General features: G+C 46.5%; 1 protein-coding gene across 2 annotated transcripts; it reads left to right on the top strand.

The window, feature by feature from the left end:
- The first annotated feature begins 23852 nt into the window (after positions 1-23852).
- On the top strand, positions 23853-134992 carry FKBP1B (FKBP prolyl isomerase 1B). 2 transcript variants are annotated; one of them, XM_088467288.1, is made up of 4 exons: positions 23853-24157; positions 33309-33356; positions 66327-66439; positions 134617-134992. In XM_088467288.1, the coding sequence occupies exons 1-4, from the start codon at positions 24121-24123 to the stop codon at positions 134800-134802; spliced, it is 384 nt and encodes a 127-aa protein (XP_088323414.1). In that variant the 5' UTR covers positions 23853-24120; the 3' UTR covers positions 134803-134992. The 2 variants fall into 2 exon arrangements, with proteins under 2 accessions (XP_088323414.1, XP_088323415.1); XM_088467289.1 differs by lacking the exon at positions 134617-134992 and adding an exon at positions 87913-90613.
- Positions 134993-144179: the final 9187 nt, after the last annotated feature.

The following is a 144179-nucleotide window of genomic DNA, read 5'->3' as shown; positions in this document are numbered from 1 at the left end:
CTGTAACCCCCGAAAGTACACTCCAGTCCAAACCAAAAAAAAAATTATTTTCTGTGTTTGTGAATTGTGTGCGCAGTAGCCGCACGTGCATCAACAAAGTAGTGCCAAGCGTGCGCCTGTGTCATAAGTAAAGGGCCGGCTGGCTTGACCGTTAAGGGTGCTGTAACCCCCGAAAGTACACTCCAGTCCAAACCAAAAAAAAAATTATTTTCTGTGTTTGTGAATTGTGTGCGCAGTAGCCGCACGTGCATCAACAAAGTAGTGCCAAGCGTGCGCCTGTGTCATAAGTAAAGGGCCGGCTGGCTTGACCGTTAAGGGTGCTGTAACCCCCGAAAGTACACTCCAGTCCAAACCAAAAAAAAAATTATTTTCTGTGTTTGTGAATTGTGTGCGCAGTAGCCGCACGTGCATCAACAAAGTAGTGCCAAGCGTGCGCCTGTGTCATAAGTAAAGGGCCGGCTGGCTTGACCGTTAAGGGTGCTGTAACCCCCGAAAGTACACTCCAGTCCAAACCAAAAAAAAAAATATTTTCTGTGTTTGTGAATTGTGTGCGCAGTAGCCGCACGTGCATCAACAAAGTAGTGCCAAGCGTGCGCCTGTGTCATAAGTAAAGGGCCGGCTGGCTTGACCGTTAAGGGTGCTGTAACCCCCGAAAGTACACTCCAGTCCAAACCAAAAAAAAAATTATTTTCTGTGTTTGTGAATTGTGTGCGCAGTAGCCGCACGTGCATCAACAAAGTAGTGCCAAGCGTGCGCCTGTGTCATAAGTAAAGGGCCGGCTGGCTTGACCGTTAAGGGTGCTGTAACCCCCGAAAGTACACTCCAGTCCAAACCAAAAAAAAAATTATTTTCTGTGTTTGTGAATTGTGTGCGCAGTAGCCGCACGTGCATCAACAAAGTAGTGCCAAGCGTGCGCCTGTGTCATAAGTAAAGGGCCGGCTGGCTTGACCGTTAAGGGTGCTGTAACCCCCGAAAGTACACTCCAGTCCAAACCCAAAAAAAAATTATTTTCTGTGTTTGTGAATTGTGTGCGCAGTAGCCGCACGTGCATCAACAAAGTAGTGCCAAGCGTGCGCCTGTGTCATAAGTAAAGGGCCGGCTGGCTTGACCGTTAAAGGGTGCTGTAACCCCCAAAGTACACTCCAGTCCAAACCAAAAAAAAAAATATTTTCTGGGTTTAGCCGCACGTATATATCAAATCGATATAACATAAATGGAGGACCAAACTTTCTCCGATAAAAATAAAATAGAGAAAGATCAAGAACCACTTCCTCCTAGTGCTGAAGCTGCTGCCACTAGTCATGACATAGACGATAACATGCCATCAACGTCGTCTGCCAAGGCCGATGCCCAATGTCATAGTAGAGGGCACATACAATCCCAAATGGCAAAGTTCAGGAAAATGACCTTGAAAAAGACATTTAAATCAGCTGAAGAGAAACGTAAACTTGCCAATATGCCATTTACGACACGGAGTGGCAAGGAACGGCTAAGGTCGATCCCTAGTATGTTCATGACTAGTGGTTCAGCTTCACATGACGATGGAAGCCCTCCTCCCACTAAAAAAATCAAAAGAGTTAAGCTGGCAAAAGCACAGCGAAGAACTGTGCTTTCTAAGAAGATATCACAAATACCCAAGGAGAGTCCAAGTGTGGTGGTGGTTGCGATGCCTGACCTTCCCAGCACTGGACGGGAAGAGGTGGCTCTTTCCACCATTTGCACGCCCCCTGCAAGTGCTGAAAGGAGCACCCACAGTCCACTTGCTGATATGCAAATTGAAGATGTCACTGTTGAAGTACAACAGGATGAGGATACTGGTGTAGCTGGCGCTGAGGAGGAAGTTGGCGAGGAGGATTCTGATGGTGATGTGGTTTGTTTAAATCAGGCTCCGGGGGAGACAGTTGTTGTCCGTGGGATGAAAAAGCCCATCACGGTCATGCCTGGGCAGAAGACCAAACATTCCTCCTCTTTGGTCTGGCAATATTTCTATCCAAATCCGGACAACAACTGTCTTGCCATATGTACCATATGTAAAGGTGAAATAAGTAGGGGTAGGGACGTCAACCACCTAGGAACATCCTCCCTTATACGGCACCTGCAGCGCGTTCATAAAAAGTTACTGTCAAGTTCAGAAACTTTGGCTAAGACCGTAAGCAGTCCAGGGACACCTAAATCCCGTTGTCCTGTTGTATCCAAGCGCCTGCAAACCACACCGTCAACTCCCTCCTCGTCAATTTCCTCCTTAGTCAGGATCGGAAGTAGTCCTGCAGGCCATGTCACTGGCATGACTGACTCTCCTATCCGGGATTCCTCTGGAGGATCCTGCATTGCTACGCCTACTGCTGCCGCTGCTGCTGTTGCTGCTGCTAGGAGTCGTTCATCATCCCAGAGAGGAAGTAGGAACACCACTACTTTTACTAAACAATTGACCCTCCAACAGTCCTTAGCGAGGAGGATGAAGTACGACAGCAGTCATCCTGAAGCAAAACGTATAACTGAGGCCTTGACTGCTATGTTGGTGTTAGACGTGCGTCCGGTATCCGCCATTAGTGCAGTGGGATTTAGACAATTGATGGAGGTAGTGTGTCCCCGGTTCCAAATCCCGTCTAGATTCCACTTCACTAGGCAGGCGATACCGAGACTGTACAGAAACGTCAGAAAAAGTGTCCTCAGTGTCCTGAAAAATGCCGTTGTACACAATGTCCACTTAACCACGGTCATGTGGACAAGTGGAACAGGGCAGACTAAGGACTATATGACTGTGACAGCCCACTGGGTAGATGTATCACCTTACGCAGCAACAGCAGCAGCGTCACCAGTAGCAGCATCTCAGAAACGCCAGCTCGTTACAAGGCAGGCTACGCTGTGTATCACCGGTTTCAGTAAGAGGCACACCGCCGACAACCTCTTAGAGAAACTGAGGGAAATCATCGCCCAGTGGCTTACCCCACTTAGACTCTCCTGGGGATTTGTGATATCTGACAACGCCACCAATATTGTGCGGGCATTACATCTGGGCAAATTCCAGCACGTCCCATGTTTTGCTCACACAATAAACTTGGTGGTGCAGAATTTTCTGAAAAGCGACAGGGGCGTGCAGGAGACGCTTTGGGTGGCCCGAAAAATTTCTGGCCACTTTCGCCATTCAGCGACTGCGTGCCGAAGACTGGAGCGCCAGCAAACACTCTTGAACCTGCCCCGCCATCACCTGAAGCAAGAGGTTGTGACGCGGTGGAACTCAACCCTCTATATGCTTCAGAGGATGGAGGAGCAGCAAAAGGCCATACAAGCCTATACATCCACCTATGACATAGGCAAAGGAGGGGGTATGCACCTGACTCAAGCGCAGTGGAGAATGATTTCCGTGTTGTGCAAGGTTCTCCAGCCCTTCGAACTTGCCACACGTGAAGTCAGTTCAGACACTGCCAGCTTGAGTCTGGTCATTCCCCTCATCAGGCTTTTGCAGAAGCAGCTGGAGAAAGTGAAGGAGGAGCTAAGACGGAGCGATTCCGCTCGGCATGTGGGACTTGTGGATGAAGCCCTTCATTCGCTTTGCCAGGATTCCAGGGTGGTCAATCTGTTGAAATCAGACCACTACGTTTTGGCCACCGTGCTCGATCCTAGGTTTAAAGCCTATGTGGTGTCTCTCTTTCCGGCCGACACAAGCCTGCAGAGGTGCAAAGACCTGCTGGTGAACACACTGTCAGCTGAAGCGGAACGTGACACGTCAACGGCTCCTTCTTCATTTTCTCCTGCAACTGGGGCTGCCAGGAAAAAACTTAGGTATCCTAAGCAACCCGCTGGCGGTGATGCAGGGCAGGCAGGACCAAGTTTGGACATCTGGTCCGGACTGAAGGACCTGGCAACAATTTCTGACATGTCTACTGTCACTGCATATGATACTGTCACCATTGACAGAATGGTGGAGGATTACATCGGTGACAGCATCCAAGTAGGCATGGCAGACAGTCCATACCTGTACTGGCAGGAAAAAGAGGCAATTTGGAGGCCCCTGTACAAACTGGCTCTATTTTACCTGAGTTGCCCCCCCTCCAGTGTGTACTCCGAAAGAGTGTTTAGTGCAGCCGGGAACCTTGTCAGCGAAAGGCGTAGGAGGTTGCTTCCACAGAATGTGGAGAAGATGATGTTCATCAAAATGAATTATCAGCTCTTCCAGGGAGACCAGCCTCCAGAAGGTACAGAGGGACCTGTGGTGGTGGATTCAAGTGGGGACGAGTTAATACTTTGTGAGGATGAGGATGTACACACTGAAGAGGGTGAGGAATCGGTGGATGAGGAGGATGAGGATGACATCTTGCCTCCATAGAGCCAGTTTGTGCAGGGACACATTAATTGCCAGCTTGTTTTGTGGGGGCCCAAACGAACCAATCATTTCAGCCACAGTTGTGTGGCAGACCCTGGCGCTGAAATGATTGGTTTGTTAAAGTGTGCATGTCCTGTTTATACAACATAAGGGTGGGTGGGAGGGCCCAAGGACAATTCCATCTTGCACCTCTTTTTTTTCTTTGCATTATGTACAGTTTGGGGCCTAGTTTTTCAAACTGCCATCCTGTCTGCCACTGCAGTTTCACGCCTAGATGGGTCACGTGTTTGTGCCGCCCACTCGTGTCGCTTAGCATAGTCATCCAGCTACCTCGGTGCAACGTTTTGGACATAAAAACACTATTGTGAGGTGTGAGGTGTTCAGAATAGACTGGAAATGAGTGGAAATTAAGGTTATTGAGGTTAATAATAGCATAGGAGCAGAAAAACCTACAAATTCTGTGATTTTAGCTGTTTTTATGCTTTTTTTAAAAAAAATACAGATCCAAAACACAAAACCCAGAACCCAAAACACGGAAGGGTGGTTTTGGCAAAACCAATCCAGATCCAAAACACGAAGAAAGATCCAGATCCAAAACCAAAACACAAAACACGAAAAGTGGCCGGTGCACACCCCTACTATGGAGACGCTGAATTGCTCACATTGGATGGATGATCTGTTCCTACAGTAGCATAGGGCTGGTAAAAATTCCAGTGGTGCGACCGATGGTGTCTGTCACTGACAGTGGGCATCTAGACCATTGTAGCGGCATTCGCCTAAAGTCGCAGACTCAACTCAGTGTTCGTCCCAGAAAATTTTTCCAGCCGGGTGGCACCAAGAAGTAGCCGGGTGGGGACCTTCGCAATAATAAAATGTTTTAAACCCTGACCTCATAATGATTTAAACTTGAAATAACATTTTATTTATTAATTCTCCTCTTCTTATTAGAGGCCCAGTTGTCTGATTATGAAAAAGCTGCAAAGTCTTTATGATCTGGTCCTTTTTATACAGCTCCCAGATACTGGGCCTGATTCAGACCCGCTCGCAAGCAGGTAGATGGTTGTGCATTGCGCACGCGCGGCGTGTGCAATGCGCATGCGCGGCATGCGCAATGTGCTTGCGCAAGCCCCGTAGCGAGAGAGAAAATCTCTTGCTCCGGTGCTCGCTACAAACGGGGCAGCTGTCGATGTTGATCGACAGCTCGCCCTGTTTTGTAGGCGTGGTGGTGGCTGGACAAACGAAGGAACTCCTGCCATTTGTGGGCGGCCCTACTGACATCACACGTGATGTCAGTAGTGAGCTTCGAGCTCTATTAGAGCAGGGAGCTCACTGGGGCTTGCGGCAGATGAGACCCTACCACAAGGGTCTCGTCACAAGCCCGATGGACGAGACCATTATCTGACCGCTCGCAAAAGCTGTGGGTGGTCATCCACAGCTTAGCGAGCGGCCAGGAGGCCGGGTAAAAAAAAAAAAACAGCTGCCCTGATTCAGAGCAAGCGCTCGCTCTTGTGAGCGCCTCTGAATCAGGCCCACTGTCCCCACTTGCAGGTTCCCAAAGAGCCGGGTGTTGCACCTGCAAAAAACAGCCTGGGGAGAACACTGCAACTGCAACAAAAGATGCAAGGACAGCTGCAACTGTGTCCAACTCAGAATCAGGAGGGATCCCGCCCCCCTCAGCAGACTCCGCCCCCATTAGGGCTGCTTCCATAAATTTCCCGGGCTGGTTTTCCATCCCAATCCACCCCTGTTGGTTGCTACGGGCAACTTCCCTGCTTTATCTCCCCCTTAGTACCATACATGTAGGGTGAGTCCAGTTGTGGTACCCCAATATATATTTCCTTTGGGAGCATCCGCAAAGTGTTATTTGAGGCCTGATTCAGATCAGATGAGGACGTACTACTGCACAGCCGTAAGGAAGGGGCTTTGCAATACCATCCAACTACTATACAAATGCAGCAGGAGGTGTCTCTAGGAGTTAGACACCTGCTCGCTGCATCTGCGATCCAAGTGCAGCGTCCATAGACCCTGCCTCGGACAACCATCGCGACAATCGGTTATTGCTTTGGCCAGGCTGCGTAAGCTGTGTGGCTCCTGGCTTCCTGCAAGGCTAAGAAATTTGCATCCTATGACGCAGACCCTAGCCTTGGCACTCCCAGGAAACGGGGTGACTAATTTCCAGGATTGCAACCTGGCGCCACCCCCTTCCCGCCCCCCAAACAGCCGCAGCCTTGTCAATCAGGCTGCAGCTCAGGGGCACTGCGACCGTAATCTCAGTACTCGTTCTGCACTTCTAACAAATTGCAATCTCATATTGCATTCTGGGCCTGATTCAGAGCCGCTCGTAAGCGGCCGCTCGTTCGCTCCGAGCGATGTTTGCACATCTGCGCATGCGTATGGGTCATAATGCGCATGCGCCAACCAGTCAGTGCGGTCGGAAATCGTGTGTTCGCAAAATAGCGAGTGCCTGCTAATTTGAGTGACAGAATGAGGCGTTTGTGGGTGGTAACAGGGGAAGGTGATTGAAAACGGGGAGTGGAGATCCGAACGCAGGCGTGCCAAACGGTCAAAACGGGCGTTTTAAGGGTGTGCATAATTAACAAAGCAGCGTCTTCGACCACGTCACTTGGTTGTCTCTTAGCCTGAACTGTTCGCATGATTGCGGTAGGAAAATCCAACCACAAGCACTGCGAGCAGTTCAGATGCCTTTCGATGTACTCGATTAATCTAATAAATAGCGGAGATGACGTATGATGCGAACGGCCAGGGGGCGTCTTTACAAAATAGCGAGCGCATATTTAGTTCGCTCGCTCAGACATAGAGGCGTCAACAGACCGCAAAGAGCGAGCGCTCTATTAAAATATCCAGCCCCTTTTTCTGAACGAGCGAGCGCAAATAGCGTCCGGCTCTGAATCAGGCCCTCTGTACTTACCACCAAAATTAGGTCTGTATCAAGATAACAGTCACCAGAATGGAAACTCTAGGGGGCATATATATCACGTATCTTAGATGCAGATTGGCTGTGATAAATTTGCGCAATATCTCTCAATGTGATATTTGAATACATCACAAGGATGTATCAAAAATCGCAGGAAGAGAGCTAGCGAAAAATCTCTGTCCCTGCGAATCCACTTAACATACTTTCCACTGTATTTTTTGCAAAAAATACAGAGTATATGTCCACGCATAGGCTGCTGGCTGAACCCCACCTTCGCGATATTACCCCTAGCTTACACTTACCTGCTTTGTAAACGGGGCTCCGGGGAGGCCCTCTCTTTTGTGGTATATTTACTAAAGTGCAGGTTTTTAGAAGTGGAGATGTTGCCCGTAGCAGCCAATTAGCTTCTACTTAACATTTATCTAGCACCTTCTAGAAGATAATAGGTAGAATATGATTGGTTGCTATGGGCAACATCTCTGCTTTTAAAAACCTGCACTTTAGTATATACACCCCTGGGACTCTGGTCAGCTGGTTTTTAGTAAATCTGAGCAGATCACATTTTCCATTACAAGAATGGGAAATGCAATCTGTTTACTAAATATATGTGAATTGAAGGGATTGGGGTAATTTTTCACAAAAACTACTCTAATTGCCCTTTAATAAATGTATGTGATAATAAAATAATGTGAAAAGGCAAATTAGTCCTCTGTGCGAGCGTAATAGCAATTCAATGGCTCAACGTGCGTAATGTGGCTTACACGTATGCGCATTGGGTAACAATCGCTCAATCTGCGTAAATATCCGCATTGTGTCCACATCTGAATCACGCCTTTCCAGGCCTCATACCAGCTAAGTACTCTGTTGCTTTCACGGTGGGAACCAACTACACTGGACCATGACCTGGGTCCCTACTGAGTAAAGTCCATATCCTCTTGCACAGGGATCTCTGCTGAAGTCCAGATGAAGGTCTCAGGCACTGTGTCAGTGTATTTGGTTGTGCCAATTTCACCTGTCTGCATGTATGATCTATGTGTATGTGTGTACTCTGATACATTCACTGTCTGATTTTGAGGTCCAGGGATAATTCATGTACTCCATGTATCTAATTGCATGCTATGTGCTGTTCCCACAGTGCCAACACATCTGTGCCTCCCATTGCATGCTACGCAGTGGCTAATTCATGCACGCCCCTGCAACAATGTGCGAACTGGCGATAGTGAGCCATGGATTCTGTGTGGGGTTGGTGGGTTCGGCCCACAAAGGGTAGTTAAACTACGTTTTGCCATACCTAGGGGCTGCCTTGTGGAGAGAGCTCAGATGTGTGGACCCTAATTGAGCACCTTAGACACTGCACCACTGACACTCATCTACCAGCTAATTACCCCAAGTTATCACACATGCTACCCGCTGTTCCCACAGTGCCAACACATCTGTGCCTCTCATTGCATGCTACAGGCTGTTCCCACAATGCATACAATATTGTACCCTATTCAGTGGCAAACGCAGGATTTTTAGAGAGGGGTTTCCAAATGCTTGATTTTAGAGTGAGTGTGGCCAGTCCATGAAGAGAACATAATTAGCACTTAACCATCTTTAATATGTGTCATGCAAAATGTATTGTGCATCATAAATCAAGCATATACAGGACCAGCGATCACAGTAAGCCATCATCCTGCCTGAGCTGAATTGTGGGCTCCATTCCAGAGCATGGGAGCAAGTCCTGGAGAGCAGCAGAAGAACCTAGAACTGCCCTGGACATATATGTACATATTGGTCTTCTTATGTACTGAATAGTGTATTATACAGTATTAATAATTAACCCTATTAATGGTCTATAGCAATGCACCCATAACAGTGCATGTTTTCCAGATCTCCTAGTTGGTGCACAGGTGTATTTAATACTGGATGACACATGTTATGAGATCTACAGGTATTGCTATTATTTCATTTGTGATACTGAGAAGAACATGCAACACTAGTAAAATTCTCTTATAGTACGATTTCTATTTCTGTTTATGGTGTGGGCTGGGGAGGGGTGTTTTCAGGCAACCGGAAATCCCCCCCCAGCATTTGCCTATGCTATTGCACGCTTTGCATTGTACAAACAGTGCCAACACCTCTATGTACCTTATTGATGATGCGCGCTGTACAAACAGAGCCAAAGTACCCATGTACCATACTGCACACTACCAAACTACCACCTCTCGGAGGATCACAGCTATACCCCATTCGCTAAAGCAAAATTCCAAGGCTTCACAACTGCCCATGATCTGCGGATTTGACCAATGGATTTCAAAGGGCAATAGCAATTCATTTTAAATGAGCTGATTTAGCATTAATTAGTATTGCCTTTTAAAATCCATTGGGGTGCGTGGCCTGGTAGGCACTGAAGCAAGACGTATTATATGGGAGCTCCTGCCTGACCACCTTTAAAAACGTCTTGTCCAGCCCTCCCTGTAGCCTTCCTGACACCACTGTCTGCCTTCTCATCGGCTCTCTACTTGCCCACAATGAGGAACAAAGTCCGCAGAATCGGAAGGTATTTCAATTGCCTTTGCGGGTTGCGGCCTTCCCACCCTCCTTAAGCCGGGGACTATATTTTTGAACTGATCGCCGCGGTACTTCTGGGTCGCGGCGCCTGGTCCCTCCGCTCCACCCGAGGATTGCTAAACCTCCTCCCGCGTAGGGGACATCTAGTGGACCTACACACTCCTACCTCCGGCTGCTTGAAGTGCCGTCATCACCCGCCAGGGACTCCGCGCTCCACTCCCGCCCTACTGCAGCTGATGCGACCTGCCTGGAGCTCTGTGCTGCAAGAGGCAGCTGTCCGGCCTGCTGACTGCTGGCTCCTGCTCTAGGTGTCGTGACTGCGGCTCTGTGGGGTCCTGCTGGTGCCTCCTCTGTGCCAAGGTGTCTGGAAGTGGTGAGCTTGTGTATAGCTCCTATCAGCTCAGTCCCCATTACACCACTTGCATCCTGTATACCTTGGGGGTTGTTGCATTGTCCATTCCCTCACTCTGATCACAGGTTACCATACTGTGCCCTTTGAAGTGGTTTTTAGGGGTTACAGCACCTCTACAAATTTGGTACACAGTCCTTAATTTACAAGATATAAAACCCCCTTATCTGTGTGGGCTTTGCTCCCTCCTGTGGCAAGTCCCTGTCACTACATAATTTTTGGAAGAAATTGCTCTATATTTATATATATTAATTTCTTTTTCCTGCTCTACCGTCTCTACCTGTTTTTACCCACCCATTAAAGGCTGGCAGTGTACTCTACCTTGTCAGCGGGGTTATAATGTGAAGCTGGAGGCTCGCTGTGACCGTTTCATGCTTGCTATGTAGTCTCATTAACAGGGGAATGTGTCATCCACCATCCATTTATCTAACACACTACATGACCTCATGATTCCTCCTCAAGTCTATTCCTGATGGGCAAGACCAAGAGAGTTACGCAGAAAAAGGACCCTCAGACACCAAAGGCCGATTCTTCTCAACCTAACCTTCGTTCATATTTATCCATCTCACACATTGCAGACTCCCCTGTAACTGGCTCCACACCTTTGCCGACCACCTCTCCCATCATGGCCCTCTCTCCCTCATCTGGCGATCTTCATGCTCAATTATCCCAATTGTGAGGGGAAATTATGGAAGTTTTAACCCATGTTCGTTCTCTCCCCTCTAAACAAGACATGCAGGTTCTGGAGTCGCGAATCCAGGACTCTATGCAGACTCAGATCTCTTTAGTACAAGCTGATGTTAAACATTTGGAATCCCGCATGGTTACCCTTGAAGAAGAGAAAGAGTCAGTTGACAACCAGTTATCTCATCTTCATGAGTTAATCTCCCAACAAGCCTTAGATATGAGGACAATGCAAAACAGACTAGGCGACCTAGACAACAGAGGCTGCAGGAATAATATTCATGTTCGGGGGCTTCCTGAGGATGTCCCTCCATCTGGTCTGACTGATGCCCTAAATAACATTTTTGGAGAAATCCTGGAGCTTGACCCCAACGACCCTATTGAATTCGATCGCGTTCACAGAGCTCTCCGTCCGAAGGGTTTTGCAACTGATCGTCTGAGAGACTTTATTTGCCGGGTCCACTATTTCTCACAAAAAGAGGAGCTCCTCCGTAAAGTCCGCAACCTGCAAGGTGTGGAGTTCAACGGTACTCGTCTACAAATTTTCCAGGACCTTTCTTGGCGGACCCTCCAACAGTGACGGTTATTGAAACCCCTAACAGACTCCTTGCATAAACAAGAAATCAAATATAGATGGGGGTTCACGTTCTCTCTACAGGTCACACATGCTGGTAAACACCTGGTACTCCAGTCTCCCGAGAACTTACCTGATTTCTGTTCTGCTCTGGACATGGAGCTTATTACACTTCCCGATTGGCAGGCCTTTTCACTTCCTCTACTTGTACCTCCTGGCCGTCCGAGGAGAGACCATTAGCAACAAGTACAGCACCATAAAAAGAAACCTAAAGGAGCTGACCCCCCTCTAGCATCTGATCCCACTTGATATATGTTCAGTTTGTTTTGAGGTTCTCCTTGATTGAGGCTGTATTCATTATTTGTTCTTACTTCTAATTGTTTATAGAAATGTTTGGAGTTAGGCCCTTTGGACCTACTAAGTTACTAGAAGCTTATTAGTCCTATTTTATTTATTTACTTCTTTTTCTCTCAAGGTCCATTTATAGTCAGATGTATTAGATAAATCAAGTTACCCTCATTATAATTTCTTATTTAGATTGCTATTATATGCCATTTTTCTTTTTGTCTGCTTATTTGGATATTCCAATTATATTAAAAAAAAATTTATGAGGAGTTATGTGATTATGTTTATTCAATTTATATTATTAATATTGTGTGTTTTCTATTATACAGTGATTTTTTTTCTATAAGATGGCGGGATCACTCCACCCGTGTGCCCCCTACCGCTAATTTTTCCCGTGACATGGGTTCCCTGGTGGTCCCCTTATTGTCCGGCAGCGGTTCTTTTTTCCTCTCATTAATGTTTTGTTGTATTATTATAATTTCTGTCTTTTGTGTCTCCTCCCCATCCCTTCTTGTTTTTTCCTTTTCTCCCCTTCTCTATTTTTTCTTCTGTTCAGTCCCTCTATTAATTTTATTTTTTTTACTTTTATTGTTTTCTCAGATCTATTCTACTGCACCGTGTAGCTTTAGCTCTACTTTTCACCCATGGCTGCTTCACTCCGTATAGTCTCTATTAATGCTAGAGGGCTGAATGTCCCAGAAAGGAGAACCCGGGCCCTTCGTTCTTTTCATGCTGATAGAGCAGATACCGTCTTTGTACAGGAAACCCACTTCCGCCAGTCCCCCTCTGCTCCACGACTTAGCAATCAATTTTACCCCATAACACATTATAGTAACTATCCCCAATCGAAATCTAAGGGAGCTGCTATTTTATTCGCTAAACGTTTGCCAGTCACACACTCTGAAGTACATAATTTGGAGGTGGGCAGATGCCTACTGGTTAAATGCTTCATTTTTAATCAACCCTTCACATTTGTTAATATTTATGCTCCAAACCAGGGCCAGCCAACTTTTCTTAATAGGGTTCTGGATAAAATTGACACACTCCAACAGGGGATCTGGATAGTAGGTGGAGACTTCAACTGGGCCCTGGATCATCTCCCGGACACCTCATCGGGCTCCTCAACAGTCCCTTGTCGAACATCAAGGAAGGTAAGACGGTTGCTTTATACTCATCAGCTGTCCGACGTCTGGCGTATTTCACATCCCTCAGATAGAGATTATTCATATTATTCTAGCTCCCACCAGTCCTACTCCAGGATAGACTATATATTAGTTGGCCATAGATTTCTACACCTGATACAGGACACTTCTATAGGAGTGACAACCTGGTCTGATCATGCTCCAGTGAGAGTAAACATATCCCTCAGATTTTCTGATCCAATCACTAGATCCTGGCGTTTTAATGAGTCCCTTCTGTCCGACCCTTACTGTAGATCTCAGTTGGAAGAGGCTATTGATATATATCTAGAATGTAATACCACCTCGGATGTATGTAGCCTCACTATATGGGATGCCCACAAATGTGTCCTTAGAGGAAGATGTATCCAACTTGGTTCCTACTTAAAGAAACAGAGGATGGGACAGATAGAAGACTTATTGCAGAGAATACAGGTTTTGGAGTCTACCCACAAAACCTCCCTTTCCTCTGATGTTTATGTGGACTTAGTCCAAGCCCGCTCAGCCTTAAACAAACTTTTACTGGAAAAGGTCAAACATTCTTTTCGAAAATGTCGTAGTCAATATTATCGCTGGGGTTATAAACCCGGAAAAATGCTAGCTAGAGCTCTGCAAACTCAAAGAGCTCGCTCCTTCATCCCTTCTATTAAAGATGGGGGGGGGATTGGTCTCCCATGATACTCGCAAGATTGCAGAAGCTTTATGTTCCTATTATTCATCTTTGTATAATTTACCTGCCCCCTCTGCCTTTCCTGACGTTCTTGGGAAACAACAGGCTCTTGAGGCCTATCTCACTAAAATTGGATTTCCTAGGCTGGACGACCTTGCCAGTGAGGATTTGGAGAGACCCTTCACTCTACCTGAGTTGTTGGGAGGCCATTAAATCCACCCCTTCCGGGAAAGGTCCTGGCCCTGACGGGTTCTCTATAAATTATTATAAAGCTTTTCAGAACAAATTGGCTCCTCCATTGTTGGTGGCATTTAATTCAGTTTCCGATAAGACTCCCTTTTCATGCCAATCCTTAGAAGCCCATATAATGGTCATCCTTAAGGAAGGCAAAGACCCCTCCCTTTGTCCCAGTTGCTGTCCAATCTCCCTTCTCAACATAGACGTTAAATTGTATGCAAAACTGCTCGCAAACAGATTAAAGCATTTCTTACCTTCTCTGATTCATAATGATCTGGTACGGTTTGTCCCAGGCCGTGAAGCTAGGGACAATACCTCCAAAATTATAGCCCTTATTCATTATATCTCGTCTACAGATACCCCAGCTATTCTGCTGTCTACTGATGCCGAGAAGGTGTTTGACAGGGTAGATTGGAGTTTTATGTCTGGAATACTGAGACACCTGGGACTGGACCCTGTTTGCCTTCAACGCGTCCTTGCTCTTTATCATTCCCCCTCTGCCCGCATTAGGGTTAACGGTTCCCTTTCTGACTCCTTCTCCATTAACAATGGAACTAGACAGGGCTGTCCCTTATCCCCCCTGATTTTTATTATTTGTATGGAGGCTCTGGCAAGGTCGATCAGGCTGAATCCGAACATATCTGGTTTTAGGTTACTTAGTGATGAATACAAATTAGCCCTATTTGCCGATGATTTATTGGCCACAATTACAAATCCCATTATTTCATTCCCGAATCTACTAGACGAATTCAAGATTTTTGGAGATCTCTCCAATTTTAAAGTTAATTATTCTAAATCGGTGGCCTTGAATATTACAGCACCTCCACAGATGGTTACAGGCCTTAAATCAGCATTCCCTTCCACCTGGCATTCTTCCCAGCTTACATATCTGGGAGTTAATCTTACTAGAGATCTCTCCCGCCTGTTTGAGGCCAATTTCACTCCCCTCCTAAACAAGATATGCTCAGACTTGAGATTATGGAAATCAGGACCCTTTTCATGGTTTGGGAGGCTGGGCATTCTCAAAATGAACTCCCTAAGATCCTCTACTTGTTACAAACCCTCCCAATTAAATTACCTCCTAGATGGTTTATGGAAGTCCAGGCTCTCATTAGAGAATTTGTATGGGGAGGTGGCAGGCCCCGTTTGAAGTTAAATATTATGTTTCGTCACAAAGATCGAGGGGGTTTACGCCTCTCAAATATTAAAGGTTACTATCAGGCCTGCATCCTCCACAGAATTTTGTCCTGGTCCAAACCAGACACCCCTAAACAATGGGTGCAAATTGAGAACCAGATGCTGACAATCCCCTTATCGATAGCCCCATGGCTTCCTGTCCTTCCCAAAATTTCTCATCCCACCATTGGCCCTACCTTAAGTTCTTGGAAAACATTACGGAAGTCCCCCTCGATATCTTCATCTCATTCCTCCCTCACCTCATTCCTTTTTAACAAACAATTTCTTCCAGGTATGGATGCTAAGATTTTCCACCCCTGGTTAGCGGTAGGACTTTTTAGGTTCGGACAGCTGATGAGTGGCGGTAGCTTTGTGCCCTTTGATGAGGTTTGTAGGAAATGGAATTTACCCTCACGGGAATACTGGCACTACCTTCAGTTGCGTCACTTTCTGCAATCTCTTGGTCCCCCTAAGACTCTCTGTTTGCATTATACTCCATTTGAACAATTATGTATTAGCCCTATCCCTCCGACCCACACTATCTCGCTGATTTATAATTTCCTGTCGGCGGACGCTAGCCTTTCTCTCCCCAATTTTACTATGGTTTGGGACCAGGAGCTTGGAGTCGGCCTAACTGACGACAAGTGGGAGAAAATATTTAAGTTGGCCCACGCCTGCTCTCCTAGTGTTGGCGTTAGGGAAACCCAATATAAATTGTTATCACGTTGGTATAGATGCCCAGATACCTTTTCTAAGATGGGGATTGGGGTTTCGAATATATGTTGGCGCTGCTCTGGGGCCCCAGGTAACCCACTACATATCTGGTGGCAATGCCCTATCCTTCAGCCCTCAACCTTTCTGCAAAAATTTTAGATGAACCGGTCCCTACAGATCCAACTTTTGGTTGTTTCATCTATCATCCAGACCCCTCTCGAAATATAAGAAAACTTTGTTATGTCATTTGAATAATGCTGCTAAAGCAGTTATTCCGGTGAAATGGCGCTCCTCTTCTCCTCCAACAGTTATGGAATGGTTCACTAGGCTGGATCTATATATGGAAATGGATGATATACTGTCCTCTGCTGATGGAGATTATGAGTCCTTCAGGGATACCTGGCTTCGCTGGATAGATTTCAAGGACTCTGTGATCTTCAAAAATATCTTATCCTCTTCCCGCCCTTCAATTTCCTAGACCTGTCCCAAATAGTGATAAAAACTACGCCCTTGTATTTGGTTCAAAGTTAAATAACAGCTATACTTAACTTTTCTCATTATTTTTCTCTCAACCCTTTTTAATGGGTACTGATTACCGAGATTATACTACTTGATCTGAGGTGACTGTTCTCTCTCTCCCCGATCTATTATATCTAATCCCTTCCTTCCTCCCCCCTTCTCACCTTGTTGTCTAGTTATGTCTTTGTCTGTGTTTTTTTTCTTTGTTTCTTTTCTTTTTATTATTTTATTTTTTATTTCTTTTTTTTTCCCCATATCTAAGGGCCATTGTTTTGATATTTTATGATGTCACTGGCAATTTTTGTTATTGAGTTTTCACGTTTTCCAGTGTCTTGCTATCTCTGCATTATATCTTTCAGCAATGACTCGGATATTGTTTATAAGTATTTGTACTGTTATTCTATTGATTTTTTTACAATAAAAATACAATTTGCACTAAAATCCATTGGATAGTAATCTACCCCCAAGGGTCTGACAGGCAATAAATAGAAAAACAGCAGATTACAATTTGCTCAGTGAGAGCATGTACTTACAAAGAGATACAAGTCCTGATTCTAAGTCGAACGGAAATCCAAATACGCGCGCATCTAGTGATGTTTAGCAAACTGCCCATGCATCACGGGCTAATCATGCAGCTTTGCAAATTTAATACAGACGGATAGGCGCATAAACATTCCATTCGCAGCTGACATCTGGGAATACGCTGTATTATGTACCACTCAGAACCAGGCCAACAGTGGGCCTGATTCAGAGCCGCACGCTATTTGCGCTCGCTCGTTCAGAAAAAGGGGCCGGCTATTTAAATTGAGCGCTCGCTCTTTGCGGTCTGTTGACGCCTCTATGTCTGAACGAGTGAAAGAAACATGCGCTCGCTATTTTGAAAAAAACGCCCCCTGGCCGCTCGCATCATACGTCATCTCCGCTATTTATTAGATTAATCGAGTACATCGAAAGGCGTATGAACTGCTCGCTATTCTTGTGGTAGCATTTTCCTACCGCAATCATGCGAGCAGTTCAGGCTAAAAGACAACCAAGTGACGAGGTCAATGACGCTGCTTTGTTAATTATGCACACCCTTAAAACGCCCGTTTTGACCGTTTGTCACGCCTGCGTTCGGATCTCCACTCCCCGTTTTCAAGCACCTTCCCCTGTTACCACCCACAAACGCCTCATCCTGTCACTCAAATTAGCAGGCATTCGCTATTTTGCGAGCACACGATTTCCGACCGCACTGACTGGTTAGCGCATGCGTATTACAACCCATACGCATGCGCAGATCTGCGAACATCGCTCGGAGCGAACGAGCGGCCGCTTACGAGCGGCTCTGAATCAGGCCCTGTGTGCCATGTAAGGTGTTCTCTGCATAAATGTAAACACACCCAAGGTGTGTGATGCCTTATTGTGGGAGGGGTGCGAGCGGACGGAGGGAGAGACAGTGTTTTAGTCAAAGAGGTAAATTGGAATGTGTTGAGATGGAGAAATTAGGACTGGAGATTTCATGGAACCTAAAGTTTTAAAGTAGAAATGTCAGGACACTGGGCCTGATTTACTACGGATAGCAATATTGCATACGCATACAGTTCAACTGCGATAGTATGCTAATCCATTGCAATCGCAATGCAAGCTCAGCACAACATAAGGACGCCCCCTTTACATTGCACACATCCGTAATACTTAGCAGAATAGCGAAACCATCGGTACAATCGACTACCATCGCAGCCTCACATACACTTGCACAAGCCCTGACCTTACTCAGAAATTGCTAACAACCACGCACGCTATGGCATCGCAGTGGCTAATTCATGCACACCCCTGCAATGGCGTTCAAACTGGCACGCCTGCATTTCCCCGACCACCCCCCTGTCACCACCCACAAACGGTGCTTCCTGTCAACCACTCTGCAATGGGTCTGCATAGCCTCTGTGATCGAAGTCCCGATCGCAATAGCTAGTTCGCACAAGGGCACTGCGACGCACATGCTTGCGTAGAACGCGACAATCGACCGATTGCATGCGTATTAGCAACTGCATTCCTTGCCCAATAAAGACGTAATTTATTAGGTGGGGTTTTTTCCCTAAAAAGCTAAAAAATGGGTTATTGATGGGAAATGGGTTTGTGAACTTGCAGATGAGAGTTAAGAGGCGTACTCCAAAATACTTTAAAGACTTTAATTTGCAAAAAAAGCAGTTGCTGATTATTAGTTTTCCACCATTAATAAAAAAAATTGAAAAACAACCATTTGACACTTTTGAAGAACCTCCAACACTTTGCTCACGGCCACTGACAGCCTTCTATATGGTCCCGCTATCTCAGATGCCACTTTAGGGGGAGTTTAAGGTGATTTTTCCCATTTTTTCATGCACTTCTGCCAGTTTGCTTTTGTAGAATTAACGCTCCAAGGGCCTGATTCAGACCCGTTCACTATCTGTGTACGCTCGCTAGATGTGTATGCAAATTTGTCAAAGTGACGCTACGGGAAGCGATCGCTCGCCAAGGCATAAGCACGCCCACCATGTCTTAGCGAGCGGCCACTTTGTGTATGCGTACGCCCAATCGCATAGGCAGAGCCGCCCACCAGCAACACGTCATCTCCAGGAAGTGTATTAAAACATTGGTACATCGAGCACCATCGGATGTCAACGCAGTGCTTGAGGTAGCTTTATTCAGCCTAAAAAATAGGCAAGTGACGTGTACTATGATGCTGCCTCTCGCATCTCCAACCCCCCGTTATTAGTGTCCTGCCCCTCTTACCACCCACAAACGGCCTCTCCTGTCACTCATTACCCTGGGCTGCCATTGCTGGGTGAGCGAGAGGGTTGCGATTGCAGTGTGTAGTTCGCGTACGCGCAGAATGAAGTGTGCACATGCGCGTACACAGAACATGAGCGAGCGGCACTGAATCAGGCCCCAAATCCATTCCAGAAGCCCATTGCTATTTGAATCTCGCATTTCGCGGGTGCGAGCATTGCCGCAATGTTTGCAAGTCTTTTGTAAATATGCATTTAATTGAATTGACCCCTATATAAAAATATGACCTTGCACCCACTGTTGATCTCAGGAAGGTGATTTGCCCTATGGGCATCTCAAGGTAAGTGTCAAACAAGACATCACACATTCATGCAAACAGAGGTGACAGCATTCAAAGTTAATATAATAAAAGGAAAGGCCGGCAGGTTCTTCACCACAATATTAATTGACCACCTGATCTATGCAGAGAATTAATTCAACATGACTGACAGAAAAACTCATTTTACCAATCAGATTTTTTTGTAAGCTCACGTACAGTGGGACAGTCTGAATCACAGCCCTCAAAATTGGGGTGTTCTCACACAAGGGCTGGGATGTACTAAAGCTGAAAATGTGGTAAAACCCCAGAAACAGGGGTTTTACAGCATTTTACATATGTACTAAGCACTGGTAGGTAACTCCACCTTCAGGTGGCATTACCCAATAGAAGCCTACGGGCTTCTTACCAGGATGCTTGCCCTGAGAGGGATCTGATCGGATCCTTCCCATCACCCCCTGTGGCCAGCGTCCTTCTGCGCATACGCAGAAGGACGTCAGAAGGACTTCTGGGTCTTAAACTCGGAAGTCCCTCTGTCCGGGGGTATCACAAAGGATAAGCTGTTATCGGGAGAGCTATCCTTTGCGATGTAAATTGCATTGCTAGATACATACCGCAGTAATCAACTGCGGAATGTAACCGAACAGAGGCAGGATGAACCTATTACATCCCACCCATAAACAGGCATTTGTGGGAAGAATGGGGTGAGGTTTGGGCGGATGGAGAGAGTAGCTTATTTTGTACTGATTCTGCAAAGTCTCAAGGGGGATGTAGTTATGAGACCTTGCGGCCTCCGGTCTCAATACTGACATCTGAATCCCGACAAGGGATTTAAGATAGGCGTCGAAATACCCACGACTATCTTAATCCCGACGCCGGACCGAATGAGGTAAGTCCGGGCACCCGTAGCGTTAGTCGCGGGGGGAAGGGTTAGCTTTAGGGAGCGTAGCAGGGTAAGGTTTTGGGTTAGGCACCCCTAGGGGGGAGGGTTAGGGTTAGGCACCCCTGGGGGGGAGGTTAGGGTTAGGCACCCCCCAGGAGGGTTAGGTTTAGGGTGTGATAAGGGGGGTTAGGGTTAGGCACCATTAAGGGAAGGTTAGGGGAGGGAGAAGGGTAGGGATAGAGTACTTACTTGCCCTGTCAGGATCTTCTCCCTTCGGGCTGTCGGCGTCGGGATATGAACCGCCGGGACTTCATATTCATTCCGTCTCAGTGTCAGGGCCCGAATTAGGCTTGTGGGGGCCATGGGGCAAATACTTTGCGGGGGGATCCCTACCGATAAAATTTTTATATTTGCTGGTGATGTTATTAAAAAATATAGGGTTTGATTTAGAGGTGGGCGCAGAAGCGCTTACAGCAGGGTGTATTGGCGGTCACCCGCCTGTGACTTTACGCATATGACGCTACAGAGTCCTTCCCCTGCGTACATCCGTGCGGCCCTGTGTGCAAGGAATGAGACGCGTGCTTTCTGTGTCTGTATATGCTGCAACACCGATTGGTGCGTCTTTAGACACCACCATCGGTTGCGCCATTGAAACTTGCACCAGCCCTATGGCAGAGGCAGTTTCTCTGTCTATTGGCCTCCTATGTCTTTGTCTGCACTTCTCTGTACGCAGCCGCTTGCACTGAGATGCACGTGGCACTCCCATAACATGGGGCATTTTTATGTGCACTCCTAGCCACCTCCCAGAATTTTTGAGAATGCGCAGTTGCACAAAATCACTCAAATACATGGACATTGGCATTGTGTGCAGCTTTATAATACTTCCAGCATCACAAATGCGTTAAACACACCGCAGTGCCCCAATTTCACTATATGCCATACAGAAATACCTGTTCACATATGCCACAATACCCCCCACGCTCTATGTGTATGTTTGTGTGTGTGTGACTCCTGCTGCAGGGGTGAGGGCTGCGCTATGATTGGCTCTCTGAGACAGTGAGAGCCAGTCTGAGCTAGCAATGTGCCCTGTTGCTTAGCAGCAGCCTAGAGAGGGGAGAGTCAGGGACTGAGCAGGGTCACGTCTGAGGCAGACAGAGAGTGAGAGACAGCCTCCAATGAACCCATGGAGATGCCCTGATACAGACACAATAAGTCTAGAAGAAGCCGAGGGGAGGCATAACTATCAAGAATTAAAAAAATGGAACAACCATTGGGACACCATCAAATGATTTCCATTAGTTGGTGGCAAACATTGGACTGCCACCATCAAATGGTAAAAATACTACCATTGGAACAAAAATATCAATGGTTAGTCACCATCGGATTCCGATGTCCATCCCTTAGCTGAACCTGCAGGCGGACTGTGCTCCCTCTCCAGAGTGATGTTGCCGCTCAGCCACACACGCCCTCAGTGAACAGGACGCACCTCCCGGGGAAGTCAGCTGTTCTAGGACAGGGGCACCATGGCAAGGAAGCTCAACAGGAAGCCCAGGAAATACAGGGTACATTGTGCAAAGTGGACATTGCTCATCACCAGGTTCGGCACTGGGGAGGGGGACACATGGACGCTGTGGATATATGCACAGGTGCCCCAGGGACATGCTGCTGATAATGCTTACGGTAGCTGCTCACATCACATTTCAGAGTAAATATTATTCACCAAACCTAAAGGTCAGACTCATTAGACTCCAGGTGCAAACTCGTTTACATGCCTCTATAATAGGATCTGCATTGCAGAAGTCTATCACTGTGTTATTGGAGCATCACAGTGCTGTAAGCTGTACAGTACTTAGCCCAAGAGAGATTGATAGCTTATCGTATTGACTTTATTTATATGGCGCCACAAGGGGTCCGTAGCGCTTTATAACTTACATAGACAGGAATGCAAAACAGAAAATAAGAAAAAAGTGACTTACAGAACATTGCAGGACATGGACATTGCATAAACATTGCTGCATCAATGGCAGTAGATGATGGTGTAAGTGAGGGAAGGGGAAGCACATGAGGGAAAAGGGCCCTGCTCGTGAGAGCTTACATTCTAAAGGGAGGGGCAAACAGACAGGAGTGACACAGAAGGGCGAGACAGTGAGCAAGGAGCAGCGGGTTAGGGTGAGAGCTGGATGGCTTTGATAAAGTGAGTCTTGAGAGCCCGTTTGAAGTTTGTAGACAGGTCGAGAGTCTGATAGGGAGAGAGTTCCGAAGGTAGAGAGCAGCAGAGTTATACGCTAATGCCATTGCAGCTGCGATCCAGTACGCACATTTTTATTGCATACGGGATCGCAGACGCAGGGCTGTGACACACCTGAGTTTTTCTTCCGCCACTACCCGTTAACTACCACAAACGCTCCCAGACTGTGTTAAAATATGAGCGAAAAGTCGCTGCGATCGACTACGTTAATGTACCTTGACGCATGCGCAGTGCGACCTGGACACGTGCAGTTTACTGATAATCGCTCAGTAGCTTAAATATCGGCATAGTGTATATCTGTCAATCAGGCCTTGAAAACCTGTAAAGTCAATCCGATGGTGAGTGATATGGCTCAGGTATATACATAGCATTACTATATAGTATATAGAACTAAATTGCTCAATGGGCAGCTGCAGGCAGCAGGTTATATATGTCCCTGTGGGAGTGCAATATTGTCACGTGAGCTATTATACAGATGTGTTATCATCCACCTAGCAATGTGCACCATACGACGCTCTGCCATGGGTAGCGATTTGTACTTTTTCCTAAATATTGCATCCTAACACATAGCCACATACAAAGTCGTTTATGGTTTACTAGGCAGCCACTGAATAAATGAATAAAGGTGCATGTTAAGCATAGCGATGCGTGGCGCGAGACACGACGCAAGTCACTCGTATCAGACTCCCGTTTTTCCTTTTTTTTACCCAGATTAGAGTGTGGATTGCACATAGAAGTACATGTAATGAATGGAGGTCTCTATAATGGGTGTACACATGACCTAGGGTCCAGGTGGGCCCACACTGCACCAATTCACGATATTTACCTAACCGTCAGTGCTGCAGATCTTACTGGGAAAATGGCACAGATGCCATCTTCCTGAAGATCGGCGCATGTGCAGTATGGAAATCATCGGGAGAATGGCGCCCGCGACATGTTCCCAGATATCAGCGCATGTGCAGACGATTCTGGGGACGGGGAGGTTAGGTTTAGGCACTTACTTTAGGGTTATGCACCCCTAAGGGAGGGTCAGGGGGGGAGAGGGTTAGGTTAGTTAGTATACTTACCTGTCAGGATCTTCACTGCTGCAGGTCGACATAGGTCCGGCGGTCATTCATACTGATCCCGTTATACCAAGGTCACTATTCAAAGTACCCATGTACTTTTGTCGATTAATGGAGCAAATAAGACGCATATTCTGAGGAGGGGGAGTTTCTGGGGCGGTTTAGTCGAAAAGTCTGTACTGACAAATGGCCCCATATGAGGATAGGTGGGTGTATGTGGGCACATCTGTATCCCCCTCCCCCCATTGTCAGTATAAATAGCAGCAGCACACAGACAGGAGCAGCATTCACTGCATGCAGCAGCACTAACACCACCATCACCCTGCCCTGCCTGCTGCTGCGCTGCCAGCCAGCCTCCCTCCCCCGGGCACACAGTACACACCGGCGACACCGCCTTTCCTGCCCGCCTCGCAGCACCATTGGCCGTCCAGCGGTTTTCCTGCACCCATTGGTGAGCGGCGTCAGCGACAGCGCCCGGAGCCGGGGACTCAGCCTGGGAGAGATAAGAGGCAGCAGCCCCGGTGCAGCAGCTCACACTCAGCCATGGGGGTGGAGATCGAGATCATCACTCCGGGAGACGGTACTGTGCCATTCTCATACACCTCTGCCTAGCATCACTGCCTGTCCATGGAGCCAGGGTGCACATCCCCCCGCCGGGAGGCAGAGCCCACCACCTCACCGTTATTCTCTGTTATATATATATATATATATATATAGACACATACCAGGGTATCCTCTGCCCAGAGCCCACCACCTCACCGTTATTCTATGTTTTATATATATATATATATATATATATATATATACACACCAGGGTATTCTCTGTTATTTATATATACCAGGGTATCCTCTGCCCAGAGCCCACCACCTCACCGTTATTCTCTACTATTTATATATATATACCAGTGTATCCTCTGCCCAGAGCCCACCACCTCACCATTATTCTCTGTTATATATATATACCAGGGTATCCTCTGCCCAGAGCCCACCACCTCACCGTTATTCTCTGTTATTTATATATATACCAGGGTATCCTCTGCCCAGAGCCCACCACCTCACCATTATTCTCTGTTATTTATATATTTACCAGGGTATCCTCTGCCCAGAGCCCACCACCTCACCGTTATTGTCTGTTATTTATATATATACCAGGGTATCCTCTGCCCAGAGCCCACCACCTCACCATTATTCTCTGTTATATATATATACCAGGGTATCCTCTGCCCAGAGCCCACCACCTCACCGTTATTCTCTGTTATTTATATATAACAGGGTATCCTCTGCCCAGAGCCCACCACCTCACCGTTATTCTCTGCTATTTATATATATATACCAGGGTATCCTCTGCCCAGAGACTACCACCTCACCGTTATTCTCTGTTATATATATACCAGGGTATCCTCTGCCCACAGCCTACCACCTCACCTTTATTCTGTTTGTCCATTCACTGTGTAGCCTGTATATATCTTCATCTGTATAGAACTGTATGCAGAACCTATATTCAGTTATATAGTATGCGTATGCTTTATAGTACGCATGAATCGATAACCAGCTATATAGTATGCATGAACCTATACCCATTCTATATAGTACTGTATGAATGTACCCATATCCAGCTATATAGTATACATGTACCTATACCCATCTATATATTACTGTATGCATGTACCCATATCCAGCTATATAGTATGCATGAACCTATACACCTCTGTATAGTTCTTTATGCATGAACCTATATCCATTTATATAGTATTGTATGCATGAACTTATATCCATTTATATAGTATTGTATGCTTGAACCTATATCTATATAGTATTGTATGCACAAACTTATATCTATATAGTATGAATGAATCTATCCATCTATATAGTATTGTATGCATGCACCTATATCTATATAGTATGAATGAATCTATACCCCCTATATAGTATTGTATGCATGCACCTATATAGTATGAATTAATCTATATGTCCATCTCTAATACTGTATGCATGCACCTGTTTCCATAATGATAGCATGCATGGATCTATATATAGATAGATAGATAGATAGATAGATAGATACAGCATTCATGAATCTAAGTATTATGGATTAATCTATTTATGCAGCTATAGTGTATGCATGCACCTACATCCAGCTATATAGTATGCATGAACATACGGTCGTGTATTGTCATCCATGCACTATGTATTCTCTGTACACCACACATACTCTGTATCTATTTATCACACCCGTAAGAGATACATATTTAAATTTGAAGCTTTATTCCAAATACAGTCTCTGCGCTTTGAGTCTTTTATGTACTATATACTGTGTATACAGTACATACTATACATGGTTGTACTATACACTGTGTATACAGTACATACTATACATGGTTGTACTATACACTGTGTATACAGCACGTACTATACATGGTTGTACTATACACTGTGTATACAGCATTTACTATACATGGTTGTACTATACACTGTGTATACAGCACGTACTATACATGGTTGTACTATACACTGTGTATACAGTTCGTACTATACATGGTTGTACTATACACTGTGTATACAGCATTTACTATACATGGTTGTACTATACACTGTGTATACAGCACGTACTATACATGGTTGTACTATACACTGTGTATACAGCACGTACTATACATGGTTGTACTATACACTGTGTATACAGCTCGTACTATACATGGTTGTACTATACACTGTGTATACAGCACATACTATACATGGTTGTACTATACACTGTGTATACAGCACGTACTATACATGGTTGTACTATACTGTGTATACAGCACGTACTATACATGGTTGTACTATACACTGTGTATACAGCACGTACTATACATGGTTGTACTATACACTGTGTATACAGCATTTACTATACATGGTTGTACTATACACTGTGTATACAGCACGTACTATACATGGTTGTACTATACACTGTGTATACAGCTCGTACTATACATGGTTGTACTATACACTGTGTATACAGCATTTACTATACATGGTTGTACTATACACTGTGTATACAGCACGTACTATACATGGTTGTACTATACACTGTGTATACAGCACGTACTATACATGGTTGTACTATACACTGTGTATACAGCTCGTACTATACATGGTTGTACTATACACTGTGTATACAGCACATACTATACATGGTTGTACTATACACTGTGTATACAGCACGTACTATACATGGTTGTACTATACTGTGTATACAGCACGTACTATACATGGTTGTACTATACACTGTGTATACAGCACGTACTATACATGGTTGTACTATACACTGTGTATACAGCTCGTACTATACATGGTTGTACTATACACTGTGTATACAGCTCGTACTATACATGGTTGTACTATACACTGTGTATACAGCTCGTACTATACATGGTTGTACTATACACTGTGTATACAGCTCGTACTATACATGGTTGTACTATACACTGTGTATACAGCACGTACTATACATGGTTGTACTATACACTGTGTATACAGCACGTACTATACATGGTTGTACTATACTGTGTATACAGCACGTACTATACATGGTTGTACTATACACTGTGTATACAGCACGTACTATACATGGTTGTACTATACACTGTGTATACAGCATTTACTATACATGGTTGTACTATACACTGTGTATACAGCTCGTACTATACATGGTTGTACTATACACTGTGTATACAGCTCGTACTATACATGGTTGTACTATACACTGTGTATACAGCTCGTACTATACATGGTTGTACTATACACTGTGTATACAGCACGTACTATACATGGTTGTACTATACACTGTATACAGCATTTACTATACATGGTTGTACTATACACTGTGTATACAGCACGTACTATACATGGTTGTACTATACACTGTGTATACAGCACGTACTATACATGGTTGTACTATACACTGTGTATACAGCACGTACTATACATGGTTGTACTATACACTGTGTATACAGCACGTACTATACATGGTTGTACTATACACTGTGTATACAGCTCGTACTATACATGGTTGTACTATACACTGTGTATACAGTACGTACTATACATGTTTGTACTATACACTGTGTATACAGCATTTACTATACATGGTTTTACTATACACTGTGTATACAGCACGTACTATACATGGTTGTACTATACACTGTGTATACAGCACGTACTATACATGGTTGTACTATACACTGTGTATACAGCTCGTACTATACATGGTTGTACTATACACTGTGTATACAGCTCGTACTATACATGGCTGTACTATACACTGTGTATACAGCTCGTACTATACATGGTTGTACTATACACTGTGTATACAGCACGTACTATACATGGTTGTACTATACACTGTGTATACAGCACGTACTATACATGGTTGTACTATACACTGTGTATACAGCACGTACTATACATGGTTGTACTATACACTGTGTATACAGCACGTACTATACATGGTTGTACTATACTGTGTATACAGCACGTACTATACATGGTTGTACTATACACTGTGTATACAGCACGTACTATACATGGTTGTACTATACACTGTGTATACAGCACGTACTATACATGGTTGTACTATACACTGTGTATACAGTACATACTATACATGGTTGTACTATATACTGTGTATACAGCACGTACTATACATGGTTGTACTATACACTGTGTATACAGCACGTACTATACATGGTTGTACTATACACTGTGTATACAGCACGTACTATACATGGTTGTACTATACACTGTGTATACAGCACGTACTATACATGGTTGTACTATACACTGTGTATACAGCACGTACTATACATGGTTGTACTATACACTGTGTATACAGCACGTACTATACATGGTTGTACTATATACTGTGTATACAGCACGTACTATACATGGTTGTACTATACACTGTGTATACAGCACATACTATACATGGTTGTACTATACACTGTATATACAGCACGTACTATACATGGTTGTACTATACACTGTATATACAGCACGTACTATACATGGTTGTACTATACACTGTGTATACAGCACATACTATACATGGTTGTACTATACACTGTGTATACAGCACATACTATACATGGTTGTACTATACACTGTGTATACAGCATTTACTATACATGGTTGTAAAAAAGCGACGACTCTCCACTACACCATGATCACCTCTCTGTGCCCCATAGTGTGTATACATCCGCTGTGTACGCCTTACCTTCTGCACAGTGCTCACTTACCGAATGTAGCATCTAAATGATTTTCCCTTCTACGCCCATCGTGTTTTCTTTATACATTTTCCACAGAGCATTTTTTTTTTTACCATGGATTATGTGTGAATCGCATTTATGCTCTCCGTCTCTGCACTGTGCATCACATAATACATGCATGTTCTGTATCATCTGTGCTGTATACATTTTCTATAAGCCATATATTGTCTATAACTTTTACATGCTGTATAATGTGCAAATATTTATGTTCTGTATAATATATTCATAGCATCACCCAAGCCTTTGTGTTGCCTTGGCTCCCAAGTCATTTTTATCTTTTTGCACATTATGATACATCTGTGTGCATGTTATTGCTGAGTGGAGGCTTGTGCCAGGCATTTTGTAATAAAACCACAAACCGGGGTCCCATTCGCTAATATGTAGTGTTAATGCATTCTGGGAACATGATAACTGGCTGGAGACAGAGGAACACACTGGTCACCGTGTGCTGTGAACCGACCAAAATAGCACCTCGTGTTATGCAGACCCAACACGGTTCTTTGAATGTAGCATATGAATGACGCAGGATTCCATTTGGTTTAGGTGGTATTGGAATCATGGGGATGTGTCCCTGATGGTTAGTATTCACTGATCCGCTTGTTAGTGTTGGCTGAGACCATTATAAGATAGCTGGGTTATGCAGAGAGCTTTATATGTGACATTCACTCTGTGCTGGAAGTGTAACACAACCCTTGCTGGAGACTTGGAAGGGTCCTTCGAAAAGGTCTTTGGAAAAGGTCAGGCGTTGGGTGTCACTATGTTTAAAAACTTCACTCCGGCACCAGATGGGTTAACAGTCTGCTCCAAAACCAGATGGCACATAGCTGGGGCATACTTATCAGTCTGCCGGGGTACATGGCATCCGTAAATGTATGACTGAAATAACGGCGAATCTACATTCTGTTTTATCGGCTCATATATGAATACACGTCTTATTTGACATGTGAAAACGGAGTGTGATCTTTACGCACATAAAATTTTTTATTTACCAAGAAGTTAAGGGTAAATTTGAACTTAAACCTTGTGACCCGCGATCTGCGCGGATCATAACAGCCAATGATACTTCAGTTTCATTTAAAATGGATATAGGAACATTCGCCAACTCTGTCTTAATAAATTGGGGTTATCCAGAGCTGAAAGGATGGGAAAGCAAGTATAGAGTTTTTGGATGGGATGGGGGGATCTCCTGAGAAAAGCGGAACACATGGGAGACTCGGATAACAATCGCCTCGTCTTGGTGTCTTCATCCTAATAAACAGCAGTTAACCAAGTGTGACCTCATGTCGTCTTGGTGTCTTCATCCTAATAAACAGCAGTTAACCAAGTGTGACCTCATGTCGCAGGACTGGCTCCAGCAAGTAGGATAGCGAGGTATAGTTATGTTTAGGAAAAATCATCACAAACAGTTTTATTTATTATTTCATAAAATAGTTTCCTAGAATTGCATATGTCGTTGTATTCACACAAGTGCTCTTCTTGTTTTTGATCATTTGATGCCCTGTACAAAAATAGAGCATTCAAGTCATCTGTACTCCCACGGTGAAATTGTGTGGTTTGATATTTATAGTATCCATATAATTAATATTGGTGCCATAAAGTTTGCCCCTTGCATTCGTATGACGCTCTCTATCAGAGCCGTAACTAGAGGTGTGCCAGGGGTGCTACCGCACAGAGCACAGATCCCTGTGGGCGACACCGCTGGTCGCTCGCGGCCCCCTGCGTCAGGGTATGTGCACGATCCTCTCAGCGTGTCCCGTAGTTGCGTTGACATGCCCTATACCCACCCTCACTAAACGTTGCTTACGTGCAGATGTCCCATTACAGCTTAGTTACGCCCCTTCATCCACAAGTAGAAGATGCCATGAGCTGTATATGTCTCAGCATGGCCCCGTAGATGCTCGCACAGAGCGTGCGCAGCGCGGAAAAAAAAAGCACAAGACCTGTCTGCAAAACTGACTTTTGTGTTTAGCTCTGGACAACTGTGACCCTGCTCAGTCCATTAACACTTCCCCTGGTCTTTTACAGCACCAAAACAGTTATAGGATCCCATATGCACTTTGAATTTTTGTTCAAGAGAACCTGTCACTTATTTTTATAATGTGTTAGCTTACTGTAGCTGCGATCACAAGAACATTTCTCTGGGTTACAATCCTAACAGGGTGTTCTCTCTATCCTTCTGCCTTGAGATTTGACCATCTCATAGCAATATGGGGGCTCACACTGCTCGCTGTTGCATAGCAACAGTGAGCGTGCGGGAGAGTTGACTATTTAATACTCATGTACCTGACACTCACGTCATCAAGATGGCTTACAGTTCTCCAGTAAACTCCACTGCCAACCACTAGCCCAAGGATAAGAGTGGGCAACCCCTTGTATGTAAAATGGGGTATTATTACTCTTAATTTCCAATGGAGTTCAACTTTAATGGGTAATTACACCCAAATCTGAATAATCTGAGGATTTCCCTTCATTTGAATTATTTAGCAGCGTCAGTGTGTGAAGAATGTTAATGGTTCAAAGGGTGGGAAAGGTTTCAAGCAGCAATCCAATGTAAAAAAAAAATGCTATTTGTGATTTTGAATGACCCGTGTTATGTACTACATTAGCAACCACAGTCACATGACATCATGTAGTGAGCAGAGAGGCTTTGGAAAACACATCTGAGCTCTGATTAATGTGTTTTCTGTACATTTCTCTCCCTCTGCCATCAATTGACATCTGACAGGATTTTTTTTTTTCCCAGGGGTGTTTATCAAAGACAGCAGCTCCAATAAAATGTTGGCGGTGAAGTGGTAGCTATTGCCAGAAGCGCTGCAAATACTATATTTTTTTTTTGTAAGGAGGCGTTAGGCCACGACTCTGAAAGTACCAGGCCTCGGCTCAACTCCCTAAGGCCTTGGCTATTGCTGTCACTTCTCTACTGTTTCTGACACTGTGGCTAAAAAGTCACGCATGCGCTGTATAATATTTTAAATGACGTTGATTAAAGAAGTAGGCTGCAGATATGGACCAGAAGATCCCTGTCCTGAGAGAATGCCTCCATAAACACAAAGCAGCTAATGACATCTGAAGATGATGTTGGCCAACCTGGACAAGCTTGATACATAGGGGCTTGACCACAGTCCCCAATGGGAATAATGCAAGATTTATCTGTTGCGTTAGGCCGTATCCGGTAGATTTTTTTATTTAAAAGAGACTTGATAAATTGGCAACTTAACTTTAAATAAATAAACAAACCTACTAGGTGGGATCGCTGCTTTAAACTCCTTTTCCTAAGTAGAATACTGTTCAGTCTTGAAAAAGCTCTTAAGGGAGTTGGTGTTTTTGGATTATAGTTCAGATTTCCTCTAATGCTTCATGGCTTGCAGTTCCTCGCAGTAAACCTAGCAATTGATCTCGTGGGCAGCGCTTCAAAGTTAATATTTTGCTGCTGGGAGGAAGTAGCAGAGGAATATTGGAAGCAATTTTCTGTCTCCTAAGACGTTTTATATGAAAGACCGTCACCGAGCACTTGTCAGGGTGACCTTTTCTGTGCATATTTTATTACCGTGCTGAGTGGTTCTTTTATCTAAAACAAAAACCGTATAGATTTGTACGTAATTATCCATCTGTCCAAGTAAATAACAAACCCAGAACATTGCGTTGGCGCTATAGAGATCTCCTGGTATAGAAAGCCTTCATCTGAAAAGCTCAAGTAGGAATCAAGGACATTTACTATAAAATAATATTTTTACTGTAAGAATTATTATTATTGTAAAGGGAAGTGTTACTGGCAAAAAAAAGAGCTTTTTTGGTGAAACAGCTTATTTATACTTTCACCTAAAAGCCAGCATAGTGGAGAAATCGGACCAACCGTATATATCAAATGCCGCACTCCGGGAAACCGTACTGAAAATCATTAGTTAAGGCCCCTAGACGCAGTGCGCTGAAGCAGCCGATCCAACTGATTGGTGCGATTTGGCTGCTATATCGCATCATGGATGGGCCTGATTTCGGACCAAGCGCGCACCCATTGAGTTTGTACATCGCAACCCCTGATCTTCCTGCAGGTTCCGTTGATCAGGGGATGCCATGTGCGAACCCATGCAGCGCTATGCGGGAGGAGGAGGGGGGAGCCGGCATATCGGGCGATCGGCCACCCGATTGCACCATGTGTGGGGACCGCCCGATATCTCGGACATCGGATCCCCCGTCGCGTCGCACGGTGCCTATCGCACCGTGTATGGCCGGCATTAGTCTTTATCACCATCTTATTATTCAGAATGCAGATACATAACACATAGGTGTGAATTGGCCCTGGGGAACCCGGATGCAATAAGGACATTTCTCAACACGTTCGATGAACATGTAATTAATTTGCTTTTATAATACAGAAGGTAATATATACCCTACATTCTAAGTCTCCTTTTTTCTTGTCTGTTACAGGTAGGACATTTCCCAAAAAGGGTCAAACATGCGTTGTCCACTACACAGGTAAGATCCATTCTGACTTATCACAAATATTACTGCAGGAGATCAGCAACAGATTCAGATGTATGGACGGAGATATGTATCTGGATGTGGAGCCTCCATTGTTCTATGTTTAATATTATCTGTCGTAGGCGGAAGCAATGATTTCCCCATACTGTCATCTGGAGCTGAAGTATTGATGTGGGACTATATGCCAGGGCTTGACAAATTTTTCTAAAACCTAGGAGCCAGGATGAAAGTGTAGGAGCCGGACACCCCCTTCCCCCGGCAGCATTACTGAGCACCTATGCCCCGGGCAACCAACCCCCATGGCCACACCACTAACGGGGTACCCCAGGTAAAGCATACTCCCACAGCCACATTACTGAGCAGCTAACCCCCCTCTCCAGGCAACCAACCCCCAGAAAGACCACCCCTCTGAAGCCAAAAAACACGGGCAAGCAAAGTCACCACCGGCAGTGGCCGAACTAGAGAGTGGTGGGCCCAGATGCAAGAATATGCTTTGGGCACCCCTCTGCAGTGCCCCCAGTAGTGGTCCCCCTCTTCAGTGCCCCCAGTAGTAGTCCCCTTATGCAATGCCCCCAGTAGTAGTCCCCACTATGCATTGGACTTAGTAGTGCCCCCCTATGCAGTGCCCTAGTAGTGGTTCCCATATACAGTGCCCCAGCAGTGGTCCCCCTGTGTAGTGTCCCTTTAATCAGTGCCCCCAGAAGTGGTCACCCCTATGCATTGCCCCAAGTAGCTGTCCCTCCAGTAGTAGCCCCCCCTATGCAGTGCCCCCAGTAGTAGTCCCCCCTATGCAGTGCCCCCAGTAGTAGTCTCCCCTATGCAGTGACCCCAGTAGTAGTCCCCACTATGCATTGCCCCTAGTAGCGGTCCCACCCTGCACAGTGCCTCAGTAGTGGCCACCCATACAGTGTTACCAGCAGCGGCCACCCCCACCTAATGCAGTGCCCCCACAGTAGCGGCCACCCAAACCATGCAGTGCCCCCACACTTTCCCCAGTAGCGGCCACCCCCCCCCCCCCCAATGCAGTGCCCCTTAAAAAAAAAACGCAACATACCTGATCCACGCTCCTGGCGACGACCGCCACTGTCCGCTCCTCCAGGCCCGCTCTACACTATGGGAGAGATGTCATGACGTCATCACCTGCTGCGAGGTGTGCCGGAAGGCGGAGCTCATGAGTGAGCTCCAGCCGGCTCACTCCGTGGACGACGCAGCAGCCAATGAAAGTCTGTCTGACTCTCATCGACTGCTATAACAAACGTGTGTTTGTTACTCTGTAGTGTGGACCGCACTCGCGGTCTGCACTACAGGGCCCAGGGGTTGCTGAAAATCTGGTCGCCAGGCAGCCATATCTGGTCGCCACGGAGACCTGGCCCCCGGGTCTTGTCAAGCCCTACTATATGCCATAGACTCTTTGGCCTAGCTGGTACAGTACAGAGGTGCCCTCATACACTGTTGCTGCAGTCACGCCAAAAAGCCCTCTTGGCGTGCCAAGACTTGTGCGTCTCTGCTTGCGTCGAGCATTTTTTTACCCGAAAATGCGTCTTAGTGGCGATACGATGCAACTAAGACTCGCCAGGAGCCTGCACTGATTAATTTGATATGCGACACTTGTATATCTGTGTGCGCCTCGTTGCAGTTTGTAGACCAAGTGCTGCGATGTAGCTTCCGCTGCTTTTTTTCTGACTCAAGTTCCGTTGTGCTTCATTTATAGACTCGGTGGCACATAGATATACAAGTGTCGCATATTAAATGAATTTGCGCAGTTTCCCGGTGTGACACATTTGTCGGCAAAAAAGACACTCGGCACTAGCAGAGTCGCATGGGATCTGGCGGCTCCTTGACGCCGCATGGCGTGTTGACGCTAGGTGCATGAGCGCACATCTGTATGGAGATAAAGGGGACATTTCCTGTTATATAGGTTTAATCACTGCAGCATTCTTCCGTTATCTCCAATCTTGGGTTACCTGAAACACTTGGGAACGAAAACAAAATTAGAAAAAGTTCAAAAAAATATAAGTAACCTATATTATTACTTATTTTTATAACGCCACCAATTTACGCAGTTCATTATAGAGAATATCGGGCATTGTCCCAGAGGAGTTTACAGTCTAAACTCCCTAACACATACTAGGGTTATATTTTAGCAGACTCCAATACCTACTAGAATGTATTTTGGAGCGTTGGAGGAATCTGGAGTTCCCGGGGGAAATCTATGCAAACACGGGAGAACATGCAAACTGCACACAGATAGCAGCCCGGTTGGGAATTGAACTCATGACCTCAGTGCTGGAAAACAGCAATACTAACCACTACGCCACTGTGCCATCCATAAAGAAATTGTCCAGCTTAGGGGAACTATATTGTGAGTACGTAATTGCTTTCCAGCGGCTGTCCCTGAATGTTTATCTATCAGGTATTCTGCAGTGCTTTTCAGGCAGGTCTTTATCATCAGGCAGAGTTGCTTATTTTCATTGCTCTGTGAGAGGACACAAAGGCTGGTATTCAGTGCCTGGGAGGTGCTCATCCCTGAGAGTTACATAAGCGTAACATTACATCTTCTTGCGCACTTCTATGGAGTGCGAATAAAACCTGTGATGTTGGTAACTGCGAGGTGTCGTAGAAACGGTTGGAACGCCGGTACCACTTTGCCATCGCTGCTACTTAAGTTTTGTCCTAACTGGATACAATTGTTTCCAATACAGAAAAAAACAAGCTCTCTGCTGTGTGTCGGGACTACAAATATACCACTCGGGTAATAATATAAGTACAGGATGGAAGACAGACAGATACACTAGTTCACATTGAGAGTCGCAGGAAAGGATGTACAAAGTAATAAATTAAGGTCCTCTACCCCTAAAAGATTTTTTTAAATTGAAATATGAAGAGATTGGTGAGGGAAACAGCTAAAACTGCATATGTATAATATGTGTAGATTTATATGGTATGTATATTGCAATCTCAAATGTCATTACTGTACATACATACATCATTTAGATCCATTGAGATCTGGTGGCTTTGGAGGCCATAGAACTACACTGAACTCATTGTCGTGTTCGAGGAACCAACTTCACGCATTTCGCATTATCCTGCTGGAAGCAGCCATTAGAAGATAGGCAGACTATGGCCATAGAAGTTTGCCCAAGATCAGCTACAATACTCAGGCTAAGGCATTTACACGATGCTCAATTTGTAATAAAGGCCAAATGTGTGCCCAGAGTACATTCCCCGCACCATGATACCACCTTCACCAGCCTCAGCATTTGACAGAATGCAGGATGGATCCACGTTGTTGGCGCCAATTTCTGACCCTACCATGTGCATGAGATGCGTCAGACCAGGAGATGTTTTTCCAGTCAGACTAATGGCCGGTGTTGGTGACAGGGTGACCACTCTAGCCTCAGTTTCCTCTTCTCGGCTGATAGGAGTGGAACTCGGTGAGGTCTTCTGCTGCCGGAGCCCATTCACTTGAAGGTGTGACATGCTGTACCTTGAGAGATGCTCTTCTGCCTACCAATGCTATAATACATGGTCTTGTCTGCTCGTACCGGCCTGGCCATTCTCCGCTGATCTCTCTCTGTAACATGGTGTTTTTTGCCCACTGACCGGCTGCTCACTGGATATTTTTTAGTTTGCAAAAACATTCTGTCTGGCACCAGCAATCATTTCAAGGCTAAAGACACATATTTCTGCCCAAGCTGGTGTATTTTTCTTAAAAATACCCGTCACATTTTGGTCATCCTGCTGCCACATGATTGGCATAATGATGTGTGTGTCTCTAATTTAAGCAGCACTTTTTGTGTCCCGGAACCATGGGGTCTATTTACTAAGCCTTGGATGGAGATAAAGTCCCAACCAATCAGCTCCTAACTGTCATGTTACAGGCTGTATTTGAAAAATGACAGTTAAGAGCTGATTGGTTGGGACTTTGGGCCTGATTCAGACCCGTTCGCGAGCGCAGAGCGCTCCCAAGCGGGTCGATGTTCCCCCACTGCGCATGCGCCGCCTTCGGCGTGCGCATGCGCGAGCCCCAGCGAGCGACGGCAGCTCCATCGCTCCAGGGTTCACTACAAGACGGGGTGGCTGTTGATGTTGATTGACAGCTCGCCCTGTTTTGTAGGCGGGGAGGGGGGGTGGCTGCACAAACGCAGGTGTTCCATAGTAACACCTGCCGTTTGTGGGCGGCCCTACTGACTTCACTCGTGATGTCAGTAGTGAACTTCCTGCTCTATTAGAACAGGAAGTCCACTCGGGCTTGCGGGAGCCGAAACCCTACCGCAGGGTCTCGCTGCAAGCCCGATGATCGCGATAATCGCGACCATCTCCAGGCCACTCGCACAAGCTGTGGGTGATCACCCACAGCTGTGCAAGCGGCCTGGAGGCCGGAAGGAAAATAAAAAACGCTCTGATTCAGAGCGAGCGCTCGCAAACAGCGAGCGCCTCTGAATCAGGCCCTTTATCTCTCTTCACTTCATCTCCATCCAATGCTTGGTAAATAGACCCTTGTGTCTTTAGTGCTATGATTTTTGATATTCATACATACACGTTTGGTATGTTCACGGGGGAGAAACAGACCACGTAGAACATTAGCAGGGAGTTATGGCAGTTAGGTATGTATGTATGGGTGTGTATGTATGTATATATATATATATATAAGTTTTGATATGGTGTAATGCACGGGGATATTTGAGATTGCACTATACATACCATATACAGTTGTTTTTTTGCATTGGTCACATTAGAGAGCTGTTATTGGCGTGGTACAGTCTGAGCTGCAGGGGCTCGGCTTACAAACACGGGATCAGATTCCTAAGGGGGTTCCTGAGCAGTCGGGTAAGTGCCTGGGTAAGCATTATCTCCGTGTAATGAAAGCCACTCCAAGGTCCCCAGCTATGCATTGCCGTCAGAATCAGCTTCTAATTTAATTCTTTATATAACGTTGCAATCCCTCTTCCAGACAGCGCTGCATGTTCAGTTGTGACGCCTCGCTAATAAATATTATAACCCTGTCACCTGTGTATTTTGGGCCTGATTCAGAGACGTACGTTAGTGCCATCGCAGCTGCGATCCTGTGTGCGAAAATATGCCAAAGACGCAGACGCCGAGGATTGTATCGAGACGCCCCCACTTGCCGCTTTGCAAATTGTGCGTATGGAATCTCAGGCGATGGATGTGACACACACCCCTAAAATGGTCGCGACACGCCTGCGTTTTTTCCTGACACTCCCCTGTTATCTCACACAAACGCTTCCTGCCTGTCAGTCACACGGCGAGTAAAAAGGCACTGCGAGCGACTACGGTGATGTATCCTGATGTATGCGCAGTGCGACTTTAGATGCACGCGCAGCTTATCGATAGTCTCTCAACTGCGAAAATACCCGCATCGCGTCATCTCTGGCTCCGGCCCTTTGTCTCCTGTGTACCAGCTGTTGACCAGTTTTTCTATTTAGGTACAATTACACATGATTCCAATAGGGTCGCCTTAGTCCTACTAGATAACGTTCATCTGTTTAAAATTGTTTGCAGCGTCTAATGTAATTAACTTAAATTGAAAAGTGTTGGTTTTGTCACTGCTATGGTCATTGAAGCTGGCATAATGCAGAACTTCATTGTAGGCATTTTGGGATCCTGCTTCCCAATATAATTGCCCGAACAGCCTAGCGTAGGGATTAATACTCCCCGTGCTCACAGGAATAGTCGTGCTGTTCTCCGCCATTGATGCAGTGGATCACAGAGGTGCACTGTAGAATGCCATGCAAATACTTAATATTTGCTTACACTTTGGGGTATATTTACTAAAGTGCGGGTTTATAGACGTGGAGATGTTGCCCATAGCAACCAGTCAGATTCTACTTATCAGTTATCTAGCACCTTCAAGAAGATCATAGCTAGAATCTGATTGGTTGCTCTAGGCAACATCTCTTCTATAAAACCCTTACTTTAGTAAGTATACCCCTATGTGTTAAGAAAAAAATGTGCTCTGTGACTCACTAGAGATATAAACCCCTTATGTATAGATGATAATGACAATATGGAAGTCCTCAGAGTAAAGAAAACATAGGGCTAGTTTTACTATCTGCCGGTTTTCCTAAGCCACCGATCCTCGAAACTCTTTGACCCATGGATTTAAAGCGGCAACAGAAATAAACGCTAAGCCAGCCTGCTTTAGCATTTATTTCTGTTGCCACTTTAAATCCATGGGTCAAAGCTGCCGGATAGTAAATCTAGCCCATTGGTTAGTGCGGAAAGTATGATGGCACAGTGATGGGTCTCACAGTGTTGGGGTCATGGGTTCAATTGTGACAAGGGTCTTATTTGCGTTCTCCACCTGTTTGTGTCAGTTTCCTCCCATACTCCAAAGACTTACTAGTAGGTCAATTGGCTTCTAACAAATTAAGACTAGTGCATGTGGTAGAGCATATTTAGGGTCTGATGCATAGTAACCTAGGAATGTATTGGGACGCCCAGCCTGACTACATCATTGCAGAATTGAAGAGAACTTCATGCCGTCTAGTGGATATATTTACTAAAGTGAGCGTTTTTAGAAGTGGAGATGTTACCCATAGCAGCCAATCACATTCTACTTAACATCTAGTACCTTCAAGAAGATAATAGCTAGAATCTGATTGGTTGCTATGGACAACATCTCCACTTCTAAAAACTCTCTCTTTAGCAGATATACCCCTAAGAATTTGAATGTCTGAGGATAGGCATTGGGAAGTACATGTCATCCAAGTAAACATCTTGTTCTATAACACACCTGCCCTTCACTGACGTTTCTCCCACCATATATAATATTCCAGAGCGTTCATTCTCTTTTAATGCTATCAATTAAAAGGGAAGTACAACCACCGCATTGCTAGATTACGGAGCTGATTCTGATTCGGACACATCAGCGACTGATTTTCCACGCGATTGCGTCTTTGTACTTTCTATCGTATTCAAATGCGCCAAACCGCCTAGGTGTGTCGGAAGTCCGTGCGAAGTAATCCACTAAGCCTATCCCGCCCACTGCGTTAGCGTTCGTGTACGCCCCCATAATCATTAGTAACTGAATCTACGCCAGGCCCATGCTCGGTGTAAATTATCTGTCTGAAAAGGAGTCTCATTACCGTGCAACCGCTGCAATGACATTTCCCGTTGGCGCCCATTTCACATTAACCTGATAAAACGCACGAACGCACACGGAACAGAGATGCAAGCGGCTACAGACTTCTAACTTGCCGCACGCGCAAAACAAATTCTCTGGCAAAGACACAGGCGTGGTATGTGATGTCGACAGTCAGAATGGCGACACGAGAATGGCGACATTCATGTAAACACTGATGAAATGTTAGAATGTCGCCATATCGTCCCTGGTGACCCAGCGGATATTTACCTACTCCTGATGGCTGCAGCGGTTTCCATGTGCTGGAAGTCATGTAAGCGTCATTCCAGCATTCCATAGAGTGTTCCTCTGCTAACCCTAATCTCTACCTCTAACCACCATCTAGCGCCAACCCCCCCTCCCGCATCCTAACCCTAACATTCCATCTAGTTCCTAACCCCCCTCCTCGCAACCTAAGACTAATGTCAACATATTGCCCTTTCAACATATGTGACATTTTTAACATTGTGGTGTCGACATTTTGAACACCATCATTGTAAATATCGACGTTGACTGTATCCCAGAAAATTCTCGGACAAAGGCACGTGCGCAGTAGTGGGAAAAGAGTCGCAGATTATGTGCAGGAGCTACATTGGCGTCCTAATTACAATCAGCCCCTATAGATGCAGCAAAAGAAGAACTTTCTGCATTGAGGTCTGCAAAAATGTCGGCTTTGTTTTGTCTTTTGTGGCTATTGCTAATGACGACCGCAGCAGTATTTTGTTTCATAAGGGGAATTCTGGATCCCTGACCATCTCTGTACCGCCTGTGTAAAATGCCCCATCAGTCTTGTGTTGGGCGTAATAGGTTTCCCTGTAATGCATTAGAATGCTAATGGATTTGTAAAGTAATAAAATATTGCTAGGCAAAGGTTTAAGTGCGTTCCCCAGAAGCAGCATAAATTCTCTCCTTACAGATGACCTGCACCACGATTAGATATACGTTACCTAAGCAATCACGGGTTGCAGCCAGATGCAATAGTCCACACACATTGCTTCATCATCTTTGAACCTAGGGGCTGATTCAGCGTGCAGATTCTGCTAGCGTGCCGCCGTTCCCGGTTAAGGGGGCACGTCCGCCTCGTTTTCCAGGAGTGGCAGAGCCAGGGACTGCTCCAACCGACGCAGTTTCCTGGCCTCACAAGCCGACCAGCCTGAGTACGCTGAGGCTTACTCAGCTGACCGGCGGCCCCAGCGCTGTCCACCATCGACCACCGACGGTCGCAATGGTGATACCAGCCTGCGTGCAGCTTTGCAAGTCCGTTCCAACCTGAATCAGTCCCCTAGTGTGGAGGCAGCCATTTTGTAGGTTGGAGCAATAGTCACACAATAAGAGGGAGGGCCCCATAGTATAAAACAACCTTTTTTTGTTATTTTTTCAGCTTTAATGAAAAAACAAACAAGACGCATACCAGATTCCTATAAACTTCAAATCCCTGAGCTACCCCTATATACAGTCAGGTCCATAAATATTGGGACAATGAAATGAAACAAACAAGGTGTACTTTAACTGCAGACTTTCAGATTTAAATTCAGGGTAATTACATCCAAATCGGGTGAACGGTGTAAGAATTACAACAGTTTCTATATGTGCCTCCCACTTTTTAAGGGGCCCAAAGTAATGGGACAAACTAAACAATCCTAAATCTAACTTTCACTTTTTAATACTTTGTTGCAAGTCATTTGCAGGCAAATACAGCCTGAAATCTGGAACGCATAGACATCACCAGACGCTGGGTTTCATCCCTGGTGATGCTCTGCCAGGCCTCTACTGCAAATGTCTTCAGTTCCTGCTTGTTCTTGGGGCATTTTCCCTTCAGTTTTGTCTTCATCAAGTGAAATGCATGCTCAATCGGATTCAGGTCAGGGGATTGACTTGGCCATTGCATAACATTCCACTTTTTAGCCTTAAAAACCTCTTTGGTTGCTTTTGCAGTAGGAAGGATATCCCCAGTATATTACAAGGAGCAAATCAGGCGCTTATCCCACCTCACCAGTTGTGCTGGTTCACGCCCGTGATTTCTATGGTACTTTTTATGTGAGACGAGCGGAGACCAATTTCCGTATCAGCACAAGGAGGATGATTAAAACATGGCCGGTTCTGCACATGTGAGAAACTGACGTAGATTGTTTCCTTTGTCAGGGGTTGTAGTTTGTAGGGTTTTTTTGCTTTTGCCAATGGTTTCAAAGTTTCAGGTGTAAACTAGTGATGAGATGGGAGCGTTCTACAGCAATGTCACAGCTTCAGCAAAACAACTTTGGGCATGGTTTGTGATTTTGATGCCACCTCAGGGCTTGCAGGTAACTGTACATTTGCTTCAAAAAGATGACTTATTGGCTTCAAATCGAAAAAGACCACCTGGCATATGGCAGTCTAATGTAGTCCTTTTCTATTGATCAATTCATTATTGTATGCATTTGATAAAAAACAAAACAATATAAATCTGTATATATAATGGAGTGGTGTCACATGACTGTGCGAATAGTGGGGAAACTTGTCATTCATCGCGTCATGCCTCCGGTACACCTCCAGCTACCCGTCCTTATTGGGAAATCTTCAAAAGATCTGTGTGAAGCTGGCCACAAACATGACCTATTCATCTGGGTTTGTACAGTAGGTAGATCAATGGACGAATCCCCACATCACCATACAATGTATGTGTAGCCAGCATTCATCTAACATCCTATGCAGGGATTTATATGGCTAGGGATCTGCTTTTCTATGGATCTTGGGGATTTGTATGTGTGAAGTGTTCATTTGCTGCAAGCAGAGTATTAATGAATCAGCATGGGGATGGGCATTTTATAAATTCATATGTGTGCATGTGCGTGTGTGTATACATAAATACAATTTACGAGACATAGGGCCTGAACTACGGAGCGCTATTCTGCTTAGACGCACGCAACGCAGTTGCTAATATCAGCGGTGACATGTAAATTTTTGCATTCGCATTGCGATCGCAGCCTGACATATGGATGCCCACTCCACCTTAGTCACATCTGTATACTAGGGCAACATAGAGAAACAATCGGTAACATTGAGTAACATCGGACAGTTAATGAAGCCCAGACCTTACTCAGGAATTGCTTACGTCAGCGCACGCTATGAGGCCTCAGGCGGCATCTGGTATCGCAGTGGCTCATCTATGCACGCCCATGCAACGGTGTAGAAACGCACTGGCATGCCTGCGTTACCCGCCAACCCCCCCCGTCCCGTCACCACCCACAAATGGCACTTCCTATTAATCACTCTGCCATGGGTCTGCGTAGTCTCTGCGATTGCAGCATTGTGTGCAGCGTCTGGTTTGCGCAGGCGCATTGCGAAGCATGCGCCGTGCGAATTAATGGACCGATTGCGTGCATATAAGCAACTGCGTTCCTTGCTGAATCAGGCCCTTAATCATGGGTCTCAGAGTATATAGGAGTCAGCGAATTCACTTGCATTTTTATATAGTAGCAAGAAAGATTATAAATCCTTTGAGTGGAATGAAATCTAGAAATGTTATAGTGCGATCAATATAAAGTCCACTATTTAGCGGTGCTATAAATCTTGGGTGTGACCATTGATAGTTTATTTCATTGAAATAGCCCTGCATGCATAACAGCGCTATGCACTGTGCAATACCATCTAAATCGGAGGTTCCCAGACTCCCCCATTACAGTCCAGGTTTTAAGAATGCTTGAGTGCAGGTGGTGAAATCAAATTGACCGATATACTCATTAAGTCACCTGTGCTCATCATGGGTGTCCTTAATAAGTGGACTGTAATGGCCGAGTTTAGGAACCTCTGAGTATTTCAGCTATTACAAGGTTTATGATAACCTATTATTTAATTAACGCACCTTATTATTAAGCTTTTCAAATGTTTCTGTGAGGGAGATGTATCAAGCTTTGGAGAGAGATAAAGTGGGGTACTTGCCCAAATCAACCAATCAGCTTCTGGCATCTATCTAGCACGGTCTTTGAAATGACTGTTAGAAGCTGATTGGTTGCTTTAGTGAACTGCTCCATCTAACATTACATTATGTATCAAATATATACCCAGACTAGATGGGTATGCATCTAGCGCTCATTATGAATGATGGCAAATCCCAGAACAAAATTAGTCCCCCCCCCAAATTTGGTCATCAGTGGCACTCCCTCCTTACTCCCACCATAAAGAATATTACACATGGACACTTGATATCCATAGTCACAGCATTATTTTTGGTCCCTTCTTCTCTTCGTAATGACCACAGAATAAAGACATGTTATTATATAGATTTATATATTATAGAATGACTCTACTATGCTACAATTGGTGCTAACTATAGTATAGAAAAGTTGTTGAGTGGAGTTGGTGGCTCCTTGCCCATGTCCACCTTTTACAGCGGGGCTGGGTATATTTTGTCGACATGCATCGTGTCGACATGATTAGAATGACAACAAAATCTTCCTGGCGGTTCATAGGTGTTTTGCCTCCTTATTTTTCTGCCCCCTTTGGGACCGCTGACATCGCTGCCAAAATCGCGGACCAGAATGCTTTGTGAACGGCACTCTGGTGTGCATGGGCCAAAAACTAAACGTATAAAGAGGGGAACTTAATGCTATTGGGGATCTGTTGCTGCCGGGGAATTTATTGACATTTGGGGACGTGATATATTCTATTAGATGTATTTTAGCAATAGTATAGAATCCAGGACTATTGCCAGTAGAATGTAGGATTAAGTATAGACGTGCTTCGACCCCCCCACCCCCATGCTCCCTTGTATAGCTGCCATCACTGTAAGGTTAAAAATAAATGGGGCATCACACTATTCATGAGATACTCTGCATAGAATTGCAATGGACCACGGTTAAGTGGAATATTTTTGCAAAGAAGTAGGTCAAAGTTGACTAGTGATGTTATAAATATCCCTCCCCCCAGCCGCATTCCGTTTTGTTGGGGAACTAAAGTCCAACCAGTGGATGCTGATAGTTGTAGTTCGACAGCTGCTCGTGATCCACAATTTGCCTAAGCTTACTGCATGCAGAATATCGACAAAACCAAATAGTTTTATCAGTTAGTCATGTTGATAGAACAGCTACTAGTTTCTTTGGTGCATTCCCCTGACAGGTGTGTGTACAGCGCTATGCTGCATTCTGTGTCCCTTATCTGTTGAGGAGGGAGGGGGGGGGGTTTGCCTGCAGATTTTTGTTATGTAGAACTCCTGTAAACTACCAGGACCCAAAGCCTTTCTGTGCAGCTAACTGAGAATCAAACGCCGAAGCCAAGACGAGCGTTTAGCTCCTGACAGGACGGACTGCGGTGCAGAACTTCTCGCCGAGACATTTAACAAATGTATTTTTATTCCCAGACAGACACGTGCTCCCGGGACGGGTCAGATGGGCTGGGATCTAGTCTTTCTGGTGCAGTTGCTATTTTCCATAGCTAATTATAGACGGGCACAGGAATCCCACCTCTAGTTACACACAAGTGAGTTAGTGATTTTTGCTTAATGTGCATGATGTGGCCGAGCTGCGTAGACAGCAGACGTATTAATATGATTTGCGATGCCCAGACAGATTAGTGCCTTATTGTGTTACAGAGAGCACTCTGTGCATTGACAGCTCCATAGGCCGTAATGTCAATTACAGATCGCACGGCGAGCCAGACAAAAGGGGACGTGTGAGACAACATGTTCTCCTTCCGCGGTAGCAATGCCTGTAATCCCATACGTCCTGTAACCCCATATTTCATTGTTTAGGAGTGAGACCTATACTGAAATCGGTGGTATAGGAAAATATAAATCAGCATACAGTTAATGTGGAACTGGGCTGAAGTGATCAATTTGTGGTGTACCAGTGCCTAGTACATTGTAAGTCACGCCTCAGGCAGTGCTCGAGGGAACATGGCTGCCCCCAGTGTGTATATGTTCTCATACATCTGTCCTTTTTGCACCATATGGCGCAGGACGCCTGGTGTGACTTAGATGCGCTGCCACAGGTAGCGATTTCCATGCTTGAGTACTTTTTTCCCGAATTTTGCGTCTTAATTCGCAAATAGTCTACAAAGTAGCTAAAAGTGTACCGGGGGCCTGATATAGATGTGGCCAGTATTGCACAGCTGCAAGGAAACCAATGCAGCAGGAGGTGTCTGTAGGAAATAGACACCTCCTGGCGATGGACGCCGCCCTCGGCCAGGCTGCGCAAGCCGAAGCTTGCTCTATCCGACAATGCAGACCCTGGGCTTGGCACTCCCACAAAACTGAGGCGACATGCCTCTGTTTCATGGAACGGACAAGCTGCCGTCCCCGAGGCTCGGGGCACTACGACCATGATCACAGGACCCGCAGAACGGGTACCGTGCAAGGGCAGAGGCCCCATCATGGGATATGTGCGTAAACCATCTGTTTTATGTACCTATCTGAATCCGGCCCTAATTACTGCATTTAGAATTAGTATTTTTGCCAGTAGGCCACTCCCCACCCTATTCTGATTATCTGTAAGATTGACAGGAGGTCTCTGGGCGGAGTTAAAAGGACTATGGGGAAGGGAAGACAAACAATGGCATTGGTTTTTAGGCTAAAGTTTGCTTACCTAAGTAAAATCCTAATGAGAATGTTTTTATACCGTAATATTTGTATTGGACAAATACAAAGGGAAAGTTAAAAAAATATATAGGGTATAAGAGTTCCTTTAAAGTGAATCAGTATGCAACAGAATCGAGGCAGCCATTTTCTGGCCTTGGGCAATATTCTCTGAGACTACAGTCTAGATATTGGTCCAGTAAAAATCATCGGCAAATAGTAGTGGATGTTGGTTCAGCACACAAAATGGCTGCCTCCGCAGTGAGCAGGCAGCATGCACACTGTAAATAGTGTCAGAAAATGTAATGCTTGGACTAAGCTCGCTAACGAGAAAGATCCGGCCTGGGTCAGATGTCGTTTTGGGCCATTGAAAATTCCATTCAGCCAAGGGACCATGGGTCCTCGTTCAGACCTGGTCGCAAGCGCTGAGCGCTCGCAACCGGGTCGATGTTTAGGCCCTGCACACGCGCAGCGGCCGTACTGCGCGTGCGTAAGCCCCGGAACGAGGGAAAATCTCTCTCGCTCTGGAGCTCACTACAAAAGGGCCGGCTGTCGATGTTGATCGACAGCTTGGCCCGTTTTGTAGGCGGGGCGGTTTCACAAACGGAGGCTTTCCTTAAGGAACGCCTGCCGTTTTGTGGGCGGCCGCACTGACATCAGCAGTGATGTCAGTGGGGAGCTTCCTGCTCGATCAGAGCAGGAAGCTCCCTGGGGCTTGCGGCTGCCGAGACCCAACCTTAGGGTCTCGTCGCAAGCCCCGATGGTCGCGATGGTCTTGACCATCGTGACCATCAACCTGGTCGGTCGCTAAAGCTGTGGGTGGTAACCCACAGCTTAGCTAGCGACCAGGAGGCCGCACTTAAAAATAGAAGCGGCCGCCCTCATTCAGAACGAGCGCTCGCTTCTTGCGACCGCCTCTGAATCATGGAGGGACCATGAGTACTGGGCTATATGATCGGCCCAGTGTGCCGCCCCCACAGGGAAATTGGTGCTTTAGTTATTACATAGTGCCTTGTGCTTTATGCATTTATTTAAAATGAACCAGTCCCACCGTTAGTTGAGAGCCTGTAGTTTAGGGCATGTGGTATGTTAATAGCTCCTGTGCCCTCTCCTTGGCCAGCTTCATGTCATAGCTCCTCTGCGGGAATCCAGGCCACGGAAGAGCATAGCAAGGGCCAAGACTCTTTGAAGCCAAGTCTGGTTATCAACACACAGGGGGGGGGGGTCACCTGATTTCAGGCTCTCGTCAGGGGACTGGGGGACACCCGCATGTTTTCTGTTACTCCTGAACTGCAGGTTTTCTCCTACATATTTTCTACCCCTTTCTTCCTTGCAATTGTGATGTTTCAGTGGGCTATCAAATTACACCTATGTACAATGCAGAGTATGGGGGGGGGGGAGAAAATGCTCTCCAATTATCCCCAGCCCCAAATACGCAGCCGCACAGTACAGCAGGCAGTCCGCTCTGCAAACATGGTTTAACCAGCACAGAGGTGGGAGTGAGGTAGCGGACACATTCCTTACACACTAAGGAGATAGGCATTTGTTGCTCTCCTGCCATGCTGATACTTGTAGTTCTGCAACAGCTAGCAGAGACACGGGTGCATAAACAAGAATTAAGCACAGATTCTTGTCTGGGCTGCACAGAACCGTCAGTGAAGGGGTTACGTATAGAGCCCTGAACGGGCTGTAACGTTTGTCTCCCTCCATATGACAGAACACCTACTTGCTCAGTGACTAACAATTATGTGGGCCTGCGTGACGCTGGAGTGACAGCCGCGAGCAGCCTGTGCCATTGTTCTGTCTCAAGCTATAACCCACACACTGCTCTGCAAGTCTTGGCATATTTTATTCTATTAGCAATTCTAATCCCGCTGGAAGGAAAAGCGCTTTACTGTTAATTAGCAGCTTTGGGTTCGTGTCTTAGAACCAGGTCCCAAATGATCTCTAAGTACATTAAATTGGTGTAGTGACTAAGGTTCATTTTACAGCGAAGATGTAGAACTGTCATTTGGTTCCATGTAGATATTTATCATACATGTGTATATATAATACGTCTGTTTATCTATGTATTATAGTACAATTGTGTCTATATGTGAGGGGTAGAGAGTAGGTTTGACAGACTCATGAAGGCTTGTGTTAGATATTTAATGATGGTTCACAATGGTGGAAAGGGGGGGCAGATAGCACTCAAGGGTATATGTGCTAAGCTTTGTAGAGAGACAGTGGTCTATGGCGCTGATTCAGAGCCAGACGCTGTGACAGAGCGCTCGCTCTGAATCTTGGGGTTTTTTGGGGGGTTTTTTGGTGCGGCCTCCCGGCCGCTCGCATAGCTGTGGTTGACCACCCACAGCTATTGCGAGCGGCCAGGATGATGGTCGTGATGGTCAAGACCATCGCGACCATCGGGCTTGCGACGAGACCCTTGTGGTAGGGTCTCGTGGCCGCAAGCCCCAGAGAGCTTCTGGCTCTAATAGAGCCGGAAGCTCTCCCACTGACATCACTGGTGATGTCAGTGGGGCCGCCCACAAACGGCAGGCGTTCGCACGGGAACGCCTCCGTTTGTGAAGCCACCCCCACACCACGCCTCCAAAATGGTGCGAGCTGTCGATAAAAATCGACAGCCGCCCCCTTTTGGTGCGAGACCCGGAGCGACGGAGCACCCGTTGCTAACCGGGTCTCGCGCATACGCACGTCGGAGCCGGCGTGCGCATGCGCAGTGGCCTAACATCGACCCGTTTGCGAGCGCATAGCGCTTGTGAGCGGGTCTGAATCAGGCCTTATGTACTAAGCCTTGGAAAATTATAAAGTACCAACCAATTAGCTCCTAACTGTCATTTTTCAAACTGTGGGGTTATGGTATCAAGCAGTGAAAAGTGTGGATATGTGGACCAGTGGAGAGGTTGCCCATAGCAACCAATCAGCATCTGACTATCATGTTATAGAATGTATTTGATAAATGCTTCTTCAAAGCTGATTGGTTGCTATGGGCAACTTCTCCACTGGTCCACTTCTCCACACTTTTCACTGCTTGATAAATTAACCCCACAGCCTGTAAAGTGACAGTTAGGAGCTGATTGGTTGGTACTTTATCTCTCTCCAAGGCTTAGTACATCTACCCCTCAATGAGCCCATAGTAGGAGGACAGACAGGGTCAGAGTCACTGGTGGGTATAATGGAGATGGGGAAACGTGCGCCCTGGTGACAGGGATAGTGCTATGAGAAGAGGACGAAGGAAGCGGACCCTGGCCCTGAGGGCTCACAGTCTATTGTGTACAGTACACTTAAACGTGTATATGTCAGTATTCTATAATAGAATGTAGGGTTCAGCTCATATAACCAAACCCATGACCCCCAAATGGACGTTACTTTATGACCAGGTCATAGAGGGCCTAATTTAAAGATGTAATTAAACCCAATCTGCCCAAGCGCAGGATCTGTAGCGCGCATATGCAGAGATGACTGCGACGCCGACATGCTGCAACTGTTTTGGGACAGCGTCCCAGAAAGCGGGAGCGTGTCGGACCTGTTTTCTGGGTGTGCTGAAGCCACTGGCAGCTTCACCGTCCCTGGCAGCGTGAAAACACTGGTCATCCAGAGCTACCAGAGGGTTACATAGATGACCGATGTTTTCACTGAGATCATCCGATATTACATCCTGGGACGAACATCAGCGAGTCACCAAAGCCGGCACTGAGCGATTTCCTATTACAGACGCCTCCTGCTGCATTTTAGGTATTTTCGCACAGGAGCTGCGCCCGTTTAGCGTCCATCTCTGAAGCTGGCCCTCAGCCCAAAGAACGTTCTCCCATTGCAGTGTGACCAATATGTGGCAGAGAGCAGGATCCTCTAGTACCTAGTCTTGTTTTATTACGGTTATTGTTCCCAATTATAAATACCCAGTCACTATATAAATAACTGGTCACATTGCATAAACATTATAGTGTTATAATGTCCCTTTTTTATTATTGTGTTTTATTATTATTTTCCAGGGCTTGCATCATCCACTTTTATGGGCCAAGCTGGACCTGTATAAAAAAAAAATAAAAAAAATCTTATCTAGCTCACAGCAGGGGCCAGTGGCGTCTGTGATATACGAGTGCAATCCTATTGCAGCGTGATCTTATTAGTATGATAAATCTAATGCGAGACCCTTTATCGCAGGAGAGCCGGAGCGTGTGCACGCAGCAGGGTAGGGCATTGTACATAGAGCGGGCCCCGTGTTCTCTCTGCGACCTTGGATAATAGATAGGTAGCGATACCTGGCAGCACTGGATTCAGATGCAATCTGGAGTAATAAAGAGCTACATACACGGCTTTGTGTGCTTTTATGGAAAGTGGTTTACAGAGGAAACACCTAGATTGCAGATTTGCAGCCGTTTACAATATTATAAAGGAACAGTAACCCATGATGTCCATTGTTCTCAGAGTCAGAATTGCTCAGACAATAGAAACGGTATTTGTTTTATACTGGAGTCTTTGATCTTTGAAAAGACTGGAGAATAAAAATAATGGCAATGGAAGTTGATCCTATTGGCTCATTGTCTGCGACTTTATGTTAATGTCTCTACAAAGCTAGGTGCAGATTCTCTGTCTGAGTATGGCATGCACTGTGAGCAATGAAGCGTCTTTGTATGAAACCATTTTCACTGCCAGAGAATACCTAATGGGCGGGAGGCATCACAGGGAAAACTGCGGTCAAACCCCGAAAATGCAGGTTTGACCGCATTTCTCATAGGAACCAAGCCCCGGAATGTGATGCACTCCGCGGGTTGGTTTCGGTAGGTAGCGCCATGTCCTGATTGGCGTTACCCTATAGAAGCCTATGGGCTTCCATTGGGAGACTGCTGTGAGCGGCATCCAATCGGATCCCTCCCAGCAGCCCCCATGGCACACGCGTACTTCTGCGCATGCGCAGAAGGCCGCCAGAGGGGCTTCTGGGTCATAGACACGGAAGTCCCTCCATCGCAAAGGGACGCTCTTATGGAGAGAGCTGTCCTTCGTGGTGTTCTTCATGCATACAAGGCGTTGCTAACGCTGGCATGCATGCGAAGGGTGGCGGGACGCATCGCATCCCGCCCCAATAAATTTCTCAGAAACATTTCAGACACTGTGCGCCTGACTCAGTACTGTGCACTAATAATTGGGACTCATACTCGGTGCGACTTAGTGGCATGCGCAGTATAAAAACATGGCTCCACGGCGTCCGACATCGGCAATGCATACAACTCAGAATCAGGCCCAGAAGGCTTTGCGGAGAAGTATTGACAATTTTGTTCTTCGTGAACACCCCGATACAGGATTTGCGTAGTTGAATAGGTGTTTTCTAGCTTCATTGGGGATTATGATCAGGGCTGTGGAAATTCATCAGGTCGTTCGCTCTTTCAGGAGCTAGGACAACTCTTTGGGCCTGATTCAGACCCACTCGCGAGCTCCGTCGTGCGCATGCGCCAGACGCGACGAGCGAAGGAAAGTCCTTCGCTCGTTGTGTCTGATCAAAGGGGGCGTGCTGTCGATGTTGATTGACAGCACGCCCCCTTTGGTAGGCGTGCCGGGGGCGTGCCTCCCTGACGGGGGCGTTCCCATGGGAACGCCTCCCGTCAGAAGCCGGCCCACTGACATCACTAGTTATGTCAGTGGGAGTGATTTTGGCTCTGATAGAGCCAAAATCACTCCGGAGCTTGCGGTTGAAAACCTCAACCGCAGGCTCCGGGTCGCAGTTTCGATGGTCGCGATGGTCACGACCATCGCGGCCATCAAACTGCACGCTCGTATAGCCTGTGGGTGGTCACCCACAGCTATACGAGCGTCCAGGAGGACGCTCCATTTTCATGGAGGCCGGCCCTCATTCAGAGCGTGCGCTCTGCTCAGAGCGTACGGCTCTGAATGAGGGCCTTTGTTTTCACCTTATATGTACCTATTTTATACAGCCCCTATTTTCCCTACTGTCCAGCAATGGGGTACCACTCAATAGGTCTACAATAAAAAGGTTGACAGTGTCTAGGTAGATAGGCAATAGGTCGACAGGTATAAAATGTCGACATGGATGAAGATTGACATGTATAAAAGGTCGACGCTGGGATTGTTAACACAAAAATGGTTGACACATTTTTTTTGTTTTGTTGATTAGGGTTAGGCACTTACTGGAGGGTTAGCATTAAGCTGTAGAAGGGACGATTATGGTTAAGCACTTACCCACGACTGTTAGGGTTAGGCACCAGGAGGGAAGATAGGTTAGGGTGAAGATTAGGGTTAGGAAAAAAAAAATGTGTCGACCATTTTTTTGTTGACCATGCCAATGTTGCCATTTTGACCATGACAACCTTTTGTACTTGCCAATCTTCATCCATGTTGACCTTTTGTACCTGTTAACCTGTTGCCTGTCTACCAGTTGGTGTCGATCTTTTGACTGTCTATCTAATTACTATACTGTAGATCTTTGAATCCACGCTCCCAGCAATGCGGAGCACTACGGCACCTTACAATTCCAGCACAAATGGCAAAGTACAGAACATAACAGCTATAGAACAATACAGGAATCCCGCTGGTTCGGTTGCTTACAAGACTTTTCACGTTGCTATTTTTCATCTGTGTAGATCAGCCAGTCGCAGTGATGCCTATTTTATTAATGTGAATCACAGCAGCTGAGGAATGACATTACATCTGACCACATTTGGTGCGGGACGCATTATTACCAAGCTATGTTTATCTATTCCACTAAGTCGAAGTAGATCTGTACTGATTATTGTTGTCTGTGTAATAAAGCGTAGGCTATAAATACGTACGCTCTGTGTGTTGTTTCCCTGGGGTTTTATTTTCTGTTTTTTACTTTTTAACTCCTGTTACAGCTAGAAATGACATTAAATGTACAGGGTGTTTCACTCGCTCCTGGCCCCAAAGTTTTTCCACCAGATATTGAATGGTGAATTTTGCCGCTGGTTTCTGAACTCCAAACTGTTCAATAAATTGTCTTTGGCACGCCTTCATCAACTCAGTTTTTCAGTACGTCTGGACAATAAATCCGCGTTGTTCAGCTGTGTACCGGTTCATATCGGCACATAACGCACAGGCACGATGAATGCGGACGCTACAGTACACGACACCACTGTCAGAAGCAGGAATACCTACTGACGACCAGCGGGGGGTCCAGAGGTGGGGCTGCAGCGCCGTCCAAAATTCAAATAGGGGAACCACATTAACTGCCATCCTCACTGTTTGGTTTGAAGTTGCCCAGGTTGATTATGAACAGGGCGAGGGGAGATTTAGGGCCTGATTCAGACACGCTCGCAAATCGCGGCCGCTCGCTGGCAATAATGGCCGGATATTTAAATTAAGCGCTCGCACTGCGTCTCATAAGGACACCCTCTATGTTTTAGTGAGCCCCAGCAATAAGCGCCCCCTTGCCATTCTCAACACACGTCATCTCTGGTATTTGAAGGATTAATCGGTAACATCGAGAGCCATCGGAGCTGCTCGCAGCGCTTGAGGTAGACCTTACCCTCCCGCAAGAACTGCGAGCAGTTCAGGGTAAAAAACAACCAAGTGACGTGTTCAGTGACGCTACTTTGCTAATTATGCACCCCCATTAAACTCCATTCTGACGGTCAGACACGCCTGCGTTCGCAGTACCACTCCCCCGTTCACAAGCACCTTCCCCTGTTACCGCCCACAAACGGCGCTGTCACTCATTCCACTGGGCAGTCTTTTCAGGGCGAGCGAGCAAAATCCGATCGCTCGTACTAGTTTGCACACGCGCACTGCGACTTATACGCATGCGCAGACGGGCGACCATCGCTCAGAGCGAGCGATTGCAACTTAGCGTTCGGGTCTGAATCAGGCCCATGGTCCACATTTGGATAGCCCCTCCTACATCAACATTCATCCAATGTATGGAAAGTAGGGGAACCCCAGTGTTGGCTCACGTCCTATGAACTGACCATAAAACTTCTATAGAGAACCATTGATACCATAGCTGGAAGAGTCCACCAGCTCTGAGAGCCACGGTGCCAGCCAGCTTCCTAATTAAGGTAACACAGTGGGGTTTCGGTGACATCCCCATATTTGCTAAACAAGGGAGGGGATGGACTAAAAAGGTTGTCCAAAAGCCTAAAACTCCATTTTTATTTCTTTTTTGGTTGGGCTTGGATAAATTCCTCCACTCTCTGGCTTTCTTCTGGGCCTGTTTATCCTCCCCAGCATGGGATATGGCACGCGACCACTGAATTGAGATTGGGTTCCGTGGCTTCCAGATAGCAGCTTCCTATCCTATGCCAAGGCAAATGAAAGTAAACCACTCTGCCTGGTGATATAAACACATGGCTGAAAAGCACAGAGGGGAATCTGGAAAGAAAGCGCAATTTATTTAAAAGCTGCGGGAAGGGACGACAGGCCAATAAATGTAATTCTGAGGGAAAATATGTCTGGAAAATAGGATCTGTCTTATTCCCATTAAAACAAAAAAAAAGAGAGAGAGAAAAAAAAAAACACGACCAAGGGTCATGAAAAGTAACGCTGCGTAGGACCAAAGTGCAAACCGTATCCAAAGTACATCATTTATATTCAATTGACAGACTTACATGTGCCAACTGCTAAAACCCTTGTGGGCGCGCAACAAAAGGCTTGTCTTCTGGAATGTCAAACTAAAAAGCTCCAGAGTGTTCTCCGTTGTTCTGTGAAGTGTTCTATACTCCATTACTGCTTCACTTTACAGTACAATTAGCATAACTGCTTATTTCTTACACCAGAAATGGGAAAGGAAGAAAGAAAAAAAAACACAAAGCAAAATGAGATGTTGGTGTGAAGTCGCTCACTGTAAGAAATTGGGACAAAAGCTTCTGATTTCATTGTTCGGTCCTGCTGTTCCGAGCCGGCTGCGTACCTAATTATTCTCAGAACAACTCCGAATGACCCCCCTCCGTCTCCCCAGAGTACAAGAGTGGGCCACGCTGGCTAATTATACCTGGCTGGTTACACGGTTACCATGTCCCACTCTCCGCCATCCACTATTGAAGGAGGCAGCGTGAGTGCGCTGCTGCGGGGCAAAGCCTGATGGCTTGTTATTCTGAAACCTGGGTAAAAGGCCGGGCACCGCTGGGAAGCGGAGACTGCGGCATGTGTTACGTCAGGGTTGTGATTCCAGACCTGAAATGGGAACATATATTTATTAAAAGGTGTATTCGTCTTTGGGAATAAAGGCCCTCATTCAGAGCCGCTCGTTAGCGGCAGTACGCTCGTTCCGAGCGATGTTTGCACATCTGCGCATGCGTACGGTTTTTAGTACGCATGCGCGAACCAGTCAGTGCGGCCGAAAATCGTTGGTACGCAATATAGCGAGTGCCTGCTATTTTGAGTGACAGAATGAGGCGTATGTGGGTGGTAACAGGGGAAGGTGCTTGAAAATGGGGAGTGGAGATCCGAACGCAGGCGTGCTTAAAGGTCAAAACGGGCGTTTTATGGGTGTGCATATTTAAAACAGCAGCGTCAGTGACCACGTCACTGGGTTATTTTATAGCCAGAACTGCTCGCAAATTTGTGGTAGCAAACACCAACCACAAGAATAGCGAGCAGTTCATACGCTGGTCGATGTACTCGATTAATCTAATAAATAGCGGACATGACGTAGGATGCGAGCGGCCAGGGGGCGTTTTTAACAAATAAACGAGCGTATGTTTTGCTCGCTCGTTCAGACTTAGAGGTGTGAACAGACTGCAATGTGCGTACGGATCATTTGAATAGCCACCCCTTGTTTTTAAACGAGCGACCACAAATAGCGAACGGCTCTGAATGAGGGCCAAAGGCTTTAAAATGACTAGGTAGCAGGTTCTAGCCAGACAAATGGCCGTAACCCGCAGCTGTTATCTTGCATCACCTGTGTATTGTGCTAGGTGTATGCGAATTGGGTATATTTTGTCATTCATAATGTCGACATTGACCGTACACAATGATGATTGGAATGTCGACAAAACTGGGAGCGAGCGTATGCATCTAGCGAGCGGGTCTGAATGATCTCCTGAGTTCACTGCATGGGAGAAAAGTTCCCCTGATTCCTTATTAGAAAATAGATTTTCTTTGGGGGGATTTTTCTGTATTTTATTTAATTACTGCAATTTTACAAACGCTCATTACAAAGCCATGGATGTCAAAACTGGCCTTCCCCTGAGAAGCACATGTTGCATTGGGATTTTCACTATCAGCATTTTTACACCCAGCACTGTGACCCGCAGGCCGGCTCAGATTGATGGATGAGTGCAGCAGCTGGGAGGTCAGTGCTCAGTCTGTCAGAGAAGGAGAGAATTCAAGTGACGCCTTTCTCTCAGCTGTTCCGGCAGCCTCTGTCACATTGCAGCCGGCCACGTGTGGTGCTGCATTAGCGTCAGTGTAGTAAATAGGGGAGTGATTATATAAATAATGTAATCATTTTCCAATTGTCACGGGGCACACGCTTCTGTGATCACTGTTGTAGCTGAGGTTTTTTATTTAGTAAATTGCTGGATTCAGTTCTCATGATTATTGGCTCAGCACACAAAATGGCTGCCCCCACTCACTCGCCTTCCATATTTTGTAGGTGTCACTCTAAAATTTTACTTATTATTTCCTGGTCTCAAGGGGGTCAAATTGATAACTCTACCAAGCAACTAAGCAGCCGCTGGCCTTACTGTAAAGGTGGGTACACACCTGAAAGATATATCTGCAGATGATGGTCGTTCATACACACTGAACGACCATCATCTGTGCTGCAGCGGGTCCCGGCGACAGGGGGCGTGGCCTAATCGCGGACTGTGTGGCCACGCCCCCTTTGGGGGGAAAACCCCATTTGCGGCGCTGGGGAGGGGGGCGCTGTTTGCCCCTCAGCCCGGCACGATATGTCTGTAAACGACGTTGTCCATAGACATATCGTCTGTACACACTGGCCAACGGGGGCACGATATATTGGCCGATGAATTGATCGGCCGATATATCGGCCAGTGTGTACCCAGCTGAAGGGGACGTGCCGGAGGCTGCTATAACAACCAGTGTAGAGATGACCCCTAGCACTTTTTTTATTTGTTGACCTCTAAACAGTGAATATCCACAGCTATTATGAGCCCACTGTTAAAGCATCAGACAGCACCATTTTCCAATGTGGCGTGCCAGGGGCTGGCTTACCATGAGTTACGATTGCCTTTTAACTTGTGTAATGTTAGTTAGAAACAATAAAACCTTATATAGAGCCTGCCAATATGGTAAATGCATGCAGAATAAAACCAAGTGGCGTGGATAATGGCGCTATATAGATTTATCACGTTATTTCTGGTGTAACCAGTCGGAAATGTAAATAAACGTTTTTGCTTTGTCGCAGTAATTGCTGCTGCTGCTGCCGTCCTGTAGATAACGGCACGTGTCATGGTGGTCTCACTCATCACTGCCAAGGCAGCTGTGATCCTGATTAGCTACAGGACCTGAGACATTTGGTGGTGGCGATGTCATCCCACTGTGTTATTGTATCTGTCATGATAACAGTACGGGGCAGTAATCCCACAGGCTATATTTATCTTATCTTATACTTTTTGTAAATTTTTTTCTTTTTTTTTCCGTTTGCCGATTTCTTTATTAAAAAAAACATTGTTTAAACTTGTTACTATGTACTAAAGATCTATGAAAATATATTGCATTTTTTTAAATTACATACAGTTGCACTTGTCTTTAAAACAGAGACATCAATCCTATAGATTGTAAGCTTGCGAGCAGGGCCCTCTTACATTTATGTCTGTCTCTTACAACCCAGTCTTGTTCGATTTAATGTTGTTTCAAAAAAGCGCAACGGAATATGCTTCGCTATATAAGAAACTGTTAATAAATAATACATTTAATGACTGAGCCAATATTCATCGGTATGTGGCCTTCACAATTTACCAGGAACCAGTGACCCCCCCACTGAGGGATGAGGCTCAGCACATAGGGCCTGATTCAGTGTAAACGCTAATCCCGTCACGACCGTGTCTTTGTAAGCAGCCGCTATTTGAATATATGCAAATGTTGCAGCCGCCAGGAGGAGTTTGCAAATCCAAGCATCTGCGTAAAAAGTCGCAGCACCTGCGTTAAAAGGCGCAGCGTTGGTCGCAGAACAGTCAATCATCTGCCTTCTAAGTAACCCTATGGTTTCTCAGAATGGGTGACGGGACTAAGGCGCCGGCACCAGTGAAACTGCGTACAAAGACACAGTCGCTGCATCTGACACCACTATATAAAACGGTTGCGACACACCCACGTTTCTCTAACTGTCAATCACTCTGCGTCTAAGGTCCTGATTCAGACCTGCTCGCGAGCGCACATCGCTCGCAAGCGGGTCGATGGTCGGCCAGTGCGTACGCGCGGTATGCGCAAGCCCCGGAGCGAGTGAGAACTTCACTAGCTCCGGGGCTCGCTACAAAACGGGGTGGCTGTCGATGTTAATCAACAGCTCGCCCCGTTTTGTAGGCGGGGGGGGGGGTGGCTGGAACGCCTGCCGCTTGGGGGCGGCCCTACTGACATCATTCATGATGTCAGTAGTGAACTTCCTGCTCTATTAGAGCAAGAAGTTCACTCTGGCTTGCGGGAACCGAGACCCTACCACAAAGGTCTCGTCGCAAGCCCGATGGTCGCGATAATGGCGACCATCGCCAGGCCGCTCGCAGAAGCTGTGAGTGGTCACCCACAGCTATGAGAGCGGCCTGGCGGCGAATTTTTTTTAAAAGAAAAACTCCGCCCTGATTCAGAGTGAGCGCTCGCAAATAGCGAGCGCCTCTGAATCAGGCCCTAAATCCTCTCTTTGAGCGACATCTCGGAGGCAACGGGACGCATGCGCTGTGCGACTTAGACACATGCGCTGTAATTAAAGCATTGGCCAAATGTGTCAATATCTCTATATCAGGCCCACTGTTCCATCCCACATGCTACATGTTTGAATATGTTGTTGTATCAACATTAAGGGGTCTATTTACTAAGCAGTGTCAGGAGACAGAGTGAAAAGTGATAAGAAAGTGATAAGGTGCCAGCCAATCAGCTCCCAACTGTAATTTTTCAAACACAACCTGTGAGATAGCAGTTGGGAGCCGATTGGCTGGCACCTTATCACTTTCTTATTACTTTTCACTCTGTCTCCTAACACTGCTTAGTAAATAGACCCCTAAGAGACTAGAACCATCAAAGAAAATCTGCGCTTGGCGAGTAATGTCCCATGTGACCCTGCTTGCTCCGAGTGTCTTTTTCACCTGTGTGCAATATGATGCGACTACGATGCACCAGGAGACTGCACTGATTAATGTGATATGCGACACATGTATATCCGTGCGCGACTGAGTCTGAATCTGTATACGAAGCACTACGATGCGTCTGCGTTTTATTTCCCACGGCAAGTTATGTTGTGCTTCGTTTGCAGACTCAGACGCACGCGGATATACAAGTGTCGCATATCACATTAGTTAATTGGAGCAGTCTCCTGGTATCTTAGTCACATTGCATTGCGACAAAGCCGCATTTTCGAGCTGAAAAGATGCAAGGCGCAAGCAGAGTCTCACTCGCTCACTCGCGCTAGGCTTCTCACGCCGTAGAGCGTATTGAGGCCAGGCGTATGGGGACACATTTGTTAGTCAGTTTGATAGCTCTGTGGAAAGCATGTGACGCGTTTCGATGCATATCTACTATAAACCCCAAAGAGCTCTATATCTAAGTGATCTATTGCTGCCTTAATGATCTTTCCAGCTATTCAGCATCCAGGACAGGGGGAGGGGGGAATAAGTGCCCAAACTCTGCTTTATATCAGTCGATAGTGTGTACATTTTATGGTTTTATTGATCCAAATTCTCCCGGCATTTAATCAGCTGGAGATTTCTTTGATGCGTCTTCTTCCGCTTATCCCGCAATTGTGATATCCCTGTATTAACAAGAATATTATATATAAACAGAATCACAGGAGAACAGAAAGCACAAACTATACTGTGTGAAGGGCGCACGTCAAATAAGGGAATTGCTGATCAAGCCTCGATAAACAAGGTGCCAGCACACATGCAAAACAAAATGTCCGGAAGGGTCGTTGAACTACTGCCCTTCTCTCCGTATAAACAGGTGATTATGTGATAGTTTGTTTTTCTTAATAAATTGTTTTGCAATTACTGTGTGCTGGCACCTTTTTATTTTTATAGCAAGGCTTCAGATAGCTATATAAGCTAGAGTTCAACTCGGTGTACTAATGCCTGCCATTGTGTACGTTTTATCCATATATGGCGGAATCGCTGGAAATATTCTGGAAAATGTTCCTAGCCCTGATCAAGCATGTAATGACCACTCACATTACTGTTTATCCCTCTATTCTAATAGCATTAATTAAAACCATGAAGTAATTATAGTCGGGCCCCATGTCAGGCACATTTCTAAGAGTTCCAAATAGCTAAAAGGCCCCACTTACTTGAAATTAACAACCAATAAGGTTCTAGCTATGATTTATCTAGCAAAGTCTATAAAATGTTAGCTAGAATCTGATTGGTTGCTCTTTAGAAGGCTAGACAAGCCCCGCCCAAGTTCTGAATCCAATCTGGTTCATCTCATCCATAAAATATACCTCAAATATTGTACACACTTTCCATAAATTTGGAACATGCTGAATAGCCAATTTGTCATGTATCTCCTCTAGGGGCTCTTCTTGGCACCTCTTGGGTAGTGAGGACAAAGTGGTAGTGTACAGTCCAAAATATATAAAGTACCATTGTGGAACTACAAGTGCCAGTAAGCCCTGATAGCTATTGACTTCACTTCTTTAAGGGTAACCCTTCCAGGCAATTGCACTGGTGGTGGCAGCGATTGTTTTATTTTTTAGGGTGAGGGAGAGCGGCTGATCTGGCACATTTCATGACACCCACCTACACCAAGGTCCCAATAATCTGCTAAGGATGATGTTTCACCTATATTGTAAGTCATTTCACAATCCCTAAATGAACTCCTGTCCTACCCAGCATAATATTTACAAGCTCCTAGGACAAACACACCTCCATGTGCTAACCTTTGTGTGAGCCGAGAGCACCACGGGACAGAATCCAGACCTCCATTTACTTGTCATTTCCAATAAAGGCCGGGCATGGAGTGAGCCCAGCATACTATGGTGACTGTGGGCGTCTGCCTGGTGCCAGCTGTGAGTAGTGCATCAGACATGTACCCGATGTGGTGACTCTTACACGGGGGGAGCTGTCTTATTGCTCATCCATCACCACGGCGTCTGTTGAGACAGGACACCTTATTAGTTAATGCACTTCCCCCCTGAGATGAGACAAAGCAGAGCTACAGAGATGGATGGAGAGAGAGATGTATTATGTGAGTTTGTGCATTAGGTCTCTTGGCCGTCACTCTCATAAAGATAAAATTATAGCGGTATAAAAATTGTTATGCAGGAATCTTAGCATAATCTTTCACTATTTCTGCACCGAACCTAATATTCCTGACAGTGCAGCCTATCCGTCCTAAGGTCCTGATTCGCAGTTGCAAAGACGCACGCAATCGGTCGATTAACTTGCATTGCGCATGCGTATTCTTCACTGTGCGCGTACTAGCTATTGCGATGGGAACTGTGGGCCTGATTCAGACCCGCTCGCGACCACAAAGCGCTCGCAAGCGGGTCGATAGTGGGGTACTGCGCACGCGCGGCGCGCATACTCAAGCCCCGGAGCGCGAGAGAAATTCTCTCGCTCCAGGACTCACTACAAAAAGGGCGGCTGTTGATGTTGATCGATAGCTCGCCCCGTTTTGTAGGCGGTGAGAGGGGCTGGCTACACAAACGGAGGCGTTCCCGAAGGAACGCCTGCCGTTTGTGGGAGGCACCACTGACATCACCAGTGATGTCAGTGGAGAGCTGCCTGCTCTGTTCGAGAACGAAGCTGTCTGGGGCTTGCGATGGATGAGACCCTACCACAAGGGTCTCGTCGCAAGCCCTGATGATCGCGACCATCACCTGGCCGCTCGCAAAAGCTGTGGGTGGTCACCCACAGCTTAGCGAGCGGCCAGGAGGTAGCAACAAAAAAAACAAAAAACGCCCTGATTCAGACCGAGCGCTCTTAAAGAGCGTCCAGCTCTGAATCAGGCCCTTTGTCTGCAGAGACTACGCAGACCCAGAGCACAGCGCATGACAGGAAGTGCCGTTTCTGGGTGGTAACGGGGGTGGTGGTCGGGCGAATGCAGGCGTGCCAGTGCGTTGGGACGCAGTTACAGGGGCGTGCATACATTATCCTCTGCAATACCATACGCAGCCTGAGGCCTTATAGCGTGCGCTGAAGTTAGCAATTCCTGAGTGAGGTCTGACCTGCCTTAACCATACCTCCCAACATTTGAATATCTCAAGGAGGGACAGGGGGGAAGCGTGACCAAAAAGGGGGTGTGGCCTATGCAAAAGGGGCGGAGTCCATGGAAAATGGTGCGGCTTCCCCCGCTTTCGTCACTTTGGGGGCGTGCCCAGCACTCTCCGAGATGCTGGGCAGCCCCCAGGCAGTCCGTGCACATAAGAACAGATGCCGTGCGCATGCGCAAGGCATCTGTTCTCCTGCACACCCGCTGCGGTTTGTGCTCTCCCCAACCCCCCCTCCCCACCGCGGGACACTGTGGTCTGCGGGTGGGATAGCGGGACAGTCCCAGAAAAACAGGACTGTCCTGCTGGATGCGGGACAGTTGGTAAGTATGCCTTAACTGTGCGTATGGGTCTGATGTTACCAATTATTTCACTTTGTTGCATAAGTATACGGATATGAGTATGGGGAAGTGGGCGTCCTTGTGTTAGGCTGTGATTGCAATGCGATTGCAAACATTTGCTTTCACCGCTGTTATTAGCATCTGCGGTGTGTGCGTATTAGCAGAATAGCGATCCTTGCTGAATCAGGCCCTAGGAACACTGGCATTTATGAGGAATCAATGAGGCGGTGAGAGGGATGTATCAAACCTTGTAGAGAGAGAGTAAGAGGGGAGGGAGTAAGAGGGGAGGGTCCCAAAGCAGCCAATCGCTGCTGCCCTCTATCTAGCACAGTCTTTGAAATGACAGATAGAAGCTGATAACTACATTCTATAAAATGATAGAAGCTTCATTGGTTGCTATGGGTAACTTCTCCCCCTGATGCTATTTGGGTACCCTATAGTAAATTACGAGTCAACCAACTTGAGCACCTCCATTGTTTGTTTTGCCTCTAACCATATCTGCCATTTTTTCATCATTATTAAATGTTGGCTCCTATGTTTTAGTATTTTCTAGATATGGGCACTGCTGATACGTAATTCTATAGGGACTTCTGATATAGTATGATTTCCCTCTATATTATATACCTATTGTCACTGCTGGCATAATCTTGATTTTTTGAATTATTTTTTTATGGTCTTTGATCATTTTAAATGCAAACAAACTTAGGAAGCTTACTGGTAATTATCCTTAGATTGTGGACAATAAAACTGGTGTATAGCCGCTGATCTGATCAGAGAGAAGAGAATAAGTTAGTAGCTCAGATAGTACGCAGCTCGGTAGCCCCCGGTTACTGTACTGTGGGTTGTTTTGGTGAACTTCCTGGATGGAAAGTTCATCGTCTGTTATTCAGGAAGATGCCTGGCTCGCCTCCCAGGAAGCACTGCCAAACTCGCCGTCTGTAATGAGAGGAAGAAGGCAATCTGTCTATCTGAGCTGCTGTCCCTCAGAGCCGTGCCATTGGGGCAGAGTGATAGGAGCCAGAGGAGACGGAAAATCTGACATAGCCGCAGTGATGGATACGGCAATGTCTTCCGGCGTAAATCTACCAGCCAGTGAAAATGTGATGCAGCCACCTTGTTCTACAAAAAAGGGCATATTGATTCATTGTGCCCAGACACTCCATCACTGCTCGGTCTACGGGGTCTATTCACTAAGCCTTGGAGAGAGAGATAAAATGGAGAAAGACAGGTGCCAGCCAATCAGATCCTATTTGTAATTTTTTCAAACACAGCCTGTAAACTGGAATTAGGAGCTGATTGGCTAGCACTTATCTTCCTCCATTTTATCTCTTTCCAAGGCTTAGTGAATAGACTCCTATATATCCTCACCCCGTTCCCAGGGTAAGCAGTCGGGAAACTGACGGACGAAATCCCGACCGCCGGCTTTCCGACTGTGTAATCCCTGCAAGGTACTAATGACAGGCGTCGAAATCCTGACGCTTGTCAGACCTACGCCGGGAGCCCGACACCCAGCATACCAATCGAAGGAATGCCGGGTGCGGACAGGCCTTGGGGGGTGGGAGGTTAGGGGCTCCCGGGGGGGGACTTAGGGTTAGCCATTCCCCAAGCGCGTGGGGGTTAGGCTAGGGGAAGGAGGGGTTAGGGTTAGGCACCCCCAGGGGAGGTTAGGGTTAGGCAACCCCCCGGGAGACTTAGGGTTAGGCTGCGGGGAATGGGGGGTTAGGTTTAGGCACTTAGAGGGAGGTTAGGGTTAGGCACTTGGGGGAGGTTAGGGTTAGGCACCCCTAAGGGAGGGTTAGGGGGGGAGTAAGGTTAGCGATACTTACCAAAACGGATGATTGGGATGTTCACCTCTGCCGGGCTGCCGCTGATGGGATGAGAATCGCATGGCCGGCGGTAAATCATACTGATTCCGTTCCCAGTATCACCGCAGTGCCACAGCTCAGACTTTTGTAGGGTGAATTCAGGCAGCGTAACCATGGATATTTCCCATATGATATATTCAAAATGAAGAAAAGTTTGATGCAAAATATACACAATGTTAAAAGCTGCAGATAAACAGCCACCATGAAGCGCTGCCATTGGTCTTGCTGTCGCCATAAGTTTCTAAACACAGACAGTAGCACCACGATTCTCTGCTGCGTATAACACAGAGATAAGTGTTGTAGTTGGTGTCACATACAGTGAGGGCAGTCCAGATACCCCTGAGAACGCAGCTGATCAATTCATTAGGAGCAAAGGAAATCACTGGGGCATGAACCATGTAACTGTGGGGTCTATGTACTAAGCCTTCGAGAGAGAGAGATAGATAAAGTGGGTGGAGTTGGGGTACCAACCAATCGTTTGAAATAAAAAAAAAAATGACAGGAGCTGATTGGCTGGTACTTTATCTCTGTCCACTTCATCTCCCTCCAAGTCTTAGTACATAGTCCCTGTCGTTCTTAAATAACCTGTAATGTTTCCAATAATATGTTGCCCATCACAAAAATAGTTTTTAGATGCCATCTGTGGGCGCTGCCTGATATGTTTGCTCTGAAACGTAAAGACTGGCCGCGCTGTTTTCTTACCTTATAAATGTTTCTTACAGGAATGCTGCAGAACGGAAAGAAGTTCGATTCATCCAGGGACAGAAATAAGACCTTTAAATTCAGGTTAGGACGGCAGGAGGTGATCAAAGGATGGGATGATGGCATCGGACAGGTACAGTAAATGCTTCCAGTCACAGCGCAGCACGTTTGTGTGTTTCTGTGTAGTAAGACATCGCACAGTTCTGTTATATAGCTGCTTAGAAACGTGTTTCTTTTTGTGTTTTTAATAAAAGTGGAGGTTAAGGTGGAATATGCTGAGCAAGATCCAGGTGTGAGAGGCTTCTGGTCACACGGATTACACTTCTGCCGTTATGGCTTATCTGCACGACCAGTCTCATACTTCCGGAGTACCGTGTTGACGCGATTCAGCTCTCGGGGGGGCCGATTTGGCCATGCAACAGTCACCTAATGTTGATGACACTAATTTTATTTATTTTAATTTTTTTAACTAAAACCAATCTAGAGCCTGATTTATTTATTAACATATGCTCATCTACCATCAGCATATACTGCTGCGATTTACATTTGGGAACTAAACCGTAATACAGCAAGACTGGGTAATAATAACAGCCCGTCAGCGAGATAAGAGGGCCCTGATCGGACACATCTGGACAAGCTTTCTAATAAAACTAGGGGGTCTATTTACTAAGCAGTGTTAGGCGACAGAGTGAAAAGTGATAAGGTACCAGCCAATCAGCTCCTAACTGCCATCTCACAGGCTGTGTTTGAAAAATGACAGTTGGGAGCTGATTGGCTGGCACCTTATCACTTTACACTCTGTCTCCTAACACTGCTTAGTAAACAGACCCCAAAATCTTCTTTCCAAGCTGACGTGACATTGACAGTGCCAGGCATGGCAACGCTTGGCGCCCGTACAGATACCGTGGAGTATGGGGATGAGGATTGCTAAGAAGATAGGTTCCAATGCTACAGGACTCTAATCTACAGTAATCATTTACCTCAGAGATCTACAGAATAAGAGGTCTATTTATCAAGCAGTGAAAAGTGTGGAGAAGTGGACCAGTGGAGAAGTTGCCCAGAGCAACCAATCAGCTCCTACCTATTACTTTATAGAATGTACTTGAGAAATGCTACTTCAAAGCTGATTGGTTGCTCTGGGCAACTTCTCCACTGGTCCATTTCTCCACGCTTTTCACTGCTTGATAAATAGACCCCTAAATCCTGAAGGGATGATCTCTAATATTGTCATGTATTGGAGACCCTGGGCCTCATTCATAGTCGCCTGCAGAACATCCGCATCGGCGATTTATTTATTTTTTTGGCGCTACACGTGCTCACAAGGCTGATCTATCTATAGCAGCAAAGAAGTCACCCAGATCTCCTCTCCCAGCTAAATGGGTGTCACTGGTGGCAACGGGGCGTTTGCATTTAGCATAAGTTTGCCGCAGATGTCTAAATGGACTCTGTGCTAATAATGGTGACAGCTGCTCTCACAAGCGGATGTATAGGGGAGGTGCAGTCGCATAGACCTGACCGACTCTGAGTAAAGTGGAAATCCACAACAATACCGCGACCGCTTTGCGTGCGACTTAGAATCAGGCCCCCATGTTTGACCCTCGGTCCTTCCTTATAAGGCTGTAGAATTAAATGCTCCCAGACACAGATAGTTCTTTGCAATATGAGCCTCGCCTATAGGGCTTTAAGTCCTGTACCCGGGGAGCATCCTAGAGACGTCATTGTCACAGTGGGATGTAGTCGGTATCTCGGTAGTTTGGATGCCGGCACCAGAATCCTGACCGCTTACATCCCGACGGTAAGTTTTAGGCTTGGGGTCAGGGTAGGGGGTTAGGTTTAGACACTACGGGGAGGGTTAGAGTTTGAATGCAGGGAGGGGGGGGTAAGGGTTAGGCTGCAGATGGAGGGTTAGAGTTTGGCTGTGGGGAGGGGCGGGTAAGGGTTAGGCTGCAGGCTGAGGGGAGGGTTAAGGTACTTACCTGCAGGCGTCAGGATTCTGCTTGTCGGTATTCTGACCGCCGGGGGTCCCGTACCAACCCATAACAGTGCATCAGTAAATTGCAAAGGAACAATTCCTCAGTGCTGCAAGGGCGAGTGAAGCCGGAGAAGTAGACAGCTCAGCCTTATCATACTGTCCCATCATGCTTCCATTGGCAGATACCATCCGGAAGGCAGGCCTATAATCCTGTTGAAGTTTTCTTTCCCTTAATAGTAATATAAAAATGGTTCTTGTTCTGCCTCACATCGGAAACCTGAATCCTAATTACTGAAGCGGCTTTGAGAAGGATTTGGTCAGATCAGACTTGGTCTTCTCTCTGCTAGATACAATTTGTTGGATGTGCCAACTTTCTGGATCATTACAGCCATTATACCTCTTTCCCATAATGTGGCAATAAAGGTGCAATCATGGAGAGAGAATGAGAATAGACGTGCTCACTCCTGCATGAGAGGAGTACCTCTGATATCTCTGTGCAGCTACCTCAGGGGTTCATCTCTTATACTGACATCTCCAATGGCCACTTGCTCATCCCCAATTATCTGCTGTGTCTGTGTCCTGTCCCCCGTGCAGGAAGTGTTGTATTCAGGGGACATGTCCGCACCAGTCCGCCCTCCAACGTAAGAGTGTAGCTTCCTGTCTTTAGAGCACATGGGAAGAGCCCTATAATATTTTAGCAATCGGATGGATAAATCAGAGCCGTTTCTCTTTATCTCTCATATTGGCAGAAGCCTGTGACATAGTAGGCATGCCTTGCTGCACTAATCATACATTTGTGCAAGCACAAAAACTAGGGGCTCGATTCAGACCTAGATGCATTCGCACGCAGCGAAAGTATGCAAATCCGCAGTCGCACGGCAAGGCATTAGCACGCCCACTATGTCTTAGCGTGCGTTCACGGTGTGTATGCAGATGCCCAGCAGTCCACATATGCACGTCATCTCAAGGATGTGTATGCAACCATCGGTAACATCGAGTACCATCGGAAGCAACCGCAGCACTTGTGGCTGACCATACCCTACCGCAAGCACTGCGAGTGATTCAGCGTGATTTTCAACCATGTGACGTGTACTATGACGCTGTGTCTTAATTATGCACGCCTCTGAAATGGCGTTAAGACGCTCAGGCACGCCTGCGTTCGCCCCACCACTACCCCGTTTCCATCGACCAACCCCCATCACCACCCACAAACGGCTTGTCCTGTCACTCATTCTAGCGAGCTGTCTATGAGCAACGAGCGAACGCTTCCCGATCGCATGGACTAGTTTGCGTACGCACACTGCGATGCATACGCATGGGCAGATTGCAAACATTCGGTAGCTGCGTGCGAACGTAGCCTAGCAAGCGGGTCTGAATCATGCCCTAGGTTCCAAGGCAAACCACAGTGTCCTAATATCTCTCTAATAGATTTCGATTTTAGGATTGTATGGTGCTCCCCATGGCAGATATGTTACATTTCAGCATTAGGGATTGACAAGTGAGCTAGGACTCCGGGGGGTAAGAATGGCCGTTGGTCAGACCGGCTGTTAAGAGTTATCCCCCGTATGACGGCACCAGCAGGGGATGGAGGTGATAAATAGCGTTTAAAAGACCTGGGGGTTGATTTACTAAAGCTTCTAAAACAGTAGTGATGGTGTTGCCCCTAGCAACCAGATTCTAGCTATCATCTCTCTGTTGCATTCTAGAAATCGATAGTCTTTGGTTGGTTGCTATGGGCTATGGGCCTGATTCAGAGTTGGGAATAGAGTGAGATATCTCTCTCAACTGATCATCTTGGTGAAACCATTCTGCACTGCAGGTGGGGGCAGATATAAAATGTGCAGAGAGATTTAGATTTGGGAGGAATGTTTCCAAAATGACATCTAAATTGTAGAATAATAATAAAGCTGTGCAGTATTTGTGGGCTACATGCAAAAGCAGCCAGTATTTACCCTACATGTAAAAATTTTTATGTATTTACACCCCTTGCATTGCAATATGGTTTGTTCAGGTTCACAGTTGAGAGATATATCACACTCTGGGCCTGATTCAGAGCCGGACGCTCTGAATCAGGACGTTTTTTTTTTTTGCTGCGGCCTCCTGGCCGCTCGCATAGCTGTGGGTGACCACCCACAGCTATTGCGTGCGGCCAGGTGATGGTCGCAATGGTCAGGTGATGGTCGCGATGGCCAGGGCTCGTGATGTCAGTGGGGCCGCCCCCAAACAGCAGGCCTTCCGTTGGGAACGCCTCCGTTTGGCCAGCCACCCCCCCTGCCCGCCTCCAAAACGGGGCGAGCTGTTGATCAACATCGACAGCCGCTCCCTTTTGGTGCGAGACCGGGAGCGACGGAGGTCCCATCGCTAGCAGAGTCTCCGCATGCGCTCCAGCGTGCGCATGCGCAGTGGCCAAACATCGACCTGCTCGCGAGTGCATAGCGCTTGCGAGCGGGTCTGAATCAGGCCCTCTATTCCCAAGTCTGAATCAGGCCCTATAGCTCCACTTGTCTGTTTTAGAAGAGAGAGTTAAAGGTCGATATGGGCAACTTCTCCACTTTATCTCTCTGGTTTGATACATCCCCCATCAGACCACCTAATAACTATTGTCAGACTTTTGGACAACAAATGGTAATCTGTCTGTCTTCCCATACTAGTCCCTGGCGCAGTTTATGTAACATAAATGTATGCTCTGGATGCTTATAACTTATATCGCTCAGATATTGTTGTTTGTTTTCTTTCATTTAATTAACTTTTTTTTTTTTAATGAATTTAAAAATTAAATTTTTTTTCAAAAAGAGAAAATAAAACGTCTGGGGACTGTCTCGCAATCTCCCATCTCCATAGGCCCCCATTTTAATACTACCTTCCAGCCGAGTGGCAATGGAACCTCCAGTGGCATTACCCGCACACCACTAGTTGTAATAGATCCCCAGTGGCATCACCCCCCCCCCCCCACCATCACCAGCGTCCAGTGTCCTGATGAGGATTTAAAAACCCTTGTACGTATCAGAGTAGTATATCCACCATAAATGTTTTGGGGTTGCATGTAAAGTCAGCTAAGTTACAGCCTCACAATAGCTCATTAACTCCTAGCATGTCCAGCATAACGGGTATGTAATCAACCGCCCTGGTTTGTGCCAGCTATATATAGTCCACAATGGCAGTCCCATTGCAGCCACAGAACTGTTTGTGCCAACGATTGCAGCCCATGACTGCCATAGTGTTTGTGCCACCTATACATACCCGTGCCAACCAGAGTATTGTTCTGTGCCACCTGGAAACAGCTTTATGCCTGCCATTGAAGCCCCCCTTCTTCTGGCACTGCCATGGCGTTGGTTAATGCTCGCTCCGCATGAGTAGAACATGCGCTCGGTGTGGAGAGCAGTGGGAATGAAGCTCTCCAATGTAATTCAATTAAATTGCGAGGCGCGCTCTAATGTGCAAGCACTGGTGTTCCAGACAAGGTGGAGAGTTCTGCTTTATCTTCTGCACACTTAGACGGCATATGCTCTTATATTTAGCCAATGTCTTACTTTAGATATATTACCCCTGATCCCTGGAGTGAAGCTAGGAGCAGTATCGTGTCCACCTTTCAAAATGCTCCCACCACTCTCCATTACCAGATGTAGCTAGTAATAAGACATTAATTAAAGCTGATTGCACATCACTAGAAGGTCAGTGATTATTACATACTTATAACATGTCATGGCACATTTACTAACACTTAGAAATCGATATAAAAAATTGTCTGTTAGTAAATATGTGATTTAGCCCCTGAGACACAACATCGATTTAGATCGATTAAAATCGTCCTTTAGTAAATTTATCCCCTAGCCTCAATACGCCATGCGGCGCGAGTGAGCCGCAGGATCCAGGGTGACTCTGCTTGCCTCAAGCATCTTTTTTTGGCCTAAAACTGCATCTTAGACACAATCGGATGTGACGAACCCGCGGGCAACAGCTAGTATGTTTGCGTTTGTGTATATATATATATATATATCTCATAACACAGTCATGCCCTTATATTAAGGCTGAATCGAAAAGAACTGCCTTCTCCCATAGAGAATTCCGGAGGGGGAGGAATGGTGTTTAAGGGGCTACACCTCAAAAGCTATTGGAGGTACTGAGCTGAAATTTGGCATGGTTTCTCGGTGCTGATCCGTCCGTGCATCTGTGTTTATTTTTATAACACATAGATGCAGGCATCCCGAATCTTCCTGATCCGAGCCTGCATGACGTGATGGGCTACGGGATACATAGGTGAGTATGGGGGAGTGTGCATGTATGTTTTAATAAACTTTTAATATCACGGTGTGTGTGTTTTGTGGTTTTACAAATATTTATTTTGCTGTGGAACTACAGAAACCAGCAGGCCTGTAATGTCCCGCATGCTGGTACTTGTGGTTCTCCAAGCACCAGCATGCAGGGGAGGCTTACAAAGACCTGTAGTTCCACAGCAAAATTCTGTATTTTTAATACTATCAATTGCACCACACTACATAATCAACCTGGTACCTACCGCTCCAGGGGTGCTGGGAACATTCCCGGGCTATCAGCCTAGGCCTGGGGTGCCCTGGAGAGGGGACCCTTTTATTTGGGGGGCTCCACCTCCCCAGGGATCCGGTGAAAGTGCTCCCCTGGCTGTGGCATGACTCCTGAAATTGCAGGGAAGGCCTACTAATTTTTTTCCCCTGTATTTCCAGGACCGGCTCAAAGCCCAGTGCTGGTTGTGCTAAATGCAGAGGACCCCTATGTAATTTGTCCACTGTATTTTCACAACCAGGACCTGCTGTGAAAATCCCAAGGCTGGTTGTGCTTTAGGGAGGGGGCACGCCATATTTAAAAAAAAAAATTAGCTTGTTTTAATTTTTTCAACACATATGCATGGAGGGATCTCACTGACCTGTCCATGCATCTGTGTCTTTTTTATTTACATTTTTTTCAGATGCATGCCGCACGGATCTCACTGATCTGTGCATGCAGTCAGCTATCTTTAGACCTTGCATGATAGTTCTTATCTCAAAATGTACTGTTTAAGCACCATATTGTGTCTGGAGTGCTGGGGAGAGTTTAAGGGAAATCGTTCATAATATCGTATCGTGTATGGGCCTTAAGAAGGGGTTCAGGGCTGGGACCACTAGCACCAGTGAGCCCCGCTGCTGCCCCTGTGCACTTCTCCGCACCCCCGCTGCTGCCCGTGCACTGCCCAACTGCTGCCCTGCACGCCTGTAGTCTGACCCCTCAGTCGTCTCTCCCTCTGCACCCCCAAAACACCTCCTGTGTGCTGTCTCTTACACTACCAGCTTTAGTTTACCATTTTGTTGCCCTTCTCCCCTGCAAGTGGCCCGGTTTGCTGCTCGCATCCCTGTTGGTTAATAAATTCTAAAAAGCAATGAAATTCCATAGACAAAAAACCTTATGGTTTCACATGTCCCATTAAGGCTTCTTAAACATGATCTGAAATTCCACAAAATCTACTGAATGTCTGCCACTCAAACTAAAAAAAGTAATGAAATAATGATCATTAAGACTGACGCCTTAATGGACGTGTCCCTTGCGCAATACAGATATGGTATGCCATCACACCCTGTGGTTAACTGCAGATGCAGCACTCTCACAGAGTGAGATTGCTGTCACTCACAAAATGGTGGAGCTGCTAATTCAGAGAATAGTGTGCTCATTGGAATACACACACGCAGTCTAGGCAACTGAGGTCTGAGCAGTTATGTGGCACACACATCCCACTCAGTACCCACAATCTTCCCATTCGTTCACCACAACAATCCCACTGGGTTCCAACATCCTTTTCACTCCATACATCCATCTTATTCAGAATACAGAATACACATTCAGGTTCCTAATTTCTAAAACTATCATACTCTGTCTATACATGTACACTATCTGCGCCTCCATTGTGCTCTATCTTCCCCTACTGTTGTGTGGTCTCCCAACTGTGCTAGTTATTTATTCCCTCATCTGCACCAATCTGTCTTTCCCTACCTGCGCCGCCATTTTTTCCTGCATCCGTGCAACGTTCTTATTATATTAGTAGAGATCTATACACATATATATATATATACACTCATACAATAATAAAGATATGCTCAATATATATGATTCCAATGTAAACTAGGGAAACACCTGAGGAAGGTGTAAGGCGTGTTCTTCTTATGGCTGTGACATGTTATGAGTAAGTATACCATATGTGTGTGTGTATATATATATGTATATATTTATTTATCATACTTTCATCTGATGCACTAAGTTTCCTTGGCTGACCACTGCATCTACGGTCCTCAACGTTGCCCATTTCTTGGTGTCCTCAATGCTGAGATACTGTAGGTACTTATCCATCATGCAGTACCTTGGGTTCCCCACCCCTAGTGCAACAGTAGCCAATATGGCCCGGCAGAAGGAAGGAAACAAATAAAGGACACTTTCCCATACTGATGATGAAACCTCTGTCCAATTGCACAGTGATTACCCTTTCTCCTATATATTGGGCCATATCCAATTAGCCCCGAACACTGTTCGGGCGCTAATTGAAACCCGCGATCGGTGAAAAACGGGGATTTTTCGCCGATATTTTTTTTCGACCTTTTTGGGTCGAAAAACCGGCACTTATCGTGGATTATTTTTCGGGACACATCAGGTCCCGAAAAAAAAAACGCTGATAAGTGCTGTTGTCAGGCCGACTTCGGGGCTAATTGGACAGCCCCGAGCGAGCTAATTAGCCGCGGTAACTTACCGCGGCTAATTGGATATGGCCCATTGTCTTTGATACAAATAGTTAATTACGCGCCTATTAGTGAATTTCATAAACATAGAAAAGGAAGAAACTAGCTGCTAATTTGAATGTCATTTCTAAGTTCTATCACAGTGTGTAGACTCTGAACAATGCTTCACAATGGAGCTGTACAATCTCCTGGACCCAAGGTTATTGTACTGATGTACCAGCTATCTGTGGTATGATGTCACCGCGTGGCTCTGACTTATTGCAAACAAAAGGCCCCGCTACTAATGTTTCAAGCACCCATACAGGATGTGACCTCATACACTTTAAGGGTCTGATGACACATCAATGTTTTTCTGTATTGATGACGAGCAGGAAAATTATATACCTACAGCACAGAGCTTTTATATCCTTACATAATAGTACTGAATACCTGGAGTCTGTTCCACTCTGCATTTATCGTGCACTCTCCAACATTTCCTGTCTGAAAACATGTTGGCTGTATGAACTATGGCCCTCATTCAGACCCGCTGGCAAGAGCTATGCTCTCGCAAGCGGGTCGATGGTGGGGCACTGCGCACGCGCCACGTGCGCACTGCACGTGCGCAAGCCCCGGAGCGAGAAATTCTCTCGCTCCGGTGCTCGCAACGAACGGGGCAGCTGACGATGATGATCCACAGCTCGCCCCGTTTTGTAGGCGGGGAGGGGAGGTGGCTGGCCAAACGGAGGCGTTACCAAAGGAACGCCTGCCGTTTGGAGGCGGCCCTACTGACATCACGAGTAATGTCAGTAGTGAGCTTCCGGCTCACTGGGGCTTGCGGCAGATGAGACCCTACCACAAGGGTCTCGTCGCAAGGCCCGATGGTCGCGATGGTCAAGCTTAGCGAGCGGCCAGGAGGCCGGCTTTAAAAAAAAAAAAACGGCCGCCCTCATTCAGAACAAGCGCTCGCTTTTTGCAAGAGGCTCTGAATGAGGGCTTATATGTACACACACACAAATACTTTATGTGTGTGTGTGTGTGTGTGTGTGTGTGTGTGTGTGTGTGTGTGTGTGTGTGTGTGTGTGTGTGTGTGCGCCTATAGTGACTCACTGTAAGTTGTGCTACTTACCCACATTTCTCACTGTTCCCTGCAGTTGTCTCATCCTTCTCTATATGAATGGAATTAGAAAGGAATGCAGTTTAGCTTTTTTTTATTATTATTATTATTATTTTTTATTTAATGGGGATTAAGTGAATGAATAAAAGAAGGATTAACAATTACCCAGACGCTGGGATTGGATTGTATATATAGAAGAGATACGGAAGAAATTAAAGATCTAAGGGCCTGATTCAGAGCCGTTCGCTATTTGCGGTCGTTCGTTCAAAAACAAGGGGTGGCTATTCAAATGATCCGTTCGCAAATTGCAGTCTGTTCACACCTCTAAGTCTGAACGAGCGTGCAAAACATACGCTCGTTTATTTTTTAAAAACGCCCCCTGGCCGCTCGCACCATACGTCATGTCCGCTATTTATTAGATTCATCGAGTACATCGACCAGCGTATGAACTGCTCGCTATTCTTGTGGTTGGTGTTTGCTACCACAAATTTGCGAGCAGTTCTGGCTATAAAATAACCCAGTGACGTGGTCAATGACGCTGCTGTTTTAATTATGCACACCCATAAAACGCCCGTTTTGACCTTTAAGCACGCCTGCGTTCGGATCTCCACTCCCCATTTTCAAGCACCTTCCCCTGTTACCACCCACATACGCCTCATTCTGTCACTCAAAATAGCAGGCACTCGCTATATAGCGTACAAACGATTTTTGGCCGCACTGACTGGTTCGCGCATGCGTACTAAAAACCGTACGCATGCGCAGATGTGCAAACATCGCTCGGAACGAGCGTACTGCCGCTAACGAGCGGCTCTGAATGAGGGCCTAAATCCATTAAGTCTTGTCTCCATAAGATGAATGTAATGGAGAATAAAAGTGCTTTGTGTCTTCCTGCAAATGATGTCTGTAGATCTTAGCATCAGACTGTGGAGATGAGCTGGTTATTACATTGTTATAGCATGCTGCCTGGCTTCCTGTACCTTCCAGATATATTACACTAAAAGCATTACGTACAGTCTATAACGTGTGGGTGTCATTAACTAGCCTGCCATTGTTTTTGTCTATATTCTATATTTACCTAATTGTGTAATAATAATCCTATAGAAGGGGTGGGGGCTAGTGATCGATCCTGTGGGAATTTATGTGAGGACAGGTCTTCAAATCCAAATTGACATTCTAGCAAACAGGAGATGCACACAGCTTTCCTAAGTTTGCTGATAGGGCTTGGGTATGATATGTCGACATAAAGAATGCTGACACCATCATTTCAACATGCTCAGAAATGTCAACAGTCAGCATATCTACATATTCAAAATGTTGACAGTTGACACATTAGCACACGTTAAAGTGACCAAATAACAACATTGTGAATGTGGACTTTCCGAATGTCAGTACCTGTAGTAGTTTTTAACGCTAAAACTAACCCTTATCGCAGCCTAACCCTAATTCCATATGTCACCATTCACAATATCAACATCTTGAACATTTTGATGTTATGTTGACGTCAACATTGTCCACGTATTATCTGTTGACATTTTTAGCATGTCGACTTTCAGAACATGTCGACTTTCTGGTGTCGATATCTTGCTTGTCGACATTGTAAATGTCGACATGTTGACTGGAACCTGCTTATAGCATGTGTAGATATGTAGCATAGTTATTGGCCAGGGTAGGTGCAATTCAGGAGATATATTTTTTAAATGGTGCCATTTAAGTTATTCTTGCAAAGCACGGTAATATGCTTCTTTGTGCAATATGTCTCACTGAGCAGTCACAGAAAGCTATAGAATAAACTACACCTACACACTCCGCATGTTTCCTATAGGGAAGATTTGTGGAAATTGCCGAGCGGCTTCCATCCATATCAATGTGAGTACACGGATTATAAAGCTACATCCTTTATCCTGGTTTTCCTGTGATTCATAGCGTAGGGCTGAGCAGCTCCTAGGGCGCTCTTATAACCAAAGTCGTGTATGGCAAAGCATGCTGCGATGGGTTGTTCCACAACTGCCAAATAACTGCATACTGCCTCTGCCTGCTTTATACATGTCACATGTTTGCAGATTAGGGTCTATATTGTTTTATGGAGGGTACACACGGTCAGATTTTCTGGAAGATATGAGCGATAACGATTGTAAAAATTGCTAAATCGTTTATATCGTTGGCATGCATCGACCAATGAGGTGCGTGCCCGCATGTCAGATAACCATATCTCAAATCAACTGTGTTTGCAGCCAGATTTGGACAATATCATTCATTTAAATACTGTCAGAAATCGTTCATCGTTCATGAAATCGTTAATATCGTTCAGCGTTATCGTTGATCTAGCAAGTCTGACCGTGTGTATGCACCATTACAGCTTGTATTTGCACAAATACCTTTCAGACCATAGGTGACCATACACCTGGACAGCTGGTTGGTCAGCATCATTGTCTTTGATCCCCTCAATTATTTTTCTGTAAAATGCAGCAGAGTGCTTGAAAGCTGATGACCTCCATTGTTGTATGTGCAAGATCATTGGATGGCCTAGAAGTGATATACAGATTTGGATCTGGTGCATAAAATGCAGAGGGAAATCCGTGTGAAAAATAGGAAATGACAACCTACAGGAGTGACGGAAAGACATGCAGAGTGTAAGGGTACAAGCAGGGCCCTCTTTCCAACTCGTCTATCTCTTATTACCCAATCTAGTTCCTAATTGTAAACCGCAATGGAAATATGCTAACGCTATATATGTAAATGTTAATAATAGGAGCCGGCCGGATATTTTACTGAGTGGCCCGTTAACTTTATTATTATTATTATTATTTTTAATAATATTGTTAGTTTGTAAGGTTCCACAGTGCCAGACAGTGAGGAAGATCTGAAATCCATAACACAGGGAATCTGTGTTGACGCTTTAGTGTAGGTAGTATAGGTAGGAGTAGGGTAAGTGTGAGAGGGCATTAGTGTGGGTAGTATAGGTAGGAGTAGGGAATCTGTGTTGACGCTTTAGTGTAGGTAGTATAGGTAGGAGTAGGGTAAGTGTGAGAGGGCATTAGTGTGGGTAGTATAGGTAGGAGTAGGGAAGGTGTGAGAGGGCATTAGTGTGGGTAGTATAGGTAGGAGTGGGTAGGTGTGAGAGGGCATTAGTGTGGGTAGTATAGGTGGGAGTAGGGTAGGTGTGAGAGGGCATTAGTGTGGGTAGTATAGGTAGGAGTAGGGTAAGTGTGAGAGAGCATTAGTGTGGGTAGTATAGGTAGGAGTAGGGTAGGTGTGAGAGGGCATTAGTGTGGGTAGTATAGGTAGGAGTAGGGTAGGTGTGAGAGGGCATTAGTGTTGGGTAGTATAGGTAGGAGTAGGGTAGGTGTGAGAGAGCATTAGTGTGGGTAGTATAAGTAGGAGTAGGGTAAGTGTGAGAGGGCATTAGTGTGTGTAGTATAGGTAGGAGTAGGGTAGGTGTGAGAGGGCATTAGTGTGGGTAGTATAGGTAGGAGTAGGGTAGGTGTGAGAGGGCATTAGTGTGTGTAGTATAGGTAGGAGTAGGGTAAGTGTGAGAGGGCATTAGTGTGTGTAGTATAGGTAGGAGTAGGGTAAGTGTGAGAGGGCATTAGTGTGGGTAGTATAGGTAGGAGTAGGGTAAGTGTGAGGATGCATTAGTGTGGGTAGTATAGGTCGGAAAAGGGTAGATGTGAGAGGGCATTAGTGTGGGTAGTATAGGTAGGAGTAGGGTAAGTGTGAGAGGGCATTAGTGTGGGTTGTATAGGTAGGAGTAGGGGAGGTGTGAGGGTGAATTAGTGTAGGTAGTATAGGTAGGAGTAGGGTAAGTGTGAGAGGGCATTAGTGTGGGTAGTATAGGTAGGAGTAGGGTAAGTGTGATGGTGCATTAGTGTGGGTAGTATAGGTAGGAGTAGGGTAGGTGTGATGGTGCATTAGTGTGGGTAGTATAGGTAAGAGTAGGGTAGGTGCGAGAGGGCGTTTGTGTGGGTATAGTGTAGGTAGGAGTAGGGTAGGCGTGAGAGGGCATTAGTGTGGGTAGTATAGGTAGGAGTAGGGGAGGTGTGAGGGTGCATTAGTGTGGGTAGTATAGGTAGGAGTAGGGTAGGTGCGAGAGGGCGTTAGTGAGGGTATAGTGTAGGTAGGAGTAGGGTAGGTGTGAGGGCATTAGTGTGGGTAGTATAGGTAGGAGTAGGGTAGGTGTGATGTGCATTAGTGTGGGTAGTATAGATAGGAGTAGGGTAGGTGTGATGGTGCATTAGTGTGGGTAGTATAGGTAGGAGTAGGGTAGGTGTGAGAGGGCATTGTTGGTAGTATAGGTAGGAGTAGGGTAGGAGTGACGGTGCCTTAGTGTGGGTAGTATAGGTAGGAGTAGGGTAGGTGTGATAGTGCATTAGTGTGGGTAGTATAGATAGGAGTAGGGTAGGTGTGATGGTGCATTAGTGTGGGTAGTATAGGTAGGAGTAGGGTAAGTGTGAGAGGGCATTAGTGTGGGTAGTATACGTAGGAGTAGGGTAGGTGTGAGGGTGCATTAGTGTGAGTAGTATAGGTAGGAGTAGGGTAAGTGTGAGAGGCCTTAGTGTGGGTAGTATAGGTAGGAGTAGGGTAAGTGTGAGAGGGCATTAGTGTGGGTAGTATAGGTAGGAGTAGGGGAGGTGTGATGAGGCATTAGTGTGGGTAGTATAGGTAGAAGTAGGGTAGGTGTGATGGTGCATTAGTGTGGGTAGTATAGGTAGGAGTAGGGTAGGTGTGAGGGTGTATTAGTGTGGGTAGTATAGGTAGGAGTAGTGTAAGTGTGAGGGTGCATTAGTGTGGGTAGTATAGGTAGGAGTAGGGTAGGTGTGATGAGGCATTAGTGTGGGTAGTATAGGTAGGAGTAGGGTAGGTGTGATGAGGCATTAGTGTGGGTAGTATAGGTAGGAGTAGGGTAGGTGTGAGAGGGCATTAGTGTGGGTAGTATAGGTAGGAGTAGGGTAGGTGTGAGAGGGCATTAGTGTGGGTAGTATAGGTAGGAGTAGGGTAGGTGTGAGGGTGCATTAGTGTGGGTAGTATAGGTAGGAGTAGGGTAGGTGTGATGAGGCATTAGTGTAGGTAGTATAGGTAGGAGTAGGGTAAGTGTGAGAGGGCATTAGTGTGGGTAGTATAGGTAGGAGTAGGGTAGGTGTGATGATGCATCAGTGTGGGTAGTATAGGTAGGAGTAGGGTAGGTGTGATGAGGCATTAGTGTGGGTAGTATAGGTAGGAGCAGGGTAGGTGTGATGAGGCATTAGTGTGGGTAGTATAGGTAGGAGTAGGGTAGGTGTGAGAGGGCATTAGTGTGGGTAGTATAGGTAGGAGTAGGGTAGGTGTGAGAGGGCATTAGTGTGGGTAGTATAGGTAGGAGTAGGGTAAGTGTGAGGGTGCATTAGTGTGGGTAGTATAGGTAGGAGTAGGGTAGGTGTGATGAGGCATTAGTGTAGGTAGTATAGGTAGGAGTAGGGTAAGTGTGAGAGGGCATTAGTGTGGGTAGTATAGGTAGGAGTAGGGTAGGTGTGATGATGCATTAGTGTGGGTAGTATAGGTAGGAGAAGGGTAGTTTAGAGGGGGCGGTTGTGTGGGTAGTAGGAGTAGGGTAGGTGCGAGAGGGCGTTAGTGTGGGTATAGTGTAGGTGTGAGGGTGCATTAGTACGGAACTGGTGGGAGGAGGGTTGGTGTGAGGGCAAATCTTTTTATTATTTCTTCTACTTTTTCCCTCAGCAATACAAACGTAAAAAAATATATATATTTCCCAAGTAGCCATCCTTTACTTGAAGAGACAAAATATAATAAAATACTAGGTTATTGAAATTTCATTCCCCCTTTTATTCCCCATGTAAGCCACTTGGGGCCCGATTCAGACCCGGACGCTAAGCCGCGGACGCACGCTATGGGAGATTGTCGCCCGTATGAGTATGCATCGCGGTGCTCGTGTGCGAACCAGTCATTGCGATTGGGAAGCGTGCCCTCTCTTAACACAAAGACTGAGCGCTACTTTGAGTGACAGATAGCGCCGTTTGTAGGTGGTAACAGGGGAAGGTGCTTGTGAACGGGGGAGTGGTGCTGCGAACGCAGGCGTGTCTGAGTGTCAAAACAAAAAAGGTTAGTTTAGAGGGGGCGGTTGTGTGGGTAGTATAAGTAGGACTAGGGTAGGTGCGAGAGGGTATAGTGTAGGTGTGAAAGGGCATTAGTGTGGGTAGTAAAGGTAGCAGTAGGGTATGTGTAAGGGTGCATTAGTGTGGGTAGTATAGCTGGAAGTAGGGTAAGTGTGATGGTGCATTAGTGTGGGTAGTATAGGTAGGAGTGGGTAGGTGTGATGAGGCATTAGTGTAGGTAGTGTAGCTGGAAGTAGGGTAGGTGTGAGAGGGCATTAGTGTGGGTAGTATAGGTAGGAGTAGCGTAAGTGTGAGGGTGCATTAGTGTGGGTAGTATAGGTAGTAGTAGGGTAGGTGTGATGAGGCATTAGTGTGGGTAGTATAGGTAGGAGTAGGGTAGGTGTGAGGGTGTATTAGTGTGAGTAGTATAGGTAGGAGTAGGGTAGGTGTGAGGGTATATTAGTGTGGGTAGTATAGGTAGGAGTAGTGTAAGTTTGAGGGTGCATTAGTGTGGGTAGTATAGGTAGGAGTAGGGTAGGTGTGATGAGGCATTAGTGTGGGTAGTATAGGTAGGAGTAGGGTAGGTGTGATGAGGCATTAGTGTGGGTAGTATAGGTAGGAGTAGGGTAGGTGTGAGAGGGCATTAGTGTGGGTAGTATAGGTAGGAGTAGGGTAGGTGTGAGAGGGCATTAGTGTGGGTAGTATAGGTAGGAGTAGGGTAGGTGTGAGGGTGTATTAGTGTGGGTAGTATAGGTAGGAGTAGGGTAAGTGTGAGGGTGCATTAGTGTGGGTAGTATAGGTAGGAGTAGGGTAGGTGTGATGAGGCATTAGTATAGGTAGGAGTAGGGTAAGTGTGAGAGGGCATTAGTGTGGGTAGTATAGGTAGGAGTAGGGTAGGTGTGATGATGCATTAGTGTGGGTAGTATAGGTAGGAGAAGGGTAGTTTAGAGGGGGCGGTTGTGTGGGTAGTAGGAGTAGGGTAGGTGCGAGAGGGCGTTAGTGTGGGTATAGTGTAGGTGTGAGGGTGCATTAGTACGGAACTGGTGGGAGGAGGGTTGGTGTGAGGGCAAATCTTTTTATTATTTCTTCTACTTTTTCCCTCAGCAATACAAACGTAAAAAAATATATATATTTCCCAAGTAGCCATCCTTTACTTGAAGAGACAAAATATAATAAAATACTAGGTTATTGAAATTTCATTCCCCCTTTTATTCCCCATGTAAGACACTTGGGGCCCGATTCAGACCCGGACGCTAAGCCGTGGACGCACGCTATGGGAGATTGTCGCCCGTATGAGTATGCATCGCGGTGCTCGTGTGCGAACCAGTCATTGCGATTGGGAATCGTGCCCTCTCTTAACACAAAGACTGAGCGCTACTTTGAGTGACAGATAGCGCCGTTTGTAGGTGGTAACAGGGGAAGGTGCTTGTGAACGGGGGAGTGGTGCTGCGAACGCAGGCGTGTCTGAGTGTCAAAACGGCGTTTTATGGGTGTGCATAATTAGCATGGAAGCGTCATTGTACACGTCACTTGGTTGGATTTCAGCCTACAGTGATCGCAGTGCTTGCGGCGGGGTAGGGTCTACCTCAAGCGCTGCGTGCAGCTCCGATGGCTCTCGATGGTTCTGATTAATCACACACTTCCTGGAGATGACATGTGTGACATTGAGGGCGTCCTTACACCAGACAGTGCGATCACGGAATTTGCATTCCCGGCCCCATTTGGCAGCGAGAGAGCGCAGCTTAGCGTCTGGGTGTGAATCGACCCCCTGGTCCAATCAACTGAGCTTAATAAATCCTCATGAAGACAACTGAATGATGTCAACCAGGATCCATTGTACATGTTATGAGATTCTCTAGCACCACTCTATAGTTGTTCTCAATCATTAACAAAACCTCACCACAGACACTGGGCCTGATTCAGAGCCGGACGCTATTTGCGGACGGTCGTTCTGAAAAAGGGCCCGGATATTTAAATTAAGCGCTCGCTCTTTGCGGTCTGTTGACGCCTCTATGTCTGAACGAGCGAACGAAACATGCATTTGCTATTTTGTAAAGACGCCCCCTGGCCGCTCGCATCATACGTTATCTCCGCTATATATTAGATTAATCGAGTACAGAGGCGTATGAACTGCTTGCTATTCTTGTGGTAGCATTTTCCTACCGCAATCATGCGAGCAGTTCTGACTATAAAATAACCCATTGACGTGGACGATGACGCTGCTTTGTTAATTATGCACTCCCATTAAACGCCCGTTTTGACCGTTCTGATCTCCACTCCCCGTTTTCAAGCACCTTCCCCTGTTACCACCCACAAACACCTCATCCTGTCACTCAAATTAGCAGGCATTCGCTGTTTTGCGAGCGCACGATTTCCGACCGCACTGACTGGTTGGCGCATGCGCATCACAACCCATACACATGCGCAGATGTGCGAACATCGCTCGGAGCGAACGAGCGGCCGCTTACGAGCGGCTCTGAATCAGGCCCACTGTACCTTGTGGAACACCAATGAGTTGAGCAGTGGTGGCCACTGTAGCTCCTCCCAAACATGGCACCAGTGTCCCAGCCACTGTGGTCTCCTCCTTTTGTCTTGGTAGACAAAACATTGATCAGCTGTGCCTCTCAGACCTTTCTGCACAGTATCCTGAGCCTAATTAGATGTTTGAGAAGAATTTATTGTCAGAAATTACAAATTTAAGTTTATCGTGGAGTTTCCTCAGCTATAGAAAAAATCCTCCGGTAAAACGGTCTCTCCGTAGGCAGTAATGTCTCCTCTATGTTAGTGGTTACACGGTCTGATCTATACAAAAGCCATGTATTTGATATGAAGACGTAGCAGTACCATGGGGTATATTTACTAAAGTGCGGAGTTTTATGGAGCATACACACGGTCAGATTTGTCAGATGTGTCAGATGAACGATTGTACGATCTGAACGATTTGACCAACGATTTGAACTATGAACTATTTTTGACTGCATTAAAATGACTGTAATCGTCCAAAACTGACTGCAAACACATCAGATGTCAGATATCGTTATCCGGCCGCTCGTAAACGGCCGCTCGTTCGTTCCGAGCGATGTTTGCCCAACTGCGCATGCGTATGGATCATAATACGCATGCGCGAACCAGTCAGTGCAGCCGAAAATCGTGTGCTCGCTAAATAGCGAATGCCTGCTAATATGAGTGACAAGAGGAGGCGTATGTGGGTGGTAACAGGGGAAGGTGCTTGTAAACGGGGAGTGGAGATCCGAACGCAGGCGTGCTTAAAGGTCAAAACGGGCGTTTTATGGGTGTGCATAATTAATACAGCAGCGTCATTGACCACATCACTGGGTTATTTTATAGTCAGAACTGCTCGCAAGATTGTGGTAGGAAAAACCAACCACAAGAATAGCGAGCAGTTCATACGCTGGTCGATGTACTCCATTAAGCTAATAAATAGCGGACATGATGTAGGATGCGAGCGGCCAGGGGGCGTAGTTATCCAAAAAACGACCGCAAGTTTTGTTCGCTCGTTCAGACATAGAGGCGTGAACAGACCGCAAAGAGCGAACGGTTCATTTGAATAGCCACCCCTTTTTCCTGAACGACCGTCCGCAAATTGCGTCCGGCTCCGAATCAGGCCCATTGTTCAAACATGTCAGATATGTCAGATTTTCCTTCAGATAGTTTTTAAATCGTTATCGTTCAGATCTGAAGAAAAATCTGACCATGTGTATGCACCATTAGAAGCAGAGATGTTAGAAGCGGAGATGTTGCCCATAGCAACCAATTAGATTCTACTTATTATTTATCTATCACCTTCTAGAAGATAATAGTTAGAATCTGATTGGTTGCTATGGGCAACATCTACATTTCTAAAAAATATGTTTGACATACTCCTACAACATGTTTATATAGCAATTTGGTACTTGCCCGTTGTTGTCCTTTCAGTCAGTGCCATTTGAGAAGATTACCTGTGTGTTATATGGGATAACAACACAATGGGCTGAGATGAGGGATAATTAGTGCAGCTAGCATTGCCTATTATTGGTTGAAGGATAAGCTACACTGGTGCTTGTCCTTGGTGCCTGAGGGGCTAATTCTCAGTCGCAATTAAAATCGCTGTAGTAGAACGCCGGATTTACAACCTTATGCTAATACGCGAGAATCCGTTCAACTAACGCGTGCGTGTGCAAGTGGAAGCCAGTACAGCACATTGATTTCACGCCGGCCTCCTCAGCCCCCATGCTAGGTGCCAAAGATCCCTAGAAACCATCTTCCATTCCCTGTATGCATGGCTCAGAATCACTTGCCCACGTCACTCACATCCCACTCCCACAAGTCAGGGTAGATAAGTGGGTTTGCATTGTCACTGCCTCGAAAGCCCTATTTCACTGAAAGAGAGATCCGGACAAGTTCCATCAAACTCGTTATAGGATGGAGATGTGCAAAATTGCATAAATTTGCTCCAATTTGCACTGTGTGCAAATTGTCGCTAATTGCGTCCGTGCTAAGAGATCTGTCTGACTCGGAATAAGGCCCTGCGTACGCAGAGTATTGCAAATAGACAAAGGGCGGCACTTTACTTAAAACCGCTAATCTTATAAGGTACTTTCTGGGCTTATCAAACTCTGGACCTGATTCAGACCCGCTTGCTAAGCTGCATTCGCACGTAGCCTTCCAATATTTGCAATGTGCGCATGTGTATAAGTCGCAGTGCGTGTGCGCGAACTAGTCCATGCGAAGGGGAAGCGTTCGCTCGCTGCACATAGCCAGCTTGCTAGAATGAGTGACAGGACGAGCCGTTTATGGGTGGTGATAGGGGATAGTCGATGAAAACGGGGGCGTGGTGGTGCGAACGCAGGCGTCTGAGCTTCTTAACGAGGCGCGCATAATTAAGACGCAGCGTCATAATACACGTGACATAGCTGACTTACACACTGAAGCACTCACAGTGCTTGCGGTAGGGAATGGTCAGCCACAAGTGCTGCGTACATGGGTCCGATGTTACTCAATGTTACCGATTGTTGCATACACTTCCTGGAGATGACGTGGGAAAGTGGGCGTCTTAAGACAGGCTGGCGGGCATCTAAATACACACCGCGATCGCACGCCAAGACATAGTGGGCGTGCTATTGCCTTGCCGTGCGATCGCTGGATTTGCATACTTTGGCTGCGTGCGAATGCATTTAGCGAGCGGGTCTGAATCAGGCCCTCTCTTCCATCATTGAGGGGAAGGAAGCATGATGTTGGTCTTCATGTGCTTGTATGAGAGTGTGATGGATGTAGCCAGTCCCACAGGGTATCCGTGGTTATAAGGGTACAGCAAGAATGCTCACTGCAAGCAACTGCAGAGCAATATCGCTTGCTCAGAGGGGTATATTTACTAAAGTAAGGGTTTTTAGAAGTGGCGATGTAGCCCATAGCAACCAATCAGATTCTAACTATTATCTTTTATAAGGTCCTAGATAAATGTTAAGTAGAATCTGATTGGTTGCCATGGGCAACATCTCCACTTCTAAAAACCCACACTTAATATAGGCCCCAGAGTAGTCATGCATGATGTAGAGTGCTTTGTCAGCCATGTCGTCTAATTAATTAACATTTTTAACGAATGAACACCTATGTATCATGCTACTATTTCAGCCACAAGGTCCTCCTTTTCTTATAAAGTAAGCAAAAAAAAATTCAGTTTGACTAAATTTTTGTCTTTTTTTTTTTTCCCCCTCCTATCTCTAGATGAGTTTGGGTCAGCGCGCAAAGTTGACCTGCACACCCGATGTTGCGTACGGAGCCACGGGCCACCCAGGAGTCATCCCTCCCAATGCCACCCTGATCTTTGATGTGGAACTTATGAAGATAGAGTGACCATATAGAAGGGCAGGCAGACAAAAGATCTCCAAAAACCATTATCCTCCTCTTCCTTTCAACTGGTTGTCACCCTCACTGCTGAAGACGTTGGTGGGATGACGTAGAGTCGCTTCAGCAGTCAGGGGCCAAAACAAGTCTTCACACTAAATCCTTAGCACTGTCAAAGGAGACTGCAACGGCTCAGACTGCAGCCTTCTCTGGCAACACCGTTATGACAGGACTGCGTTTAAGTGATTTGTGGTCAGTTTATGTAGGTCACGTCTCCTCAACAATGATCCCAGATGAGTAGTGAGGTCCGAAGAATGGACAAATCAAGAGCCTACTCAACTCTGACCCCATGTTCTCCATAGTCGTTCATACTGTAAGATCATTGAGGTCCTTCCAAATCACATACATTCCACACAGTTACTGTACACAAGGTTTGACTGTCAAAGAAAGGAAATCATAAGTTTGTGATAGACCAGTGGTCTCGCTAGTGGACCCTTCACTGGCCAACATCTTACTTTCATCAGAAAGTCACTTAAGTATGAATGTGTGAAATGGGTGGGAACGGTTTGAAGCCGACGTGTACTGAAAACCACAACCACTTAACCTTAAAGTAGTCCTGTTCACGGCAGCTGAAAGAGGCAGTCCCGAAAAGCCACAATCACATGGCAACACTAATTTAGCTGGTCAACTTCCACAAAAGTAACAAATAGCCATCAAAGTTGGATCATATTTTTATTTTATTTTATTTCCTCATTGCTTGATTGGAGCTTCTATTTATTAAATGCAGGCAGCACTGCAGTGGGGGCAATGTCTCTGGTATTTTATTAAAGCAGCTGCTTTGTAGTATCTGACGCATCAGGAAAAAAAATTTATGTTTACTGACTATACATTTCTTGGATAAAGTTCCACTTTGGAATGGTGGGAGAACAGCTCATGTTCGGCAGAAGCAGCAATATTGGTGGTAGCCACTTCCTGTTTTCATAAACGGCATTTATGTTTTAGTATTATTTTGTGATTTTTTTTTTCTAATTTATATATATTTGTATATACACATACAGTACCAAACAAGGAGACACTTTTTGTACAGTTTACAAGTAACGAACAGATTAACGGGTTGCATGAATGAATATTTTATAGAGACATTGTACCACAAATGATCTAAAAATATTTTTTAGAAAAATGCCACTTACCCTTGGTGCTAAAGGGACTGCCTCTTTAAAGGGCCTTAAGTTAAACTAAATAAGTTTTTTTTTTCTATAAATCTTATCAAAGTATCTTCCCAGATCTTGGCCTCAGCCCAGAAAAAGAGAAATAAAAGAAAAATAACAACAAAAAAAAGAAAAAAAAATTTAAAATGCTCCACAATAAGGGGCCTTCATTGCTGTTATTGTTATTTTATTTTCTTAACTCGTGTTTGTGGGAGTTATCTTTATTTTTTGATATTTTTTTTTGTCTTGAAGCTTAAAAACTTTGTTGCTTTCCAGGAAGATAAGCAAAGAACAAAAATAATACAACAGTCACAAAAAAAAAAAAAAATCTGCTACACTGGCTATTACACTCTCTAAGTTGTACATTTTGTTTAAGCACATCCTTCCAGATGTATGTGTACCTGCCACAAACACTCAGCGAAAGCAGCCATTTTGTGAGGTGACCGCACAAGAAGACAGACTGGCAAGGCCGTCCATCATTTTGAAATGTAAAACCAGGACACTGTTGTGATATGAAGATTTCTCAGGCTACAAAATCTATCCCATACTTTATTTTAGGTTGCAAGTAAGGTAAAATTGTAATAGGGACCTGCTCCAACTTAATATTGTCTCATCAAGGGTTTATATGAAGGGAAAAAGAAGAAATGTCAGGTAAAGATTTTGGGTTGAAAAAAAAGGTACTTTCTCTGGGAAATGTATATAATTCCTTTCACTGGAACTTGTGCCATTGCGTTATGCCTCGTGTTCCAGTGATTTCAAAAGTCGGTAGTGAATATTGGTTCAGTTCACAAAATGGCCGCCTGTGCTGTGTGTGGAAAATGGGTCCTATTCTGCTTTGAAGAGCTGTGCAGGTCTGTCTGGAAGTAAGAATTTATAATTTGCATGTGACATAGCTCACCCGAAAAATAAAAATAATAATGTATTTAAAAAAAAAAAAAAAAATAGCCCACTGCCTTACAGTACACTTAGGAGAAGCTGCTCAGATTATCTGTGCGCATTCTGTGCACAAAGGGGCATTAGCTAATGGTTACCTGCTGTATCACACTGACTCAGTAATGTACGTCTTGCTCGCTGCTGATCTAAACAAACAAAACAAAAAAGCCTCTCCTTTAACTACGTATATACAGATCTATATATAGAAGAACAGAAAATGAAATAAATTTTAAGAAAAACCTCATTGCTTTACAGCTTTGCATGTTTTATTTTTTTAGTATTGATTTTTACAGTTGGACAATTTGAACAATGTGGTTTTATCACGTCTACTTCCGATGTTTGATGTCTGATTTCAGCACTGCGAATGTGGCATGCAGTGTCATTGTTTGCAATTAGCGCAACGTTCCTGAGCTGATAAAATACTCAAAGATCTGACACAAGCTGGTCCGTAGTCTGCATTTATTCCTTAGGCATGGTCAGTGCTACATTTTTTTGTAGTAAAACTATGATCTAGCTGTTAGTAGGGCCTATGGAACCAGGAGAGCAAAGTTAGTTTACATATTGCTGCAAGTTAATGATTGTTTAATACAAGAACTAAAGGGACCTATCCACTGGGCGACCTGAAAGTCTGAACAACTAGCGTTCAGACCTTCAGGTCGCCGAGGTGCGGTGCCCGCACTGAACGGCGTTCACTGAACGTCCTTCAGTGAAGGAGCCAGACCTCTTATCTCTGAACATACCGAACCTGACGAGCGTCATCAGGTTGACAGGCATGTTCAGTAGATAGTCGGGGACGTCAAGGATCCACCATGTACGCGCATCGCTGGGCCTTGCCGGCTATCCATTACACGACTTTGTGAACAATGCAACCTCCTGGTTTTGGTCGGATCGTTCTAAAGTCGTGTAATGGATAGGCCCCTTAACACAAACACATGTATCTGAATACTTTTGGGTAAATCCCTGTGGCAGGTTATAAGAATAATCTTGGTAATATGTTTCCTTGGTTTGTTTCTTCAGGTCACCATTCTGCAGCATTGGCACAGTCTTGTAACTACAATGTCAGCTACAGTCACAAGGCACATTATATAGTGAGCAGTGCGGTTTTGGTAGGCCACTCTGAGCTCTCCCATCACCTCTTGTTATCACATGACATGATGAGAGCCTATGGAGCTTATGCAGTATTAGGAGCAAATCAAGAAAATGAAGTAATTTGACGTTGGAACAAATCGTGTTGCAATGCAAGGGGTGCAAATGGGTTTACTGTATTTATTTTTTCATACAGGGAAAATACTGGCTGCTTTTGCATGTAGCGTACAGCACTGGGCAGCTTTCGTTTTACAGGCAAATTTTAAGTTAAGTTAGGACACGCCCCTTCCCAACTCTAATGGAGCATACAAACGGTCAGATGTGTCAGATGAACGATTGAACCAAAGATTTGAACGATTTTGCTAACGATTTGAACTACGAACGATTTTTGACTGCATTAAAATGACTGAAATCGTTCACAACTGACTGCAAACACATCAGATGTCAGATATCGTTATCTGACCATCGGGAACACGCATCGTTCATCGTTCAGACATGTCAGATTTTCCTTCAGATATGAACGATTTTTGAAATCGTTATCGTTCAGATCTGAAGAAAAATCTGACCGTGTGTATGCACCATAAATCTCTCTGCACATGTTAAACCTGCAGTGCAGCATGGCTTTACCAAGGTGCACATTTGCTCCTTATTTCGATCTGCAACAAGTGCACAAGCACCTATGTTTGTGGTTTATAACCAGAGAGGAGATAATGATTTGTAGGACCTCTATCAGATGCATGTTTAAAAGGTATTTAACTTGCTAGTTAAAGGAAAAAAGGTTTTATGGGATTGCCACTATAAATTCTAAAACAAAACATTCTTTATCAATAAATATGCCTAAGCCTATTTATTGTATCAGTGTATTAGCAATTCTGTATCCTATTCATGGGTCTGGTATGTTAAGTCGGCAGTTATGTTGACATGGTCAAAATGTTGACATGCTTAGCATGTCGCCAGTGACCATGACGAGAGATCATGGCTACACAGATGACATGTCGACATTATAGACTGCCGACAAACCGTCCATGGTGGTCTAGTGGTGTCTTACCTGGCCCCGACGGCGGCGTCTCCTGCATTGTGTTCCAGGTCCCGACGGTCATGTGAGGGGACGTATGGGAAGTGGCAGAGTATTCCTCCTCATCCCTATTTCCCAACCCTCCCCTAGTGCCTAATCCAACCTCCTCCCCCTGCAACCTAACCCTTAACTACCCCGCCCACCCCCCTTCTGCAGCCTAACCCTCCTGCGGCCCCTAATCACCTGCATTGTACAATGGAAACATTCCACATGGCGTCATTACAGATGTCAACTTGTTGCCATTCTGCGGGTGTCCACATGGTGCCTGTTGATGTGTTGAAAAACCATGTCGACATGAATGCCTATATGTTAACTCGCCCATGTGACTGGTCCACCCTGTTTATGCCCATAAATATATCACTATCACCCGCTGTCTTCCATTCGCAGGCCGCCGCTTCTCAAGGACCGTGGTAGAAAGAACATCAGTTTACGGTGCGTGAAAGACACGGGTGGATTTGTAATACACCATGAATAGTGAACACCGGGAAAGTAACCCTTTGGCACTAGGTTCTACTTTGGAAATTCCGCCCAAGCTTCAGTTTTTATTTTTGTGTGGAATTATGTTCGAATACAGTTTTATTAAGCATGCAGGCACTTTCAAGGAACCATCCACAGATGTGGTGTCGCTGGCAGACGAGGGTCCCAAAATTTTCTACCGACACTGCTGACCCTCCAGCCCCCTCTTGGTACCCTCAGGTTCATTGCACCAAAACAGTGTCTATCAGAGCCGTAAGTAGACTTTTTTGTGCCCTGTCCCAGAGAGAGCATTGGTGTCCCCCAAACACCCCCCCCCCACCCCTTTTTTAAAAAAGGGACATAAGATAGTGCACCTGAAAAGGGGCCATGGCCTCTTGGGGAAGGGCCAGGGAAGAGATAGGGGAGGCCAGGAGATGCTGGGGATAAAAGAAGAGGAAGCTACAAGTGAGAATGATAATATACAGGAAAATTTAGGCCCAAACAGCGCCCCCTGCCCTGCGGTGCCCTGTGCCATGGCACAGGTCGCACTACCCTAGTTACGGCCCTGGTGTCTATGCTATTTGAAAGAACTATAAATCATTTCTATTTAATCATTTTTATTTTTTTTAAATACGGTGCTGTGACAACGTTACTGTATGGTGCGGCGTAGGACGTCTCATTAGGTGATGTCTCTGGATTCTGATATAAAGCTCTGTGTATGTACTGTACTTATTGACGCCTCTGTAATGAATGAAAGTGAGCCATCGATTGCACTTAATATAGAAGCTTTGTCCTTTCTCAAGGATGAAAGCAGAAGGATATCAGTGTGGCAGAGACCATCGCCCAGAGGAAGAAGAGAGCGTCCCATGTGCTTTCTGTGCGCTTACAAGGTCGTTGAGTCCTGCAAATTACACTGCCATTGTTTCACCGCGCACTTCACTTGGAATTGAAAATACATATATTAAATGGCCTTTAGAGCTGAAGTCCAGCTTGATCTGAGATAAAAATACATTTTGTAAGCACTCACACACATATACATATATATGAAAGCGTGGCCATGCCATAGACATAAGGCAATGTGTGTTTGTTGCCTACATAATGTTTTCCACTACCTGCCATCTTGCCTAATGACACCACCTACCTAGGGCAATGTTCCTGACAATGGAGACAGGGTTCTTAGCGCTGACGAGAAGAGAACTACTGAAATGTCACTTTGGGGGCTATTAGAATTGAACTCTTAGTTCTTTAATTATTTTACTGCTAGTAAAGGGAACCAGATCACCTCAATATGTCCCACCCCCTCTATCTGCTGCTGCACCCTTTCACTGCTCTGTTCCTGTTCATCCCCCCTGTCCTGCCCCCACACGTGTCCTGTTCCCGGTGGGCAGGTCCTCCTGTCTGGTGTGATCTAGGGATGGGCTGATCGATTCACTGCACTGAGTTAAGCCTCATGGCTCAACTCAGTGAAGTGTCTCGAGACACGGCTCTTTAGATAGAGCAAGCGCTGGAGCCGGCAGCCCAGCACTACAGCTCAGGGTTCTACTGACTCTCCTGAGTCAGTGAACTCCCTGAGCCCTGGCAGTAGCTGCGCGACTCAGAGTGAGTCACTGACAGCTCCGCCCCCTACACTGCCGATCTGATTCAGAGCCGCTCGTTTGTTCCGAGCGATGTTTGCCCAACTGCGCATGCGTACGGATCGTAATACGCATGCGCGAACCACTCAGTGCGGCCGAAAATCGTTTGTTCGCTAAATAGCGAATGCCTGCTATTTTGAGTGACAGGAGGAGGCGTATGTGGGTGGTAACAGGGGAAGGTGCTTGAAAACGGGGAGTGGAGATCCGAACGCAGGCGTGCTTAAAGGTCAAAACGGGCGTTTTATGAGTGTGCATAATTAATACAGCAGCGTCATTGACCACGTCACTGGGTTATTTTATAGCCAGAACTGCTCGCAAGATTGTGGTAGGAAAAACCAACCACAAGAATAGCGAGCAGTTCATACGCTGGTCGATGTACTCGATTAATCTAATAAATAGTGGATATGACGTTGGATGCGAGCGGCCAGGGGGCGTAGTTATCCAAAAAACGACCGCAAGTTTTGTTCGCTCGTTCAGACATAGAGGCGTGAACAGACTGCAAAGAGCGAACGGTTCATTTGAATAGCCACCCCTATTTTTCTGAACGAACGACCGCAAATAGCGTCCGGCTCTGAATGAGGTCCTCAGTGCACAGAAGTATGATCAGGTGGGATCAGCACTAGCTACCACTGACAGAGAGGCTAGGGGAGGTGACAGAGAGGCTAGGGGAGGTGACAGAGAGGCTAGGGGAGGTGACAGAAAGGCTAGGAGAGGTGACAGAGAGGCTAGGAAAGGTGACAGAGAGGCTAGGGGAGGTGACAGAGAGGCTAGGGGAGGTGACAGAGAGGCTAGGGGAGGTGACAGAGGCTAGGGGAGGTGGGTGTCTCGACTCACCAAACACTGTGACTCGAATCATTCACTTATCTGAATGATTCGAGTCAGTGTGTTGAGACACTCACTCACTAGCCATCTCTAGTGTGATCAGTCACGTCTTCCTAGCGGGGTGGAAGCCGTTGGAGGGGCGGCGTGCGTCTCGGCTCCCACTGCGCATACATGTAGGAGATTGGACAGACCTTATAAAATTATTATACAGATGCTAAATAACATATCTGTAGATATTTTTTTTTGGTTCATATAGCGGAAAATCCATATCTTATTCAATTAGTGTCCCTTTGGTTACTTTTACACAGAGCAATCGCCGAAAATTCACCTGACATTAATTTGTCTTAATTCTCCTAGGTATACCAAAGTATGTATCCGTAGTTGTAGAAGTCTTGCAGCAGGGGAGTTATAGAGGATAAAGCCCTTGTAAAGGATCCATAGGGGTAGATTTACTAAAGTGCGGGTTTTTAGAAGTGGAGATGTTGCCCATAGCAACCAATCAGATTCCAGCTATTATCTTCTAATAGGTGCTAGATTAATGTTAGGTAGAATCTGATTGGTTGCTATGGGCAACATCCCCACTTCTAAAAACCCGCACTTTAGTAAATATACCTCGTAGTGCTGTAAAGAAGACAATTTTCAGGAAGGGTGTTTAGCAGTTGCAGGACGTTACAGTATAAATGATCACATCACATCATTTATAGTTCTCAGTAATTCTGACATTGGTTTACCAAGCTCAGGGAGGCGATAGTTCAGTCTCGAACGGATTTTATTATTTTTTTACATTCTCTTCATACAATTTGGGGTGAACCATTGAAGGTCACCGGCCGATCTCTGCTTCACTTATACTAGCCTGATGTTTGCACCGGGTTGGGTATGGTAGACCGTCAGTCGGGATGCCGGCTGTCAAAACACCGACAGCAGAATGCCGACGTTCAGAATCCCGACAGGGGCTAGGTTAGTATCCTAACCCTCCCCTCACCACCCCCTGACCCTCCCTACTTGCATCCTAATCCTGCACCCTAACCCTCCCCGTTAGTGCCTAACCCGCCCGGTGGTGCCTAACCTACCTCTTCCCGCACCCTAACCCCCCCCCCCTGTGGTGCCTAAACCTCCCCCCCCCCATGGCTATAAGCTAGCCCGGCCTGCTATACTTACGATCAGAATGCCGGCTATTGGAATTCCGGTGTCCGCATATCAACTGATGTCGGGATTCCGGCGCCGTTGTTCTGCCCACAGGTCGGGATTCTGGCTCCAGGATTTCAACCGCCGGCATCCCGATCGTAGGTAATTTCAATGCATCCCATTTGCACCAGGGGCCACAAATGGCTGCTCTTTGACCACTCCTCTAGCGATGAGGAGAAAGCTGCTACGTTTCCTTTTACTCGTTTGATTTTCCTGCTGTAAGATTAGTAGTATACTGTTAAGAGTGCCATTGTCCTCTAAGTGTAACCTCAAACTAGGCCAGATGATGAGGGGAGTGTTTCCTTATTGCTCCTGTGTAAGAGCATGTAACTTCTATGGTTCTCGTATGAATACATGCCATTGCTAGTGTTAAACTGCTTAAAGGACTTATCAAAAGTCAAATCCGAGACAAGAGGCCACCGCCCTCATCAAGAAGAGCCAGGTAAGTTCCAGATGCCATATAGCTCCCGACTGCGCACCCTATTTACCATTATTATAAGTCACATACTCATTTAGGGGTCTGATACAGAGATGTACGCTATGCCGATGATTTCACAGTGGTGGTTATCGTCCGTCTGCGCAAGCGTCAAGGTACATTACCGTAGTTGCTCGCAGTGAGTATTTGTTTGCAGTGTGATTGACGGAGCGTTTGGGGGATGTAACGGGGAGTGTTGGCTAGTAAAAACGCAGGCGTGTTGCCACTGTTGATGAGCCCTTCTCCTATATATTGTCTTTGATACAAATAGTTAATTACGCCTATTAGCGCATATCATAAAGAAACCGTAAACGCTTGCCACAAGTATTTATTCGCAGTGGATTGACAGCATTTGGAGGTGGTTACGGGGAGCGTCGGCTAAAAAGGCAGGCGTGTTTGCGACCGTTTTGAGGGCGCGTCACAGTCTGCGATCTCGTATGCAAGAAATATGGCTTGGCGTCTCAATTCCCCTGCCCATCGTGTGTGACCATAACGTTACTCAGGACCGCTAACATCGAAAGATCTGCGATCGGTGCTGCGTCTTTGTACGCAGATGCATGGATTTGTAAAGACACAGGCAGTCGTCTCAATACTTATCCCAGCAGCTGCAACATTCGTATTTTTTTCACCTCGCATCTGCATATGGGATTCCAGCTGCGGTGGCAGTAGCGTACAACTTACACCCTAGGTTCCCCTATTTGTTACCACTAATAAATACAATGCAAAGAGCATCTAATCATGCCCGGAAGTGCAATTGCTAAGACATCGGGCGGGATGTAATAGAGATCGAGTCTGCCGGGGGTGCGGGATGCAGACTGATCTCGATCGTTTGTTTAAAGTTGCAGTCATTTACAGGGCAAAGCCAGTTCCGGCAGACTCGATCTCTATTACATCCCGCCCATCGTGTCAGTATTTAGTCATGTTTTGCATAGGACCCAGTAGAATAACCAGATCTTCCACGCAAGAACCAAGGACGGTCTATTGCACAGGGATGTGAGGATTTCAAGTTAAGGGCTGTATTCAATATGAAACGAAAGTCTGTTTCCACAATACTTTTTAGCAGATGATGTCATTTTCGCCGGTTTCAACTTATCCCCGTATTCAATTAGTCTGACGTTTCGTTGGTGCGAAAAGTTTGCGCCTTGTGACCAGCGGAAAAGATTCGCCAATGAATACCCGGAGGAAAAAAGTGCAGAATTGGGGTTTTGGGGTGCAAACTTGCGGCAACCGTCCTGCTCCCTATGGACACCCCCTTGACGCTAACTGCGACAAAAAATGCAGAAAAAACACAAAGGACATCCCAAAAAAGCAGTTTGAAAAAATGGGCTAAAAAGTTCAAAGTGGGGGTACAAATTCAAAAACTAGCGAAATAGCTTTTGGGGGGGTCTGCAAGTATGGGGGGGGTGTTTTTTGGATTGCAGGTGTTTGCTGAAGGTGCGTTTTTGGCGCTTTTTAATGCTTGACTTTAGCAACTTGAAAATATTCTTGCACCCATTTTTCATGTATCCCAAATTTGATGGACTACTTATCTTCCCCCCAAAAAAGTGGCTAAATGCTATTCTTCACCACTGTCCCAAAGACGCTAAATAGCACCTATTGAGACCATTGAAGACCCCAAACAACTTCGGCAGGTCTAATCGGGGGTACCCATAATGAACCCCCATGTCAGAGCATATTTTGGGGGTTGTCAGGCTGAGTTCCCCAAAAATGACAGCACTTTTTGCCTGTTTGCGTTTCGCCGGGTCCCGTTTTTGCTGATTTCAAATTGAATACGACTACGCGGTCACGCTCGTGATACTTTTTCGCAAACAACAGCCCAGTATGTCGGTCATCGCATCGAGGGTCGGCCAGGTACACACATCGTGTAATGTGTACCCGGCTTTGGAATTCCTATTGGTCATTAGGCTGAATGGTGCTGATTTTTAGAGAATGCTAACATGAATTTGGTAAAAGCGTAGTTCCAGTGTATCCTCACTTCCCCACCCCTAGTGCAATAGTAGCCAATATGGCCCGGCAGACGGGAGGAAAGAAATAAAGGACACTTTCCCATACTGATGATGAAACCTCTCTCCCATTGTACAGTGATGACCCCTTCTCCTATATATTGTCTTAGATGCAAATAGTTAATTATGCTCCTATTAGTGAATTTCATAAACATAGAAAAGGAAGAAACTAGCTGCTAATTTGAATGTCATTTCTAAGTTCTATCACAGTGTGTAGACTCTGAACAATGCTTCACAATGGAGCTGTACAATCTCCTGGACCCAAGGTTATTGTACTGAAGTACCAGCTATCTGTGGTATGATGTCACCGCGTGGCTCTGACTTATTGCAAACAAAAGGCCCCGCTACTAATGTATCAAGCACCCATACAGGATGTGACCTCATACACTTTAAGGGTCTGATGACACATCGATGTTTTTCTGTATTCTCGACGAGCAGGAAAATTATATACCTACAGCACAGAGCTTTTATATCCTTACATAATAGTATTGTGTACCTGGAGTATGTTCCACTCTGCATTTATCGTGCACTCTCCAATATTTTCTGTCTGAAAACATGTTGGCTGTATGAACTATATTTTATATATAAAGGTGCATTTGAAACCACAATCTTTTTTCTCCACAATATTTAGAGGACCATGAAATCACTGTGCCCTGCTAATATATATATATACTGACTGGCCCTTGGTCTACTCCCACACAATTCAACATTGCATACACACTTCCAGGGGCGTATTAACACCCGGAGGTCGCCCCGTGTGCTGTGGCCCCTCAGCCGAACATCTATCATTTTGTGTGATGAAAGCAGGTACCTCTTCCTCCGTGGTGCCATCATCCCAGTGATATTCTGGAAGATAGTGCATACGCACACACAGGCTTTGCACACTGGAGTTGGCCGTGCTTATATCAGTGTGCTGCTGCTGTAATACTCTGATCCATCTCATCTGCACACCTGGATCCCAGGTTTAGTACAGTGGCGTCACAATGGGGTTGCGGGCTGCACTCGGGTGTCACCCGCCGAGGGGTGACACCAAGCTGCAGGCTCCCCCTTATTGACAGGAGCCAGGTGCCGCGCTGTAGCATTAAGTGCAGCACTCGGCTCCTGTCACAGTGAGGGAGCTGGCACTCCGCACCTCCGGCAACCCCCACCACCCCAGTGATCACCACGGGCCGGAGTTCAGGCAGTGAGGCCACGCCCACTTTTCAACAGCATGGCATCCCTCCCCACACCGGGTGTCACCGCGGGGAGGAACGCCACTGGTTTAGTAGAATGAATAATACAATAGGTCAGTGGTTCTCAATCTAGGTCCTAAGGACCCCAAACAGTTCATGTATCCCAGTTCACCTGTAGATCTTTAAATTGTGACAGTTGGTCATTGGTCACACACCTGTGCCCAGCTACATACTGTGTATTAACCAGTCTGTTGTTTCTCAACCCCAGTCCTCAGGACCCCTAAAAGGTCACATTTTCCAAAGCACCTAGCTGGGCACAGATTAGAAGCTCACACTGAAAAGATCCACAGGTGACCTGGGAAATGTGAACTGCTCGGGGTCCTGAGGACCGAGTTTGAGCATCACTGCAGTAGGTAATCTCACCTTAGTCAAACACGCATACTGTAAAAGCTGGACAGAGGAACCTATAAGAGACAGAATGTAGTGTAATGGTGCTTGCTTGGCGATGTCACAGACATTACTGCCATGTTCCATGATTTTTTGGTAACTATGACATACTTACCTACTCTCCCGAAATGGTCGGGAGCTTCCCGTAAATCATTGCCCCGCCTCCCGCTTTACAGTGCCTGTATTATGTACAGCAGGGGGCGGGGCCACAATGACGCGATTTAGTCGCCATTCCCCCTGCACCGCCCATCTGCAGTGAGTAGAGCCCCGACCTGGCGTCAGTCAGTAAGTATGAACTATGGATTATTTTTATTTAATTGATTGTATAGAGTAGACTGGACCCACTGGAACCTTTTGCGTATTCAGGGTATTGTAGTATGTAAAACATTGCTTATTATTACTCGTAACCTCTGCCGGCTGCATGAAAAAAAAAAATAAGTGATGTTTCTTACGTGTAACATCCCGCGAGGATCCTGGAGGACCCAGCGCTAAATTGATTCTGTCTCTCTGGGTGACACATAGGCTATATCATAGAAACAATATATTGTTACTTGCAGCAGGAGAATTATCTATATGCTGCCGTATTTACCTGTGTAAAACCAGCAGTGTTTAAAAAGTGTTTGTTCACCTCAGTGTGTACGCACAGGTGCTGCGCTTATGCTGGATTTCGCTATGAGCAGAAAGCCGGAGTCAGCTCTATTCTCTGTTCCTGCTTTTCTGTTCCCCCTTTATCTGTCCAGTGCTCCTATTCCTATTGTTCCCGCTCACAGCAGTGTTTATAGGGGTGGGCGTAGAGGAGAGTGCAGTGATTAGGTTGGGTGCGGTATGTACGATGAGTGGTGCATTTCTAATCCGAATTGGTTTTTTTTTTGCAATATTAAGCTTTTTTCCCCCAGGAATTCAGCTTTTACGGCAGTGAGACAATTTACTGCCTCAGTTTGCCTTATCACATGCACACCACTGTAAGCAATACCAAGGGCTCTATTTACTACAATCCGCATTGGTAATGCAGATTGTAGTGTGATATTACTGAGTGAACTTGCATTGCGAATTTAGGCAATATCACAGGGATTTACTACAAATCCCTTGCAGGGACAGAGCTTGCGATAAAGCTCTGTCCCTGCGAATCCGCTCCGCACTCTAGTCACGATATTTTCACAAAAAAATACCGTGACTAGTGCTCCCTTAATAGCACTTACCTGCAGTCATCGGTGCTCCGGTGATATCTTACATGCCTCTGGTCAGCTGATATCCCATACTGCACTGGGACCCGATCACCTGATGACCGGGCCGCAGTGCAGCATGGGAGACCAGCTGACCGGAGGGGAGTCATCACCGGAGCCCCGACCACCGGTCCCTGGAGTCAGGTAAGTGAATTTTTATTTTGACTATTTTTTTTTTTTTTTGCAGTGAATCAGCTTGCGGTCTGTTTAGACCACACAGCTGATTACTGGGACCGGCTCCAGGCTCTGCTCTGCCCTTTAGAGCAGGGCAGGAGTCCGGTAACCGGGGGAGACCCTGGATAACGCCACCTCCAGGTGGCGTTATTATCACAGGGCTTTCCCCGGTATTTTTTTACAATGTATTTTTAGTAACTTTGGTCAGATCACATTTCCCATTACAATTATGGGAAATGCGATCTGCTTACTAAAAATAAGTGATACTTAGGGGTTGGAGTAGAATTTTACGAATTCTACTCCAATTGCCCTGTAATAACTATAGGTGATACTAAAATAATGTGAAAAGGGTGTGAAAACATCCTTTATCACTTTATTTTAGTCAAAATAATGTTAATAAATAGAGCCCCAGGTAAGCAATACCTTACTTCTTGCACACAGTTTCCTTTACTGCTTATACTTAAAGCAGGACATTTACATATTTTGTAAGTTAATTATTTAAAAAAATAAAAAATAAAAAGTTTATCTACTGACAAAAGCACTGGGGAAATTGTTGATGGGAGGTATTTATGTCCCAGGTTCTTAACTTCTGTGTGATAATTATCCAGGTAATGAGCATCCTTGAGAGGCTGATAAAGGATGTGTCAGTATCTCTGGGCAGTCTCTCAGTAGCTGGAGAGCAGGCTGACGGACCTGTTGAGAGACACTACTATGGTTTAATGTAAGTGCTGTATTCAGGGCTTGCGCCACCATTAGGCAGCTGCCTAGAGGTGCCGGCCACTGGAGGGCGGCACTTTGTCAAACTAAAAAAATTAAGGATGTATCAGACATCCTTCTTTTCAATAACGCTAGCGGCAATCGCGGGTACAAACAGCTGCTGTCTCTGAGACACCTCACATACCTCACTGGCACTGCCAGAGTGAGATCTTCGCGTCCTGCCACCTGTAACACCAGCGGTGCAGTGCTGACGTGCACTGTTGTTTACTAATGTGGGCGCCCGTCCCCCTGGCCAGCCTCCTCTCTCCTTCACTTTGCCCCGAGGAGCAGGCTGCCTGGGTTTGGGCTGAGCCTGTGAAGAAGAATATGTAGGAAAAAAAATGCTGACAGCCATTGATGGTACTTGTAAGTCAGCTCAGCAAGTTTTGTGTTATGTAGTGATCTTATATGAATTATTGTATGAAAAAACTTAAACTACCACTGTAGTAATATAATTATTTTTATATAATCATTCACATAAGACCACCATACTAGCAGAGCATAGGGGTCTGCTGGTGCCTGGTGTATGCTGCAGAACAGAAAATAAATTAAATAAAATCTATGCAACTATTACAAATAATCAACACTGTAGCTGTCAGCATTACTGAGGGTAGAGGGGTGGGGTCGGACAGATTGGGCCACTCAGGGCACTGCTGTCTGAGCTGTCCCTACAGCAGGCGCGGGTTGGGTCAGGAAGCAGGGACAGGGAGACATGTGACTCCCGGGCCAGACCTCTTCAAAATGCGTTTAGGATGGCTTATGGGGGAGGGGGGTAGAGTAGACTGAAGTTTTGCCTAGGGCGCAGAGAGACCTTGCACCGGCCCTGGCTGTATTAAAATGCTCTTTTCTGTGATTTGGACATTAGGTCCTCCAACCCTTAGGGCCTGATGGTTGATGATGCAGCCAGGCCCGCCAAGAGCCGTGGCAGGCCCGGGTAACAGGGGGCATGGCCTAATCGCGCAAGGCGTGGCCACGCTACCTTCAAGAAATAAAAAAAAGATTTTCAGCGCCGCGCTGGCGTGAGGGTGGCTCTCACCCCTCTCAACCCAGCTGTGCGCTGGGCTGCTGTGAGGGAGGGGGGGGCGGCGTCGGACCCGGGCCCCTCAGGAAGCCTGGGCCCGGGTAATCTGTACCCGCTCCCCCCCCCCTCTTCGGCACCCCTGCATGCACTTGCCATAGCAGTTGCGGGACTGTGCCAATGCTAATCTCTTCCTTTTGTGCTCCACTGTGCGATAGAGTGTATGAACGAGGAGACGCGCACTTTCAGGCTCTGTGGTCTGTACGTTTGTAATGGAGATTGTAAACACACCAACATCTTACAACCCTGGACGCACCATCCACATTTCCAGTAGCCCATGGTCTACTCTTACTACTGTCTTCTAAACATGGCCTATGAAGCATTGTATTTGTGTTTGGGAATGAGCAATGTTCCCAGACACGGCCGTGACACTTTCTTATACGCCCATGAAACGTCCCCTTTTTGCAATCAATTTAGGTCTCCTCCCAGTGTCCACCCCAATACGCCCAGGGATCACAAATCCCTTCTCCAGTGTTAGTGATTCTTTAAACAGCACAGGTTCACGCCTGCGCAGTGTAGGATTTCTGGCCTTTTCGCGCATGCGCACTAGCAAATCATCGAACATCAGAAAAGCCTCCATCTCTGGATCACGCCCTGAGAGAGGGACATTTCTGTTTAATTACAGCCGGACAGGCTACGATACATTTTTATGATTTGTTTTATTTGCTACACAAATTGCAGCTACTTGTACTCCCGATTTGGCCGGGAGCCTCCTGAATATCGGGTGCAGCTCCCGGCCCCCCGGAAATGCAGGCAAGCCTCCCGGCAGCTGTCGACCCACCCGGCGCCCCGCAGAGTAAATATGGAAACTCCCACAATGGGGGAGGCGGTGACGCGAATCGCATCATCGTGGCCCCGCCCCCTGCTTCACAACGGAATTGTGAAGAGGGGGCGGGGCCATGATGATGTGATCACGCCCCCAATACGTCATTATTGTCCGGCCACGCCCCCCCTCCCGGATGGAGAAGCAAGTATGTACCAAGGCCCAGGACTGGTGCGATACTGATTGGCTGCTGCATGCAGAGTGCGGCCATGTAACGCAGGAAGCGGCACTCCTTAACCTGATCATGCGACAATGTGCAGGTTTTATTTTTTTTAATACAATAGATCTAATAATTATACGTAATTATAATTTTGCCATTGCCTGATAGTAGTGGAAATAAAAGAATGATGAAATTGTCTTTCACAGTGACATTAGAAAGTTGGCACATTCGCTATTCCCCCGTGTACGCAGTAATTATAACCGCGCAGTTCAAGTACAAGGAGAGAAGCACAAGGGAGGATTGGAGAGGAGACTCTGTAATGGATGCAAATGAGCGAACAAATCCAGTTATATTACCCCAGGGGGATCTGCATCTTAGTGAATTGTGCAGCTAGACTGTAGAAACAGACCCTGTATTTGTTTTAATCAAGGAAACACATGGGATCATATAGACGAGAATTCTCCCCTTTAAGCAACACAGAACACACTTACACACATTGAAATGAATAAGTACACAGAGTATTTAACATGGAAAAAATGGCATCAGTGCTTATTAAGGGCTATGAAATACTATACACATGTTCAAACTGCAAATACACACATTCAGGACCTCATTTAGAATTGGGCGTCTATAAAGAAGAATTCAGTGCTGGGCATATTATGACAAGTATATGTTGTGCAGTGTAAAGGCGCGTATCCACTACTAGATATACAAACGAGAGCACGATTACGACATTGCAACATACTTACCTACCCTCCCGATTCGGCCGGGAGCCTCCCGAAAATCGGGTGCCGCTCCCGGCCCCCCGGAAAGGCAGGCAAGTCTCCCGGCCCCAGCGACTCACCTGCATTAACCCCGGCAGCGGGGGGCTGATGACGCGATTCGCTCTGAATCGCGTCATCGTAGCCCCGCCCCCTGCATCACAATGCCATTAATCTCGGCATTGTGAAGAGGGGGCGTGGCCACGATGACGCGATCGTACTGTCACGCCCCATGTCCCGCCCCCAAAAGATGTGGCATCCTCTGAACCACACCCCCTTTCCCCGCAACACGCCCCTTTTTTGCCTGCTATACTCCCCCGTGTGGTTGCCGAACAGCTCCCTCCCGGAAGGAGGAGCTCAGTGTCGGCAACCCTGCATTGCAATCGTGCTCTCGTTTGTATATCCCTAGTGATGTGCCTGGCCTGAACGTTCACTTCGTTCAGTCCAGGCACATCCATCATCCCCGCACATGCTGAACCTGATGGGATCGTCAGCTTGACAAGCATGTACGGGCGATGATAGATGTCGGAAGCGACCATTGTTCACGCGCATCGCTGGTTGCTTCCGACCAAAACATGCCTGATCCATAACGACGAAGCTAGAGAGGGAGAATAGCGGAGCAGCCCAGGGACTTCCAGCCAATCAGCCACACAGAGAGGGAGAATAGCGGAGCAGGCCGGGGACTTCAGCCAATCAGACACACAGAGAGGGAGAATAGCGGAGCAGGCCAGGGACTTCCAGCCAATCAGACACAGAGAGAGGGAGAATAGCGGAGCAGACCAGGGACTTACAGCCAATCAGCGACACAGAGAGGGAGAATAGCGGAGCAGGCCAGGGACTTACAGCCAATCAGCCACAGAGAGGGAGAATAGCGGAGCAGGCCAGAGACTTACAGCCAATCAGACACAGAGAGGGAGAATAGCGGAGCAGGCCAAGGACTTACAGCCAATCAGCCACAGAGAGAGGGAGAATAGCGGAGCAGGCCAGGAATTTACAGCCAATCAGACACAGAGAGAGGGAGAATAGCGGAGCAGCCCAGGGGCTTACAGCCAATCATACACAGAGATGGAGAATAGCGGAGCAGGCCAGGGACTTACAGCCAATCAGACACAGTGAGGGAGAATAGCGGAGCAGACCAGGGACTTACAGCCAATCAGACACAGAGAGGGAGAATAGCGGAGCAGGCCAGGGACTTGCAGCCAATCAGCCACACAGAGAGTGAGAATAGCGGAGCAAGCCAGGGACTTGCAGCCGATCAGACACAGAGAGAGGGAGAATAGTGGAGCAGGCCAGGGACTTACAGCCAATCAGATGCAGAGAGAGGGAGAATAGCGGAGCAGGCCAAGGACTTACAGCCAATCATACACAGAGAGAGGGGGAATAGCGGAACAGGCCAGGGACTTACAGCCAATCAGACACACAGAGAGGGAGAATAGCGGAGCAGCCCAGGGACTTCCAGCCAATCAGCCACAGAGAGAGGGAGAATAGCGGAGCAGCCCAGGGGCTTACAGCCAATCAGCCACACAGAGAGGGAGAATAGCGGAGCAGGTCAGGGACTTACAGCCAATCAGACACACACAGAGAGGGAGAATAGCGGAGCAGGCCAGGGACTAACAGCCAATTAGACACAGAGAGGGAGAATAGCGGAGCAGGCCAGGGACTTACAGCCAATCAGACACAGTGAGGGAGAATAGCGGAGCAGACCAGGCACTTACAGCCAATCAGACACAGAGAGAGGGAGAATAGCGGAGCAGGCCAGGGACTTCCAGCCAATCAGCCAAGAGGGAGAATAGCGGAGCAGGCCAGGGACTTTTAGCCAATCAGACACAGAGAGAGGGAGAATAGTGGAGCAGGCCAGGGACTTACAGCCAATCAGACGCAGAGAGAGGGAGAATAGCGTAGCAGGCCACGGACTTACAGCCAATCATACACAGAGAGAGGGAGAATAGCGGAGCAGGCCAGGGACTTACAGCCAATCAGACACACAGAGAGGGAGAATAGCGGAGCAGCCCAGGGACTTCCAGCCAATCAGCCACACAGAGAGGGAGAATAGCGGAGCAGGCCAGGGACTTCAGCCAATCAGACACAGAGAGAGGAAGAATAGCGGAGCAGGCCAGGGACTTACAGCCAATCTGACACAAAGAGAGGGAGAATAGTGGAGCAGGCCAGGGACTTCCAGCCAATCGGTGACACAGAGAGGGAGAATAGTGGAGCAGGCCAGGGACTTACAGCCAATCAGACACAGAGAGGGAGAATAGCGGAGCAGGCCAAGGACTTACAGCCAATCAGCCACAGAGAGAGGGAGAATAGCGGAGCAGGCCAGGAATTTACAGCCAATCAGACACAGAGAGAGGGAGAATAGCGGAGCAGCCCAGGGGCTTACAGCCAATCAGACACAGAGAGGGAGAATAGCGGAGCAGGCCAGGGACTTACAGCCAATCAGACACAGTGAGGGAGAATAGCGGAGCAGACCAGGGACTTACAGCCAATCAGACACAGAGAGGGAGAATAGCGGAGCAGGCCAGGGACTTGCAGCCAATCAGCCACACAGAGAGTGAGAATAGCGGAGCAAGCCAGGGACTTGCAGCCGATCAGACACAGAGAGAGGGAGAATAGTGGAGCAGGCCAGGGACTTACAGCCAATCAGACACACAGAGAGGGAGAATAGCGGAGCAGCCCAGGGACTTCCAGCCAATCAGCCACACAGAGAGGGAGAATAGCGGAGCAGGCCAGGGACTTCAGCCAATCAGACACAGAGAGAGGAAGAATAGCGGAGCAGGCCAGGGACTTACAGCCAATCTGACACAAAGAGAGGGAGAATAGTGGAGCAGGCCAGGGACTTCCAGCCAATCGGTGACACAGAGAGGGAGAATAGTGGAGCAGGCCAGGGACTTACAGCTAATCAGACACAGAATGGGAGAATAGCGGAGCAGGCCACGGACTTACAGACAATCAGCCACAGAGAGAGGGAGAATAGCTGAGCAGGCCAAGGACTTACAGCCAATCAGCCACAGAGAGAGGGAGAATAACGGAGCAGGCCAGAGACTTACAGCCAATCAGACACAGAGAGGGAGAATAGCGGAGCAGGCCAGGGACTTCAGCCAATCAGACACAGAGAGAGGAAGAATAGCAGAGCAGGCCAGGGACTTACAGCCAATCAGACACAGAGAGAGGGAGAATAGTGCAGCAGGCCAGGGACTTACAACCAATCAGACGCAGAGAGAGGGAGAATAGCGGAGCAGGCCAGGGACTTACAGCCAATCAGACACAGAGAGAGGGAGAATAGCGGAGCAGGCCAGGAACTTCAGCCAATCAGACACAGAGAGAGGAAGAATAGCGGAGCAGGCAAGGGACTTTCAGCCAATCAGACACAGAGAGAGGGAGAATAGCGGAGCAGCCCAGGGACTTCCAGCCAATCAGCCACACAGAGAGGGAGAATAGCGGAGCAGGCCAGGGACTTCAGCCAATCAGACACAGAGAGAGGGAGAATAGCGGAGCAGGCCAGGGACTTACAGCCAATCAGACACAGAGAGAGGGAGAATAGCGGAGCAGGCCAGGAACTTCAGCCAATCAGACACAGAGAGAGGAAGAATAGCGGAGCAGGCAAGGGACTTTCAGCCAATCAGACACAGAGAGAGGGAGAATAGCGGAGCAGCCCAGGGACTTCCAGCCAATCAGCCACACAGAGAGGGAGAATAGTGGAGCAGGCCAGGGACTTACAGCTAATCAGCCACAGAGAGGGAGAATAGCGGAGCAGGCCAGAGACTTACAGCCAATCAGACACAGAGAGGGAGAATAGCGGAGCAGGCCAAGGACTTAGAGCCAATCAGCCACAGAGAGAGGGAGAATAGTGAAGCAGGCCAAGGACTTACAGCCAATCAGCCACAGAGAGAGGGAGAATAGCGGAGCAGGCCAAGGACTTACAGCCAATCAGACACACAGAGAGAGGGAGAATAGCGGAGCAGGCCAGAGACTTACAGCCAATCAGACACAGAGAGAGGGAGAATAGCGGAGCAGGCCAGGGACTTACAGCCAATCAGACACAGAGAGAGGGAGAATAGCGGAGCAGGCCAGGGACTTCCAGCCAATCACCGACACAGAGAGGGAGAATAGTGGAGCAGGCCAGGGACTTACAGCTAATCAGACACAGAGACGGAGAATAGCGGAGCAGGCCAAGGACTTACAGCCAATCAGCCACACAGAGAGGGAGAATAGTGGAGCAGGCCAGGGACTTACAGCCAATCAGCCACAGAGAGGGAGAATAGCGGAGCAGGCCAGAGACTTACAGCCAATCAGACACAGAATGGGAGAATAGCGGAGCAGGCCAAGGACTTACAGCCAATCAGCCACAGAGAGAGGGAGAATAGCGGAGCAGGCCAGGGACTTACAGCCAATCAGACACAGAGAGAGGGAGAATAGCGGAGCAGCCCAGGGGCTTACAGCCAATCAGCCACACAGAGAGGGAGAATAGCGGAGCAGGCCAGCGACTTACAGCCAATCAGACACACACAGAGAGGGAGAATAGCGGAGCATGCCAGGGACTTACAGCCAATCAGACACAGAGAGGGAGAATAGCGGAGCAGGCCAGGGACTTACAGCCAATCAGACACAGTGAGGGAGAATAGCGGAGCAGACCAGGGACTTACAGCCAATCAGACACAGAGAGGGAGAATAGTGGAGCAGGCCAGGGACTTCCAGCCAATCAGCCACACAGAGAGGGAGAATAGCGGAGCAAGCCAGGGACTTGCAGCCAATCAGACACAGAGAGAGGGAGAATAGCGGAGCAGGCCAGGGACTTCCAGCCAATCAGCCACACAGAGAGGGAGAATAGCAGAGCAGGCCAGGGACTTTTAGCCAATCAGACACAGAGAGAGGGAGAATAGTGGAGCAGGCCAGGGACTTACAGCCAATCAGACGCAGAGAGAGGGAGAATAGCGGAGCAGGCCAAGGACTTACAGCCAATCATTCACAGAGAGAGGGAGAATAGCGGAGCAGGCCAAGGACTTACAGCCAATCAGCCACAGAGAGAGGGAGAATAGCGGAGCAGCCCAGGGACTTCAGCCAATCAGACACAGAGAGCGGAAGAATAGCGGAGCAGGCCATGGACTTACAGCCAATCAGACACAGAGAGAGGGAGAATAGCGGAGCAGGCCAGGGACTTCCAGCCAATCAGCGATACAGAGAGGGAGAATAGTGGAGCAGGCCAGAGACTTACAGCCAATCAGCCACAGAGAGAGGGAGAATAGCGGAGCAGGCCAAGGACTTACAGCTAATCAGACACACAGAGAGAGGGAGAATAGCGGAGCAGGCCAGAGACTTACAGCCAATCAGACACAGAGAGGGAGAATAGCGGAGCAGGCCAAGGACTTACAGCCAATCAGACACAGAGAGATGGAGAATAGCGGAGCAAGCCAGGGACTTACAGCTAATCAGCCACAGAGAGGGAGAATAGCGGAGCAGGCCAGGGACTTCCAGCCAATCAGCGACACAGAGAGGGAGAATAGTTGAGCAGGCCAGGGACTTACAGCCAATCAGACAAAGAGAGGGAGAATAGCGGAGCAGGCCAGGGACTTCCAGCCAATCAGCGACACAGAGAGGGAGAATAGTGGAGCAGGCCAGGGACTTACAGCCAATCAGCCACAGAGAGAGGGAGAATAGCGGAGCAGGCCAAGGACTTACAGCTAATCAGACACACAGAGAGAGGGAGAATAGTGGAGCAGGCCAGAGACTTACAGCCAATCAGACACAGAGAGGGAGAATAGCGGAGCAGGCCAAGGACTTACAGCCAATCAGACACAGAGAGATGGAGAATAGCGGAGCAGGCCAGGGACTTCCAGCCAATCAGCGACACAGAGAGGGAGAATAGTGGAGCAGGCCAGGGACTTACAGCTAATCAGATACAGAGACGGAGAATAGCGGAGCAGGCCAAGGACTTACAGCCAATCAGCCACACAGAGAGGGAGAATAGTGGAGCAGGCCAGTGACTTACAGCCAATCAGCCACAGAGAGGGAGAATAGCGGAGCAGGCCATAGACTTACAGCCAATCAGACACAGAATGGGAGAATAGCGGAGCAGGCTAAGGACTTACAGCCAATCAGCCACACAGAGAGGGAGAATAGTGGAGCAGGCCAAGGACTTATAGCCAGTCAGCCACATAGAGGGAGAATAGCGGAGCAGGCCAGAGACTTACAGCCAATCAGACACAGAATGGGAGAATAGCGGAGCAGGCCAAGGACTTACAGCCAATCAGCCACAGAGAGAGGGAGAATAGCGGAGCAGGCCAGGGACTTACAGCCAATCAGACACAGAGAGAGGGAGAATAGCGGAGCAGCCCAGGGGCTTACAGCCAATCAGCCACACAGAGAGGGAGAATATCGGAGCACGCCAGGGACTTACAGCCAATCAGACACACACAGAGAGGGAGAATAGCGGAGCATGCCAGGGACTTACAGCCAATCAGACACAGAGAGGGAGAATAGCGGAGCAGCCCAGGGACTTACAGCCAATCAGACACAGTGAGGGAGAATAGCGGAGCAGGCCAGGGACTTCCAGCCAATCAGCCACACAGAGAGGGAGAATAGCGGAGCAAGCCAGGGACTTGCAGCCAATCAGACACAGAGAGAGGGAGAATAGCGGAGCAGGCCAGGGACTTCCAGCCAATCAGCCACACAGAGAGGGAGAATAGCGGAGCAGGCCAGGGACTTTTAGCCAATCAGACACAGAGAGAGGGAGAATAGTGGAGCAGGCCAGGGACTTACAGCCAATCAGACGCAGAGAGAGGGAGAATAGCGGAGCAGGCCAAGGACTTACAGCCAATCATACACAGAGAGAGGGAGAATAGCGGAGCAGGCCAGGGACTTACAGCCAATCTGCCACAGAGAGAGGGAGAATAGCGGAGCAGCCCAGGTACTTCCAGCCAATCAGCCACACAGAGAGGGAGAATAGCGGAGCAGGCCAGGGACTTCAGCCAATCAGACACAGAGAGAGGAAGAATAGCGGAGCAGGCCAGGGACTTACAACCAATCAGACACAGAGAGAGGGAGAATAGCGGAGCAGGCCAGGGACTTCCAGCCAATCAGCGACACAGAGAGGGAGAATAGTGGAGCAGGCCAGGGACTTACAGCTAATCAGCCACAGAGAGGGAGAATAGCGGAGCAGGCCAGAGACTTACAGCCAATCAGACACAGAGAGGGAGAATAGCGGAGCAGGCCAAGGACTTAGAGCCAATCAGCCACAGAGAGATGGAGAATAGTGGAGCAGGCCAGGGACTTACAGCCAATCAGACATAGAGAGAGGGAGAATAGCGGAGCAGGCCAAGGACTTACAGCCAATCAGACGCAGAGAGAGGGAGAATAGCGGAGCAGGCCAGGGACTTACAGCCAATCTGCCACAGAGAGAGGGAGAATAGCGGAGCAGCCCAGGTACTTCCAGCCAATCAGCCACACAGAGAGGGAGAATAGCGGAGCAGGCCAGGGACTTCAGCCAATCAGACACAAAGAGAGGATGAATAGCGGAGCAGGCCAGGGACTTACAGTCAATCAGACACAGAGAGAGGGAGAATAGCGGAGCAGGCCAGGGACTTCCAGCCAATCAGCGACACAGAGAGGGAGAATAGTGGAGCAGGCCAGGGACTTACAGCTAATCAGCCACAGAGAGGGAGAATAGCGGAGCAGGCCAGAGACTTACAGCCAATCAGACACAGAGAGGGAGAATAGCGGAGCAGGCCAAGGACTTAGAGCCAATCAGCCACAGAGAGAGGGAGAATAGTGGAGCAGGCCAAGGACTTACAGCCAATCAGCCACAGAGAGAGGGAGAATAGCGGAGCAGGCCAAGGACTTACAGCCAATCAGACACACAGAGAGAGGGAGAATAGCGGAGCAGGCCAGAGACTTACAGCCAATCAGACACAGAGAGGGAGAATAGCGGAGCAGGCCAAGGACTTACAGTCAATCAGACACAGAGAGAGCGAGAATAGCGGAGCAGCCCAAGGACTTACAGCCAATCAGCCACAGAAGGAAGGCTGAAGGCCCTTGGGCTGAGTAGGGCATAATTATTATAAGTGCATAATTTGTAAAAGTGCATTTCTTACCAAATTCGGCATTATACCGGCATCTTCAGCTGATATTGACTGAGAACTGACACTGATTTCTTCTTAATTGGCAGGTAACCTCATCATTGCTGCAGATCATCTAATTTTTAATTATTTGCAAAGTGTACTGCATACTAGGTAACCTCATCATTGCTGCAGATCATCTAATTTTTAATTATTTGCAAAGTGTACTGCATCCTAGATAACCTCATCATTGCTACAGATCATCTAATTTTTAATTATTTGCAAAGTGAATAGATTACTAGACCTAGTTCTTCTTAGCTTTGTGGCATTCACTGTTTGTGTGTTAGGACATTTATTGCTAGCCATATTAGTGGGAGGGTATTGGGGGATGATTGGATTCATTACATACATATGCAAGCACTAAGTTCGTAGGAAGGCTGAAGGCCCTTGGGCTGAGTAGGGCATAATTATTATAAGTGCATATTTTGTAAAAGTGCATTTCTTACCAAATTTGGCATTATACCGGCATTAAACCGAAGTTAAACTGAAGGAGACCACTCTAACCTTAAACTATTCTTTAACATGAACATATGGACAAAGTATAGCCGAGAAATGTAAATTCACAATATCTACACTACAAGCAACTGCTGTCTGCATCACCTGGACAATCCTCACTGGGCCTCTGTTTGCTCACTATAAGATCTTACACTTGCTAATATTTGTACTGACTTGCTCGTTTCACAAACAACTCATAGCTTACTGTATTCAGTGCCAATTTCAGTTTATGTCTTAGAAATAATGTCTTCCCACCTCTTTTCTTTTCCTAGCCTGTCATCTGTCTTCTAATTCAGTTTACTTTTATATTCCATTTCTCCTCTTTTCCTCTGCTCAATAATAGTTTGGAAATTTTGCAGGCACATTTTCCTCCATTGTACTATTACTTGCTTCTCTGCACTCATACTTTATTCCTACATCTAGTTTTCCTCCCCCTACTCAACTCTTCCACACCATTATCATGTGTACCTCCCACTCCACTCATTGTCTACCTAATCCTCTGCTCTACCCCCTTTTTCCACCTACATCATTTCCCCCTTGTCTCCTCCACCTCCTCCTTCCTTTATCTCCCCTCCTCTGTCTGCCATCCTCCCTCTTCTCTCCCACTACTACACTTTCATTCTCTTCTACACCTCCTATGTCCTACTACCCCACTGATAATCCTTCCTCCAAACCTCCTCTCCATGTCACCCCAGACCACCCCCATCATATTAAACTCCCTCCCTGCCAACCACCTACAGGTTCCCTTCCCAGCACTGGTCCCTGCATAATCTCTCCACTACATTCATCTCGGCCACCCATATTAAACTGACCTTCTCGCTACAGAAACCCAAATAATCTAATTAACATCTTTCCCACAAACACTGTCCATCTATCCTGTGCCCTCTGGAATGCCAGATCAGTATATAACAAACTCGAACCCACCCACGACCTTTTCATCTTTAAAAACTTGCATCTCCTAGGCATTACTAAAACCTGGATTTCACCCTCTAACACCACTTTCCCTGCTGCTCTCTCCTCTGGGGGCCTCATCTTCTCTCATACCCCTCAGCCTGGGGGTCGCCATGGTGGTGGGGTAGGGGTCCTTCTATCCCCCGGTTACTCCTACCCTCTGAACTATCTCTTACTTTCTCTACATTTGAGATTCATGCTATACGCCTCTTCCAACCAGTTCACCTTAGAGTAGCTGTGATTTACCGTCCCCCAGGCCCTCCGTCCAAATTCATTGACAACTTCACTTCCTGGCTTCCTCACTTTCTCTCATCTGACCTTCCCTCTATTATCCTAGGTGACTTCAATATTCCTATTGATATCCCCACAGAAGCCTCTGCCTCCAAACTCCTTACCCTCACGTCTTCATTTGGTCTCTCCCAATGGACCTCCTCACCCTCCCATGTCAGTGGGCATTCGCTTGACCTGGTATTCACTAACCGTTGTGATATTTCTGATTACTCCAATTCCCCATTCCCCCTCTCAGACCATCACCTTCTCTCTTTTTTCAACAATAAATTTTTATTGAATTCAGACAAAATTTGAAAAATAATGAGTCACAGAAAATACAAAAGAAGGGATATAAAGGAAAAAATACAGACACAGACATAAGGTACACATTATCAGGACATATATCAAATATATCATTACAAATGTTCACAAAGCAACACGAACAATATATTGTACAATAAAATATCTGGAATATACTTTACATTACATTGAGGGATCACAAGATTACAGGGAAAGCAGTATTTAGACCCTCAATTTTGATTCCCAATATTCGGACCATCTAAGCCATCTAATAGGAGGACCGGAGGCAGAGGAGGAGTAAAATACTCCCGCTGTCTCAAACTCGCAATGTGATTGCACCTCTTTCTCGATAGCATCTAAGCTGGGAATATAAGGTGTACGCCATTGACATGCCAACAACAGTTTAGTGACCAGGAAGATATGACCCATAATATAGCGATCATTGTTGGTCAAACTACCATGATATAGATGGAATAAAGCTATTAATGGATTAGGTGGGATAGAGCCATTAAGAATTTTAAAGATTAGGTCAAACACTGATGACCATAATACTTTGATACAAGGGCACAACTAAAATATATGGATCAAAGAGCCCACATTTCCACAGTCACGCCAACACAAGTTGGATTGTGAGGGCCAAAAAGTATGCATTAGCACCAGGGTGAGATATGTACAATGAAGCAGTTTATAGAACTGTTCGGTGTGGGTAATACACTTAGAGAGATTAAAACAAGTTCGAAATATGATATGCCAATCTTCCTCAGGTATTATACATGAGAGATCTACTTCCCATTTCAGTAGAGATTTAAATTTGGTGAATTCGTGAGGGTTACTTAAATATAGATACCACCAAGTAATATGTCCTCTGCCTCCAATCCTACACAATCGATCAATAAGAAATTTGGGTAATCTCTGCACTATATATGGAGAGGGAGTAATACTACCGAGCCAATGTCTCAATTGTAGGTATTTGAAAAAGTCTCTGGAAGGGAGAGAAAATAATGATTGAAGCTGGGTATATGATAGCAGAGAATCAGGGGTGTCATCTAAGGTTAAGATTCCTTGGGCCTTCCAAGTGTCAAAGGATAAATTCGGAATCAAGGTAGATAATCCCTCAAGGGAAAAGTTAGCAGAGGGAAGGACAATGTCAGATGTTGCTGATCATGGCTAATTCAATCCATGCTTTACGGGAGTTGAAAACTGACACCGACCTTCCCAGAGCCCTCACCGATACCGATGCAGGAAGCCATAAACAGTCTGTAAGAGGGAATGGGAAAACCATACTACGCTCCAAGAGAGCCCACGGTTTTGGATTATCCTGATTGAACCAAGCGTTAAATTGGGAGATCATTGTAGCTAATTGATAACATCGTAAATCTGGGTAAGCTAATCCCCCCTCCTATTTTGGATAAGACAAAGTCTTTCTAGCTAATCTAGGTTTCTTGCCCTTCCATATGTACTTAATAAATACTGCGTGAAATCTATTAAGAGTTGTTTTGGGGACTAATATAGGAATTGTCCGAAATAAGTATAGAATTTTGGACAGAATCACCATTTTTATGGCCGATATGCGACCTAACCAGGATATATTTTGCATCATCCAGTCAGTTGTTAGTGATGTAACACTTCGCAACAGAGGTAAATAATTGGCTGATATTAAATTATTAGTAGTGTGAGTTAAATGAATACCAAGATACTTGATACTATTCTCTTGCCAGGAATATGAATATTCTGATTTCAGGGATTGTATCATTGTCAGTGGTGTAACTAGGGTATTTGGAGCCCAGGGCAAATTTGAAAAGGGAGTGCCCCCCCCCCCCCCAGATGCGCGCGTGGCAAAAAAATTGGCGTGGTCACTTAAAAATGGGGCGTGTCAACATGACACACCCCTTTATTTTCAAACTGAACATTCCTATCCATATGCACCTTAACCCCAGTAGTACCCCTTATACAGTACCCCCAGTATGCAGTTGTGGTCCCTCTCATGCAGGCCCATTGTAGTGCCCCTTATACAGTATCCCCAGTAGTGGTCCCCTTTATACAGCCCCCAATTAGTTCCCCTTACTCAGTACCCCCAGTAGTGGCCCCCCAAATGCAGTGCCTCATGTAGTGTTCCCCCTTATGCAGTGCCCCCAGTAGCAGTCCCCACAATGCAGTGCGCCCAGTAGCAGTATCCCCTGATGCAGTGCCCTTTATATGGTGCCCCCAGTAGTAGTCCCCCCCCATGCAGTGCCCTTTATATAGTGCCCCCAGCCATAGTCCCCCCCCATGCAGTTTTCCCATTAGTGGTCCCCTTATGCAGGCACCCTGTAGTGATCCCCCCTATCTAGTGCCCCCTGTAGTGGTCCCCGCAGTGCCCCTAGCAGTAAGCCCCTTATATAGTGCCCCCAGCAGTAGTCCCCCCCCTTCCATGCAGTGCCCCCAGTAGTGGTCCCCCTGATGCAGGCTCCCAGTAGTGACCCCCCCCTATCCAGTGGTCCCTGTAGTGGCCCTTCCTTTTATTGCCCCCAGTAGTGGTTCCCCGAGTGCAGTGCCTCTAGTAATAGGCCCCTTTTATAATGCCCCCAGTGGTAGTTCCCCCCCCCAAGTAGTAGTCCCCAGTAGAGTAGCCCCCCCCAGTAGAGGTCCTCCCAATGGTGCCCCCAGTAGTAGCCACACCTCCCCCAGTAGAGGTCCCCCCAGTAGTAGCCACCCCCTCCCCCGTTGTGCAGATAAGTTAAAAAAATATATATATATATAAAAATATACTTACCTGATTCCACGCTGCTCCTGCTCCTGTCCGCGACGCCGCTCCCGACTGCCAGTCCGCCCGGGCTGGCGCGCTCAGCATTATGGGAAGTCCGGCTCTTGCAGTGGGTGCTGCAGCAGTCAATGAGAGTCAATCTGACTCTCATTGGCTGTTGTTTAACACACGCATCGCTGCTAGTCCTGTGCAAATGTGTAGCGCTGACCGCACTCACTGCGGTCGGCGCTACACTGGCTAACTAGTGCGGGCGGGCCGGTACCGTGGCCGGCGGCGCCCCCCCTCGCCGCCGGTCCAACGGTGCCCAGGGCAAGCACCCCGCTCGCCCTGCCCTAGTTACGCCACTGATCATTGTCGATGAGAAATGAATAGGTAAAGCTTCGGTTTTGGATCTGTTTAATTTATAATAAGATACTCTAGAGTAGGTTTCTAGTACTGAGTGTAAGTTAGGTAGGGAAGCAGTAGGGTTCATGAGGGTCAGAAGGACATCATCCGCAAACAAACTGACTTTATATGTCTGATTAAATAAAACTGGTCCTTGAATAAATTGGTGGGTTCGTATAGTTTCCGCTAGAGGTTCAATCGCTAATGCGAACATTAGTGGGGATAAAGGGCATCCCTGCCGCGTACCAATTGGAAATACTGATGATAAAATACCATTAACAAAGATTCTAGCTGAAGGGTTGGAATATAACACAGCTATCGATGAGAGTGCTAAGCCTTTGAAACCAAATTTACGAGGGACAGCATGAAGGTACCCCCAGTGTAACCTATCAAATGCCTTCTCGGCGTCTAATGCTAACAACAAAAGGGGCTGGTCTATTTCGGAGAAGGCATCCACTATATCAATCACTCATCTTGTATTGTCAGAAGACTGACGTCCTTGAACAAATCCTACCTGGTTCCAATGGATAAGTGTAGGAAGTAAAGGATTGATCCGATTTGCAATTAGTTTAGCGTAAATTTTGACATCTGTATTAAGGAGTGCAATTGGGCGATAATTTGGTAGTAAGGTCTGATTTTTCCCAGGTTTACGAAATGCTACGAACCTTGCCTCAAGCATTTCTTTTGGGAAAGATCCCACTCTGGATGCCTCATTAAACAGCTGAACTAGGAGTGGAGATAAAGTATTTGTGAATGTTTTGTAAAATGAATTGGTGTATCCATCTGGACCAGGGGCCTTCTCTGTTGGAAGGGTTTTAATAACAGATTCAATTTCCTCACTGGACCATGGTCGCTCAAGCAAGCGGAGCGAGTCGGGATCCAGTGAAGGTAGGCTAAGTTTTCCCAAAAAGTTTGCTATATCAACCTTCGTTGGTTGGTAGATCTCAGAATCTGCTTGTAAATTGTACAGAGTGGTATAGTACTCAGCAAAGGCATCTGCTATAGAGAAAGGATCTGATATTTTCTTGCCTCCTAAAGTAGATATCAATCTAATGCGGTCCCTCGCTCGTTTGCCTCTTAATTTCCTTGCGAGCATACGTCCTGCCCTGTCCCCCTGAACATAAAATTTTTTCTTTAATTTGAATAGGGACTTGTGAACCTCTTTCAGTGCCAATGCGTTCCATTCCTCTCTGACTTTGAGGAGTTCACGATAAATGTTATCATTAGACGGGTCCGTCTTGTGTTTAAATTCTAGATCAGAGAGTCGGGATTCTATATCAGCCTGAAGTGATGCTGCCATCTTGCGCATACATGCTGCGGCTTGAATGGCTGATCCCCTTACCACTGCTTTTAAAGCACACCAGAATGTAAATAGGGATGTATCTTCTGGTTCATTAGTCTCTAAAAATAATGAAAGGGAGTTAGCTATAGTATGTTTAGCCTCTAAATTTAGGAGAAGATGTTCACTTAACCACCAGGGACCAGGAGGGGTTCTGGAACGGGTAATATCCCAACATAGGGATAACACTGCATGGTCGGACCAGGTGACTGGCAATATAGAGGTTCGAGTGATAAATTGAAGTGTCCATTTATCCGAAAGGGCCAAATCAATACGCGAATAAGATTTATGGACGTGGGAATAGAAGGTGTAATCTTTTTCACCAGGGTGTTTGGCCCTCCAGACATCGTACAAATCATATTCACATAAAACACGCTTAAATAGGGAATTGTCTTGGGTGGGTCGAGAGTGGGCTGTGGTTTTAAGAGATGATTTATCAAGAGAGGGATTGAGAACCATATTAAAATCTCCCAGAATCAGTATTGAGCCTTTACTACAAGATTGGAGAGACGTACAGAATTTCCTAATAAAAGCGGGTTGCTTGGTATTTGTGGCATATATTGAGGCAATTGTCACTTGTTTATCATCTAAAAGACCTATGAGTATTAAATATCTGCCTTCTTTGTCTGTGATTTGTTCTTGCATTACAAAGTTACAAGAATTAGAGAAAAGTTTTGCGACCCCCGCTTTCTTAGTGGGTCCATTAGACATGTAGCATTTAGGAAATTTACAATCAGAAAACTGGGGAGGGGAAGAGAGGAGGAAATGGGTCTCCTGTAGTGCAACGATGTGAGCCTTTGCTTTGGCAAAATATTTAAGGGCCAGTCTCCTTTTATTAGGGGAATTCAGACCCTTTGTATTTAGTGAGAGAATCTTAACCATTGGGCAAGAGTAATGACATGCTGAGGACCAATGCACATATAAGCATAATGTAAGTACATATATCTATCAGTGTACCAGGAAAAAAAAAGGAAAGAAAAGAAAAAAAGATTATTGAACATAATGGATAGTGAATACATCCAAAAAAACAGGAAAAATAGTACCAAAAAGGAACTACAATAGACCGCCACCAGTGGCGGCACATTGGGGGGTATGTGGCAGAGGATATGGACCTCCATCATTCAAAATCAGCTATACATATATATAAAGAAGTAGCACAAACTGCAACGCTTAAAAAAAAAAAAAGATAAACAGATGTCCCTATATTTCCTGGCCCCAGGAAAACTAAAAAACTGTTATCAATCTACAGATTACTATTAATATCATCAATATCATCAGGGGGATATGGGCTGTGGGTCTCCATACGACAAAAAAGATCTATTCTGAAAAATGTGGTATACTAGATAACACATTAAACCAGTAAAAGAAACCATAATATAATTAACTATCCTCTGTGGTAGAGAAGAACCAAAAGCAATTTTAATCCCCATAGGATCAAGTTTAGGGTATATTATAATTAACATTTCCACATTTGTTGCGGGGGAGAAAACAGTTAAATTCTGATTACAGTGGTTGAAAGCATTGGAGACAATACATAAGAAGGTAGTATTCCTAACAATGGCCCTCATTCAGAGCCGCTCGTTAGCGGCAGTACGCTCGTTCCGAGCGATGTTTGCACATCTGCGCATGCGTACGCTTTTTAGTACGCATGCGCGAACCAGTCAGTGCGGCCGAAAATCGTTTGTACGCTATATAGCGAGTGCCTGCTATTTTGAGTGACAGAATGAGGCGTATGTGGGTGGTAACAGGGGGAGGGGCTTGAAAATGGGGAGTGGAGATCCGAACGCAGGCGTGCTTAAAGGTCAAAACGGGCGTTTTATGGGTGTGTATATTTAAAACAGCAGCGTCAATGACCACGTCACTGGGTTATTTTAGAGCCAGAACTGCTCGCAAATTTGTGGTAGCAAACACCAACCACAAGAATAGCGAGCAGTTCATACGCTGGTCGATGTACTCGATTAATCTAATAAATAGCGGACATGACGTATGGTGCGAGCGGCCAGGGGGCGTTTTTAACAAATAAACGAGCGTATGTTTTGCTCGTTCGTTCAGACTTAGAGGTGTGAACAGACTGCAATGTGCGTACGGATCATTTGAATAGCCACCCCTTGTTTTTAAACGAACGACCGCAAATAGCGAACGGCTCTGAATGAGGGCCAATGATCGCAACCAACTATAGAGCATGCTCGCTCATGTGAATACATTAAATTACATAGAAATCCCTCCCCCTGAAAATATAACAAATTTAGGACAACATAATTGTAGTAATGGTGAGCCGAGGCGAATATGAAGGATATTATGTCGACGAGGCCGCCTGTGACCATTCCCTTTCGATCCGCGGACTGCCTGGTAACCTCAATGATATGTCCTGTACATTCCAGGATACTAACTGCTGTATGCCATCTTCGGGGGAAGAAATAACGTTAATGGAGCCATTTCGCCTTATTAGCAGCTTGGTGGGAAATCCCCAACGATAAGGAATATCCGTTTTCTGAAGGGCTCTGGTGACCAGTAGGAAGGATCTTCGGAGGGCCAAAGTAGCCGCAGAATGGTCCCCGAATATTTGGAGGTCACCTAGAATCGGAGTAGAGAAGTCTGATGGCCTAGCTGCACGTAGTATAGATTCTTTAATATGGAAATAATGGAGACGCATTAAGGTGTCTCTTGAGGCTCCAGGGGGAGCGGTACGCGCCTTGGGTAGGCGGTGTATGCGATCCAGGACAAAATCGCTAATAGAGGTGTTCGGAAGCAGCCTCATGAACAAATCCATTACATACTGCTTCAGGTCTGCATTGGGGACTGATTCCGGTATACCGCGGATTTTAATATTATTGCATCTGGACCTGTCTTCGAGGTCCCCCACTTTGCTCTTGAGTGAAATTACTTCTGCCTGGAGTTCCTCGTGTTGGTTGATCAGTTCGTTGTGGGATTTAACCACTTCTTCCAATTTGTTTTCAAGATGATCGGTGCAGGTTCCCAAATCATCAATCGATCTTTGGCACGTTTGTAGAGCAGCTTTAAAGTCGGCAGAAATATCTGCTTTAAAAGATGCTAATAGCAGCTTCATGGATCCCATCATAAGGGGAGCATCATCCGCCATATTGCTCTGTTGTGTCAGTAAGGGGGGAGGAAAGTCAAAAGGTGCACTGAGAGCAGACAGTTGTTTAGAACTTCTGTCTTGTGCTGGACCTGTTTTAGGTGGTGGTGACGGCTTAAAGAAGCTTACTGGAGGGATTGCTGGGGGAGGTTTCTGACGTTTAGGACCCATAATGATACAGGCAGTAATCCGATGGAATAGTGAGAGCTAGTGATAGTCAGCAATACATATATCAGAATCAATGCAGATTGCGATGCAATTTGTACTTCAATAAAATATCATATCATAACAAGAATGATGGAGGTTATCGGCGTATTTAGCGCAGGAACATTTTCCAGATGGCTAGCTCCGGGAAGATAGTAGTAATAGTAACAATATGGAGGGCTTGTAGACTGCTGATAAATGAGACCTCACCCTGCACAGCACTTTATGTTCAGTCAAGGTAGTCACTGTAGATATACCAACAGATTATTTCTGTAACAGCCCTTGTGCTGTAACACTGTAAAGGAAATCCAATTCCTACAAAGGCATATCCACCTTCTCTCTTTTAACCTATTCCTCTCTCCTTCCCTTCCTCTTCCTCCTAAGGCCACCATCACTAAGAGTAACATTGACGCTATTGACACCATTTCTTTTTCTTCCCAGCTTGACTCACTTCTCTCCCCTATCCTGTCTCTCTCCTGCCCTGAACAAGCCATTTCTCTATACAATACCTCCCTTACTTCTGCTCTGGACTCTGTTGCTCCGGCAATCACTATTCACCCTCCCAGATTTACACCTCAACCCTGGCATTCCAAATGCACCAGATACCTGCAAAACTGTTTGCGAACTGCCAAGCGACAGTGGAGAAGTTCACGCTCTAAGGCTGATTTTCTCCATTTCAAATTTATGCTCTCATCATACAGTGCTGCCCTTTCCCTCTCTAAACAGTCATATTTCAAGAACCTCATCTCCTCTCAGTCCTCAAATCCCCAACGTCTCTTCACCACTCCCTCCTCCGCCCACCTCCTCCTCACTCTCTGCCCTTGACTTTGCTACCTACTTTACATCTAAAATTGACTCCATACGTCAGGACATCATATCCCACCAGTCCCCCTGCTATCCACCTCCTCTCTTCCCAGATAACCCCTCTCCTTCCATTTTACCGACTCTAACTTTCTTCTCCCCTGTATCTGGAGAGGAAGTCATGTTCCTCATCCAGTCCTCCCCCCCTTCCACCTCCTCCCTTGACCCTATCCTTTCACGTCTCCTCCACTACCTCTCTCCTTCTGCCTGCTCCCATCTTGTCCACCTCCTTAATCTCTCCCTATCAACAGGCACTGTCCCATCTGCATTCAAACATGCCCTTGTCTCCCCAATACTAAAAAAACCAACCCTTGATTCTAACACTCTCTCCAACTACCGACCCATCTCTCTCCTCCCCTTTGCCTCCAAACTCCTTGAGCGGATTTTCTACAAGCGCCTTACCACCTTTCTTTCCTCTCATTCCCTCCTTGACCCTTTTCAGTCTGGCTTCCGTTCTCTCCACTCCACTGAAACTGCCCTCACAAAAGTCAGCAATGACCTCCTTGCTGCTAAATCCAAGGGCCACTACTCTCTGCTCATTCTCCTTGAGCTTTCTGCTACTTTTGACACTGTGGACCATCCTCTCCTTCTCCAAATCCTTCACTCCTTTGGTCTGCGTGACACTGCCCTCTCCTGGCTATCCTCCTACCTCTCTGACCGATCCTTCTCTGTCTCCTCTCATGACTCCTCTTATCCCCCACAGCCTCTTGCAGTGGGTGTTCCCCAAGGTTCTGTTCTTGGACCTCTCCTTTTCTCACTCTATACATCCTCACTAGGTGAACTCATCAGCTCTTTTGACCTCCAATATCATGTCTATGCTGATGATACTCAGATCTACCTTTCCTCCCCTGACCTCTCTTCCTCTCTCCTCACTCGTGCCTTCAACTGTCTCTCTGCCATCTCTTCCTGGATGTCCCAGTGATTTCTTAAACTTAATATGTCTAAGACTGAGCTAATCATCTTGCCTCCCCCCTACATAACCACACTTCCCAACATTTCTTTATCAATTGATGGCACAATTATCTCCTCTAACCCCAAAGTGCTCTGTCTTGGAGTTATCCTGGACTCCTTCCTCTCCTTCAAACCACATATCCAGAATCTCTCACAGTCCTGTCATTTTCATCTTAAAAATATTTCCAAGATTAGACCGTTTCTTATCCAGGATGCCACTAAAACCTTCATACACTCATTGGTCATCTCCAGATTGGACTACTGTAACCTTCTCCTAGCTGGCCTCCCCTAATCTCTTCTCTCCTCTCTCCAGTCTGTCCTCAATGCTGCTGCTCGGCTCATCTTCCTCTCAAAAAGCTCTGCATCTGCCTCCCCTCTCCTACAAGCTCTCCACTGGCTCCCCTTCCCTTTTAGAACCTAATTTAAGGTTTTCACACTCACTTACAAAGCCCTCAGCCATTCCTCTCCCATTTACATCTCTGACCTCATCTCCCTTCACTCTCCTGTCCGCCCTCTTCGTTCAATAAATGCACGCCGCCTCTCATGCCAATTGATTACTTCCTCCCACTCCCACCTCCAAGATTTTGCCCGCACTGCTCCCCACCTTTGGAACTCTCTCCCGCTTCCCATCAGACTCTCCACCTCTCTTCAATCCTTCAAACGGAATCTCAAGACCCACTATTTCATCAAAGCCTTCCAGCTCTCATCTTAACTTGCTGCTACATGCTCCTTCCTCCCTGCCTTCCCCATCTGTTTCACCCCTGTTTGTCTGTCCTTCCCCCTTAGAATGTAAGCTCCTATGAGCAGGGCCCTCTACCCTCTTGTGCTTCTCCTTACTCTACCTTCATCTACTTCTTACTCTCTACCAGGGCACCTAACACTTGGTTGCTTTGCATTGTTTCTTATCTGGGTGTTATGGTCATGAATGTAACAATGTATATTATCCATGTCCTGTAATGTATTGTATTGTACTCTACTGTAAGTCACTGTAAATCAATCTATTTGTTTATGTACTTTGTAAGGCGCTACGGAACACTTGTGGCACCATATAAATAAACAATAATAATAATAAGAGAGAGGGAGAATAGCCTATGCAGGCCAGGGACTTACAGCCAATCAGACACAGTGAGGGAGAATAGCAGAGCAGGCCAGGGACTTACAGCCAATCAGACACAGATAGGGAGAATAGCGGAGCAGGCCAGGGACTTACAGCCAATCAGACACAGTGAGGGAGAATAGCAGAGCAGGCCAGGGACTTACAGCCAATCAGACACAGAGAGGGAGAATAGCGGAGCAGGCCAGGGACTTACAGCCAATCAGACACAGAGAGGGAGAATAGCGGAGCAGGCCAGGGACTTAACAGCCAATCAGACACACAGAGAGAGGGAGAATAGCGGAGTAGGCAAGGGACTTACAGCCAATCAGACACAGAGAGGGAGAATAGTGGAGCAGGCCAAGGACTTACAGCCAATCAGACACAGTGAGGGAGAATAGCGGAGCAGGCCAGGGACTTACAGCCAATCAGACACAGAGAGGGAGAATAGCGGAGCAGGCCAGGGACTTACAGCCAATCAGACACACAGAGAGAGGGAGAATAGCGGAGCAGCCCAGGGACTTACAGCCAATCAGACACAGAGAGGGAGAATAGCGGAGCAGGCCAGGGACTTACAGCCAATCAGATACAGAGAGGGAGAATAGCGGAGCAGGCCAAGGACTTACAGCCAATCAGACACAGTGAGAGGGAGAATAGCGGAGCAGGCCAGGGACTTACAGCCAATCAGACACAGAGAGGGAGAATAGCGGAGCAGGCCAGGGATTTACAGCCAATCAGACAATGAGAGAGGGAGAATAGCGGAGCAGGCCAGGGACTTACAGCCAATCAGACACAGAGAGGGAGAATAGCGGAGCAGGCCAGGGACTTACAGCCAATCAGACACACAGAGAGAGGGAGAATAGCGGAGCAGCCCAGGGACTTACAGCCAATCAGACACAGAGAGGGAGAATAGCGGAGCAGGCCAGGGACTTACAGCCAATCAGATACAGAGAGGGAGAATAGCGGAGCAGGCCAAGGACTTACAGCCAATCAGACACAGTGAGAGGGAGAATAGCGGAGCAGGCCAGGGACTTACAGCCAATCAGACACAGAGAGGGAGAATAGCGGAGCAGGCCAGGGATTTACAGCCAATCAGACAATGAGAGAGGGAGAATAGCGGAGCGGGCCAGGGACTTCAGCCAATCAGACACACAGAGCGGGAGAATACCCGAGCAGTCAAGGAACTCAGAGCAGGGCTGTCTTAACAGCAGTGTGGGCCCTGGGCAAAGCAATGCACTGGGGCCCCTACCCACCCATTCACTGGAAAAAAATGTCCTTGAGCCTGGTACCCACACCTCAAACCACATTACATGCACATTACTTATGTCAGGTCAGGGCACCCTCCCCATTAACACAATAATCCCCTTCATAAATGTCAGTTACCTGTTGCCTGCTTATATTGAAGACAGCTTTTGTAAATGAATATGCTGGGAATGCAACCTACCAGTTTACTATGAACCTGTCATGACTAGAACATTTTTGATAATGTAAGTGGTCCTATCCTATGATAGGATAGGACCACTTACTAGTCATGATTCCTATCACTCAGAGGAGTCCACTCCCTGCCCCCTAGTCTTTCCAGCCTCCTGCCCCCTAGTCTTTCCAGCCTCCTGCCCCCTAGTCTTTCCAGCCTCCTGCCCCCTAGTCTTTCCAGCCTCCTGCCCCCTTGTTTTTACAGCTTCCTGTCCCTGTCTTTCAAGCCACCTGCACCATTTCCACCCTCTTTTCTTTCCACCCTTTGTCCCCCTCTTACCGTTTGCTGGTCCAGGACTCCCGTGTAGCCGACAGCTCTTCTCTTTGGCAGGGAGCGCGATGTGATGTCACGATGTCAGCGCAATGCTCCCAGCAGTCCTACAGGTAGGAGGAACTGTGCCATGCCGCCAAGCTCTATGATCTTGGTGAGACGGCGATGGATGTGCTGCGCGGGCTGGTGGTGGTGCTAGGAGTGGGCAGGGCCCCCCGAGTGTCCGGCTGCTTCTCTGTAAGGGGTTGGAGCAGAAGGGCGTCCCTGGGCCTGTGCGTCGGCAGCGTCAAGGATTAGGAACAGGCGGCCCTCCGGCCACGGTTAGGTCTAGACTATATAGCGCAGATGGACCTGTGACGTCACACCCACGTGACCCGGCCTGAAAGGGGGAGGGGCGGTGATACTAACGGGGGACCAAAAGTGTCCCATCGCGGGCTCGCTGCGCTCGCCACGCTTTGGGCACGGTGGCTTGCTGCGCTTGCCACAAATAATTATTCCCCCTCTATGGCCTAGTGGATGGTAACGCTGGAGCGGTCCAGCCTCCTGCAGCAGTCACATGGTGGATACGTCACAGAGGTCCTTCAGCCACATAGGAAATAGCAGCAACCCTCCGGGCCACGGCTGTTAGGAGGCGGAGCGGAAGGGCTTACCTGGGCCTGTAGGAGGAAGGAGTGGGCAGCAGGATAGCGAAGGATGCTTTAAAAAAAAAAGAAGAAACATTTACTAACTGGCAGCAGCTGCAGGGGGGCTGGAGGGCCCCTTGAAGCTTCGGGCCCTTGGGCATCTGCACTAAAAGCCCAATGGAAGAGATGGCCCTGACTCAGAGCCAATCACAGGGCCTGATTCAGAGGTGAACACTGCTGCCCAGGCTGCTACATCAGGGGAAGGCTGATACAAGCCTTCTCCATATGACTATGGGCCTGATACAGCTTGGATCACAGTTGCTAATGTGTACGCTATCGGTCGATTGTTGCATACTGCACATGCGTATGCATTGCGGTCTGCGTGCGTGAACTCGCCATTGCGAATGCAAGGACACCACTGACTCCACGCAGGGCATTAGCAGATTAATTAACAGGCAAAGAGCGTTTGGGGGTGGTGACGGGAGGATAGTTGAGGATGCAGTAGTGACAGTGGTATTTAGGATCTCTGTGGCGCTGTACACAGGGCTTGATTCAGCAGGGATCGCGTCTGTGATTACGCACGCAATTGGCTGATTGTTGCTTTCCGCATATGCGTGTGCATCGCAGTGCGCGTGCGCGAACCAGCCACTGCGATCGGGACTGCGTAGTGACTACGCAGACCCAGGCCCGCCAAGAGCCGTGGCGGACCCCGGTAATAGGGGGCGTGGCCTCATCACGGGAGGCGTGGCCACGCCTCCTTGCCAAGAAAAAAAAAAGATTTGCAGCGCCGCTTCGTGCTGGGGAGGGGGGCGCTCTGAGCCCCCTCAGCCCGACGCAAAGCCGGGGGGGCGCGATCAGTGTGATCGCTCCCCCGAACAGACATAGGAGACTGCTGTGGCTGCTGCTCAGCAGCGATGAGCAGTCTCCAACTGCGGCTCAGCACACGCTGTGTGCTGGGCTGCTGTGAGGGGGGGTGGGAGTAGCGCCCGACCCGGGCCCCCACCGGGCCCCTCAGGAAGCCCGGGCCCGGGTAATCTGTACCCGCTCCCCCCCCTCTCGGCGCCCCTGCGCAGACCCATGGCAGAGTGATTGACAGGAAATGCCGTTTGTGGGTGGTGCGGGAGGAGTGGTCGGGGAAACACAGGCTTGCCAGTGCGTGCAAGTGTGCGTGAGGCTGCGATGGTACTCGTTGTTACCGATGGTTTCGCAGTCTTGCTAAACATTACGAATGTAATGCTGAGATGGCATAGTGATCGCAATGGATTAACATTATCGCAGTGAGACTGCGTGTGTAATCGCTATTGCATTCGCAGTTGCGAACCATATAGAATCAGGCCCCAGTCTCCGTTGAAAAATATAATTAACCCTTTATTTAATCCGTTTTACACAAAAGCCTACGCAGGTCAAACACACTGCTCACGGGCACGTCTATTTATTTTGTGCATTGTGCTGTGATTTCGGTGTGATTTTAATCATTTGCCAAACACGATTCTTAGTAAATTTGTGATTTGTATTTGAGTCCATGTAAATGATACGATGTTTAAACCGAAGGTGTATTGTGCCGAATTGGTGTGTTAAGTCGCGTTTCACCTGCGAGTTGCAGTCAAATTGGCCTTCAGTACGTCTCCGATTTGCAAAATCCCACCCAAATTGCAGAAAAGCACCAAATCAACCAAAAACAAATCTTAGTAAATTTACCCCTAAGTATCAGGTGTGACTAGAGTCTAGAGATGCGTTAGAGTGCACAGGACCTCATTCAGAGTTGGTCGAAGCGGCCGCACGGTCGTACGCCACCGATGTTCGCTATACTGCGCATGCGTAAAGTTTGCAATGCGCGTGCGCAAAATAGCCGCTACGATCAGAAATTTCTCTCTCCTTGAGCACAGCCAGGTCGGTAGTTTGAGTGACAGATTGAGGCGTTTGTGGGTGGTAACAGGGGAAGGTGCTTGAAAATGGGGGAGTGGAGATCCGGACGCAGGCGTGCCTAATTATGCGAACGGCGTTTTATGGGAGTGCATACGGTTTATGGGAGTGCATAATTAGCAAAGTAGCGTCATAGCACACGTGACATGGGTGGTTTGTACACTGACCTGATCGTAGAGCTTAAGAGAGGGTATGGTCAACCTTAAGCTCTACGACCAGTTCCGATGGTTCTCGATGGTCTCGATTAATCCTTATATGGCCGGAGATGACGTGTAATGCGTACGAGAAGGGGGCGTATTTTTTTGTATTCCGGCCGCTTCCTCCCCTTGGTCGGCCACCAGCCGATCCGAACTTAGGGACGCAACTTGCGAGGGAATCATTTACATATCCGTCCCCTTTTCGCGTACGACCGTGCGGCCGCTTCGACCAACTCTGAATGAGGTCCACAGTGTAATCCATACTTGCCTACTCTCCCAGAATGTCTGTCCGGGAGGCTCCTGAAAATCAGGTGGCCCCAGAATCAGAGCCGGCCCTAGGCATAGGCATTCTAAGCAAATGCCTAGGGGCGACTTGAATGCCTAGGGGCATTTGGCTCTGCAACTTCCCCGCCCGCCCGACTGCCGCGATCGGAGCTCAGCTCCGATCGGGCAGCGCAGCCTGTCAGGTGACTCTCTGGTCACAGTGAGGGCCAGTCCGACCATTGCGCCGCATATGCGGCCACATAGAATGCCATAATGAGGAAGCCGCACCGCCGCGATCACTATGCAGCAACCCTGACAGTGAGGAAATGCGATGGGGCAGCAGACAAGCTCCGGGTAAAGGGTGTTATCTGATCATGTGATCATTCCCTGTAACCGATCTCAGTCATAGGTTACATAGGGCTCTATTTACTACAATCCGCATATTGAATGCGGATTGTAGTGTGATATTACCGAGTGAATTCGCATTGCGAATTCAGGCAATATCACAGGGATTTACTATAAATCCCTTGCAGGGACAGAGCTTGCGATAAAGCTCTGTCCCTGCGGATCCCATCCGCAGTCTAGTCGCGGTATTTTCGGAAAAAATACCGTGACTAAGAGCCCGCGCATGCGCCGCATACCCCCCCCCCCCCCCCGCGACCCCCCCTCCCTTCATTACACTTACCTGAATCCTCCTGGCCTCCGGTGATCTTCTCCGGGCTTCCCGATCAGGTGATCTCCCATACTGCACTGGGACCCGATCACCTGATGACCGGGCCCCAGTGCACTGTGGGAGACCAGCTGACCGGAGAGGAGCCATCACCGGAGGCCCGATCACTGGTCCCTGGATTCAGGTAAGGAAAAAAAAAATGTTTAATTTTTTTTTCTTTTTTTTACAGTAATCAGCTTGCGGTCTACTTAGACCACATAGCTGATTACTGGTACCGGCTCCCGCCTCTGCTCTCTCCGTTAGAGCAGAGTGGGAGCCCGGTAATCGGGGGAGACCCTGGATAACGCCACCTCCAGGTGGCGTTATTATCACAGGGCTTCCCCTGGTATTTTTTTACAATTTATTTTTAGTAACTATGGTCGGATCACATTTCCCATTACAATTATGGGAAATGCGATCTGCTTTACTAAAAATAAGTGATACTGGGGGTTGGAGTAGAATTTTACTAATTCTACTCCAATTGCCCTGTAATAACTACAGGTGAAACTAAAATAATGTGAAAAGGGTGTGAAAACACCCTTTTTCACTTTATTTTAGTAAAAATAATGTTAATAAATAGAGCCCATAGTGTCCCCGGGTCCTGCAGCTGCAGCAGCATAGCTTTCGAGGTCTGCTGTCAAGTTCATCAAGAGAGAAAAGTGTAAGGTAAGAAGCAGACAGGGATGTGGAGGGTGCATGGCACAGGGGGACATATTGATAAAATGCAGATGGGGGGCAAATGCTTGTAGCATATAGGGCACACAAAGGGTCATGTCAGGGAGACTCTAGGTATTTGGGGAGCATGTTGCTTTGGGGGGCTGGTCACAAACGCTGGGGACATTTGTGGCACAAAGTGAGGCATGTGGTGAACACACTGATGTGTAGGGGGAATATCATAGACTTTTGATGCATAGGTGATAGGGAAAAAGGTGCTGGGGCATTTAGAGCACAGGGGTATATGTGGAGGGAGCATGCAGTTGGGGGGCAGCTGGGAGCATTTTGGGCACGGGGGGATTGTGGGGAAGATGCTGCTGGGGGAGACATGCTAGGGGAGTCTGGGGCACAGGGCATTTGGGGAAAAACCTGCTGTGGAATAAGCATGTCAAAAATGCTGGGGGTATATGTGGCACAGGGGGCATATGGGGAGCAGATGCTGTGGTTTTTTTGGGGCACAAAGTGGGGCATGTCACAGGCATTGTGGCATTTGGGGGGCATGTGGTTAACATTCTGCAAGGGGGAAGATGTTGGGAGGATTTGGGGCACATGGGGGCATGATGCAAACATACTGCTGGATGGTGGCAGATGCTGGGGGTATTTAGGGCATATAAGTGAGAAATACCTGGCTGCAGAGGAGGCATGTCAGGGGGAACCTGGGGCCATGTGGGTCAGATAGAATTTTGAGGGAAAATCTGGTGTAACATTCAATTGAAGGGATGGGCATGTGAGAGAGAAGGTGTTCAGATTTATGTAATTGATAGTCTAGGCAGGGTTATATGTCCAAAGAGCTTCTTGCATACCACCTCTACTCATCCACTGTCTCACATGCGCTCACCAACCATTTCACCCACCATGTATACAACCACAGTTTAATCGACCAGAGCCTCCATCTTCTGTGTGTCTCTATATGTAATGTCTCTATATGCCTGTATGTGTGTGTAAGTACTGTTTTTTATTTTTTTTTTCTTATCTGTGCCAATGTATTTTTTTTTCTGTGGGTGTCTATGTATTTGTTTGTTTTTCATATCGGGGCGAATGTTTTGGGTTTTTTTTCCTATCGGCCCAGTGTGTTTGGTTATTTGTTTTCATATGTGGGCTAATGTGTTTTATTTTTCCTGTTTTGGGGCCATTGTATTTTATTACTAAGGATTCTGTATGGTAATGGAACACTTTTGAAAAGGTTGCCCAAAATTATATTACTATTCCACCTAATACAAGATTATTACAAACTGCACAACTATTTATATCGGCTATGCCAAAATGCGATCTGAACATATAAATATATGGGTTTATTCATTAAGGGGTGCCAAAATCTTTTTTCGCTTACAAAAAAAAATTAAGCTTGGGCCGGCCCTGCGACGGCCAGGTCATACAGGTCTCTATATATAATATATATGCTGGTGGGAATATCTGCTAGGGGGCACCAGCCCAAATTTTGCCTAGGGCACCAAATTGGCTAGGGCCGGCTCTGCCCAGAATAGTGGGCAAGTCTCCCGGCTGACTATACCCCACCCCACCCCTTGCTGGCATCTGCTTTCCCCCAACATTGTCTGCTCCCCACTTTAAGTTTAAGAGCAGAGTTACTGTATCTTGTTTTCCAGTCTTTGCAGCAGGCACAGAATGAAGCTTTTCCATTTGAACACTGCAATCTCCGTATTACACATCTTGTTGAGCATGATTCATCGCTGACTGACAGTAAACCCAGTCTGAGCATTGTGGAACTTATCATTTTATATTGTGAAAATAATTACTGTCAGATTTTTCTTTATTCTCGGCTGCAAGGCATTTGCTGGGAAGGAAGACTATGGAGGCTATCTGTGTTTTCCAATAAATGCCCCTTGCAATCATCATTTCTGTTGTTCTCCAGTTACCTCAGCCTGTGCCTAGAGGACACCAGACATGGACGCTGCAGGACTGAGACACGCACTGTCAGTCCGTTCATTATAAACTCTCCTGTAGGGTCTCCTGTAACATTGTGCTACTTTGTAAGTGTCACTTTGTATTTGCGTCACGGGCTGTATGGTATATTCTCCGAGTGTGTACAGCACAAAGCACTGTGTTTATTATAAATAAGTACATCGAAAACCGTTAAATATAATAATAATACTTTTACATAGCATCTTTTTCCCAATAGGGCTCAAAGCAATTAGGGTTGGCCATGGACGGTTTAGCAACCATCGATGGTCAGAGGCCATGTTCAGAGATGGACGCTGTACAAACAGAAGTGGCGCTGTTGGACGCAGCTGCTGAGAGTAAATATGCCAATTCTGTGGAATCTGCTGTGATTTGCTGCTGCATCCGAGGACGCAGAATCGAGTAATCTGCTATCAAGTTACGCAGGATGCCGGTGTTTACACTCTGCCGTGGCCAGGAAATCAGCGTCCGAAGACACAGACCCTTCGGCACACCTTGAAACTGGGGCCAACACCCCCACTTTCTTTTCTTTTTTTAAAAAATATTTTTCAAAATTTTTCACAATAATCTTGACAAAAATATTGTAAAACGAACAGACAAAGCTAATAAAAGAAAATTACAATGTATTACAGGCATTCTTCATTTCTTTGAGACACAAAGGTATACAATATAAGTACCTTATGAAGCGTACCTGTTTATATTTCTCAAAAACTTTGTTATTACATTTAGAGACAAAAATATTGACCTTTGAATCTATAAAATATAGACTTTATAAAAATAAAAAAAAATCTGGGAATAACCAGTAGTCCCTAAAGTAGTCTCCAAAAATTGAAATATATATATAAAATATAAAATAAAATACCATACATATATATAGGACATACAAAAGACTCACAGGGGGATAGAAGAAACAATAGGAAAGAGGGACATAGGGTAATTTAGACATTACAAGTGTCGTATGATCATGTATCATAAATACTATCTAGGTATCACTGGAATCTTTCGTATAAATACCAATTGGTGTATTGAAAAAGTTTTAGAATTTTTTCTCTAGAAGAGGAGTCCAGGGTTTCAATATATGGCCCCCATTTTATATAGAAACAAATTCCTCCATTTTCTATATTGTGAAGTGAACACTGTCTCTCCAGATAAAGTGTACGCATAAGAGCTGTAGTTACATGTTCCAGTCTTGGAGAAGAACGCTCTATCCATTTATTCAGTATAGCTTTTTTGGCAAGAGTTATAATAACAGTGATCAAAGGTATAAGCTGTTTATTAGAAGATTCCAGTTCCCATGATGAGAAGTTGGCACATATTAAAGCAACTGGATCTAGTCGTAAATTAAGTCTAAAAGTATTATTCATATACACAATTATTTTATTCCAGAATTTCTGTATTTTTGGACAGGACCAAAAATTATGAAAAAATAAAGCATCAGGAGCACCACATTTGGGGCAATGACCCGTCTCTTCTTCAACCATGTGTTTACGTTGTCCTTGTGAAATGTATGCTCTATGCAATGTTCGAATATGAACTTCATGTAGTTGAGCAGAGCTTAAATATCTAAGAGTATGTTCCATTCCCGATAATATATCAGAGGGGGATGTAATACTTGGACAATCGGAAGTCCATTTACACATTGTTACCCCCCATATTTTTCCCAAATTAGAGGGAATCAAATCCCAGTATAATAACCGAGTTTTATAGGAAAGGGCGGACACAAATTGCAATAATGATAACAAAGAGTCCGACTCACTATCCGATACATGGGCTTGTGGTAATGAACGTACATAGGGCCTGATTCAGACCCACTCGCGAGCGGCTGTCCGCTCGCAAGTGGGTCGATGGTCTGCACTGCGCATGCGCACGACGGAGGGAGCTGCGCATGCGCGAGACGCGACGAGCGAAGGACTTTCCTTCGCTCGTAGTGTCTGATCAAAGGGGGCGTGCTGTCGATGTTGATTGACAGCACGCCCCCTTTGGTGGGCGTGCCGGGGGCGTGCCTCCCGGACGGAGGCGTTCCCAAGGGAACGCCTACCGTCAGAAGCCGGCCCCACTGACATCACTAGTGATGTCAGTGGGAGTGATTTTGGCTCTGATAGAGCCAAAATCACTCCGGGCCTTGCGGTTGAGAAACTCAACCGCAGGCTTCTGCTCGCAGTGGCGATGGTCGCGATGGTCAAGACCATCGCGACCATCATCCTGCACGCTCGTATATGCTGTGGGTGGTGACCCACAGCTATACGAGCGTCCAGGAGGACGCTCCATATTTATGGAGGTGGGCCCTGATTCAGAGCGAGCGCTCTGGTCAGAGCGTCCGGCTCTGAATCAGGGCCATAGTGTCTAAGCTGTAGATACAAATAAAAACTGTTATCTATACCATATTTACTGACCAAATCCTGGAAGGAGAGCAGTGTTCCCCAGGATCAAAGACATCCTTCATTTCTGCAATACCTTTAACGCCCCAGGTCTGAAAGTGTGAATTCTCTAGTCCTGGCTGAAAGTTAGGATTACCACAAAGCGTAATGTAAGGAGAGATCAATGGATTTCTGTTTAGTGTTCTATTAATGGCCCACCACGACAGATACGTGTCCCTGAATAAAATGTTATGCATGACCATCGGAGGAAGAGAGCCTCTTGGGGTGTGTAATAATGCTCCAGGTGTAAATGGGGAAAATAATGATTGTTCAACCTCCAAATTAATATAAGAAGATCTAAAGTGCAGCTAGTCTGACACATATCAAAAATGAATCGCGCGAGTAAAAGCAAGTATATCTGGTATTGCTAATCCTCCATCCCTTCTTTGTAATTTAATTTTTGCCGCGGAAAAGCGCGGCTTTTTACCCAGCCATAGAAAAGTAGAGATCATTTTATTCCATGCTGCAATATCTGACTGCGTCATTTTTATTGGTAACATTTGAATAATATACGATAGTTTCGGAAATACAATACTCTTTATAACTGCAACGCGACCCAATAGAGACAGCGGGAGAGAACCCCAAGTCTGCAAACAAAGTGAGATTTTCCGCATAGTATCAATGTAATTGGCTGCATAGAAATCCTGCAATCTGGATGTTATATATATACCCAGGTATTTCAATTTAGAAGACGCTTTTTGAAACTGAGAAGTGACCGCCAGCACCTCAGGTGACACCGGTGTCAAGGTCAAAGGGAGAAGCTCCGACTTAGCCCTATTAACTTTAAACCCAGAAAATTATCCAAATTCAGTTATGATCTTAAAAATGGCAGGAATAGTTATACACGGGTCTTCAATAAATAGCAACATGTCATCCGCAAACAAAGCTAGTTTCTCAACTCATTGCGGACGATTTTGATCCCATTAAAATTAGTTAAGTCTCTAAGAGCTATGGCTAACGGCTCAATTGCAATCGCAAAGAGTAAGGGTGAAAGTGGGCAACCTTGTCGTGTGCCCTTTTGTAGTAGTACTGGATCAGATAGATATCCATTACAAGCTATACGTGATGCAGGAGATGTATTCAGCATTTGAATTAGTACGATAAAGTCCTCTGGAAATCCAAACCTTCTCATTGCCTCATATAAATGATCCCAGTAAACAAGATCGAAAGCCGTTTCGGCATCAAGGGACAAAATATATTGTGGTTGTGAAGATACAGAGGATGATACCGACTGGAGCGCCGCATGGACTTTTCTAATGTTACAGACAGAATGTCGCCCCCATATGAAACCAGTCTGATCAGTGTCTATGATGTTTGGGAGGATCAATTTAATTCTGTCCGCCAAGATCTTTGTCAAGATCTTGTAGTCAGTATTTAGAAGTGAAATAGGGCGGTATGAGTTTGGAAGTTCTAAATCCCTATCAGGTTTGGGTAACACTTTAATAATGGCATCACTAAAGTATCTTGGGAGTTGGTGAGTACTAATAATAGAATTGATAGCCTTCGTGAGCGTTTCACATATACGAGGGAGCATAAGCTTATAGTACTCTCCTGTGAACCCATCAGGGCCAGGGGCTTTCATAGGTTTAATCTTTTGAATACACCTACACACCTCCTACTGAGAAACAGGTGCACAGATATCTTTAACTACCTCTGCATCTAAACATGGTAAAGTTACTTTTGCCCAAAACGCTGATTTGGCCTGAGTGTTTTTCTGAGATTGATTATATAAATTATCAAAAAATAAGCGAAACACCTCCGCAATATCTTTACTATTAGAGATAAATGATTGATCAGGTTTGCGTATATGTTTAATATAGGTGGAGGGTTGCGAGCCTCTCAGTAGATTAGAAAGTAACCGTCCCACCTTGTTTCCATATTTATAAAATTTAAATGAGCCAAGGAACAAGCTCCTATCTCCCTGCTTTGCTAAAATTTCATCAAAATGAACTTTGGCGTCTGTATATTTTTTTTTTGTAACAAGGGAGGGATTAGATTTAAATAATTTATAAGACTCCGTCAGGGATGCCTGGGATTGCTTATAAAGCGAAAGAAACTCTCGACGCCTCTGGGACATATATTCTATTATGCGGCCTCTAATCACCGCCTTAGAAGTTTGCCAAAATGTTAGTGGATCTTCTTTTGCATGTTGCATATTATCCAGTCGGAACTCCTCCCAAAAGGACTCAACCTTCTCTCTAAATTTAGTTGATGAGGTAAATTGCGATGGGAATCTCCACTGTCTAAATGGACCTCTATCTATTGTGGTGGAAACCAACATCCAGACCAGTGAGTGATCTGAGAGGCACATTGGTTCAATTTCCGTCTCCAGAATACTAGGGAATAAGGCATCCGCCACAAAAATATAATCTATTCTCAAGAGCGTGCCATGCGCAGCGGATAAACATGTATATTCCCTGTCCAAGGGATGGTGCGCTCTCCATATATCAGTGAGTTTCAGCTGTTCTGCAAAGTGAGAAAGGCCTAATCTAGGAATACGGCTATTAATATTAGCTTTGGAATTAGAATCCATGTATCTGGAGGTAAGTAAATTGAAATCCCCCCCTACAATCAGGGGAAAAGACATGAAAGGGTATAATTGCGTAAGCAAAGATTGGAAAAAAGATTTACTATATGAGTTGGGGGCATATACCGTACATAAAACATATCTAGTTTGCTCAATAAAGAGATCTGCAATGAGGTATCTACCCTCCGAGTCAATCACTGTAGAAATTAGATCTATCTGTATTTGTTTCCTAGTCAAAATCAAAACACCTCTCGCCTTAGATGTAAAAGGTGCTGAAGCCAGCACAGACATCCCAAAGTATTTAGTTTAAGAATTTCTGGGGGGAGGAGGTGTGTCTCCTGCAGGAAAACAATATCCAGATTAAGTTTTGTTAAGTATATTAATAATTTCTTCCTCTTAATAGGGGAATGTATGCCGCCTACATTCCAGGCCATATTTTAAGTGTACCCATAATTTACTGTCCAGTACATAACAAACATAGGGGGTCATTCAGACCCACTCGCAAGCGGCAGTACGCTCGCAAGTTGGTCGATGTTCCCCACTGCGCATGCGCACGACGGAGGGAGCTCCGTCGTGCACATGCGTGAGACCCGGCGAGCGACGGGGAATCCGTCGCTCGGAGTCTCGCACCAAAGGGGGCGTGCTGTCGATGGTGACTGACAGCACGCCCCCTTTGGTGGGCGTGCCGGGGGCGTGCCTGCCAGACGGAGGCGTTCCCATGGGAACGCCTACCGTCTGAAGCCGGCCCCACTGACATCACTAGTGATCACTAGTGATGTCAGTGGGAGTGATTTTGGCTCTGATAGAGCCAAAATCACTCCAGGGCTTGTGGCTGAGAAACCCGACCGCAGGGTTTCACTCGCAAGTCCGATGGTCGCGATGGTCAAGACCATCGCGACCATCTTTTTAGACGCTCGTATATGCTGTGGGTGGTGACCCACAGCTATACGAGTGTCCTGAAGGTCGCTCCATTTTAATGGAGGAGGACCCTGATTCAGAGCGAGCGCTCTGGTCAGAGCGTCCGGCTCTGAATCAGGGCCATAGTTCTGCCATCACAGTGATCAAAGAATTTTAACAAGACACTACATATTGTTCACATTGTTCCATTATCAAGCATCGAATACAAGGGGGATCAAGGATGGGAAAAAACACGAGGAGCTAAAGACAGACATCAAAACATATATAAGGCAAACGATTGCCTTTAGTAAAACAACCGATTAAACTCTCACTTATCCCATCTGGGATTAGAGAGTACAAAAGAGCAATGAACTTCTCAGTCTTATCAAAACACATTGGAAAAAATTTGTGGAGTGAGAGAGCTCCAGACCAGCTCCACCATATTAATATAGAACAACATGAAAAAGAATTGCTGCCTTAACATATCTAAATGAACATGTAGCATGCTGCATTCAACAGTATAAGTATTATGAATACCTATGACTTATCTATGACATTAAGCTTATTATTATAAACCAATCCTCACAAGAATATATTATATATAGTATACTATAGCAGAATCGGGACCAGAAAATAATCCAGAGATACAATATTGAAATCAGTAAACGATTTAGAAGATAAAGAAAAATATATCAAACATGAGGATAAAACATATACCTATCATCAGAAGTCAGGCATATATCTATACAAATATATACTAATATCAATAGCAAGTAGGAGGAATATCAAAACCTATATTCACATATATTCAGGTTTCATCAGTAGCAGCCTGAACAGCCTCCTCCACATAGGCCTCGGCATCTGGGGCCGTAGTAAAATCTTTGAATTTGTCTCCTTCGAACAGACGCAGACGGGCCGGATACAATAATGCAAATTTGCAATTAAGCTGAACCAGGCGAGAACAAACCGGGGAGAATGCTTTTCGAGCTCTCGTAACCTCAGGAGAGTAGTCCTGGAATATAAAAAATGTTGAATTGTTCCACAGAAGCTCTTTAGTTCCACGAGAGGCAGATCATATCGCTTCCTTATGAATAAAGTTTAAACATCGAAACAGAACCACACGAGGTCTTGAATTTGATTGCATCCGGGCAGGACCCATTCTGTGAGCCCTTTCTATTACAAGATCAGAGCATTTAAGAATTTCAGGTAAGGTATTCCGCAGGAAATGATATAGTGCAGGGCCTTTTACGGATTCTGGGAGACCACCCACTCTCAGGTTGTTACGCCTGGGCCTGTTTTCCAGGTCATCTAGTTTAGCCCATATTTGGTTATCAGATTTCTGAAGTTTAGCATTCACAGACTTTAATGTATTTATATCTTGAAAGTTGTCTCCACATCTGTGTTCTATCATAGACACTCTATGGGCAAGCTGCTGAATCTGCCCTTTTATATCATCCACTGCCTGCTGTAACACTGCAGACTGTTCCTGAGCCTGCTCTTTGAGGAGGGGACCAACAGTCTCCTTTATTGCCTGTATCACATCAGCATAAGACAAGGAGCCACATGGACCAGGTGTAGGGGGTGAGACAGTACTATTTCTCCCTGTTTCAACAATTGCAGAGGGGGAGAGACTGGGCTGATCTGCTGGAGCTCCGGCAGCACGAGTAGTCGCGGCGGCCATCTTAGATTGCGGGGCTGGACGGCTGCGCTCCTGACGGGGTCTCTGTTGTTTGCCGGGCATGAGAGGGAGCAAATACCTCTCCATGCACTACCAGCCAGGTAAGGAGAGGACGCAGGGACACTGCGGCAGCAAATAGAAGCCGTTTAGCGGCTGTAAATAGTGCAATGGCGGAGCTGATAACGGAGCCGAGATAGGAAGCAGCTCACTTCATCCTAGCCGGAACCGAAAGTCCTACACCCCCACTTTCAAGCACACTGGCCAACACCGCCCCCAAGCGCCCGTAGTTTGTCAATTATGCTGCGGCTCAGTGATCGGCACAGAACAGATACTGCGCATGCGCCGATCATTAATCAGTGGACGCTCTTCAGATTTTCCCTGCACTTGAGTGATTATCAATGATCTGCGCATGTGCTGTAGTCGCTCTGTGCATGTGCCACGATCGTCCTGCAACAGCAGTTGCAGAGAGGATTTTTTCGCATAGTGATTGACAGGCAGGGACCATTTGGGGGAGGTAACGGGGGAGTGGTTGCTCAAACACAGGAGTTTCGGGGGTGTGACACAAACTGCGATTGTGAACCCGCACGCAATCAAAATGGCTCCGGCTTCTCAGTTTACATGACCATAATGAAATGATAATGAAATCATCTGCAGCCAATGCTGCTCTTTGTACTAGGATTTGCGAAACCACGGGTCGGCGTCTTAATGCAAATTGCGGCATCTGCGACATTTGCACATTTTTGCACAGTTAATGCACAAAAATTTGCAGCAGCGGCCGCGGCATTAGCGCCCACCTCTGAATCAGGCCATAAGACATTACCTGCTAAAAGACTAACTCCTAGGCAGTGGGGGCTTCCTAGTGCCATGGTGGAGCAGATTTAGGTAGTGACATACTCTCGTCCAGTCTGGCTGAAGACACCACCATTGTCACTGTGCACGCACCTTTCTCCCCTTCCACTGGAAGCCGGTGACCTGCCCGTGGTACCCTCCTGACATGCTTACCAGCTCTGACTTTGGGGTCTATTTACTAAGCAGTGTTAGGAGACAGAGTGAAAAGTGATAAGGTGCCAGCCAATCAGCTCCCAACTGTCATTTTCACAGCCTGTGAGATGACAGTTGGGATCTGATTGTCTGGCACCTTATCACTATTCACTCTGTCTCCTAACACTGCTTAGTAAACCCCCAAGTCTTTATACGTTCATAATTTTGACATCCACAATGCCGACATGACATAATGTCAACAGCTGATTTTTTAAATGATTTTTAGGATTAGGCTGCGATTGGGGTTTGGGTTAGGGTTAGGCTGTGATTAGGGTTTGGGTTAGGGTCAGGATGAGATTAGGGTTTGGGTTAGGATTAGGCTGCGATTGGGGTTTGGGTTAGGATTAGGCTGCGATTGGGGTTTGGGTTAGGCTGAGATTAGGGTTTGGGTTAGGATTAGGCTGCGATTGGGGTTTGGGTTAGGATTAGGCTGCGATTGGGGTTTGGATTAGGGTTAGGCTGAGATTAGGGTTTGGGTTAGGGTTAGGCTGCGATTAGGGTTTGGGTTAGGGTTAGGCTGAGATTAGGGTTTGGGTTAGGATTAGGCTGCGATTGGGGTTTGGGTTAGGATTAGGCTGCGATTGGGGTTTGGGTTAGGGTTAGGCTGAGATTAGGGTTTGGGTTAGGATTAGGCTGCGATTGGGGTTTGCGTTAGGGTTAGGCTGAGATTAGGGTTTGGGTTAGGATTAGGCTGCGATTGGGGTTTGGGTTAGGATTAGGCTGCGATTGGGGTTTGGGTTAGGGTTAGGCTGAGATTAGGGTTTGGGTTAGGATTAGGCTGCGATTGGGGTTTGCGTTAGGGTTAGGCTGAGATTAGGGTTTGGGTTAGGCTGTGATTGGGGTTTGGGTTAGGATTAGCCTGTGATAGGGGTTTGGATTAGGGTTAGGCTGAGATTAGGGTTTGGGTTAGGGTTAGGCTGTGGTTATAGTTAGGTTTAGCGTTAAGCATACTCTCCTCTGCAATGCAAATCCGCATGGTCGCCATGCAGACTGTTGACATTCAAAAACATTTCCATCTCATCCATACTGACAATCTGGTGTCAACATTCCAAATGTCAACAACCTGAACATCAATATTTTGTCCAATCTAATGCTCTGACTGAGTTTCAAAAGCCATTGGATGACATCAATAACAGAGATACACAAAATAATTTGAGTGTGGGGCCTACTGTACCTAAACATGTGGTCCTGCAGCACATTTGGTCTGTGCTGACAGCTGTCTT

The sequence above is a fragment of the Taudactylus pleione genome, unplaced genomic scaffold (genome assembly GCF_031769625.1).
Source record: "Taudactylus pleione unplaced genomic scaffold, aTauple2 ptg000070l, whole genome shotgun sequence".
In the NCBI taxonomy this organism is placed as follows: domain Eukaryota; kingdom Metazoa; phylum Chordata; class Amphibia; order Anura; family Myobatrachidae; genus Taudactylus; species Taudactylus pleione.
The sequence above is the reverse complement of the archived record's forward strand: the minus strand, read 5'-3'. Positions and strand labels throughout refer to the sequence as shown.

Excerpts from the sequence above, each read along its gene's own strand:
- FKBP1B (XM_088467288.1), top strand. The coding sequence starts at position 24,121 with ATGGGGGTGGAGATCGAGATCATCACTCCGGGAGACG. Across the intron at positions 24,158-33,308 it reads GATCATCACTCCGGGAGACG|GTAGGACATTTCCCAAAAAG; the intron begins GTACTGTGCCAT and ends TGTCTGTTACAG. Across the intron at positions 66,440-134,616 it reads GGGATGATGGCATCGGACAG|GGCTCAAAGCAATTAGGGTT; the intron begins GTACAGTAAATG and ends TTTTCCCAATAG.